The 121,896-nt window shown below is 42.8% G+C and overlaps 3 protein-coding genes and 1 non-coding gene across 9 annotated transcripts; 1 reads left to right on the forward strand and 3 right to left on the reverse strand.

The window, feature by feature from the left end:
* Positions 1 to 21,459: 21,459 nt before the first annotated feature.
* C1H3orf38 (chromosome 1 C3orf38 homolog) lies at positions 21,460 to 31,264 on the reverse strand. The gene is made up of 3 exons (XM_090057568.1): positions 30,928 to 31,264; positions 28,230 to 28,450; positions 21,460 to 25,897 (listed from the first exon to the last, which is right to left on the reverse strand). The coding sequence occupies exons 1-3, from the start codon at positions 31,058 to 31,060 to the stop codon at positions 25,322 to 25,324; spliced, it is 930 nt and encodes a 309-aa protein (XP_089913694.1). The 5' UTR covers positions 31,061 to 31,264; the 3' UTR covers positions 21,460 to 25,321.
* A 7,498-nt stretch (positions 31,265 to 38,762) lies between these two features.
* Positions 38,763 to 109,416, reverse strand: ZNF654 (zinc finger protein 654). Its single transcript, XM_090057581.1, has 9 exons — positions 109,252 to 109,416; positions 76,567 to 76,715; positions 65,941 to 66,022; positions 64,063 to 64,198; positions 56,320 to 56,522; positions 55,419 to 55,558; positions 49,795 to 49,936; positions 46,088 to 48,407; positions 38,763 to 42,771 (listed from the first exon to the last, which is right to left on the reverse strand). Exons 1-9 carry the CDS (start codon positions 109,381 to 109,383, stop codon positions 42,764 to 42,766), a joined length of 3,312 nt encoding a protein of 1,103 aa, XP_089913707.1. The 5' UTR covers positions 109,384 to 109,416; the 3' UTR covers positions 38,763 to 42,763.
* LOC149874185 (U5 spliceosomal RNA) lies at positions 108,411 to 108,525 on the reverse strand. Its single transcript, XR_016440133.1, has one exon. It is a non-coding gene; the product is annotated as a U5 spliceosomal RNA (small nuclear RNA).
* A 394-nt stretch (positions 109,417 to 109,810) lies between the features above and the next one.
* Positions 109,811 to 117,647, forward strand: CGGBP1 (CGG triplet repeat binding protein 1). Of its 6 annotated transcripts, XM_090057614.1 has the most exons (4): positions 109,815 to 109,972; positions 110,494 to 110,943; positions 111,603 to 111,814; positions 113,109 to 117,647. In XM_090057614.1, the coding sequence occupies exon 4, from the start codon at positions 113,128 to 113,130 to the stop codon at positions 113,629 to 113,631; it is 504 nt and encodes a 167-aa protein (XP_089913740.1). In that variant the 5' UTR covers positions 109,815 to 109,972; positions 110,494 to 110,943; positions 111,603 to 111,814; positions 113,109 to 113,127; the 3' UTR covers positions 113,632 to 117,647. The 6 variants fall into 6 exon arrangements, with proteins under 6 accessions (XP_089913732.1, XP_089913740.1, XP_089913719.1 ...); XM_090057606.1 differs by lacking the exon at positions 111,603 to 111,814 and having other exon boundaries at positions 109,811 to 109,972; positions 113,112 to 117,647; XM_090057593.1 differs by lacking the exon at positions 111,603 to 111,814 and having other exon boundaries at positions 113,109 to 115,726.
* Positions 117,648 to 121,896: the final 4,249 nt, after the last annotated feature.

Genomic DNA, 121,896 nt, shown 5'->3' on the forward strand with positions numbered 1-121,896 from the left:
AAAATGCACTTAAAAATTGTCAGATTTGAAAATCTCTCCAATAAGAAGAGGGCAAAATCACTTCAGTATGCAAAGTGGCACATGGAGTTTTGTCACGTAGCCGCTGTGATTTTAATGAGAATCCCATGGTTAAAACCCTGCGCACTGTTTTGAAAAGTTAGGGGGAATCCGAAGACACCCAAAGCTCAAGAACACCTCTATTGCATAACATGAAAATCTCAGTTACCCCCAGGAAAACTGCAGCACAGTCCTTTGAGCTTAAACAAGAAAATAGAGTCATTCCTTGATAAGAGGAAGTGATATAATTGACAGGAAAATCTGTGTGGACAGTGACAATCAAAGAGATGATCTGAGACCAGTGTGATGCTGACATTGCTTAGATGTGATTGTGTTCCAATAGCTCCACACTGTGGTTTCAACAGGAATTGGATACAACTGCCAATATTTTCAGCCTAGGGAGAGGAGCTTTGTCAGTGTGAGATGAAAAGGGTAGAATGAAACAGTCTACCTGTACAGAGCTCTTCTGCAAAGGCTTAAAGGACCATGAAATTCCTCAACATTTGTGTACAATGCTGTGACCCTCAGCTGAAAGCCCAAACAATAGTAAAAAACTCAGAGTTTCTCACTAGTTTTTGCCAGGGTAGTCAAAAGTTTCTTTGCAATCCTCTCCTGGAATCCTCTCTTTCTCTACACTATTCTGGTTTACTTAGTTCATACTGTGTTGCTGATTATAGAAATATTTAGGTGTGATCTCGGAATTCAGACAAATCGCTGTTCCACTCAGTTCTGACTGTCATTTATATATACTGATAAGCTCAACATCCAGTCTGTGATTTCACCACAAAGTTCAAATCAGAATTGTCATTTTTTAAAACCTCAGTTGATAACCCTTTGAAGTATTATCCCTCATTGCCAGGACTCTGTCTCAAACTTCACTTTTTTCATCATATCTAAAATGTGAATTTATCTAAAATAGCGTGCCTCTCCAAAGGCAATGCATTTGCAAAGACACCTCACATTATTGAAAGCTTTCTACAAACATATTTAATTGTGGACCTTCATTTTGTGCCACCCACGAGCTTCAGAAGAAGAGGAAGTGTGGCTTTGACAGTGTTCTGAATTATGGTGTGTAAATAATGCATTTATTCATGAAACATCTTTGGATTTCATAGTCATAAACTGTATTTAAAACACATGATCTCCCACCTCAGCAATAACATGCTAGTCCCCGCTGTTTTTATTACAAGTATTGTTTGTGAATTTGCACCTGGAGTAGTGAACCAAACAAAGGAGGCCCGTATCCCTCTAATGCTAATGTATTTGCATCCTGCTTTACATCTTCAGAAATTCACCCAGTCAAGGGCAAGGCAACATATCATGACACCTTGCACACTGCATAGCAAGTTTCACCCTGGGCCAAAGCAGGCACAGCCTCATGGAGGTCCTTGGAGCTATGAGCCTTTATGATAGCATTCAACTTTGACCTTGTAGCAGTATTTTTCACTTTGTTGATTTAGTAATGGTTTTGAAAACTTTCTCTACTTCTTCCACCAGGAATTCAGGATCATCATAACAAGACATACCTTTCTAGTCTATTGTCACCTACTCACACCTTTGTGTCATATTGGTCTTGGACATATCCTCCCACCCCCAAGTAATCAGCTGTTAATTTTTTTAAAGGACAAAAACCAAAAAACTCAGAAAGCTTTTGTACCTAAGAAATAGAAAAGACTATATGTATGAGGGAGGAAAGAAGGAGGGGGAGGGGAAAATCATACCCCTGCTCCCACCATGACTGATTTATATTGCCCAGCTTAGTAAGTAAAATGAAGTGCACATCCCTGTTGGACACAGATCAGGTTGCAGTTGCTTATAGAAGGGGCACTATTACACTGAGGACAGTATTACAGAGGGACAGTATTACACAGACTGAGCAAATGAATCAGTCAGCCACTTAAAACACACATTATAGAGTGTGAAGGTCCATACTTCACATTAGAAAACAAGTCAATCAGCACACCAAATACTTAATTGCTACATCTGCCACACTGGTTGTTTCTATCAAGTTCTTAAAATTCATGTTGAATCTTGTTTACAATGGCTTGAAGCAGCATTACAACTACAGCTGTCCTTAGTTTGGCTTTGAAGGGGAACATGACTGAACCTCGGTTAGAATTTTTGTATGTAGCTTTGACTGAATATTTCTCCAAATATTAATTAAAAGGTGAAGAGTTTTAGGAAAGCATTACATAGAATCATAGAAAAATAGGGCTGGAAGGGACCTCCAGAGGTCACTGAGTCCAATGCCCTGCCTAAGGCAGCATCATCCCCCTCCAAACCATCCTACAGAAATCCATAATTTAACCTCTTAGCAAAACTATGCAGTCAACCCTGACACAACACAAGACACAACACCATAGCCTCCTATAAGTGAAGCCAGGAGACCATGTCAGCCAACATCCTGCTTCTGTTAAAGGCTGTTAATAAACATTCAAGAGAGCCCAGGTAGAGAACCAGACACCCAGCTACAGAGGAAGGCAAAAACCTACACAGTCCATACCAATCTGACCAACCTTTCTTCACCAGTATCCTCTGCCAACTCTCGCTTCTCTGTGGTTGATTCTGATGTTGGCTCCCATCAACATCTTGAGGTGCAGAGCACATACATGCCACTGTCCTCTGGTACCATTCTCCAGGTCTGGTGTCTTCTCGACTCCTTCCCCTCATTACGATCTGTCAATATCATCTCTTTTCACTGCTGTTCATAGGGCAGTCATTCCTCTGGATATTTAGGACCACCTCCTGTGTTTCTGAAATCAGATAGAATTCATGGACTTCAGTAGTACCAGGGCCAGACTGAAGGTTTGTAGGTCAGTACCACTAATATTCCATATTATGATGCTATATTTTTACCACTATTAGGGACTTCTGATGAAAAGGTGGCAGCTGTGAATACCATAATTTAAACTAATATGAACCCCTAACTCCTCTGGCACCCCAGAGTGTATTCACTGCCCTAACAAAGAAACAAGGACTCTACATTTGCTAGACTGGAAGAGGACAAGACAAAAACCATCACCTGGGCAAAGTCCCACTAAGAGAACTTACAAGACAAACACTCCCATTAAAAATTTTGAACACGAAAATTTGTTACAAGCTGCTTCTCTCCTATTAAGGATGGGTAGTATTTTAACTTTGTTCCTAGGATGGAACATGCACATGAACCTCATCTGAGGAGGTGGGTGCTTCCTCAAATGTCTTTTAGTTAATCAAAATAGTATCAGAAGCTTCAGCTCAGGAGTTTAGCTATTCTTAATGGATTTCCCTAACAGATGTTTCTCTAGCTTCTCCTCAGGGCAATATTTAAATCCTTTCCTACTTCTGAATTGCAACTTCTGAAACACAACTGAGCATCACGATGAGTCACCAGAACAAGTGCTCAACTTTGTCCTGGGGTGTATGTGGTAGCCGTGTTGGTCTGAGACAAAAAGAAATGCAAAAATCTAGAACTATTTCTAGAAAATTCTAGATTTTTGCATACCTCTGTACTGTAGTATCAGACATGATATGGCATCTGTAGAAAAGCTCTACACTGCTACACTGCTGTGACCCAAATCATAGCATGAAAAGACAAACAAGCAAACAAAAAACCTGTAAAAGCTTGACAAAGTTTTAAAGTGAAAAAAAGCAGACAGTTTAAAAGTACCTTTTGGCTCTATTTTTCTCTACCTACATTTACTAAACAGAAGCTCTCATGGGTGTACTGAACTTCATCAGTGACTTGGACGAGGGGGTGAAAAGCACCTTGTTCATATTTGCAGATGACACTAAGATGTGGGGCAACGTGGGCATGCTAGAAGGGAGGGACAGGCTGCAATTGGATCTGGACAGGTTATAGGGGTGGGTGGATGAGAATGAGATGGGATTCAATACTGATAAGTGCCAGGTACTGCATCTGGGAAGGAAGAACCAGCACCATACCTACAGGCTGGGGAACTCCCTTCTCATCAGTGCAGAGGCAGAAAAGGATCTTGGAGTCATTATAGACTCCAAGATGAACATGGGCCACCAATGTGGTGACGCAGTCAGGAAGGCTAACCGTACCTCGTCATGCATCCACAGATGCATCTCAAGCAGGTCCAAGGAGGTGATCCTCCCCCTCTATGTGGCACAGGCCAGGCCGCAGCTGGAGTACTGCGTCCAGTTCTGGGCGCCGCACTTCAGGAGGGATGTGGACAGCATGGAGAGGGTCCAGAGGAGGGCCACCCGCATGATCGGGGGCAGCAGGGCAGGCCGTACAAGGAGAGGCTATGGGACCTGAACCTGTTCAGCCTCCGCAAGAGAAGGCTAAGAGGGGATCTGGTGGCCATCTATAAACTGGCCAAGGGGGACCAGCAGGCAATGAGAGAGTCCCTGTTCCCCTGAGCACTACTGGGAGTTACAAGGCAAAACGGCCATAAGTTGATGGAGAGTAGATTCAAACTAGACATCAGGAGGCGCTACTTCACAGTCAGGGTGGCTAGGATCTGGAACCAACTTCCAAGAGAAGTGGTCCTGGCCCCTACCCTGGGGGTCTTCAAAAGGAGGCTAGATAGACTGCTGGCTCCTACCCTGGGGGTCTTTAAGGAGAGGCTTGATGCCTACCTGGCTGGAGTCATTTGAGCCCAGTTTTTCTCCTGCCCAGGCTGGGGGTCAGACTTGAAGATCTACAAGGTCCCTTCCAACCCTACTTCCATGATTCTATGACACCTTGCCAGGGTCTTTTGACCCTAGTGCTCTTTCCTGCCATGGCAGGGGGTCGGACTTAATGATCTGCTCAGGTCCCTTCCAACCCTACCAACTATTAAACTTTTATATTAGTGTTTTCCACTTGCATTGCTGTTATCAAGCAAACCACCTCCTAAGTTCTCCTATTCTCATGGTGTGCACGGCCCACTCACCTCACACTACTGCAGTTCTCACCTGAGCAAAGTGTTGGATCTCCCCCTCTAAAATTGCCCAGTGGCAATTCCCAGATCTATCTGCTGATACTTCAGCAAGTCTGACTTAGGCTCAGTTCTTGCTGTTTTGTTTCCACTAAGATCATGAAACAATCTGTGCAGTGACCAGGCAGCCTCCTTTGAGCAAACTATTGTTTATTTATAACAAACAATTCATTGAAAAAGATCTTAAAAATTTGCTCCTTATAGATTCTGCCACTCTCTCCCACCATCAGAGCTCAAGAGCATTCTCAGGCCACTGTTGACAACTTATCAGGTCTTGCAGAGATCAATACCCTTTCTAGTTGGTTGTGTTCCTTTTGATTTCTAGCCTCTCAGCCTGCCAAGACATCTGTGTCACTTCAGCTCTCAAGGATGCCATTGTCTGTCAAGTGGGTGCTTGGATGGTCTTATTAGGAAGCCATTATCCTGCTTCCCTGACAAGATCCTATTGAATTCAAGCACTATTTTATATATAGAGTTAACTACAGCAATTTCTAGAAACCCTAGAATATATAATTTTTTCCTCTTTGACCATGTTACGGACAGGATTCATAAAATGGTTGCTGCTCAGTATTAATATTACTTGTAACAGCCACCGGTACCAAAAAGCTTGTCCCAAGTTCCAAAGAACAAGCATTTGCCACACCCAGTCTAGGTGCAGGCAGCTTACTTTAAGCCTAAACCAGAAATGGATGCATGCAGCAGCTCAGTGCTCCTGGGAGCAGTTTGTACATTCATTCACCACTTTTGGGAGCCACACAAGGTAAGTGAAACAATTAATTCAGGGTGGGAGTGGAGGCGGATGCAGGGAAATTGGAAATTGGGAGGATAGGTGCTGACAGGTCCATAGGTTGTGGGAGTACCCAGTTGAGTGGCTTAAAATAGCCCAGTCAGGACCAGGAGGGTAGGATTGTACAGCCCCAGGGTTGGGGCAAGCAACTGGGCTTTCCCAGCCCCAGGCCTACATTGCGAACATGTACAGGCATTCATGAGATAGGGTTAACCCTTTCCTAAACTAGGTTAATCTAATCTCAGTCTAAATCAGTGCACCCAACTAAATTGGGAACATCATTTTTTGCCTGTTTTAACTCCTCTGCATGCCTGAACAGATAGGCATTTAGACTGACTTAACCCTGGTCAGGTCAATCTAAATATAGCTATTGTACATACCCCTAAAAAGACCACAAGCAAGTCATGTAATATTTCAGGGTGCAGCTATGAGAAAGAAAGTGCACAGCCTGGAAAACGATGAAACAGCTCAGCTCTTGAAGACACCAAAAACATACCATATTTACTCAAATACAAAATGAGGCTTTTCCCCCCATTTGGCATGGAACCCAACCATGAAGTTGATTAAATGCAGCCAACACTAAGCATGACTATAAAACACATGGCCCATATTGGGCAAATAAGCTGATGGAAACCTATCATAAGGCTAGATTAGTGCAATCCACTTAAGACACATGCTAGTTCCCATTAAACACAATCCCCCTCGCCATTGACTCTTTTTCAAGTGGTATTAAGCCATGACATTGCATACAGTTCATCCAAAATCCCTGTCACCTCTTTTCTCAGCCTGGTGCATATTTCATAGATTTCATAGACATCAGGGCTGGAAGGGACCTCGGGAGATCATCAAGTCTAGCCCCCTGCCCAAAGGGCAGGAAGTCAGCTGGGGTCATAGGATCCCAGCAAGAGAAGCATCCAATTTACTCTTGAAGGTGTTCAATGTAGGTGCTTGAACCACCTCCGATGGCAGACTGTTCCAGACCTTGGGGGCTCGGACAGTAAAGAAATTCTTCCTTATGTCCAGCCTGAAACGGTCTTGCAGGAGTTTGTGACCGTTCGACCTCGTCATCCCTTGGGGTGCTCTGGTGAACAAACGTTCCCCCAGATCCTGGTGGTCACCCCTGATAAACTTATAGGTGGCCATCAGATCACCCCTGAGCCTACACTTTTCCAGGCTAAAGAGTCCCATGTCTCTCAGCCTATCATCGTAAGATCTGTTTTCCTAAACTCTGATCATACGCGTGGCTCTCCTCTGGACTCTCTCAAGCTTCTCCACATCCTTTTTGAATTGTGAAGCCCAAAACTGGAGGCAGTACTCCAGCTGCGGCCTCACCAAGGCCAAGTACAAGGGGAGAATGATGTCCTGGGATTTGCTCGAGAAGTATCTATGGATGCAAGCCAGCGTCTTGGTCACTTTACTAGCTGCAGCATCTCATTGCAGGCTCATGTTCATCTTGTGGTCAATGAGGACCCCCAAGTCTCTTTCTTCTGTAGTGCTAGCCAGCGTAGCACTGCCGAGCCTATAAGGATGCTGCAGGTTTTCCTCCCAAGGTGGAGAACCTTGCATTTTTCGGTGTTAAACACCATCAGGTTCTCATCTGCCCATTTGCTGAGCTTGTCCAGGTCAGCCTGGATCACCCGCCTATCTTCTGGCGTGGATGCTTTGCCCCAACGTTTGGGGTCATCGGCGAACTTGGCCAGTCCACTCCTGACTCCAATGTCCACATCATTAATGAAGATGTTGAACAGGATGGGTCCCAGGACAGAGCCTTGAGGGACCCCACTGGTCACAGGGCACCACGATGAGTGACTGCCATCAATTACAACCCTCTGGCTCCGAACATGGAGCCAATTTCCCAGCCAGCGGATCGTGGTGGAGCCAAGAGGTGATCATGGGATACCAGATCAAAAGCTTTTTTGAAGTCAAGATATATGACATCAATCTCTTCTCCCTCATCCAGGTGATAGGTCACCTGGTCGTAGAAGGAAATGAGATTGGTCAAACAAGACCTACCTGCAACAAACCCATGCTGGCTATCCCTTAGGATGTTAGCCTGGGCCAGTCCCTCAAGGATGGCCTCCTTAATAAACTTTTCTAAGATCTTCCCCAGGATAGAAGTCAGGCTAATGGGCCTGTAGTTAGCCGGATCCACTCTCCTCCCTTTCCTGAAGATCGGCACCACATTGGCCTTCTTCCAGTCTTCGGGTGCTACACCAGAGCGCCAGGAGTTTTCAAGGATCTGTGCCAGGGGCTGGGCTATGCTGCTCACCAGCTCCTTGAGTACCTTGGGGTGCAGATTGTCAGGGTCGGCTGACTTGAAGGTATCCAGCTTCTCAAGGTGTTCCTTCACGAGGTCAGCATTTATGGAGGGTAGGGGATCCCCATCACCTGGATCTCCCTGTCCCATAGCAGGCATGGGCGTCCCATGGGACTGATGAAAGACTGACGCAAAGTACCTATTTAATAGGTTGGCTTTTTCCTGGGCGTCAGTTGCCCCATCTGGTTTAGCAGGGGTCCAACATTGCCCTTGCTTTTCCTCCGGCTCCCCACATAACTGAAAAAGGACTTTTTATTGTCCTTGATGCTCGAAGCTAGTTGGAGTTCAGTTGCAGCCTTGGCTTTCCTGGTTTGCTCCCTGCAGGACCGGACCAGCGCAGAATAATCCTCCTTGGAGGTGAATCCCATCCTCCATCCTTTGTAGGCTTTCCTTTTTAGCCATAGGAGGTCTGGTAGGTCCCTGGAGAGCCAGGGGGGCTGCTGTGCCTTCTTGCTGTCTTTCCTCCATGTTGGAATAGATTTAGCTTGTGCATTGAGGATCGCTTCCTTGAGAAGCAACCACTCTTCTTGAACTCCCATCTCCCTCGAGTCATGGTCCCTGAGGGCCTGACCGACAAGCCTCTTGAGCTTGTCAAAGTTGGCTTTTCTGAAGTCAAGGACTTCTGTGTTGCTGACTGACTTGCCAGCTTTACAGCGGATGGTGAAGGTGATCAGCTCGTGGTCGCTGTCACCCAGCTTCCCATCGATCACTAGGTTGCCGATTAGGTCGTCCCCCGTAGCCAGTACCAGGTCGAGCAGCGCTTTGCCTCTCGTTGGCCCATAGACTTCTTGAGTCAGGTAGAGGTCATGCACGCACGAGAGAAAGCTTTGCGATCACTCGGATTTTGCTGAGCGTGTTCTCATCCTCCATGGGGTAAAGACAGGTGAGATTGACTTTTGCCTCAACTGCATATAATTTTTTATATCCCAGGACTCAGTCATGAGTGGGAGCTAATTAGCACATGGGTCTTTTGTTGGGGATGGAGGCTATCTGGACTGCACACACACTGAGCAGTGCTGAGCTATGGGGTTACCATGGCTTGCAGTCCTGCTGACTGATGGGGCCCAGCCCAATGAATTATATGGTAACGCAGAAGCCTTGGGCTTTGGATTATATCATGCATAGTTTGTACTACATTTTGGGTGTGTCTACATGTATCGCTATGGTGACATTGTTACTATGCTGTAATTTAGTACTTCCCGTTGTATGCCACTGGTAATGGATCGTTCTCTAGACTTTGTACTACATACGAGGAGATGCCAAAGTGCTGCTCAAAACTGTGTTTATGGAGTCCCTGTGCTAAAACTTAAAGCAGTTTCAAGAAAAGATAACATGCATTGAATCTTATTAAACTAAGTGCATGGGGGCCATAGGCAAATTGCTACAACCATATTTCATAAAAGAGGGAAAAGGATAAATAAAACAGAACTTTAAAAAACTTTACCAGGGGAGCAATAAATCAGTTCTGTCCACCAGTTGCCCACCCCATTCAAGTGGGCCACTCATGAATAAAATGATTCAACTGCTTCAAAGCTCTAAATAAACCCTGTGGGTTCTCATGAGCAAATTAGGGCAATCAATCTACAGCAAAGAGTGCTTGCAGAGGGTGTTGGGTTCTCTTTGTTTTGACACAGGGTGTCTTTACTAGCCTATTTATCATAAAGCTCCACCCCAACAACTAGTCCGCTGAGTCGTACACTTATTTTCACCACCACTTGGCTCCCGGCCTGAGCCTATTCACAGGGTACTCACTCAGGACTCCACAGCCTCCGTGGTCAACTTACTTACAGCTCGTTGTCTTTGGTGGGTTCAACACCCATCAGATAGCCAGTCTCAGACTTCCAAAGGGACTTGGGGACTCAGAGCTGCAATACCCTCACTGTGACAGCTGGACTCAATGACCCCACCACTATTAGAGCTGTAGGTGTCCCGACTACTCCAGCCTTCATTGATGCTACTGGTGCAGCTGCCGGTGCTCTGTTGCTGCTGTTGTGGACGCTCTGGCTTTCTTTCTGATGACAGCCCTTCCACTGCTTCTGGTGGAGCTGGTGCTCTAAGCAGTTGCTTTGTTCAGTGCTGGCTTGATTCTGAAACATGCCTGAGTGGCTGACCTGGACGGCTGCTACTATTGCTGCTGCTGAATCAGCCTAATTAGGCTGTGTGCTACCTCCTGTACTCGCCAAGCTTGAGGAATAGCATGCCAATCAGCACCTCTTCTAATGCATGAACACACATACAGTCATTACACCAAACCACTCTTATTCTGTAGGTTCATTTTTTCTCTGAATAGTGCTTATCTTTAATGAAAATATTCCAGGATAGGTGCAGACAGATGTCAAGAGTCCACAATCAGTACCTAACCAGTTGCTGATACAACCAAGAGCCCCACAGAGAGCAGCAGAACCCAGCTCCAGTAGCTCACTTCCACCATGATGAGAGCAAAAAAACTACAACCATATTTAATTTCAAGGTTATTGCTTTCAGATTTGCTCCTCACTTCCACATGCTCAGGGAGAGCAGAGTCTGATGGTAAGGAGAGGGGGAAGGGGCTGCCAGAGGAAAATTTGGTGGGGAAAGCAGAGAGCAAAGGGCTACCTGACCCCCCATATTTATTTTCACTGCTGTAGCAGTGGGGATGGGGGGCAGAATGGGGGAGACAAATTCAAGGCAAGCCTCCAATAATTAGATTCTATGCCTGGAAAATGTTAACAAATGTACACATTTCTCATATACAGAATCTAATTATTGTGGCACTGGCTTATAATCAAGGTAATCTTCTATTTGCATAAATGTAGTACCTTCAAAGTGCAGGCCTATTCCAACCACCATCTAAGATAATGCTGTAAGAGAGGTGTCAGTAGTTCTTAAAGGCAGGTTATGCACAGAAATCAGCTAATGGACTCCCTAGAGATAAGGAAAACAGAAAGAGAAAAGTGACTGGATCAAGTCGCTGGTTTTAGTCAAAAATAAAAATGGCAACTTAAGGCCGTATGCAAGGCTCATGTATTGGAACAAATCAGTAAACACAGAATGCATCACTTAACAGGCAATACCATGGCTACCATAAGAGCAAACCTATTCCCCATGTTACTTTTCTCAAGCTTTTATGATGCAACTCTGGTTACAAAAAGGGGGGAAAAAAGCTAATGAGTTTTCAATGCACGGTTTGTCATTGTTTCCTAGGAACATTGGTATATACACAATAGCTGAGGTTTTCCATGGGAGAAAAAACAAAACAACACACAGAACTAGGAACTGCAAGTGTAGATTTAGAAGATATCAAAGTCAATAGGAAAACCAAAGCTCACTATGACAGCAGATTGCATGAACCTTAAGAGAGTGAAACAATGAACATGGGTTTGAGATTATACCACACTCAATACCAACCATTTTGGGAATGTGAAATTCATTTACCTTCAGGACAAGCTTCCCCATGAAAAGATAGCTGTAAAATAGACATCTAACCCAACAGAGTTGAAAAGCTATTCACATGATGGCCTAGGAATTAAAATTATACACCACAGCTTGATTCTAATTGTTATTCAAAAACTGTACTATTACCAAAAAGCTGCTGTGCCACTGCATTTTTATGGGCAAACAGAACTCATCTGATACAATTCTGCTGCTTTTAGTAGATCTGGGCAGGCCTCTCTGATTTACCTGTTCAGAAATAAAGTGCCCAGGAGTGCCCAGGTGACAGCAAATCTTTCTTCAACCTAAAGATCTCTACCTTTTTATTGCTCATATTGTGTGCCTCATTGTGCCTGTCCAGTCCAGGATAGACATGCAAGTCATTTTCTTACTAGCTCTGTTACAGAGGGGAGCTTTTTCCTTTTCACATCTTAGGATCAGCAAGTCCAGTCAGACACAGATCATAAAATCAGGGCAGTATGGAGCCGTACCATTTTCAGGACTTTAGACAGATTTTCATAGAAGCAGGACAAAACTTTGAGGCACCTCCCTTTGAAAAGAGTCTTCAATCGGTCACACAAAATTCACAAGGGCTCTGACCTGAGGCTGTATATTGAGTCTGCTTTATCATCACCATAGTGAGGAATGAATGAAAGAATAGCCAGTGATCAGATCCTTACAAAAAGGTACTTGAACATATTTGGCAAGACAAGCAGCACTGATATTCATGCTATGTAGCAAACATATTAGTCCACCTATCTCTACTGATACATAAAAGCAAAGGATGCAAATAAATTGTCTGTATTTCTAACACTAAACTGCTTGTACTGTGTTTCCCCCTAATGCAAAAAGCTTTTTTAGAGTGTTTTAATTAGCTCTTAATGGAATCTCATTATTATGATATAATTGTTTTATTGTAATTGTACTGTATAATTGCAGATCGCTTAAGTGTATGGTTACTGAAAATATTAACCTCGGTCAATGGAGCTGGATGCCTAGCTTCTATTGAAAGTCAATTCAGTTAGAGGACTGTGTCCATTTCCCTTAGGCTTCTTTGAAAATGGCACATTTTTTATTTACTGTTAATTTATATAGGGGAACATACTCCATTATAGTCCATAGTACTTGTAACAAGATTTCCCTCCTTATCCCTTCCCCACCCCCAACCCAGTGGATATTTTTCTATCACTTGTTACTATTTCTTGTGTAAGGCAGACTGAAACAACTCTCTCACCAATCCTATCATTGACTTAGCAGCACCAATAGCAGCACTAGAGAAGACCTCTCTTGTGGCTTATTTTGTTATGGTAGTAAAATCGCCCAGTCAATATTAGGATCCCATGTTCTTAAAGTGCTGTACAGACTCAAAGTAAAAAAGTTTTTGGTATGTCTACCACTCTGTCAATTCACCATCCAGTCTAATTGTTAATGGTGTTGTGAGCTGAAGCCCTATCAACACTAAGTCTCTTAACAAAACACATGTTCACAAGGACATAAAATATCTCAAAATATTTCCCCAGCATAGACACAGCCAAAAACAGAACAGCTAGTTCAGTCTCTGTTGCCCATTAAATGCAGATGGGGTAGAGACTGCTTACTCTTCTTTATACATTCTTTGCTGAAACTACCAATAACTGGGAGTGACATCACCACTACATTGACCATAACCCATTAAACAGAGAGTTCAGACAGTATATGATTTGTGGTCACTTTCAGTCTACTCTGGGTTTGCACTAGCTACAGTATACACCACAGTCATATCCAGGCTCCAAGCCCTGAACATTTCTACTCAGTAGCCTATATTTTTTCTGCACACTAAAGCCTACTGTTCAACTATTAAAATTGATTGCACTAAGAAGTGAGGGTACAGAGACCTGTGCAGGGTCAAAGACATACCTATAGCTTTTGATATTTAAGTTAGCTATGCAAGCTTTCCAAGTTACCTTAGAAATTATGACATATTAAAAGAGTACTGAAAAAAGTCTATTCTTGTCAAATAAGTCTTTGGAAAATAAAGTCCATTTGTCTAATAAAGCTATAGAATGAAAGTGCAAGAATCAACATGTTCAAGAAAATGCTGGAGTTCAAGGCACTATATCACACATCATCAGAATGGGATTTTCTCACCATTAAACTTGTTAATTATACACATGTATCTAAATCCATAAGGACTGAACAGATGTTACAGAGAACCCATCCACTGACACAAATAATTAAAACTATTAAGTTACTTCATTTAACAGTCTAAACTGGGGCAAGCAATAAATAATACCATGTTTAGTCAAATCTAATTTGACCCTGAATTTAAGATGACCCCCCTCCCCCCAGTATTTAAATCCTATCTATGGACAATTCATACATTTATTATCATTTTCCAGGTACGGAATCTATTGAGGGGTTCTCTTAAACTCATTCCCCTCCCACTGCTTCAGCAGGGAAATCAGTGGCAGGGGAGGGGGTTAGGTGACTGTGGCATGAGGTGGCCCACTTGCCCTCTTACTTCTTTCCCCTGCATCCTTCTTGCCCCATCACCTGTACCTCCCCACCAGCATCTCTCCAGTCTCTGCCCCTTCCACACCTAACCCCCCCAACAAGCTTTTCCCCCTCCCTTCCCTCTCAGTTACTGTCAAATGCTGCTCAGGCTCTGTTCCTTCCTGAAGCACAACATGGGGAAGAGAAGCCCTTGCCAGGCCATGCAGCAGAGGCAAAGAACAGAGCTTGACAGGGGGCATTAGCCAGGTAGGAGACAGAGTTTCCATGTACCCTGAGCCCTGGAGGGAATTCAGCTTGAGCTAGAGCTGAGCTGCACCTAACAATAAGGTGAGGTGGGTGGGGGAAAGTGCAGGGTGGGGAGGGAGGAGGATGCAAAGCAGGACGGGTGGGAAAGGGTGGAAGCTACAGAGGGCAAGCAGAGGGCCAGTCAGAGCCACAGCAGCTGTCTCCGCCCCCTCCCCCCCACTTTGTAAACAAATCTAGGATGAGGGTTTTTTCCCCCATGCTGATTTGAGGGGATCTCATTTTAGATTCAAGTAAATATAGTACTAATAAACTGTGAACAAGAATACTAATGAACCAGAAGTGAGCAGATGAACAAGGACTGACATCATGTCTTATGCCTATCACCATTACAGACAAATCAACAATTACTGTGTTTGAAATAAAAGTATAGCAAGAAAAAGACTGGGGATTGGGAAGAATGGATCTGTTAAAATACATGGCATATTTAAATATATAACAAGATAAAAAGCAAACTATTTTCTATCTACATGCCACAGATGTTTCATACTCAAAGCCAATACTTCTATATTTATATGAATATAAATATATTGTATGAGGCCCATATTTGAATGCAATTCTCATGCAGCATGCAGGCATGTTGCAAAATGGTTCATTATGGTCTGCAGAAGTGGGCAGTGGATTTTATAAAGTAACAGATGGGAAAAAGCAGAAAAGACATTTGCTGAGCCAGAAAAGCAACACTCACTAGAGGTGCACCGGTATCACGGTCCATATTAGGATCAGCACCAATAAAAGGAAAATTAGTGTTACTGGCAATCAGCTTTTTTTGGCTGGTGTAGCCGATAATGCCACTGATAAATGCTGCGTGCTTGTGCGCAGCTGCAGCACGCATGCAGCCAGAAATGTAGCTTGGAGAGCAGTGTCCAGCTGGTAAATCTCGGGGGGGGGCCCAGATTAAGGCCACCAAGGTGAGGGAGGGAGGGAGTGGAGCTGGAGTAGGCACTGCCCAGCTGGGGTGGGGTGGGGTGGAGCATGGGACAGAACTGCAGGCAGCTTATCCAGGGGGCATCTTCTGCCCTACGCACACCCCCAGGGGAAGTGTGGAGGAAATATGCACCCTGGATTTGTGCATGGGGCAAAGGCAGGATGCTCTGTGCGGGCTCAGGGCCAAGGGCTACACTGGCCTCTTCCCTGGGTGCACCAGGGCTCTGCTTGGGGCAGGCAGGGGTGGGGCAGGCAGCAGCAGTGCTGGGAGGGGTGGCTACAGGAAGGCTATGGTGAATTTTGGGGAGGTTGTAGTGTGCCCCATAGCACCTCCTCCCAGTGTTGCCACCACCCACCCCTCCCCTGCCCACTGGTAGCACAGTACCAGCCCAGTCCCCCTCCCCCACTGGGAAGAAGCTGGTGTAGCTCCTGGCCCCAAGCCCACAGCAGGCAGCCCACTGTCACCCTGTGCACAAATGCAGGGGCACATTCCTCCAATGCCTCCGTCAGCACGGTGCACAGCGGTGGGGAGCTGCCCCCCCTTCCCATCCCCTCCTGTGGCCCCCTGACGAGCTGCCTATTGGTTCATCTTGTGCCCCACCCCAGCTGAGCAGCGCCTAACCCTACCCCAGCTCCATTCCCTCCCTCACTGTGGGGGCCTCAATCTGCCCCCCTCTCCCTCCCCCAACCCTGCGCCTCCCCACAGCAGACTTACTGGGTGGATGCTGCTCTTCAAGTTGCCAGGCTGCATATTAACTATCAGATCAGTATCAGCCAATATGGCTGGTTAATAATTGGCCATTAGTATTGGCCAAAAAAATCTTTATCAGTGCACCCCTAACGCTTACATTAGAAACAAGACATTAAAATGGCTCTCAGTGAGTGCATCTACATGTTCATTAATGTGCATCAGGTAATGCACATTTAATTTTGTACCTCCTTGTGAGGTACTAGAACAAGGTGCATTAGCCTATTTTAATGTGCATTAGCTAGAGCACGGAGTTTTTTGTGACACTTTAATACACATTAAAATAGGCTAATGCACATTAAAGCACATGTGTAGACATGCCCAATATCAGTACTGCTCAAAAATCTGTCCAACTGAGGATGAAAGAGAAATTTCTGCGCGCTCTCATTCCACACCAAGGACTAAACTCAAATTATCATGTTTATGTCTGTGAACTTTTAATTAGGCCCCAGATTTGTACAGAATGGGGTGTTGGGTGCTACACTTCACTACACAGGGATTGGCACTGTGGGCACTGAGTGATGATACAAACGACAGCATCATTTCACATGCCATCTGTGGGACACTTACACAGGCAAATTAAAGCAGCTACCGCTGGCTATGTAATAAGCCTTCCTAGACCATTTTCATTCTTTTCCGTGGGTTAAAGAGAGGCTAAAAGTGCTTATCTGTAGAAAATTGTTTTAATATATAGGCAAATATAGTATTTTTAACACAAGATCCACTTTTTTCCTTCTTCCTTCCGTCCGTCCCTCCCTCCCCCCTCCTTTTTTTTTGTTTTGTTTTTGTTTTGCTTTACACTAGCAGAATCCCAGGCAGGGATTGGCATCCTTCTTGTGCTGTCTGCCATATAGATCAACAGAGAAGATGACTGATACCCATCCAGGACCGTTTAGAGTTTGATCTCTACCCAAAAGCAAGACGGCAAAATAAAACTCACAGGGTAGAAAAGCATATGTTGAAATAACCACAAGAAAAGAATTCAGTACATCTATCTGTCTTATCACTGCTCTGATGTGCCTTAATGTATAAGATTCACAGCAGTCACTTGTGACTGTTCTGCTAAAGTTTGCTGGGTTTTTTTCTTTCCACCTAGGCAAATTCTATTATTCACCTTGGCAAATTCTTTCTTTCAGGTGAAGGATGGGTAGGAAGGCCTCTCTGGTAAATAAAAAGCTCTTCTCTCCATTTCTGAAATTAAGCTTACACTTTAAAAGTTTTCCACCTTTCCCATAATGAACTAAGTGAAAATAATGCAGGGTACTCCTCAAGAAAAATTCAGGCAAAAACTTGATATATGCCTTGCCCCCGCCAGAAAGGCCCTCCGGCCCTTTTGTTCTAGTGTAGCAATGGTCCACTGCCCCCTCTAATATGTGAAAGATGCTGATAAACCCCCTAACTGTCTTAAAAGCATCCAAGTGACATCCTGCACACATTCTTGCCAATCTAATTCACAGCCTGGGCATGGAAGGCCACATTTTCATAAGTACTTTAGGCACCTGAAAATGGAAATAAGCAACAAGTAGGATTTAGCAAAGCACAGAAACAAGCTGGATACATATTGCTCACTGATTACAAAGCTCAGACGTGTTAATTTCCTTGAAAGCTTTTAACAAATCCTAATAAATGCCTGACTGAAGAACCTGATTTCTTAGCCTACTAAAACAAGTGGAAAGGCGATATCATTACTGTCTATAAACACCAAAAAGTATATACCAGGGAAAAAGAAAAGTCAAGTTAAGCTACAGGCCAATAACTAGCCCATAAGCAAATGGCTACAAATAGATTTAGGCTAGAAGTTAGCAGGAGGCTTCTAAGTATTTGAGATTAGTCAAATATTGGAACAGCAAGTGGACTAATGCAGAGGTTCTCAAATTGTAAGTTGTGAACCCCCCGGGGGTCCACTTAAAAGAGGGCCACAAACTTCCCAGGGGGTACGCGCAGCAGCACAGGGAAGCAGCACGGGGTGGTGGATGGCAACAGTGGCTACCACGTGGGAGCTCCCTGTACCTGCCATCCAGCACTCAGGGTCACAGTATCACAAAGTTTGAGAGCCTCTGGACTAACTTATGTGAACAAAACAAAAACAAACAAGCCCAGAACTACTTCCAAAATGGAGTGTGATCAGTGTATGAGAGGGATAGGACTTGGTCCTACAGTTCCTAGGGAACATTCTCAATAGTTCAGAAGATAGCTTCTAGTCTTCATGTACCCTCGAACCTTTACACAACATATTTAACAGCCATTTGTCCTCAGAGAAGAAGTAGTGTGTTTCCCTTTGTGGAATATGAGAAAACAATTAATGGCCTGATGTAGAAGCAAAACCCAACTGTGTCCCCATAATCCCTACTGGACTCCAGAACACATCTCCTTGTGCTGAACTCCCAAAATGTGCACAAAGGCAACACACCAATATTGGTAGAAGTGTCTTGCATGGGCCCCCGTAACATGTTTAGTGAAATGACAGCCGTCTTCCTTTAGACTGGTCACTCTGAAACATCACCATATTTGCAGACAACTTCACAACCAAACCATCCAAGCACCTGCCATGTTTTCTTTCTGTTTAAGCCACGCCTGGCAGTCCCACCAAGCAGTTACTGCTTAGAATGAAAATCTCTGCTACTGACTTACTAGGTAGTTTGCCCAAGATATATTTCTCAGGTTAAAATAAATTTAGGCTAGAAGTTACGGGGTTCCTAACCATTAGACCAGTGAGATACTGAAACAGGTTTCTAGTGGACTGGTGCAAAAGCTTTGCTACTTTTAAAATGAAGATAAATGCTCTTCCCTATGTCATTATCATCTTCAGGAATATTTTTAAAATGTAATACAGAAAAATAGGAATTAGGCTTATGCTACAAGACACATCAGTCCTGAAATGGTGATGCTGGCCTTACCTTCCACACAACAACCTTGACATAGAAACACTTTGGCCTAGAGATGCCTCCAATTCAATGAGAGCACCTGGGTCCATCCTGTTTCAAGATGGTACACTGTCTAGCAAAAGTAAGCTAATAGGCTCTGGACAAAACATTATAATTTTGCATTGCTACTTATAGTAACAGTACAAGAACAGTGACAAATAATTTGAATGCTTTGGGCACATCCAGAGAAGCAGGAACATGTGTTTGCCCAGGGACAAGTAGCAGTGGCACAACTTGTGCCTCTGCTTGTCCCCAGAGAACGCCCATGCCACGTGTGCTCTGGCATGCAGCAGGTTACCCTCGGTGGGGTCGGGGAGGCTGGGGTCAGCAACTGTGCTGGCCCCACCAGCCTTCCTTGGGATCCTGGGGGCCTCCGGGAGCTGCAGCTACAGTGCTCCTGCAGCAGGAATCCTGGCTGGCAGCCAACGTGGCTCTGGCTGGCTAGACTCTGGTTTTGGGCAGCCCGTGCTGCCGCCACGTCCACTGCCATTTGTTTTTTTGCCATAGGCTTTTTTGATCCCAAGAGATCCTGGGGCCACCCCCCCGCCAAAGTAGCAGCATGGGGAATGCCTGCATGTGTAGTATGTGGTGCTACAGATGGTTCTATGGTGCCACATCCCTCACATCCACAGTTGCCTGGATGAGCCCTTTTTGTCTGAGCATTACTACATCAAAAGGATGAAACTCAAAGCTGATTAGTTGGCACCTAACACATTATTTCATCCTTCAACACAGTGGGGTGATTATACAGCTACAAGGATTTTATCCCATATAAACTTTGTTAAAGTTACCAATAGCTGTACAACCAAATGCATGAATGTATACCCATTAGCCTCCTCCTTTAATGAGGACTTCTGGCCCCATATTAAAAAACAAAACAAAAAAAAAAACGTTATTTGTATGGCTCATCTGGCTCATTAGAGAGAATCCTGCTTAGGTCCACTATAATGAGATTGCTGAAATACAGATTATTGTGACCTTTTTTTGGAGATCTCCAACATAACATATTGCTTGCAGTAGTACTTTGAAACTGCATAAGGGAAAGGCTTTGAATTAAAGAAGTTTTGTGCCAATGAATGCATTCAGGTTTGAGTTATTCAAAATTGGTATTTCCTTCCTCTTGCCTTCATTGTCTAGACAAAAAAAACAAAAAACCAAAAAACAAAACAACAATGAAGGTTGTAAGTTAATTCATTCAAAAGTTAGGAGAATCCTGATTTACTGGTGCAGAACCTAGTTATATAGGAGACAGATGAACAAGAGGGCAGAATTAAAATGTCAGTGGAACAGATACTGACATACGAGATGGTCCAATAGACCAACCCCTCTCTCACTGACTGCACAGCATGCCCCTGTAAGTAATGCAATTACTTACATGGGAAAATTGTACTGGCCCTCATAGCTAGCATACTTTGTTCTCTACAGTCCAGCTGAGGACCGTAACACAAGAACCTCTGCTAATTTCAGCTATTGTGCTGATGACCTACATTCTACATTGTCCATCTCTAAAAAGACCTTATGGAAACAGATCTACTGGCACCAGCTTAAGTTTTTGCCAAAATGGAGGTAGTTAAGTTTACCCTAAATGAGATACACTATACCTTTTTTTTTTTGCAAGGTTCCCTTTGAAAATGCCTTTCGTTAACATTTTAAATATTAGTGGTTTTAAAAGACAACTTATGCATTTTTAGTGTCTTGTTGTCATTTTGACTTTATAAAAAAGGAGCTGTTTAGAAAACATTGTGATTGTACACGAAGTAGAGAAATGTGCTACCCCAGAATGAAGGCACTTTCCTCTTTGAATTTAATTTAATTTAGAAAATCAATTATCTTTTGCAGTCACAGAGGTAAGCAGGTCAAGGAATTGCCATCAGGATCCTATTCATTTAGTTTTGAGATTAAGGCATACAGGAAACCTGAATCTAAGTAACGTGTTTGTTAACATGTCAGCTGAAATGTTGTTTCCAGGAAGCCCTCTCTCTGGTAGCTGTCACCAATAACATTTCCCTCTTAGACCCCAGCAACAACATGTGGGTCCTGGTTTATCACAGCTAGACCTCATTGGCCAGCTGGAAAAAGGGGAGATTATCAAGCCTCCAAGAATTTCAGTTGATCAAGGTAAAACAACCTGCAGAAACGTCATCCATTTGAATTATTGATGGAAAAAAATCAAGCAGAATGTCACTTCTATAAAGAAGCCTACTGTTTGCCTTCTGATCAAGCCTAAACATCTTACAGTCATTCTAAAAGCTTGTTCCTGTAGATCAGCCCATAAATATAGGCAGGCAATGAATCTGCCACCAGGTGTCACCAAAATTCTATTATGTGCATTGTGAACAGTCCAGATTTATCCATCAATCTTTGGCTCCCCTAACAAGTACTGGAGGCAGGATGACTTTTGTACAGCTGTTATCCCCACTATACACCAGACTTATTTGCTGTAGTGCCAATGGCTGAAATTGGGGAATGGGGGGGAGGGGAGAAGGGGGAAATGTTCTTTGGCCATGCTTATCCTAAAACTCCACAATTCATAACTAGAAAATTCAAGTATATTGCCATCAACATGCACAATGATCTAATTTAATAGCAATTAAGCTCAGATAACAACAGACAAATGTAGGTTGATAACAAATTACTCTTACAATCTTAGCTTAACAATTTTGTAACAACGGGTATTTTGTGTAAGAAACCAACATTCAGCGGGCTGCTGCCTCCCTTGTTTTATGATGTGGTGTGGCAAAAATGATTATGGTGAAGCCTGTGTGTTTTCAGCCTCCCTCCTTTTGTTCTTGTTTTTTTTCCTACAAAGAGATATATATACCACCTAAATAACAAATGTGCCTCAATCAGAGACTATACGGTACCCTCCCAGGCAGATGGGCGAGCCATGGAACTTTTCCATTTCTTGCTATGATCCTAGTACCAGTCTATAAACTCTCATCTCCCCTGCAAATCTGTCGTCAGTGTATATGGTTCAGTCCAGCCATGTTTTGTGTGGCTATAAGGCAATAAAAATTGTTCAATAAATTTGGAGCATTTGGCATCAGCTTTGAATAAAGACATTAATTTGATGAAGTCAGATGGAGGTGCAGACAGTATGGTGTCTCTCCCACAATACTTCCACATCCCAAGAACTTCAGTTTAGCCACCTTCCAGTGATACAGTCTCTTGAATATTGAACAGTACAGAACATGAACTGCTGGTGTCCTGGATTCCGATTTTATTTCTGTGTATGGAAGGCCCTATCTTCCTTTCTCTAGTTACAGTTTGATCATCCTTCAAGGTGTTTTCTCTCAAGCAAGCAAAGCAACAATTTATATATTCCACAAATGCCATCAGGGATGGGAGTAGGAGGGAGGAGAGGCTCTAAGTCGTATGGTGGTGGTATATTAAGAGTGGGAAGTAGTAGCAGTGAATTTGGTCAACCTTTTTATAAACTGAACTTAATGGAAACTGGGGAAGAGAGAACTCAACATCTGAAAAACAGGACAAGACTCACCTAGGCCCTGTCTATATGTGCAGGTAAGGGTATGAGGTGATCTAATGCACGATTCATGCAATCACGTCTCCTGCCATGCCATATTGTGCATTAGATCCTATCAAGCCTTATTGCCTGTTCAGGAGGAGCCTGATCATGGACACCCCCTGCACCTGCAAATAGCAAGCTCCTTCAGCATGGGAGCCCCATGCTTCCCAGCTGAGGGGCTCCCAAGTACAGGGGCGCTTCACAGACCCCTGGGGCAGGGAGATTGTCATAGGAGAGATCATCCTGCCCCTAGGTCCAGAGTGGGGGGAATTGCCGTGAGGTCCACTGCAGGGACCCAGCATCCACAGCTGCTTAGATTTGCAGTCCCAGCTGGGTAAGATGCATCCCTGCAACTGCGGGCCCTGTCAGTTGATGGGGCTCCAAACCATAGGAAAGACCCCAGTACACTTACAAATTCAAGCTAGATAGCAACCAGCTATCAAGTCAGTACATACTTTCAGGGTCTAACTTTATAGCTGGTTGGAGCTTTTTATTGTGCAATAGCTACCTTGCATATGTAGATGGTCTCAAGGTAAATGTGCAATTAACCAGGTAAGCATGCCATACCTGCAACATGTAGAGTGGGCCCTCATCTTGCAACAACTACTTTTCTTATCCATGTAAGTCTCTCACAAATTCTTGAAACTTATCAAAAGTTCATTCATGAGCACATATGTAATTCATGTCAACTATACATAAATTACCGTGAAGGAAACTATCCAACAAAGCATATCTTTTCACCATTTTGAAGGGACAGTGTTTCACTTTGCCGTTTCATTTTGTTTCAAAGCACTATCCCCTTTCATTTTGTCAGAACTGTTTTGCTGTTTTGACATTTCACTCATAGGGTATAATGAGGAATCATGAAAATGCCTATAATTTTGTCATTTCTTGCCCTATTGCAGATGGTAGCCCCTTCAGAAGGTAAGAAGTTGGCCAAGTTTCAAGGAGATAGGTATAGGAGGTGGTTTATGGGAAACTGCACCTCGAACCATTCAAAGCAAAACTCATATCACGTACTGGCAGTGGCAGCCTGCTGTCATCCTGTGTGCAGATCTGGGGACCCGCGCTCCACCCCCAGGAAGGTTGCAGGGCTTTGCCAGACTCCTTCCAGGGGACAGAATGACAGCAGGCCAAAACCTATCAAGTGATTAAGATGAATTCTGCATGGGCTATACAAAAGCTGCTTTATCAGATATTGAATCATTTCTGTTCTAGATCCTGAAGTTCTAATCTCTCTTCATGTTCTATGAACTCTGTATAGGCTAGTCCAGAAAGTACACATGACCATTAACTATGCTACAAAGTAGGTGTCTCAGTTATTTTTAAGACAAAGAAATTTAAATGAATTATGCCACTTTCAAAATTGAAGTCACATTTATAAATTAAAACACATTTAGAAACAGTTATGAAGCCAGGAAAAGTACACTTCTGCCAAAAAGAAGAAATTTACTTAAATAACCATTCAAAGAGTGTGCAACTCCACATAACTTGAAAAAACCACCCGTTTAATTTTTTGGCTTGAAAGCTAATTCTTCATTTCAAAAGAGAAAGCTATAAGGCATATCAACACTTTTACCCACCATCCAATGGATACGATTCCCAATGAACCTTGATTTAGCTATGCATACAACGAAACCGCTCCATAGGAATTTAGAAAGTTGAGCTGCTTATATTTGTCATAAATTAGTAACCAATAAATCCTGAATTTCTCTGCAATCCAGCAGAAGACAACATTTTAAAATACTGCCCTTTACTCAACTATTTCTTGCAACATTTCTTTTTTGTTAAGGGGACAAAACATTAAATTCCTTGTTTGCAAAAGAAGTCTAGAAGTTTTTTGGATGCTGTGTATTCTTTCATTGCAATTACTCTTGGCAGGGATATCACAAACCTACCTGGAAAAGTCCATTTCAGTTTCCAATTTCCTTCTATTACAAAAATGGATTTCTATCCAGTGTAACGAAGCAACTCTAACTGAATACAATTCTTGAATTTATGGAATTCAATATGGAATAATATGGAAAAATCATCACTTAAAGTAGTACATTAACCTCTGCTGTAAACTACTGTACAAGGTAATAATAAATTACAGTATCAAAGCACTTGCTTCACGTGAAGATGCAGCAAGTAACTCAATTGTTAAGAGTCAGTGCTGGAAAGGGGTGGATTTGCAGCCTTTTTGGGAGGGAAGAGAGGAGATGAAGGGGTTAACGCTGCAATGAATTAAATGCTATTGAAAACTGTAAAGTAAGTGGCAACACTGAAAACTTTTGATTCAAAATAAGAAAAGCTTTGACAAGACCACTGCCAGTTTCCCACATCACCCATTATGGTATTTATATCTTTTAAGTTTAGAAGACAGTAATCCTCCATAACTATCTGACTACTCCACAGACTGCCAACATGACTACTGATTTTGTTAGGTAGTTACTGGCACAGTAAGAAATTAAACCCAGAATTCCAGTTCATTTTGGGCAGCCACCCAACGGCAATATTTTTCAGTTACCATCTTAGTACAACTTGAACTGGTTGCCTGGGGAAAATCTCCATGTGCTACTACTAGTCCCTGAGCCATCCAGTACAAATATGCCACAACTCTAGATCCCAATTTTGCCATGCATTTTGTAAGTGGGAGATAGAGAAGGGGGAAATGAACAAACAAATAAAAAATTACTTGAACCTGAAGTAACTCTTTGAATATGTTTTAGTATACAAAGTGAGTACCCAAACACAGTAGGGAATCTCATAGTGTATTTTCCTCAGTACTTTGGCTTGTCATCAGCTTAGCAATTCTGACTCAAGAAACAAAACCCTTTGCATGTGTAAGTATGCACTAAGCAAGCGCTGTATTCTTTGTTCAAACAATCCTTTCTTTCCCAGTTCTGTAAGTACACTGCTCAGAATTTATAAGTTTCAATCAAGTGCAGTTCTTTTCCATCATACAGTTCCTGTAGTTGGTTAAACTCAAACTTTATGGAAGGCTTTTGAATTTGTGTCCCAGGCTCCAGGGCATTCTGTCCAAAGATTTTAAGATTCACAAATTTTATTTTCCAAGTATTTTCTCTAACTGGCCAACTGATGAGTCCAAAGATTTGTTCAAAGACACCCAAACATATATTGCCTCTGTGCACTGTGCCAGCAACTGCCACTATTACTAGCCCATGAGGAGACTTGGCACATTTCAGTCCACCAGCATCAAAGTTAGGAGTGAACAAGAGATATTCTTCTTTCACCAATGAGAGTAAACGAAGGCTGACTAGTTCTGCACCGTTATATTCTTCTGTGCTTTGTTCTAATGTATTGTAATAGAATTTCAGCTTGGCATCCTCCCAGAAATGCTGTGGCCCCCAACTTTCTTTTGATTGTCTCCCCAAAGGATGCTGAGCGTTCAAAAGGTTGAAGAACCACTGGCAGAATTCTTTACCCAGACTTTGCAAGTCGTCTTCCTCTTGCTTTTGTCTCTGCCCATCGACCTGCAATCAAGCAAAACATTTTTTAGACATAGCAAGATTTTATGTTAATGTACACAGTTCAGTTTTATACAGCTCAAGATAGTTTTGTGAACTAAAAATGGTTTCCTGTTCAACACATTCCTGAAATATTCCCAAATCAAAAAACTTAAGAAAAAAAAGATGTGAATCTCACCCCAAACTCACTAATTCAACAGTGACTTCAAGATTCACTACACCTGCCTGCAGCCTGTGCAAGACACCCAAGCAACCAAAACTATTGCTACACAGGTATCAAGCCAATGGTACAGCTCACACCTTTGTTGTTTCAGAAAAGAGGCACCATTATATACGGTCATGGATTCTGAATTTCCCCTCACACCATGAGTTACTCTTACAGGATAAGGCTGAGAGACTGAGGAGATGGGAAAGGAAATGTTGCACAGGTATTTGCAAGGCTGTGCACGCACCTGCTAAAGCTAAAGAATACTTCAGGGTCCAAGACTGTTGATACAGGACCCTTTCACCAGCACTAAATCTGTGGGGAAAAATATTTTAAAACAATCGCCAGACATCTGCACTTCCTGCCATCAACTATAAAACAGTCTGAAAAGCTAGAACAGGTCCTTGCACAAAAAGAGTTAGACCTGTTTAAAATCTTAAGACAGCAGAGACAAACAAAAGAGCACAGCACTACGTTAGAACTAGATTCTCTATTCCGTTTGCTGCACATCTTGGGCAAATCACTTAATTTATTTTTCTAATCTCCCATTTTACAGGTGAGGAGTGGCACCGGGTGTTTTCACAAAGCCCTTCCAAGACTGCTAGGTAAGAAGCAACAAAGTACCAACTCCTCCCCTTCCCTCAAACAAATAATACACTGGCCCAGAGGATGATTTTCTTGAGGCTGCCCAGCAAGACTGCATCTTTTGGACCGTTTGAGGTGATTTGCACAGCAAGTAGAGAGAAAATATAGTCAAGGAGACCTCCTTAACTCTTATTTTACGCAAATCCTCAAAAAAGGACTATATACAGTATTTTTTAGTCAGGCAAAACCAAGACTAGCCAGTGTTGAAAAAGCTACTAAAACTAATATTTGATTCTTTAGAAGCCGTCTAATCACTGGGTGCATCTACACAAGATGCTTACTGCACAGTAGCCTAATAACACTGCACAGTAGTGTGCCAGGTAAAAACTGTGAAAATACACTACTGCACAGTGTTATTAGTAGGGGTGCACCAATAGAGATTTTTGGGGCTGATACTGATAGCTGATATTTAAGGAAGCATATTATACAATACAGCTGCCTCCAGCTGGTAAGTCTGGTGTGGTGGAAGGCAAGGGAAGGGTCATATCAATGCCCACCCCCAGTGAGGGAGGGGGCAGGTGGGGTGGGAGGCATAGCCATGGCTCATGGGGCGGGGAGGAGGTGGCTCCTGCCGCTGCTTGCACCCCAGAAGGGAATGGGGTGGGGGGGAGAGGAAGGCATGTGCCTCTCGGATCTGCACAGGGCGGGCTGCAGCCAGGGCCACATGGGGCTCTTCTTGTTGGGGGGGGGCTGGGCTTGAAGCGGGCGCTAGGAGGATGCTGCCATCCACCCCAAATTTCGCTGCTGCTCCACTCCCAGCACTGCTACTGCCAGCTGCCCTGGCTCTTCTTGGCACATGGGTGGACGTGGGGCGCTTAACCAGGGCTACACAGGCAGCTGGTGGTGGTGGCACTCGGAATGGAGTAGCAGCAAAATTTGGGGTGGATGCAGCATCCTCTCAGTGCTGCCAGTGCCCACTCTGAGACCAGCACTGCCGAGAAGAACCCCGTGCAGCCCTGGCTGCAGCCCACCTTGCCTAGATCTGGGGGACACATGCCCTCCCTCCCCCACCCCCGTGCCCTCTGGGATGCAAGCAGCAGTGGGAGACTGCCTCCCCCCCTACTGGGAGAGCAGCAACTCTCTCAAGATAAACTTTATGTCTATAAATGCTGATAAGAGAGGGGTGCCCTTGTGCACTGCTGCTATCTGTCGCCAGACAGATTGAAGGAGCTTGCAGAACAAGCTGAGATGCTACATAGCCAAGGAGCCTCTCTGCATACATCAGTCCTGCAAACTATGCTCCTCAAAGGTTCAGCACTGGAATATCTATTCAGGCATTGCCAAGTAAGATTTTCTACCAGGAGAACAAACCTGGGAGAACTCTCATGATTATCTGAACATATGCACCCAGCCCAAGCCAACACTCCAATTCAGCGTAAACATTTTTTAAAAAGAAACATTCAGTTTATTAGATAAATTTAAATACTTATAAGCATAAGTGTTCTGCAGTATTAAATGTTCCTAGGTCCCTCAGAAGAGACCACTGACCTTTTTATCGAATTTAACATCCTCTCTTTCTGAGGGTTTATCTGACAGCTGCTGGTTCCAGTACTGCTTTGCATAATGGATGAGTTGGTGTTTCTCAGAAGAAGGAGGCACCGGAATTCCTTGTTGTGCCAGGTACTTAAAAATCATCTCCCGACACACTTTCCTTCGCTTCAGTAGCTCTTCTACACTCTGACTGTAAACTAAAATGGCATGAATGGCTTCTGAAAATGAAAGAGTTGAGTTAGAATATGCTTCTCCTAAAGACAAAATCTGTTTAACCTCTCACTCCACTTTAAACATTTTAAATACCTGCACATTTTTATCACTGCTGATGGTCAACATCTCAAACTCATGGCTATAATATATTAGGGTCATTCAATAAGCTGCATACAAAGTCTGAAACCTATTCATAAACTAAGAAGTCGAAAACAGGGATTGAAGCTTGGATGAGCAATTTGATGCTCAAATCAGACAAGACAGGGAGTTGCATACAGGCTGTGGAAAAAAGGCTTGAAAAAACAGCATAAGCCTGATCAAGCACTTTGGCTGAGGAATCTGAACAATACAGGTTTTGAAGCAGGAACAACTACTTACTTCTGGATATCCACATACCACTGACTACCAAAGGCTTTTATTATTTGAGAAGGTCAAAAAGGACACACAACCTTTATCCTGCATATTTTTCTTGACACTTCCAAATGGAGATGACTAATGTGGTACTAAACATTGATACTCCAACCACTTCAGGAAATGCCAAAAAACCCCACTTATTTCATGTACAGAGAACCTAACAAAAGTGCAGCGTGCCCTAACAATTCGTTTTTAGAAATTTAAGTGGTCTCTCCCGTCACGATCTATGTAGTCAAGGTGAAGAATTTAGTAAGATATAAATTCTCTTGTGGGCACCTTGAACAGGCAAGCTTTTTATTTTTCCTGAATAGATGCTTTTCTGTGTTGTTAGTGTGACAAAGTCCTTTAGAATACCAAGATAATTTTCTAAAGTTTGTTTGCTCTCACCAAGTTCCCTATTTATACAGTTACAACAGTAATACAGATCACAACATTTCAGTTAACTGTCCGCCCTGCTTATTCAAAATGGGACTTTTTAAGGAAAAGCTGATGCAGGGAGTAAGGGACATTCAACAATGAAGATGAAAGAATCACAACCTGGTAATTCTACTGGCAGTAAGTAGTAAAATGCACTCAGTGGCCACATCCAGATGCATGTGAACATGCAGTATGTGGCTTGGCAGACCCATCCACAGTGCCACACACAACACATGCAGGTGCTCCCTGTACTATTTTGCAGCATGGGGGGGAGGGTGTTGACCCCAGGAGATCTCAGGATCAAAAAAATCTGCACCTTAAAAAGCAAGGTGGTACTCATGGTGGCAGTGAGTGCTGCCCCAAACTGTAGCCTGGCCAGCCTGAGCCACACTCCAGCTGCTGGCCAGATTCTCTGCTGCAGGAGCACTGTGGCTGCAGCTTTTGGAGGCCCCCAGGGCCCCAGGTAATGTTGCTGGCCCCAGCTTCCTCTACCCCACCTGGGGTAACCTGCCACACACAAGAACACTCATGGCACAGGCATTTCCCAGGGACAAGTGGCACAAAGTGTGTCCCTGGGGAAACGTATGTTTCCACTTATCTGGGTGTGGCCAGTGAAGTTAGTCTTTGACAGCACTAAAAGATCAAGATGGTTGATGAAAGTACAAATAAATGTTCTGTGCGTACAACAAACAAACCACGTCAAGGAGAGCCACTGTGCCTAGTAGCAAGGTGGCACTTTAAAGTAACCAACTTGATATTAGAAATACTAGATTGCAGGAAACTGTCCTTCAGTTGGGAGATAATACAGCAGCAGTTCCCAACCTCAGGTCGGGACCCGAATGAGGGTTGCAGGGGCAATGCCAACCGTGCTGCGTGCTGGGAGCTCCCCCGCCCAAGCTGCTGTACTCTGCTCCCAGCAGCGGGTCACAGCAAAAAAAGTTTGGCAACCACTGTAATACAGACTGAACATTGGCCTTTAAGCCCATTCCATTCCAGTTTTAGCTAGTATTACATGCCTAGCAGTTCAATTCCATTTCAAAATAAAATGAAAAATATATATAAAAATTAAGTTGAGCAAGACCCTCAGTGGGGCACGTCAGCTTGAAAAAAAAAAAAAGCATATAAACTTTCCAAAATGTAAGCAAGACAACTTTCTAGAAGACATGGACTTATAATGCAGAATCTAAGTCGACAAATGTGAAGCACAGCCATGATTTATGGCTCCTTTAACTTGGGCCCGAGTACACAAATGCACTTCAGGTAACAGGCATGTAACAGGCAGCAACCTGAAATGTGCGTGCATGTCAAGATCAGAGTCCACAAAGTACGGGATGAAGGTGCAGAAACCAGGGGCTGTCCTACCGGGCAATAACTCATGTTAGGTTGGACTACGCGTGGTTTCCCCTCCCAAGTTAACAGCACAAGTAGTCCAGGCCAGGAAAAGAAGCAGCAACACGAGCCCGATCTGGTGCGCACGTCCCTGCCCGACTCCCTCTCCTTCCCGTGCAGACAGAGTCACTGAGGTGCAGCACCGCAGACCCCAGCGAAGCCGACACACCCCATCCCCGCGAACGTCAGTACGTCACCGCGCCGGCGGCCCCCACAGCCCCGCCCCCACCTCACTACGTCAACGACAACACTCCCCCCGCACCTTTGCGGGACTCGGGCACCACCAGGCGGTTGGTGACTGTATCCGACAGCGCCAGGAGATCGTCGGTACTAAGCAGGTCGAGCAGGCCGCGGCAGCCCGCCTGCTCCCGCGAACTCAGCCCCAGTCCCGCCATCTTCCCCTACCCCCTCCTTGCCGCGCCCCGCCACAGCCCTAGCAACCGCGCGAGGGCACTTCCGCTTCCGGCGCGGCGCTTTAAGAGGCCCGTCGCGGCCCCCGCCACAGCAAGCGGAGCAGAGGGAAAGGGGGACGGCGGGGAGCCGCTCCCAGGCCAAGGCCTGCCAGGGCCGCGTCAGCCCGGTCCGAGTGTGACGCCAGGGTTGCGCCGCCCCTCGGCTTGAGCCGCAGCTTCCGTCCGCCCGCCCACCCGTCCCCTCCTGGCCCTCCTTCCAGCCCTGTGTTAGTAAAGGACAGCTGTCCATCCATCCCGACCTCATTTTATAGCTGCTAGGGGCTGGAAGATCACCGGGTCTACCTTTGTCAGTGCAGAGCATCCATCTTCTCTCCCTCCCCTCCTACCTGGGCTTAGGACATCTCTCGTCCTGCTAGGGTGAGTTTAGCAGGTATAGATCCACTTGCCTACTACACATCCATTTTTCTTGCACACCGCCCGCAATGCTGTTATTCTCTCTACATGCATATTCTTCCACAGCAGTTCACTTCTAAGAGGACTCCGGCACACAATGGGAATTTTTGTAGAAACTATACAGCCAGTCCCTTGGGGTTGTTTGTAGCTCCTCCTTGAATGCCCTTGTGGGCTGTCTCTCAGGGAAGGTGCAAGCTCTTCAAACCAGACTTAAAACCATCACTGCCTACAGAACAGTGGCTCTAGACTCCCTCTCTCATGGTAGGCTCCTGGCTACCAGAACCAAGAAGAATGGCTAGTGTTCAAAGAGAGAAATATAGTGCATAGAATGGGTGCTGGGTACCAGATTCTTCCTGTAAGTACAAGTCATGACTTGAAAGCCAAACATTTCACATAGATGAAATACAGTAACCAAGAACATGCATTTTTTTCATACCATTGTTTTCTTATCAGGTGATTTGAGGAATAGCACAGAAGTTTGTTTTTTTTTTTTAAGGAGAAGGAAGGACAGAGCTACAGTATTAACATGATGTAAAACCTCCTCCGAGACATCCTCCTTGGTTCTGGAGTGTACCCAAAAGAGTCATCACAACCATTCAGAAATACAGCATACCTGGAACATGTTAAGCTTTTATCATTTAGCCATTTCAAAAATTGTTCTTCAGAGATAAGGTATAGTAACCTCTGGAAGCCTATCAGGTATTACCATCCTCTCACCAAAGTTACATCTTGGGTAGTTACTGTGTTTGCTTAAGATCCACCTAACACTAGTATGAAAGCAATCAGCAAGCAACATTGTCTGTTTTTTCCCTTTCGTATGGAAGTTGAGTTAAGCAAAGGTCAGGAAGCAGGGAAGTTGGAGAAATGTCATCTGAAACCAGAGGGGTCTTGCACCTTGCCGAAAGACCAAGGATATAAAACCAATGACAAGGGTTGCCACTAAGCTTAGGAACCAATTTCGTCAGCTTTTTGGCTTATGATCAGAATTCTCATTAGAATGGAAACCGAGTTAATTAGCGATTAAAAACTATGAAACCTGGGTGTTAGTCCATTGCTTCCATCATGATATGCTGTAGATTAAATTGGTCACTTATGCTAAATATACATGAACCAAAATGTATAGGTATGAAGAGTTTGGCATGAATTTATTTAAGCAATCTTAAAAAAATTGAAAAAAAATAAACACCCCCCCCCACCGAACCCAGATTTCCCTTAAGTGGCATTTCTGCTTGGTTTCCTTTGCATTTACAGCATTCTCTTACTGAGACCAACGTTCAATATTTAATAAATGGGGCATGCTCTGATGGCTTGCCAATCTTTTAGAGCAAAGTGAGTTGTGAACTGATGTTTTTAGGAAAGCAATATATCTGTGTAACTTGACTGTCATTTGTCATCTCAGTATGCTGAGTGGTTAAATTTTGAAATTAGACATCATTGAAATAAAAAAAACAACAACTTAATTAAAATTTTTCATGCATCAGGTCAAAGTAGCCAGATCAGCCCTAAACCCTTTGAATCATTCAAAAACCATATGTGGCCTTACTACCAGCAAGTATCCTCCACCCCAAGATTTTCAGCCTGGGGCTTGAGATCAGCCAAAAAATGTGGAAGTGAATCCTAGGTGCAGGCCCAAGCCTTGAGACATGGGGTTCAGATCCCCCAGAGTTTTACTTGCCTTCAGCCGTATGGCTGCAGGAGCAAGCTAGGGAGAAATTTGCCATTTCCATAAAGTTGGCGTGTAGCAGATATCCTACCACTGGAAGCTGGTCAGTGGGAAGCTAACTGTGAGGCTCATAGGGAGTCATATCCGCATGCAGACAAGGGTGCACCCTCCACTACACAGTGGCATTTTAATTGTGTTACCTTGGTCATAGTATTTGCCCTACCAGATAAGTGAAACCACTAAGGAAGTGCAAGGCATAATTATATTCTGCTGGGTATGAACTTCTAAAAGAGACACAAACCAGACAGTGACTTTAATGAAAGTCATTCAGAAACAAGGACAAAACATAAAAGTAAAAAGGTAGAGTGCATTATAAGCAGTTTATTCTACCAGTTCAGCTTGCAACTTTCTTCCTGGTAAAAAAAACAAAGTACTGTACATCTCTACATTATTTAACCTACTTTATTTATTATTTCTTAATGTATGTCACTTTCAAGTTGCTATAAAGGTCCCTGGTATAGGGTACTGTATGAATATACTCTTCTTTGCCATACACAATAATAAAAAAAAAAAAAATCAGGGACAATGGTCAAAATAACAAAAGTTAAGAGTTCCAATGCTAAGTAAGATATTGGTCATATTTCACATGAATTAGGTGGTTTAGTATACATGTACTGTGGGGAGATTATTCTAATTCAAGAGTCAATGCTTTTACTTACTTTCCATTATAAACGGAGTTTTGGAATTACTATTTTAATAGTAAAAAACTTTCCTTTTCATCTTGAACTTCAAGGGCACCTATACACAAGCAGCAAGGCTGCTGTGACACACTATAATTACAATATCAGAGCAGACTCGATTAATCGCGTCTGCTATAGCATGGTAATTACCCTGCTCAAGCAGACTCCATTGTCTTGCGCATCAATGTCCCCACTCTTAAAAATGGAGGGGGCACTTTTTCTAAAGCTCACTCAACAAGCTTTAAAGTGCCCCCACCACCATTTTTAAGCACTAAGACACTGATACACAATTGCTCCAGGTGCTTTAGAGTGGCTGTCTGAGCCACTGTGTTTAAAGTTCCTTTCCTGGAACACATGTATAAATGCTCCATGTGTGCAGATTCCAGAAAGAAGTCTTTTTGGAAGAAATGTTGGGGTTATCTCAACAAAATTTTGAATTCAGGACATTACAAGCAGTAAAAAAGTATACTTAAAAATTTAGCTTGGTGCCCGATAATTGTTATGCAACTTCATTTTCAGGAAAACTATAATATGCCCACCCGTATGAATCCTCATATACACAGAGCTTGTATATCCTAATTTTCAGAGCATGCAATCCTAGCCTAGCCAGAGTGGTATAAAGGTATTTATTACCATAAATTTACACAAAAAGGTATACCGAAAGAAGTATCTTCATCACATACAATACTATAACTCTATATCCATTTCTGAACAAACAGCCTTGTATAGACTAGACCCTAATCTTGAGCTTAAACAGACAAAGCAATCTTTCCCCTATTATGCCACTCAAGATTTAAAAACAACTGATAAAAAAGTTGGAAGCATCTGATATTCTGAATTCTATCTTAAAATTACTAGGAATGTGGTGGTACCCAGAAGGTCAGAAAAATGCTGATTGTACACAGAGAACATAGGAAAAAGCAAATTTTAGATTCTTCTATTAACCTATGACATGGGAAGCTTGCAGCTTCAGTCTGAACATCACAACAGTTGAACAGGGAAATGGCTTTTGTTCTGCTTGCAAATTCAAGTCAGAAAAAGGTGATGGCAGAAGGAAATTCTTCCTTAAGCAAAGTGCCTGATAAGCTTATGAGCAGCTGAAATACAAGAATGAAAAATAAATACAATAGCATTTGCTAGGTAGTATCCTCACTAGTTTACACTTAATTCAGCTAAAGTAGTGTCAAAGGGGTATTACTTGAAATTGCAGTTTACCCAGCATACATACAAAGTGAACTCCTATGCAGCTTTTAAGATGATCATAGAGTGGGTTTCAACAGCAGTTCTATATTACGGAAAATATTTTTGCTGTATAATGTGAAGGGACAGATTCAGAAGAAAGAGATTATACTGAGAATCTGATTATCGCATTTCCTGATGGTTACACTGAGCCTTGTACACTCAAGATTGTATTAGATTACTGCACATCAAAAATATTTTAACTACAGTCTATGCTTAGTAATATTGGCATTTAACTGCTCCTTGTTAACATTTGTATAATCACTGCAAAAAAATTCTGAATATTGTATCATTCAAACATTTCTGGAGTTCATGGTAGCTAAGTGAACTGATATAGTCACATCCACACATTTCTCACCTTTGATACAGGACATTTTTGGGAAAGGATTGTACTTCAAATCAAATCAATTAAAATATTTTTAGAAATATTTTTCTAGTGTTTATAACCATTTAAATTTTTGTTTTAGTGGAAGCAAAAGCATTATTTCTTATACAAACAACTTTATTACCAAGTAACTAACTTTAGTTTGTTTTTTGGCAGGCTTTTAACCTTTTTTCTTTTTAACAGTATAAAAGTATTTATTTTCCATATTCCCATAACTGAAAATTGGCCATAGGGATTTTACACAAACTTTCCATTAAAAAAGGCCACTGACCAAGAATGGAAAGTTGCATTTTGCAAGGTGAAACATTTGAAAAGTTATTAGCCTGTAGACACAAGGAGTTTTAACATCACTGTGTTGAAACTCAGAAGTACAGCTGTGCTTTTAGGAGCAACTAGAATTTGCACTGCTTTAATTCAAATTTGTATCTGGTTGAACAGTTACTTCTGTTAACAGTATAAAGGCCAAACACTGATATAGAGAAGAGAAGGACTTACAGACACCAATTCATGAGAATAAAAGGGAGGTCCCAAATAATATCTTTGGTCAAATGTGTACAATTCCTCCCCACCTCCCAAGACATCAAGAAAGATGCATAGGTGTATGAGTCGCAGATTTAGTCCTACCACATCCATTTAGCAGTAATCATTTGGGAATGAAATTATCCACTTTGATTCAGACAAGAGAATAAGCCTTGCCATTTTGAAACTGTGCAGCACACTGGACATTAAAATTACTGAAACAATAAAATACAGATCACCAACTATTTCATAGGCATATGGCCAAGCAAGCACTGCACTTAAAATTTGGCACAGCTGGCTTAGTTCCAACATTTTAGTATAGAACACAGGCAAACATTTAAATCACACTTGGGTTTACATTAGCATGCTCATTATTACTGTTTCCCTATATGGAATTTCTCCAGAGCTTGTTTTACCCATCAGTTGTCAATGGTATCAGTTTATGGGCTGAAACACTGGATGTTGACTCTCCTTACACACTAAATTAAAGCTTGGTAAAGTATTGTCTGGAAAATTCTACCAGCTTTGTTACTGTAATAACCCTTCAGATGTAATTTTTGTTAACTTTTTCATAGCTTCCATTCTTATCTGCCCTCTTGATTCCAATGTTCAGTGCATTTTTTAGTCAATGCTTTCCCCCCCTTATATAAGGAATTCTAGTCTGGCTTGCTGTTTACATGGTACTAAAAACATAGTCCATTCAAAGCCATTTCTCTCCTCTCTGAGCTACATCAACTGACAACTCTGTTACAACACTCCTCGACCTCAGCATCTAACTATTCCCTTACTAGTGGCAAAGAGGTCCATTCCTTGAGAACCCTACCACCTTTGCCTCTCCCCAGGCTTGCAAAATCCCCTTGCCCCCTACAATCTGGAACTCTCAATAGCAACACTAGTGATATTTTTCAATCACACACTTTACAGCTTTCCTAATCTGTTAAATAGGTAAATGACAAGGACAAGGAGAAAAACAAACAAACAAAACTTATGCTGGTTAAAACTGAGAAATTTACTGAACTTCTCATCACAGGGTGCCTGCTGATTTCTGAAAGTTTCAGAGAACTAAGAACCCAAGGTGTATTGTAGCTTTTCTTGTTTTACTATAAAAGCAATTTGTACCTACTTTATTTAACTAAATATTTGCATGACAATTCTGATAAGTGTTTCAGATAATACATATGCATAATATCCAATGAACAGGGTGCGTTGTCCTTATACCCGACAGCCCCACTTCTTTGTTAAGGGAAGTGTCAGTATTATGTGAAACGAGCAAATAAAATTTCAAGATCTTAAATTACATGGAAAATCACAATTCAACATTTTACTGTGGATTATCATTTGTAATCAACAACATTTTTAAGATTGAGAAAGTCTGGAAGAAAAGCATCTGTGAGAAGAAAAGCACCTCTCCACTGACATGCCTGATGGGCTGAGTATTAGTTTTAAAAAAAGACTAAATTGCAACTCCCAGGAATTCCTGAAGTTCCATAACTGGGGTGCACAGCCTACCAAGAATCTTTTTTTTGTGTGTAGATATATTGAAGGAAATATTTTGTAATCCAGACCTTTAAAGAAAAAAAAAATATTCAATTAGTTTGCCAGTCTTGTGTGTTGCATCTCACATTCTTGTATTTTAAGTTCACTTCAAGTACTACTTTCCCAGTGCTACATCTTTATAAACAGCCTGATACTAGTGTTAGACTAAATGCATTAATCTTTCCCCCCTTAGAGAGAAATGACTGTTTTAAATGATAGTAGTTTGCATGAATTCTGCTGGAAGTAAAACTAGGAAGATATTTTTTAACCCTTTCAGAATTTACTGCTCCAAAAGGATTAACATTTAAGCAGTGAGATGATACTATTTTCTTTATAGCTGGATGATACCACTTGGATTATTTTAATGTGATATCAGCTCCTTCATAAAAATGACTTTTGTCAGCAAAATGACCCCTCAGCCAAACATATACAGAGCATAGCATAGCAAAAAAATTTTAAAAATTATTCAAATGCTTCTCTTCATATGTAATTAGGTCTTTTAAACTTTGGTAAAGATTCCCCCCAATGGAGCAACTTCTATCTTTGGCTGCAGGGCAGAAGGGAGCTCCATCAGCAGCATGATCCACATCCCTATATCTTTCCTCACTCCCCAGACAGATTCTACTGACATTGCATCAACAGTCTGCCCTATCCTCATGGAGAGCTTTTTTGAAGTTTAGCCCCTACCCTTTCATCCTATATTTAATCTTGACAGGAGTAAATGATGCTTGGATTAGATTAGACTGAGACAGTAGAGAGCATTTCGTAATAAACGGCTTCCCTACTGGTTTATCAAGGATTTAACCTGTACCTTAGTTCTGCCTAACCTCTTTTAGTCGTTTAACAAACCTTTAACTCTGCATGCAGGCAAGAGAATCTTACATGAGCCTGATTAGTATAACCCAACTCATATGCAGTACCATTTTTCAATACTATGCACCACACCTAAGGATTAAATCTGCACAACGGTCTATTGTTTCTTGGATTTCTATTCATATATAATTTGAACATCAGAAGAGCCATTTAAGTTTTATGTGGATGTTATGCAATATATTATCATACCACTTACCCATCAGGTATTGCAATGAGTAAATACTGGGGTTGTTTACATCAGGTAGATTTTTCAAAAGATAACAAGATCACTTAATATTAACAACAAAGACAATGTTTTATTGAACAAATCTATGTACAGTACAAAAAGGTTTTTAAAATGAAACACTACTGTTGATTTATTGCAGTTTGATGGCTCAGTTTTAATTTGTACTCTTATATAAAATGCAAAGTAAAATAATTTAACATTCAACAAGGAAGCACAAATTTCCTTTCTTGCTGAACTTTTAATAGCTTTTACAAATTAACATAGAGTCCCCAAAATGCATACACTGCATTTAATCAGGTGTTATACAGTACCAAATAAATTAAAAAATAACACTACCACCCCTTTAAGTCTTTTATCCATACCACTGGTGTTAAACAATAAAATAAATGAGTACAGCTGAACCTTCAGTGTGATATTAAAATCACAAGTTTAATGTTATAAATTATCCAAACTATACAATTTATATAGTTTTATTTTTTTTATGAATATGGCTAAATAACCAAAGTACCAGTGACCTTTCCCCACAGATATGACCATTATCAACCTACTTTGCCAAACTGTTTGTGGAGGGTGCCTAGCAAGCAGCAACTTTCAAAAATCCAAATTACCTGACCTTTATAATGAATCATTTTTGGATAGTAACAGATGGCCTCTAAAAACTAATAAAGTCTAAAGCCAAGTTACATCCACTTGGAGGACCAAGATTAAAATATAAAATCAGCACAAAAAAGTGCAGCAACTCTGATCCAGAGAAGCATTTAACTGCATAAGTAACCTTGGGTGTATAAGCACTCAGCTTCAGCAGGAGACTTGCACATTCTTAAATTTATGCAGATAGCTAAGTACTTTGTTGGATCAAAGCCACAGTCTCAAAGTATTGTAATACACATGACATGATGCTTAAGCTTGGGAAAATATTCTAAATCTTTGACTTGGAACCTTTTTAAAACATAAAAGGTACAAACTCAATATAGGACAGCATCTTGTATGCAACAATCCTATAAATCATGTTAGAAGGTTATTTTTCTTCAAATTACAATTAATACTCCACCAACACGTATTAGTGAGTATTTTACAGAAAGGGAAACATCTTTTAAACTGAAGCCAATACTCAAAAAATGCTACCTGCCACGTGCTACCTTGAGTCAATTTAATGCATTTCTGATGTCCAGTAGGTGACAGTTTCTATTCACTTAAGTGAAATAAATCCAGATTTTTCAGAAACCATATATACTGAACACATGTGGTATAAACAAATGGTGGCATCCAAGAAAAGCATCTCCAAACAAAAACAAGTTCAAAACACAGGTAGAAAAAATTATGGTCACAGTTTTATGCATGTACATAGATGCAGGTATTTACACACTTTAAAACCAAAGAAAATACAAATCTCAATCATGTTTTTAAAGCATCTTCAAACACATGGAGCTTTAGAAAAAGGCAAAAAAGCACCAAAGATTAAAGTACACCTAAGATTTCATACATAAATGTTTTGATACCTACCAAGTTTTTTTTTAACTTATTATTTTAAAATTAACTGATTTTCCTCAAACTTATGTAAGCCATGTAACTAGATTTAACAACAAAGTAAAGCAAAGAAAAAAGCAGAGCCTGGAATATGCCAAAACATGGCAATCCAGTTCTTAGCACTTTAGACAAGAACATTAGAGTAAGCAAGTGGAAATGTTGAAGTGCATTTGACTGGCTAGGTTCCCACTCAGTTTTTTTAAAAAAAAACTAAGAGAAAGGAAAAACCTTCTAGGAGGTTTTTTTTGTTTTTGTTTTTGTTTTTTAAAATGTATATATATATGATGAATTTTATCAGTTAGTATTTTGTAAATGCAAAAAAAAATAACACATTCTTTGGTGCCTCAAATGTCATGCAGATCTCTCTAAATGTGGCCCAGACACTGGTATTAATGTAATGCACACAGAGCTGTGATCATAATTTTATACCTTTTTACTTGAGGCTAAATTGAAATTAGATGATAATTTTTGAGGAGTCAAAAAAAAAAAAAAAAAAAAAAAGCAAGAATCTGAATTAGCATTCTTTCTTTCCTCCAAGGGAGGGGGAAAAAGGAGGGAGAAGTAATACAAACACATATTTGATTTCACAGAGGATGACTAGTAGAGGCATTATTAAACTATTGAGTTTCAAGTGCCAGAAATATTTTAAAGCCCATTTCACAATGAAACCCTTTAGTTTGCATAAAGTGAGTTGTTGCTACAATTAAGATATGCCTAAAGGATCTGTTAAATTTTGAGTCATATTAGTCCTCACATCTCTTGGGCAAGGGAGCTGACTGACTGCCTTGCCTCCCTATGCTGTACACACATTGTGATAAAGCATTCAGGGAGCTAATTAATGGACCAGGGACAGCTATTGCATGTTGGCTTATCTTACTGTTAAGTATCAACTGTTTGGTATAGCTTTTATCCCTATAAATACATCCAAACTTCTAGCTAAATGCACCAAGCAGGGATTGAAATAAACTTTGTATCACCCACAAAATTAAGTTTAATTGTTAGAGGGTAAATGTGCACTGCAATGGACAATCTGAGGAGTTGCCACACTGTCTTTTGAAGAACGCTCGCAGCAGCATTTCATTTCTTGGATATCCTATGTTGAGATTGGTTACATACTGATGAAGGCATAGCGGTTTTTATCCTGACAGACCCTCTCTGTGTCAGTTCTGTCAACAGCAAGTTGTTGGCCCTAGTACTTAACACTGAATTTCGTTTTCATTGCCAGACTCCTGGATTGGTTTCTAGTAAAAACTGCCACCTTTTCAATAGGAACTAGATGGAGTTGTAATGTGCTTTCAGGCTGCACTCTTACATGTTCCCATCCCTTCATTAGATGACTGACCATTAGCTGGTAAATCAAAACTCAGCAATGTATCACTACCTGATGTTACATGTGTACAGAAGTTGCTTCCTGATCTATTTCTCCTAAATAACATTCTATTTTGCCTTGCCCTCTGGAGTCTTGTTTTGTATTCATTTAAATCCTGTTTCTACAGAAAAATCAGCTCTCAAATTCTCTTCAGGCATATTAACAGCTGAAGGACCTTTACATTTGCATAATATTAACTTAACTTTATACTCAAGCTCAAGTTCACCAATCTTCACATTGTGCATGCCTTTACTGTTTAGGTCTCAACCTGCATGTTAGTATCTGTACAAGCTGTATAAGTATTACTGATATTAAATCTCTCTGTGCCTTTTAGAGATTTTTCATTTTAAAATTTCCAGGAGTAATTTGTAGTTTTGTCATATACTTGAAAAAGGCTTCTTTTAAAGTGCCACTTGTACAATTGACGCATTTAATGTCATACCAAAACATTCTCCCTTGCATACACTGAACTTCAATTTTTTGGCAACTTGACAGTGCTGTCCATCTCCATTTTTCCTCACCACACTCCATTTGGGATTCTGAATGTAACTGTGTAAAATAAGCTCCATTCTTTTTAGTGGAAAAAGGATTAAGAGAACCCAGCTTTGAATAAAAATAAGTTTCAGCTATCTTTTTTTTCTCCATACCATGACAATTAACAACGTCTCTCTCTAAATCACCTATTTTTGATCAGGTGAAGGGCCATCCTTTGAACATGCATGGAGAGGAAAGGGTTTTCTTTTTAACATGGCATTTTAAGCCAGTTACACAGGTATCAGATGCTTTTTTCGTAAGGCAATAAACCACTTCTCTTGTCTCTGCCCAGCTGACTATTAGTTTTCTTAAGCCCTCAGGCTGGACACATTGTGCTGCTGTCCTTCCATCATACATTAGGAATTTGTGGCTGTCTGGATAACTGGTACTTTGGGGACTTTGTAGTAACCTTTCTGGACTCAAAATCTGCACAGCTCCCACTACTCCTCTGTGAGTTCTGTCTAGAAAATGTGCTTTGTCTTTTATCAAGGTCATGTGTTTCTTTAGTAATTTGAGACTGCTTTATGATTAAGGCCAACTGGGAAGCAGCAAACCGATGCTTCTTCATGTAGTGTTTTCTTACACCACTCCAAGCTTGATGCATCTTCCCACAACATTTAATCAGGCACCTGTAAAATAGATCATGTTGGTTACTTTTTATCTTGATCCTGTACAAATGATGCTTTAAATTTGAAATTTTGCACAAGTTGATCAAATTGCCTCATTTCAGTGTAGAAGGAGAAAAGGCATAAAGTACCCCACTATGTCTTTCATGAAGGCTCTTTCATCAAAGCTGTCCGTTTGTTTACCTTTCATTTCTTTTCCTAAACACTTAGCTTGGCTGAGCTTATCTTCTGGTTTAACAGAATATTTTCCTCTTTTTTTCCCCCAAAAGTATTACTAATCATTCCAACTATATTCCTCCAGGTAAATTCTAGCACATTCAATTTGCTTACAGGTGGTATTAATCTACAGCTGTTCTGCCTTTCTATCTGGCTGCTTTCCAGGACTACTACTTTTTCATTGGCATCTCCCTCTAAATCAGGAGCAGGCAATTATTTTGGGCAGAGGGCCACTTACTGCGTTTTGGTAGGCTGCTGAGTGCTGCATGGGTAGCCCTGCCCCTTGTCAGGTGCCCCAATCCCTGGCAGTCACCTTGGGACCAGAAATCCTGCCCCTAACTGCTGACCTTTGCCACGGAAATCCTTCTCCTTGTCCCTGGAAGTACTACTTTGGGGAAAAGAGTTTGCCAGCTCAGAGGGGAAAAAAACCCAAAACTAATTACATACTAAAAATCTAACACCCAAAATAATATATTTTAATTTAATTAAAAATATTTTTTGTCCTGATCTGTGTGCATTTGTGCTGCAGAGGCAGAAGTGATTACATATGGGACTTTGTGGGGATATATGGATATGGGAGCCATGTAATGTAGAGTGGCCAGCTGGCAGGCAGGAAAAAGTGGGGAAAGCAGTGGGGGGAGTGGAAGTGAGCAGGAGCCCAGGACTTGCACCAATATCCCAGGACCCCAGTGGGGTGGTAGGAGCACAGGATATGAGCTGGCAGAGGTCTGCGGAGCCGGTCTGGGCTGCACCAGAAGGGACAGGGAGGAGCTGAGCCGGCTCCACAGAGCGGCAGCACTGGCCACCTGGAGCAGCCACAGGCAGCACAGAGGTGGTGGTGAAGCAGCCACACCACAGCCTAGCACAGTGTGACCTCTGGGCAAGCAGCCATAGCCGCAGCCAACTTTGCCCTACAACAGCAAGCGGGAAGGGGGCGGCGCTTTCCTCCGTGCTGAGCTGCAGTTCCTACTCAGCTGCTGCTGTCCCAGCTCAGCCTCAATGGGTGAAGCTGGAGCTGGCGCAGGGCCCAGGCCAGCAGCAGGGGGGAAAAAAACTGGTGCTCACCACAGGGAAGAAGTGGCCACTCCCCCTCCCCAGGGCTGGTGCCCCATGCTGCAACTGCTCAGAGCCCATATGGGGCTGCCTGTGCCTGCTCTCCATTGCCACCAGTGATGTGGCAGAGAGCCACGACAGCCCCACAGGGGGTGCGAGTGGCTGCAGCAGGAAGTGGCAGCCACTGGGGGGGCACTTTCCCCAAATGCTGAGCACTAGAGCAGTGCGAAATTTCACCGAGTGTTTTGTTTTGAAATTGTTTCTACATGGTTTGAGCTCAAAACAGCAAAACTGAAATGGAACAAAAAGCTTTGAAGCAGCTTCAAAACTAAATGAGGGAATTCAGAACATTTCGAGTTTTGAAGCAGCCTAGTGGTAGAAGGCAGGGGAGAGCCAGGGCTGCGCTCTGAGCAGCTCCGCAGCCCCATGGAGCTCAGCCCAGTGGTGGGAGATGGGCAGAGCCAGGGCTGTGCTCTACCTCCCACCACCGGGCTGAGCTCCATGGAGCCTGGTGCTGGGTGCGGGCTGTGCCCACCACTAGTCCCAGGCAGCTTCCTATCATCCGACACAGATCCGGAGGCCCACACCCCCAGGAGGAATCTGGCACAGTCCCGCAGCCCTTCTGGGTGACAGGAGACTGCTGCTGCTGTCTGGGGCCAGTGACAGCATCAGGTTTCCGCAGCACTGGGTGCAGGCTGGTGGCCCCAGGTGGCAACAGCAGCCTCTTGTCATCTAGCACAGATCCAGGAGCCTGCACCCCCAAGAGGAGTCTGGCACAGCCCCGCAACACTCCCAGGGGTGTGGGCCCCCAAATCTGTGCACCAGATGACAGGAGGCTGGTGTTGCCAGCAAGTATCACAAGTTTTGCTTTCAAGATTTTGAGGTGCATTTTCCTTGAAACCTCTCTCCTTGAAACTTGGCAGACTTCATGCCCTCAGAAGGGGCTACTATCCCTGCAATTATCATCTGAATAAGGCAGGAAATCACAAAGTTTCAGCCACTCTCATGATTTCCCATTATAGCTTATGGGTGAAACATCCAAAACACAAATCGAAACACCAAAACAGTTTTGATGAAACTTAACAGGGCAGTGCTTCAAAACAAAATGAAACAATATCCCTTTCAAAAGGGCAAAACAGATGTCAAAAGGAAACTATGGCGTTTCACACAGCCCTACCAAGCACCAGTTCATTCCCCACCACTGCTGCTCAGTCTGAATGGGCAAGCGCAGTTGTGCACAGGGTCAGGGCTGCATGCTGCTCCCCACCTGTAACGCAGGGCTTGGGCAGGGGCACTCAGAGTGAGCAGGTGCATGGGAGCCAGTGGCAGCCAGGCGGGAGCGCAGGGCCCACACCAGTATCCAGGGCCAGCACCAGCGGGGCCAGAGAAGGATAGCAGGAGTGCAGGGTCCTGGCCAGCAGGGGCTCTATGGAGCCAGGTCAGCTCTCCTCTCTACCTGATGGTGCAGCCCAGCCCGACTCCTTCCAGCACAAACCCTGTGCTCCTACTGCCCTGCTGGCACTGGCTCTGTGCTCCCACATGCTGCTTGCTTTCATTCCGCCCCCGCCACCGCTTTCCTGCCCAGCTGTCGGCTCCCAGCTACATGGCTGGACCATGGGGCTCAGCAGGAGCTGGCCTGGCCCTGAGAACTGGGGCAATCCCCATGGTTCTTCCCTACCTCTGCCCCACTCTCCCCCCACTTCTTACCTGAATTTCCTGTGCTGGTGCAGCCACAAACAGCCCCATGGTCCCAGGCCAGAAACCCCTGCTAGGCAGGGGCTTCTAGCTGGGGGAAGGAAGGGGTAGGGCCAGGGCCAGGTGGGCCCTGCTGTTGCAGGAGCCTGCCATGGCTTCCTTTGGGTCCTACTGCCTCTGGCTTCTGTCATCTTTAATATTTATCTGCCCCTGGCTCCTGTCAATTTTCTAAATGCTTTTTTTTGGGACCCTGCAGGCCAGACAGAATGGTCTGGTGGGCCACATCCAGCCCATGGGCCATATTTTGCCCACCCCTGCTCTAAATGTATGCATCTAGAAACACTGCAAGACTTACTTTCATCATCTGAATCGAATCCAAAGAGCGTCTGACATTTCTTTTGTGCAAGGTGAGCCTCAAGTGCTTCTGAGTTACAGTAGGTGGTCAGGCAGTTGCCACATCTAAATCTTTCTGGTGATTTGCTACAAACTTTATCCTGCTCAGAATGAGCGTCTACTTTATCAGTCAAAGTTTTTCTACGTTTTGGCATGCTTATGTATCGTTCATCAAGGTAACTGGGAGGCAATGGTCTAACATATGGTTTTGTTAATATTAAGCCATATGAAGTATTTTCTGTTGTCTGATTTGGTTTGGAAGGTAACTGAGAAACTGCAGCAACGTTGTTTTGTGGCATATCATGACAATTCTGTAAAACCGGTAACATTGAACCATTTTCTGTCCTTGTCTCATCTGCCACTCTGTCCAAAGGCATATCTGATGAAGCTGAAGTAGTCTGCTCCAGTTCACTGTGCCCATTTACTAATTGGTCACTAACAACACTGCAAGTTTCAGAATTTGGCTGTACCACAGGTGTCTTTTGGTCTAGCAAGCTTAAAAATGTAGCATTAACATCAGAACTTTCATTTCCATTCTGAATGATATTGTTCGTTTTCTTCTCAACACTCTGGATATATGTCTTTGGTTCTGTAGAGTCTTTCCTTGCCTTCCAAGTCGGAATAGGTAAATCTACAGTTTCTTTTTCATTACTAGATGCATCCTTTTCTTCAGAATCACAATGTAATTCTGAAAGATTATCTGAAGGAATTTTTTCATTTACTTCCTCAGAACTTTCTGGTGTTCTGTTTAAATAATGCTGAGCCTCATGTTCATACAGCAAAGGAAGCTCTTCAAAAAGCTCACAGCACTCTGCAAAGTTGCACTGCGCTTTAAAAACATTGTGACTTTTTGTATGCTCTGCAAGTTCCGTGGACAGCTTAAATCTCTGATTACAGTTAACATGTAAACAAAAGTAAACATTTGGATATACATGTCGTTTTAGGTGATCTATAAAATGTTGAGAATCAGCAAATTTTCTCTGACAGAACCGACATTTTCCTTTATTCCATTTCATTATATGCTGTTGCACCTTCAGATCAGTTGGGTGAGCTTTTCTTGCATGTTTGTTGAGGAATCTTATCTTTTTAAACACCCTAACACAGCCATTGGCAGGGCACTTAAAGTTTCCCTCTTGATCCATAACATCCAGATCCTTTTGAGAGCACAAGGCTCCATTTACTTTATGAAGTATAGGAGACTCCATATTTGGACTTTCTTCACTCTCAGGCAAACTCTCTGTAGTTAAAGGTTCAAGAGCATTATTTAAATAGCTGTCATAACTGCCATTCCCAACAATATCATCCTGTTCGCTTACATGATTTTCAATCACATCTGATACCAGCTCAGGATTGTCTGCTTCTGTATCAGTACTTGGAATTATTGCAACCTCTGGTTCATTATCCTTAGAACTGTCAGAGCTTCCATTTTCAAAAGAGATGGATGCCTCAGAACAATTCAATTCATTTAAAACAGGAGTTTCTGGATCCTCCTGTTGGACTACAGCAAGATGCTGTCTTTGTATTTTCTTGACATGATTCTTTAAGTGCTTCAACATGAGTCCTCTTTGCCTAAACTTTCTACTGCAAATTACACACGAAAAGCTTCCTTTTTTCTGGTGAGATTGTGCATGCCTTACAATATGACCGCCAAGAAACTCCTTGTTGCATAACACACAACGGTGCCTTGGTACATTGTGATCTATCATTTTCGATGCTGCTCCAAGAGCTGTGTAGTTCTTTTTGGCATTACCATGACCTTTGGATTGGGCTCCAGAAAGGTCTTCAGGGTCGAACTCCCCACTGCTTAGATCTGCTAAACAGACATGATCTTCACCTAAAGACTGATGTTCTGTTAGTTTCTCTGTATTGGCAGCAGAATTTTCCAGTGTACTTTCACCTAAGCCAACAGAGGCTTTATCACCCAATAGTGCTAAACAGTTCTGCTTGATCATCAAAAAATTCCAGAACTCAGGATCAAAAAACAAACCCTTTTTCACAATTGGAAGCAATTCAAAACGTACACGGTTCTGTACAGAACTAGCACGCTCATTATACTCTTCATCTGCACATTTATATAGCCGCTCAACGGTGTAGTACGATTCCAAGGTACGCTCAAGAAAGAAGACAGAAAGCGCACAAATTCTGAGGATTTCCAAGTCATTTGGCAAAAAATGAGCAATTGTTTTATATATGAGACTTTTCATTATTGGATCATCACGGAGGTCCAGTTGCAGAGCACAACCACATATCTCAACACAAATCTGCAAACCATCTTCTCCCACCTGCAAAAATAAATAAGTAAATCAATGGCCGATTATACAATATATCCCATTTTATTTTCTCCTTGCTTAATTCTAAGCAGCATATCTGACTACAGGATAAAACTACTAAAAAGGACAAAAACACTTATAATACTTAGTTTAATATGTACTAAGTTTGTATTCAACTATTTGCAGAAACTTATGAGGTCAAAAAAATCTTAGTTAAATTAAAAAATTTTAAATCTTGTTTAGAAGCAGATTTTAAAAAGACACACCACAAATATGCCTATGCAGAACAGCAATTTTCCACTGCAGGCTACGCTACTTCAGATTCACTAGCAATGTGTATTTCTGTAGTTAGAGAAAAAGATAACCATGCGGGAATGTCTTAGCAACTGTTTTGAAAAGTATCAACGCAGAGAATTATGCCAAGCAATGTTCATATCTCCATCCTCATTAAACAGAGTATTTCATAGTGCAAGTGGACAGTTCCTTTAATATGTTTTCACAGATTTTAGAAATACAGAAAAACAACGAAGCGTTTTCCTTCAAGGTGTGCTTATCTTAGTCTAATTTAGTTGTCATTTTAACCTGTACAGCATTAATGGCAAATGCAGTTTTTGTTTTCAGTGGACATTAAGTGACAAATAGAAAAAGGAAAACAATCAAAAGATTTATTTGAAGTGAATGGTTGAACCTGTGCCAAATGAAGAAAAATCAACACTGAAAAATGCTATAAAATTTTCTTCATGTAGGTAAAAACCCAAATAAACAAGACACATCCATCTTCTAGGTTGGAAATATAAGAAAACAATGAAAAAAATTATGTTTAAGTATTTTATCCCTGGAAATGTAATCTTTTCACCTCAACATTTTACAACCATTATTAATATTGTTATATGCTTATATACTGCATTGTGATATCCCACTGATATTTACTGTACTCCAATTGCTGCAGAGCAATTTTTAAAACCATCATAGCCTAATTAAAGGATCAGATTTCTGCAAGAGTACATTACTGTCACAATAAGTAACACCTAAGATACTTATGGTTGGAAGACTAAAGCAAAATACTTAAGTTTGCACTTTGTATTTATATTTATAATTAAGTCAGCCTCTCTTTTGCTTATATTGGCATTCACTAAGCGCAGAACATAACGAAAACCATTTTAAAAACCAAAAACAGTTGTAAAATCACCAAAGCAGATGAAGGATCTCAGAATCAAGTATACTACCCAAGGTGATACTATACCAGCTCACTTCCTGGGATGGGATTTCACCAGGTTTCAAGTTAATACTGCTTATATTCCCTTCATCTCCCCAGACTGCAATGGGCCAGCACACAAATTATGGTGACAACTTACTTCCCAATCAAACTGGTAATACAAGGAAAAATACCACTACTTACTTCATCTTTAATGACCTTCATAAAAGGGAAAATGACTCTGACATTTGTAGCTATCCTTAAAAGCTGGTAGCATTGGTCAACAAATACTTGTTTTGATGGGTTAGATTTAAGCTGTAGTTTACTCCAGATGAAGATGAGGTCCCTATAAATATAAACAAAACAGCTTTGTTGGGCCATGGTTTAAACAAAGCTATCCCTAACCAATGTGCGTTACAAACAGCGACTGATATTTACATGTTATAAGTATAATTATTTGAAGATTTAATATCAAGCTAATTTAAATAAACTATATGCAGAAAGCAGCACAGTGGAAAATGTAATTTAACCACTACGTTAAAGCATCCAAGGTATCTCTTATCACTGATCCAATAAAATATGCAGAGGAAGATTAATGGATCTAGTTCAGTATTGCAGAGCTCTGTACAACAACAATGAAAGTGCTTACAGCATTTACCATTTCCTACCTAAAACAATGAGAGGCAGGAAGACAGCCATGATGAGTATGAAAATGTTTTGGAATTAAAATTATTTTCAGTACAAGGCTGGAGAGACTTTTGGGAAAAGTGAATGTTGAAGGATGAAAAATAGAAGCAAGATAGAGACAAGTTTTCTGATCTACTCCACTGTTAGAAGAAATGTACTAATTACCATCTGCATGTGTGTTACACCAGCATTGTCTTTTTCTGCTCAGTCATGCCATTAATTCTTCTAGTCTATAACAAGTATATGAAATTAAGCCCATCTGCTGAGGATCTCTCTCTTAAATGCGTCATTTGCACATACAGAAGAAAACCAGAAAAAAAAATCCTGACCGATATCAAGAGGCACAGAGTAAAAAGGATGATCTGTGCCATAGACAGGTGCAGAGGAATGAAATCCTGTCAGAGTAATGGATGATTGGTCCCTGGTCTGGATGACAAACAATAATAGAAAGGCTGATATCTGGAGAGTCTTTATTTAGCATGAGAACATGTAATTTACAGGCCATTTTCACTAGGATAAGTAGACAGTTGAAAATTTCATAAAAGCAGAGGAGCAATGTGAGTGAGTTGAAAGGGAAAAAAAAAAAATGGATCCAACATAAAAGCTATATTTTTTTGAAAGGCAGAGCTGTAGAAACAGCTACGGGGATTGTCACAGGATAGTTCTATATATTGAATCCCTAAAGAAGTTCCATAATGTTCTAACTGAAATCCAACAATTCTTCCCATCTACAATCATTAACCCATTACTTCCCTGCAAGACATGCAACAGGGAATCCCATTCACATTTCTTCTTCGCAGAAGATGAAAGTAGAATCAGAATTAGTACAGAAACAGAACATTTGGCCGACTTTCTACAGAGACTTCAGACAGACGTCTAAGAGGCTTTTCTCCGCAAGTTGGTAAGAAATGACCTCAGTAAGCATAAAAGAGAATTGCCACTGTGTATGATATAACAATATTACTTTAAAAGTTGAGTGTCCCCTTGGCACTATTTAACATTTAATGCACATAAAGTTGGATCAGGCTTTGTATCCTGAATCTGGCAAATTTGGAATGTAAGTTACTTATGCAAAGAACAAAAGTAAAACTTTAGCTAGCATGTAGCAAATTAAATGGAGTTTTCCTTATTTTAGTAACAAGTCTCAACATTATGAAAATGAATAAAGTAAAAAAGAGCGACCAATACATTTAGCTTGAGTATATTAGGGCTTGGCTATAACACAAAACCAGCCAAACACCCTCGACTGACAAAGCCCACTCTTGCAACAAGTACATGCTGTTCCACCAGACTGAGAAAAAAAACCCTGTGTCTTAAGGATCCTAAACAAGATGCATGCTCAGCTTTGCCAGCATCATTAGCATATCACAAATAGTTCATGTCTCCATAATTAACTTTGTGTGAAAGACTCAGAAGTAATTTGGTTACTACCTAAACATTCAAGCAGCTATTTCAAGAAAAAGGTTGTAACTAGCAAAGAAAGAACAAAATGAGCAGCTGATGAAGGGGACAAGCATTCACTGAAAGCAAAGGTCTTTTAACTTTCTCCTCTTAATTTTTGTTTTATTTATTTTTGCCTACCAGCTACATTATTCCTTTGTAGGACAGCTTTTGACTAAGACTTAAATTTTGCTAAATGCCTAATACTTTGGAACTGGAAGACCAAAGTCATCATTCTTTGAGTATCTGGCAAAAGAGCACCAAAAGACCCAAGGTACTTTGAATACAGGTAGCAGTCTAGGCAGAGCAACGCTGAGCCTGGTGCAGATTAATTTACCCTGTCAAAAAGCTTTTCTGGTGGCTATCTTATTTCCATGATGGCTTGGGGGTAGTGTGCACTGCAAAGATACCTTAAAGCTCTTCAGTGCTTTAAGCTTCAGCTAAAGCTTTGAAAATGGGACTTAAACTCCTTTGCCACTTGGATTGCTTTGAAATGCAAGATAAGATCCAAAATCTGCCCAGTTCTCTGAGCAAATACTGAACATGATGTGAACAGCTATGGCCATCCTTTTAAAAAAAAAAAAAAAAAAGCATGATTTGAAGCTTTTCAACCTTTTTTGCTACAAGTCTTAAGAAGACAGGGAAGCATATGCTTATTTCTGGAAGATGCATAAAATATCCCCTTACTAGAATGTACATGTAGAACACGGAATGTCTTAGCAAGCGCCCACCCAGTTCACTCAACACAAAAAAAATCCAATTCACTGTTACAGTCTTAATGCTAATGACCATGTAATAAACACACCAACAGTTCACTCTTCTGCCAACCAAATGACCACGAAAAGTGTTTGGGAACAGCCTATTTACATACCCAAAAGGTTTCCTAATATGAGGAATCTATGTTCTACATAGATTTTTTATGTAAACATTCTGGTTGCCAGTTTGAACTGGGATCATCTTTTGGAATACTGGGTCCCTGAAGATCCTCACTCACAGTATATTAAAGATTGACCTTTCCCCAACATTTGTATGCAACTGCCCCTGGAGAGACCAAATGCAGCCTGCATGAAGCACCTACACATGTGTTTTTAATTTCAGGCAAGATGTACCCATAGTAGCTATAATGAATTGTCAGAAGCATTTGGTAGTTCATTTCTAAATGCTTATTAGAACGATGCAGTCCAGGGACAGAATGGCTCAAGGGCCAACCTCCTCCAGAGTAGTATGCACACGCATGCAAAGAGGTCTCGGATCTTGGTAGAAGCCGCTTAAGAAATAAAGGGACCATTAAGTGCTAACAACATTAATTGGCTTCATGAAGCCAGTTCTCCTGCAACATCATCCCTGCAAGTGCCTGCTGGCCCCAGGGAGTCCTTTCTTTGCTAATCCATAATATCCTGGGTTTTGACCTAGGGTAGGATGCTTTATATCATTCATAGTAGGTATTCTACACATGCCAAGTCTCTGGGGGAAAGCACTGAGATTTAGCGTGCTTTATCTTGAACCCTATTACCACTAGCAAATTGACACTGCTCTTTTTGGATCTTTTAAATAAATGTTGTCCTTCATAACTGAACTGGAGGGATACAAGAAAAGTTACTCTACAGGTTCCACAATTGCAATAGATAAATATTTTCTTACAATTGCACAGAAGCAATTATTTGCTGCAGAACCTTTACGAAGTCCAGATATTTGCTGCCTCTAAGAAGGAGGTAAATGCACTAGAAAAAAGGTAACACTCTGATAATAAACAGATTATATAGTATCAAGCACATCTTCTGAAATTTCATACATCTAAGCTTGGCAAAGTTCTGCCTTGCATGAGTTCAGAAACATGGACTTCAGGATAAGGAAAATCTTTTGTGTGGATTTAAACCGAACAATGTTCAGGGCCTCTCATGCAATGATAAACTAGATCTAACCATTGCAATCTCAATGACAACACATATATAGTTATTACTGCCAAATTTTCAAGATCAAGAGAGACTACTTCTACTCAAAATCGAAGACCAAATATTTAACATAAATTTCATGGGGGGGAAAATCAAGTTACTTGACTGAGATAGTGCAGTCTGGCAGAATAAATGTCTAGACAGGGATTCGGGACACCTGGGTTCCATTGCTGCCATACTGGATGACCTCGGATAAGTCACTTCACACTGCCTCAATTTCCCGAAATGCAAAACAGATCTCATACCCCCTACTTTGTACACTTTTTTTAAAGCGTGAAAATTAACACTATTTAACAGTTACTGCTCTTGAAATACAGTATTAATACTGATATGCTGAATACAAAAAGGGCTCTATTTTAGGTTCATATTTTTAGCTTCCTATTTCACAATCAAGACGAGGAAAGTTGTACTATAAGTTACAGAATAAATTATTCTGGCACACATCCATGAGGGGCCAGCTAGGAACTGCATGCTTAGGGGCAACCAACACGGGTTCATCAGTGGCAGGTCCTGTCAGACCAACCTGGTGGCCTTTTACAATCAGATCACCAAATCATTAGACACAGGGGTAGCAGTGGACATAGTCTTCCTGGACTTCCAGAAGGCTTTCGACACTGTCTCTCACCCCATTCTCATCAAGAAACTGGGGGACTGCGGTGTCGACATCCACACAGTCAAATGGGTCGCCAACTGGCTGGAGGGCCACACCCAGAGGGTGGTAGTGGATGAGTCCTTCTCAATCTGGAAGAATGTGGGCAGTGGGGTCCCCCAGGGCTTGGTCCTCGGGCCCACACTGTTCAACATCTTCATCAGTGATTTGGATGAGGGGGTAAAAAGCACCCTGTTCAAATTTGCTGATGACACTAAGATGTGGGCACACTAAAACGAAGCAACAGACTACAAATCGGACCTAGACAGGTTACAAGGGTGGGCGAACGTGAATAGGACGGGATTCAACACAGACACGTGCAAAGTGATACATCTCAGGAGGAACTACTGGCACCATACCTACAGGTTGGGGAACTCCCCTCTTGTCAGCATGGAGGCGGAAAAGGATCTTGGAGTCATCAATGACTCCAAGATGAACATGGGCCGGCAGTGTGGGGAGGCAGTCAGGAAGGCCAACCGCACCTTGGCATGCATTCACAGATGCATCTCGAGCAGGTCCAAGGAGGTGATCCTCTCCCTCTATGCGGCACTGGTCAGGCCGCAGCTGGAGTACTGCGTCCAGTTCTGGGCGCCGCACTTCAGGAGGGATGTCGACAGCATGGAGAGGGTCCAGAGGAGGGCCACTCGCATGATCAGGAGACAACAGGGCAGGCCCTATGAGGAGAGGCTATGGGACCTGAACCTGTTCAGCCTCCATAAGAGAAGGCTGAGGAAGGATCTAGTGGCCTGTTATAAACTAGTCAGAGGGGACCAGCAGGCACTGGGGGAGTCCCTGTTCACCCAGCAAGGGTGCCAGACTTAAGGCAGCCTATATTTACCACAATTTATTAACTAAAAAGATTATCTTCTACTAGTCTGAAGTTACCAATATAGCAAATACATCATGCTTATTACAAAGGCCCTCTTCCATTACAGATATGAATTGTATAAAAGGCAAGATATGTCCAACATGCATACCAAGCAAAATAGTTACATAGGCAATTTTAAATTTTAGATAAGTCTTAAAGTTAACACCAGTACCACTTTTACATTAAGTATTCTTCATCTGCCAAGCTGTTTCATCAGAAATAAAGTATTTACCATATACAATACATGTCCCCACTCTGAAGCTGTGGGACAAGGAACGATTCACATAGCTGTAAGGCTAAGGTGGTCTTCCCTTCTTTTTCAGTGTTGCAGATGATCTCAATTCCACTCCTGCAATCAGTCCTCAGCAAGTGCTAGGCAATTAAAATAAGACCAATTTAGATAAAATTTACTATCAGGAAACATATGATCAAACCTAGCTGTGCTAAAGCAGTCACTGAAATATATAGAAATTGCTACTGACACAGGGTTTCTTAGGCAAGAGTTTCACAAATATTTTGTATCATTTAAGTTAAATTTCATATTTTAAAAAGTTTGTTAGATGTTATCAGGTATGTAAAATTTGCAACGGGATTTTGGTATAAAAATGTGTATTCATATGCACTGCGAGGACAAGGGTTGAAAGGCCTCTTCAAACTCATCTTGATTTTGGCAAAGACAGAAGATGGAGAAATTGCCAACATGTGCTTTAAGTATTAAAAGGCATGCGCTTAAGTGAACATCATCAGGCCAACACTAAATGAGAGAGACTTTTCACAACTTAAGCACCTGGACAAGCTGAAAAAATAAACTGAAAGTCACGTAGATTTAGACTCTTTTGCTGTGGTACTGCTTTGAAATAAAAGGTACTATAACTCTGAAGATTCAAGAAATTCAGCAATTGTAAGAGTTAAAGAAATTTTGTTTTTTAAATGTGTAAACTTCCAACGAAATCAATAAGAGTTCTATGCACTTCACTTACAGCAGACTTTAGTCCTAGGAAAATAAATTCAAGCTGATGTCATATAAAGTCTACCAGATTGATATTTGGTTATGCTATGGATAAAATTTCACATGCCTTGACAACTCTAAGTGTAATTTACAGGCATAACAAATTTATACCAACACACAGTACCTCCTGGAACAGCTGATCTTCTAATGGTGACATATAAAGACAGGTGAAAAGAGCTTGATGGAAATACAGATCTTTACTGATATCTGGATGATTTATGCAAGCTTTGATAAGAGCCATTGCCTCTGGGATGCGTTCACAAGCAATAAGGTATCTGGCACGTAGTTCAAAGAACAGTGGATTTTCAGAGCTTAAATATTTGTTAACTGCACAGAAAAGAAAGATTTTAAAATCATTAGACTCTGCTCTCCCAACAAAATGGCATGTTCATTTTTATAGGACATTCATTAAGCATTATAATTAACAAAAACCTATCCAAGAAAGCCAGTCAGATGTTTAAGTACAAATCTGCAGGAAGCTAGCTTTCTGTTTGTAAACAGATGTACTGCTGTTTGATGAGACCAGCCCATTCCATATTCTTTCTCCAGAGATCAATAGTGATTGCTTCATGAGTGTGCAGTAAATGTTGCCATAAGCCAGAGCTGGTCAACGCAAGTGGCTGGAGGTTACAGGCCTCCCTGGAGGCAGCTGTGCCAGCTGTATTGTGGGCTTCACTGCTGCATTGTGTACCAGTCCTGCTATGTTATGTAGGGGTCTCAGGTACCCCCTGAAACCTTAGCTATGGCCTCCCGTGGCCCATCCTCCCCCTAGAGACTAGGCAGGAAGTGGAATTTGGAAGAGAAAGGGGAATCCCAGACAACCTAGTGGCAGCAGCAGGAAGGTGGTCAGAATCAGCACCTGGGCCAGGTGCTTGGGGGCTGCAAGTTATCTCAAGAGCCAGAAGCAGTCCCTAGGATAACCCTGCAGTTACGAATATTCTCCAGTAGTTAAAGGCTGACCTCCACCTCTCATGACTACAGACTGAGCTAAGTCTTGAAGCATGATGATTTCTCTCTCTCCTTCCTAAACATCTTTAATCTGGTTAGGCTGAGTAGCCATGCAGATAGGACAGAGAAAGAGCAGAAGACAAATCACCCTCAGTTCATATAACCAATGTTTTATTTTAATTAATGCAACCAAGTCTAGTTTGTTTTGCAGATTCCAAAGGTCATAGTTCCACAGTCAGTTTGGATCATTGATCAAACTAAGTAACTCTGAAACTTCAAATCTTCCAATATAGTTCTCACAATATTAACATTACTTCAAGGCAAAAGTAACCTTTACTTCCTCAGACTGCACAGTAACAGTACCAGAGCTGATTCCCATAGAGTTTATTTTTCATTTTTAAAAAGTCCTTGCTTTGCTGCAACAAGGATTAAATTAATCTAATTTTTACTGATACATCATGTATTAAAGTTTTCTTTGATGAAAAACAGAATCAAAACTACTAACATACCACAAAATTAAAGTTGCAACATTAACCAAAGAGTTTAGGGGCATTTAGAAACCCAGATGCATCTTTAAGTGCATAAATACCTTTGAAACTGTGGCCCCAGCTGTTAGATTTGCTTAATTTGAGTCACAGACAGCACTCAATTTAAGACTGTGTGTTTGCCCTCAAGTCTGCTGCTCTGCTTTCAGCTTCTAGCCCTGTGCCTGATGTGATGCTTTGCTTTCTGCTTCAAGCCATATCTGTCCTAATACTACCTGTTCCTTCTCCAATCTGCCAAGGGCGCGCGCGCGCACACACGCACACACACACACACACACACTGCTCACAGCACCCATGCTGCAGGCTGACCACCCCTGTCTTGGACAATGGAGCCTCGACCCTTCATTGGAGGTAGAGACTAATGCTGAGAAATCGATTTTCATCATGGAGAAACAAGACAAGGATGTACACAGTGGTTCTGCATAAACTTATGTAATGCAAAAGCAGCTAGACAGATTTTTGCTTTAATTTAAAACCCAATGTGACATGGAAAATTGGTATCCTCAAAATATGAGAAGTTATGACTAACTGAAAAAAGGAAGACTGATATAAACAAAGTAAAGCTATGCCTAAATTACAATGGCTACAAAGTCCATCACTGCTGCAACAGCCCAAATCATTGGTATATTAATCCAGATTTAATTTCCTGAATATTAATCACATAAGTCTAATGTCCATATGACAAAAAAAATGCTTTGAAGCTGCATTATTCCTATATTAAAATCAGAAAATTTTGGACTTAACTCCAGAATAATTCTTTAAAAACAATTAAAGAAATAAAGGTGGAGATTTAACTCCCCACAGACATCTGGACTCAAAGATCTTCCAAAGTCCCTTCCAGCCCTAGCGTCTATGAATCTATGAATGAGAGTTAGCAGAACGTAGAAACAAAGAGACACTAGGAAAGATCAAGGCCCTCTGCCCTCACCTAACTGCAGGAACATGATAATGGCGAATACTCCTCCTCATAGAACCCAGGTACTTTCAGTCTTAGCTGCATTTTTAGAGTTCATTTTAATACACCCAAGATAACCAAACCATTGCAATCTTCACCCAAGTAGGAGGTAAATAGATTTGACCTGACAAATTATGGAGCAGATTCACTTTTAACTTGTGCTTCTGCTCCTGTAAATAAAGGACTTTTAACATGCATAATAATCAGGTGTCATCCATTTCCTTTGACTGGGAAGCAAAGATTTGTCTGCTATATTACTCAGACTTGTTATAAATAGAGTTCCCATTTTCTGACTGTACAGCCTTAGGTGACATGTCCTCAAGATGCAGCACCCTTAAGACCCAAGTTTAATTTATACCAGCAATTCCTGGCTACTGACTGTCACTAGTAACGATGGCTGCAGTTGCTCCACAAAATCACTTCTCACAAACCCTGGGTGCTTTTCAACCCGATTAATTCTACCAGAGCCCTTCCTCTCTAGGGTTAAAGTCCCTGGGGATACATGTACAGGCTTTAATCCCAAAGCAGGAAAAAAAACCCCAAAAAACTAATTATAGTAGAAACTGGGCAAATGTAACATTAATTTAAGAAAGGTTATCTATTCTTGTCCAAGCAAAGACTATACAGAGCCTTGATGGAACTTGATGTCTTAATTACAAAGCTTAAAAGGTAGAGAGCAGAAAGCCTTTATGTTCAAGTCTCCTCTGATTTTCCCTTCCTCTTCAAAATTCTTGGCAGGCTTCTTCAGAGAGCTGCTCTTGAAATTCTCAGGCTTTTCCCGTTTCCTGTAAAATCCTGTTTTGGCCTTGCTCTTTCTCCACAGAGAAAAACTTGGCTCTTTCTCCAAAGAACCCCCTCTCTGTGGTCCTCTGAAAATACTACTGCAATGTACAAGAGGACAGGTGCAGCAAGCACAGGTTGGACTTGCCCTTTTTGTGCAAGCGGAGGGACCAACAGCAGCACAGTATGTATGGTTTATATGATCTCTCAACATGACTTTAAAAAAATGTAATACCGTATTTTCTTGCATATAACACGTTCCCAAATACAATACACACTTTGTTTTTGAAAGGAAACAACAAAAAAGAGTAACGGCTGCATAGAGCAGAGACATGGCCTTGTTTTCAGCTGATCCACCTCCCTTTCCTGCATCACTAAAACTGAATCTCTAACTGCTGCTGGCAACTGGTCCCAATGGGTGAACTTACAACTTTGAAAAGAAATAAAAACCTATGCTAAAGAGCTAAGATGTTTGTGAAAGATCAGGAACAACTAGAAGACAGCAAAATTGTCTTAAGAAGGGTTAGCTTGATTAGTGGAACAACACCATAAAAAGGAGGGATAAGCATTAAACACCTGCAAAGTAAAGAACAATGAGCCATTAGGGCAAAAAATACCCTCAGCAACCCACACAGTAATATGTACCAGTAGAACAGGAATCAAAATCAGGAAAACCAGAAAATTAGCTTCCCCACGTTAAGCATGGTTGCTAATTTTGGGGGGGAAGAGGTGTGTATTGTATTTAAGAAAAAAATCCCTGGTACAGGTTACATTTAAGATGCAATTAAGGTGTTAATTACATCATAAGTAGTAACCCAGGCACATGTTAAAGCCAATTTATGGCAGGCTAATATAGCCACACAACACAAGAAAATGGCACACAGAATGCGTCTAACCATCTTTGTGGCTTGTTGCATCACAACCCCTGTCACTTCAGGAGGGGAGAGCAGCTGGCTACAGCAGCAGAGGCGGCATCAACTCCATGAGAAAACCAGTTTGTGGGGCTGGGAAGCCACAGGACTGGAAGAGGTGGGGCTTTGGGCACATAAACCCAGTGCCCAAGCACAAGCAGGCAATCTGACAGACAGGCATCAAGCTACCCAAGGGAGCTGGGCTGAGAGGGCTCCAAGGGAGATATGGCTTGTGGGCAACCTTAACCCTGAGTGGGGAAGACTTAGGGCAAGACTCGTGGGGTCAAGGACCCTAAGGGCTGACCCAGTGAGCACAAGACAAGGGCCAGGGGCCCAGAACATACAGGTACAAGATGGGTCTGGGGCACAGGAGCCAAGGTCCAGGGCAGTGGGCCTGAGCCAAGAAGCACAGCCAGAATAGCAGGGCCAAGGCCAGGAAGCCTGAGACACGGACAGACGTTCAAGGCCTAAAAAGGCAAAAGCTGCATGGAAAGCAGGGGGCCCTTTCCAATGAACACAGAGTAACTTCTGTAAGGCATAGGCATGGCTATAGGGGAGGAAGGAAGCCATGAATACAGCTCATAAGGCAACTGGCTCTCTGGGGCATGGACAGGGCCAGAAGGTCCATATCTTAGTGTCCAAGAGGCATGGACTGGGGCCAGCCAGGTACAAGAGGTACCAGCCAGCCAAAGTGAATAAGGGCTCACTTGAGGACCTTGGGACAGCTTCCCTTAACATCATAATAAATCCATCAAGGTGTCACAAGTGAAGAAAAAGGGAGGGTAGAGACATAGTAGGGAGGCAGGAGTCACATGGCCATGAGGGGATATTAAGGCTGTTCCTGGAGCATGATCATGCTACACACATGCTTTAAACTAAATCCGTAACATACTGGGGCTGACATGACAGATCCCAATGCTCAGCTGAGTGTAGGGATCTAGCATAAGGCAGCCCTAGGATCCAAGACACAATGGTCCCCTACCTAAAGCAGTGAAACTGGGCTGGAGGGGGGCAACACTGGATTCTGGACCTGATGCCCCCACCCAATCCCCAGAGGCAAATCAGGGGGTGCTGAGAGCCCAACTTCACGGCTTGTCTCCTGACCTGGAGCCCCAGTTACATGGCTGTTGTTTTTTTTGTTTTTTAAGTTCCTGGGGCACCCACAGAAGCAACAGCTGAGGAACTGGGATAGCCCTGTTCCCCAGCTGTGGGCACTGCTTCGTGATATGGGGCATGGGCAGCTGGGGACACACGGGTTCTCAGCTCCCTGTGCCCCATCCTGTGGGAACCAGTGCATGGGGAGCTTTGAAGAGCATGCAGGCAGCAGGGCTGCAGCTATTTTTTTTTAAAAGCTCCCCCAGGTGCTCAGCTCCAGACAGCAGGTGAAGGCTCTGTAGTATCTAGGTGTTAGCACCTAGAGCTTTAAAGTATACACTGATGTAGCTTCCTTGGGCTTTGCTGCCAGGGACTTCAAACTCCGTTTCTGGCAGCTCTGGCTGGGCTGCTGGGGATCAGAGGCTCCTGGTTGGGTCTGAAGTCCTCAAGAGGGGAAGCTCTTGCCTCCCACCCCCAGTGAACGGTTTATGATCCCAGGCTCCTTGCACTGGCAAACAGAAATACCATGATGGGGGTTCTCAATCCCCGATCCCAACAATCTTGCTTCCTGCCATACACGTGTGGCATGGCAGAAGATGTGATAGTTGGGACTGGGGATGAGATTCCACTGTGCCATTACATAACTGTGTGCCAGAGGCCTTAGTTATATGGTATGACTGCATTACAGAAGTTGAAAAGAAAAAATTAAATTAAATACCTGGGTCAGTTCTACAGGTGAATGGATAACAGATAACGATGCTGCATTATTTAAAGCACCCAGAGAGGGAGCAATTCAGTTCAGTTTTTGTAAGATAAACATCAAATGAAGTCCAACTATGTAAGGAGTACACAACTGTTCACACAAGGGACTCAAAATGTTCTACGCTCAATGAAACTCCTGCTCTAAGTGAGCGCCTTGGAGGCAGTTGATATAAATGGTGGCAAGGCCCACCCCTCCGCCTTTTTTGAGAGGAGATTTTTGCTTGAAAGTTAAGAAAGTAGTGTGAAGGTGCACTGCCATGTCAGGAATATTAAAGAAAGCCAAGAGAAAAAGTATCAGGAGTTAAAATATTTAGCTACAAAAAAAAGAGGGAGTAGCAGCCTGCAATAAAAACTAGCACCAGCTTACTGTTATTTGGGAGTGACAGAAGTACCAGGTACCACAAAGGACTGCCAAGTCTAACTCCTATATAAAGGTTTCCCATTACTGTAAATACCTATATCCTTTTGGACTTCAGCTACTATTTCTGCTTATGGTTTATCAACAAGTCAGTCATCGCAGCCAGGGATCCTTGTCTAGACTGTATTGTGATGCACAACTGACCAACGATGGTCCCTCCCCTCATACCTGCTTTGCTACTATTTAAACCAGTGGTCACCAACCAGTGGATCCCAATCCATGGCTAGATCTCTGAGCCTCTTGCAGTAGATCTTGGGGCCTCCTGGAGTCAATCTGAGGCTGGGACAGGGGACTGAGTGCCTGCATGCATGCATGTGCATCCTCCAGCCCAGCAAGTCAGTCCATGGGGGAGGGAAGGGGCAAGGGCTAGACTGAGGACCCCACAGTGAAGGACAGTGCTGCCAAGGCAGGAGCAAGAGGCAAGTTGAGTGGGGCCCTAGCTGCGCAGAGCTTACTTGCTGGGGAGGCACACCCCCAAATAATATTTTTCCCCCCTCTGCCTTGATCTGCCCCACCATTTCCCTCCCCACAGACTTACCTGCTAGGCTGGGATGGGGTGGCAGCAGTACACAGTAGATCTCAGGTTGCTTTTAAAATGCCAAAGGTGATCTCCTACTTAAAAACTTGGAGACCACCAATTTAAATCATAGTGAAACATGAACTACTGTCAGCTCTGGAAACAAAATCCTTGGACGCCTCTGCAATGGTCCTCTGCAGCGTCAAAGCTTTCCCTCATTATCCTACTAATTTGCCTTAGTTCTGGACCCACCACTGAAAAGACAACTCGTTTCGTTTCGATGGCCTGTCAGAAACCTCCTGCTTGACACTGCCAGAGAAACGATATCTGTCAATAGAGCAATACTTCTGTTGCAAAGAATTCAGAAAGACCACAACAGGTCCAAATGTTATTGACACTATGGAGTCACCTCTGGATGTATTTGTCAGTGTTCACACACCTAACAGTGCTAACATAGTGCAGTTCTGTGGCACCCTTACATGGCTCTCATAGCACCGTGGTCGAGAATCGTTCCACTATACAAACAAAATGAAAAAACAGATCCTGGTCACAAAGGCCTTACAATCTATGCAAGAGCCAGCAGATGAACACAGACAAATTGGAGAGTATAATAAGGAAGTGGCTGGACAGCGCTGGTCTGCAAGACAAGCTATTCTCAGTACATCAGCAAGCTAATCATGGCCAAGCTCTTTTGCAGGTAAAAACTTAACTTGCCTTTCATATTATATATGCTCATGTCAATTTAGCAACCATCTCATGACTTCTTAAGTCAGCACAAAGAAAACAAAGTGGCTTTCATTTTCTTTTTAAACAACTGGTTTAATGAAACACCAGAGAATTACATGTATAAATTAAAGATTTTACTATGTTATGTTGCCTCAAATATACACAATGATTTAAAATGTTTAAAAACTATATATTTATTAAATGACATACCTAAGTCCTGAGATACAGGCTTTGCTTTAAGAACTGCTTGTAACACTGGATCCTCCCAAGGTCCACCATCTCTGATAATTCGAGTCACCAATTCCAGGTTCATATTTCCATATCTGTGTAGGAGGTTCTGGCATTCCTATGATTTTTTTAAAAAACATTACATTTAAAGAACAAGTGAGATAAATACTGAATCATTAAATAACTAAATGTCAAAACTATATCTATATGCTCAGCATTGAATCAATATCACAGCTAGAGTCATATGTTGACTGTGACTATATAGTAAACCTACAGGCACCAATCTAATTTCCTTCATGCAGAAGTCTTGCCAACATCCATTAATGGCAAGCCTGTGCATTTTGTTGACAATGAGTGAGCTGAATTCTCATCTCCAATTGAAGATATCTAACAAACCCCAATGACCAAATCTTCAGTTGGCAGAAATCAATGTATACAAGGTCTGTACACAAGGAGATGCTGTGACACCAACTATGTACTACTAATTCTTAAAGGAATTAGCATATTGGAATATGCATAGTCCAAAACTAACACCTTTGAGCTAAAATGCAAGTCAGACATTTCTGTCAAAAATTCTACATACTGCTGAAATCATTCATTTAAATGATTAAAATTAGGACCAAATAATAGCCTGTGTGTACCCAATTCCCATCATCCATAACAGTACTGAAAGTCTGAAGAGGGAAGTCAAACAGTGCTCTAATTTTCTCTCAGGTATTCAATTCAAGAGGATTTCTCTATCATTAACTTTTACTGTACAAGAAAATAATTTCATACGAACTGGAGAACAGCTTCTGATGTTCATTTTTGCTGTAGAGAGTTTTAGTATCAATTTACTCCTAATTTCTTGTACTATATTCAGATAAATCTTGTCTGATAACCAAGGAACTGAAATGTGGTTTTTTTTTTAAATCAAGTACACTTTCACACATCCTGTTAAAAAATAAGTCTTACAAGCTTCCCCAGCAAGAGAAAGAGCCTTTGAAGGATGTTTTAAATGGTTTTTGTAATTTAACTGGCTTTATGCATTTATCAAAAATACAAACACCAAGTTTAAAGGTAGAAAAAAAAGTTTTGCTACTTATTTTTCCCCAACATAGTGTTCTCCTCAAAGATCCATCATTTGAGGCCTATATACCACCCACCATGGGTGCCATAAATATTAACAGAATAGTCCCACAGCATTCATACAAAAGTAGACCCCACTTATAAACCGTAGTATTCTTTAGGCTGCAATTCCTTCCCCATGTGCTTTAGCATCTGGTTACACTTTCAGAGGCATCAAGTCCTATTTTTAACATAGATTTGTACAATTATAAACAATAAAATGTTAGCATTCTTTAATACCTACCATTTTGCAGAGAGGTCTAAGTACAAAATAGTGCAATAATTAAAGACAGTAGCAGTTTAGCATTCAACCGACTATCTGAACAGTGAGCGAGAAACTGTTGATTTAAGCTTAGAATACTACATTTCTTGGTGGATGTTAAGTTCTGGTCAGAGATTACCAAAAGGAAAGCAGCTAGAAACTAGTTCTGATCTTCTTAGAAATAAAAGGGAAAAATACAACCTTAATTTAAAAACAAAGACACATTTATCATTACAAAACTAGAATTATGCTCTACTTAATTCATGATTTGATACAAGCAGGGTCAAATGGTTGCAACCTTAAGAAAAACATTAACGTTCAATACAAAAAAAAAATCAAGACGGTATTAATAATTTTCCTTCCCTGCATTGACCTTTGCCATCAAATATTTCACTCTAACATTCACAAATTCTTTAGCTACAAGCAGGATGGTTACTTTAACAAATAAAAACTGCATTTAGTAAACATAAGGTGGCAATGACTAACTTTACCTGGATTGAGCCTAAAATATCTTTTAAAGGATCTTCGTAGAACTCATCTTTTCCAAAGAACAGCAGCAATTCAAAAAAACTCCTAAAAAAGATGCAAGTAGAAACAAGTAAAAATAAAACAGAACAGATATACAAATCATCTACAACTTTTCAGATCTAGAATTCAAATTCTTTAAAGACAACCATGCTAAAAAGATTCTACACAGAAATCAGGTAGGGTTTTCTAAAGCACATGGCACTGATCAGACTGTCTCAGTAAAAGCAGTTAGCAAAAATGAAGCCAATGCTAAGCACTTCAGACAGCACCACCAACAATGTATAAGAAAGTTCCATCAATCCTCTGCTTGTTAATTCAGTACTCGGCTTCAAAATTAAAATGCATCTTGGATACACTGGGAAACAGAACTGAGGGATTTGTAACTCATAGGATTATAAGAATTAATACTAACCATAAAGACTGAGCAGAAGAGTTTTGTTTAAAAGGTTCAACAGACATTGCTTCTCTGAAATGTTTGAGCTAAACAGCTGTTAAGAACATGATAATAAGAGACCACATATTTCCAAACTCTCATCTCCCAACAAGTATATCTAAACCCCAAGGCACTTGGCATGCTTTTTTAAAGAACAGTTATGTATTTGGCAAAACAAAGGAAAAAAACAAAACCTTTAGCATAAACCCTTTGACTCCTAAAAATAAGCTGAAATTGCTTCTACTGCACAAGTTTACCAGCCTCAGTGAGGTGATGCTCTTTCCCAGAAGTCTCAACATGGCAATTCTATGGCATTATTTGTATTTGTAGCACAAAGCCACAACACTAAGAACAGGGTTCAATAATGTACTTAACTTTCAAGGTTGAAGCTAATACTGACAACTGGCATAAGGAATTGTCCTTGTTCAGCAGAAGTTTAACCAGGAATTACCACATGCACTGGCCAAACCTCATGCCTGAAAGATGCACTTCTTTAAGTCTGAATATCAGCATCTAAAAGAGATTTAGCTCTTTGAATTTTCAAATCCCAAAAACCTCTAGGCTTTAACACCAAGCCAGTTAACATATATATGGCTTGTAGATTAGTCTTGTTTTCCTTAATACTCTTCTTTCTATCAGGTGTCACAATTGAAAGCATCAGCCAGAGACTTGTGGAAGAGATGGAATTTATTAAACTTAACCACAATGTGATTTTCCATTCCTTATTTTGTCTCGTGCCTACTTACTCACTGTCTGTCACATGCCTAAATGAAGCTGCAGTACCAGAAAACTGACCTACCAGTTGATACCTATTTTTGTCTCGTCCGAGGCAGGCTCTTTTGGAAGTACGACAAAGGACTAGACTTAGAATCAAATGAGATCAAGTTCAGCTTCCTCGGTTACACCCTAGCACAATGCAGAAAAATCAGCTAGCTCAAGCAGCATAACTGCAGGAGCACAGAACTCCAAAAAGGTCAATTATTCCTACTAAAAAAGGTATATTTATAAAAAAAAAGTTCAGAAAGAGTGCTAGACCAATGTGGCTATATTACTTCTAGTACCTAAAGTAGTTGGTGTCTTCATGTTAGGTGGTCATATGCTATGGCAGTCGATGTGGTAATTCAAGAAGAAATATGAAACTGATACGTTTCAAACTGCTCCTCAACTAAATACAGAGTTCATATGCGCTCCCTTTATTCAACTCCTCTCCAACAGAATATTAAAGAGGGGAAAACTTGAGCTATATAATGTGCTCTAATCCCATGAGCCCACAGTCAGTGTTGCAACCAGTTAGGAACCAGAAGATATCCTATTAGCCATTAGTACAGCCATTTTGGGAGGATTATAAACTTCCAAGGCAGACCTCCAGGACTCCTTAGGACAGTGAGCAAAACTGGAAAGCAGTACTTAACATTACTTCAGTTTCTTGGGGAATTTAGTTCAAGTAAGTTGGTTAGATTTCTTCATGGTTCCACTGTCTTTATTCATATAAGTTAACATTTTGGTTCCTTAAAAAAAAAAAAAAAAACAAAAACGAAAAAAAACACTAATAAAAAATTATATATTGACAGTTTGATTCTACAACAATAGGAGTAAAATCACCAATCTCATCATCACAATAATGAAAAAATCCCGTTTCCCTAACACCGAATGAAAACTAAGAAGAAAGGCTGGGGACCCAAGTCAATTTCTGCCAATTTTAAGTTTCCTCTTTAAAAACTTTTTCTTGACTTTGGGGATACACAAGTATCCTTAGAAATATGAATTCAATGCAGGTATAGATTGTACTGCCTTCCAAATCTGTAGATTGCTTCAGTGCATCTGCTCTTGCCCTACTTTCTACTTCTGATCAGAGGACCCGCCAAGGAGCATGTCAGTAGCAAATGCAATTGCTGTGGAAGCCCAAGCATCCTTTCCCTCAGCAGGTTTTGGAGTTGACGGAACATTAGGCTCTAGATCCTAGATGGAGACTCATCACCCTCCTATTGCTTACCTATTCCATCTAGCTCCTGTAGGCATTTAACTTTAAAGTAGCTAAAAGCTGAGCTTCTTAAACAGATGTTTAATGAAAGAGATGTTAATAAATTGTTCATTCTGCCATAAGTGGTATTTTAAATTTCTGCATAAACTAAATTTTACACCTTTTAAAATTTCCAAAGTTGGAGAGAGAGGAGGATATTTTACTGCTCCTTCAACAATAAGCAGATATCAGCCCACGCGGGACTGGGGAGGGGTGGCAAGCTACCAGAGCGCATGGCAGGACCTCTAGGGGGCCCTCCAAAGCACGAGGCCCAAGGCAGTTGCCCCGATTTGCTCCCCTGCCCCCAGGGACAGCCCTGGTTAGGAATGATAAGGAATTGAAGCAATGAATAGTAACCTTAACTGCCCTATGGCAACAGCAAGAGCAACATCATACTGCTCTCCAGCACTTTGAAGAAACATGGCTCTACGGATAATTTCTGCAGCCATAAATAATGGAAGGTCCCAATGGAAGACTACTGCCTGGAAGTAACTGGTTAGAAACTACTGATTAAAGGTCAACATCAAGACTTAGTATAACTTGACAACCCCCTCTACAGGTTGCTTCCTATGAAATTCTGTAAAAAGGGAACAATATTAATATATATGAAGATTTTCAGGAGGTATATGTCTGGTATAACTGAAAGGACTGGACTTCCACTTAATTACAGTATACCTAAGTCTATGCAATGCTGCATCATATTAATTTATGTTGGTTTAAGAGCTAAGGTTTTTTAAAAACATTTTCTAGCTAGACTTCTTAGTTTTTATGAGGTATAAGTTTCTGTACTTATGCTGAGAGACTTTTTTTGGGCATGCTGGTCCTTGAAATCTCAAAGCAAATGGGGAATATATGTTAACTGAAAAAGAAGTACTTCATACTGCCCACAAGAGTTCCCATGGTAAGACTATAATGAGTGAATGAAATTTAGTTAGCTTTTTACCTAAACGGAACATTTCATAGATTTCATAGACATTAGGGCTGGAAGGGACCTCGGGAGATCATTGAGTCTAGCCCCCTGCCCAAAGGGCAGGAAGTCAGCTGGGGTCATAGGATCCCAGCAAGATAAGCATCCAATTTGCTCTTGAAGATGTTCAATGTAGGTGCTTGAACCACCTCCGATGGCGACTGTTCCAGACCTTGGGGGCTCGGACAGTAAAGAAATTCTTCCTTATGTCCAGCCTGAAACGGTCTTGCAGGAGTTTGTGACCGTTCCACCTCGTCATCCCTTGGGGCGCTCTGGTGAACAGACGTTCCCCCAGATCTTGGTGGTCACCCCTGATAAACTTGTAGGTGGCCATCAGATCACCCCTGAGCCTATGCTTTTCCAGGCTAAAGAGTCCCATGGCTCTCAGCCTATCATCATAAGATCCGTTTTCCTGACCTCTGATCATGCGCGTGGCTCTCCTCTGGACTCTCTCAAGCTTCTCCACATCCTTTTTGAATTGTGGAGCCCAAAACTGGACGCAGTACTCCAGCTGCGGCCTCACCAAGGCCGAGTACAAAGGGAGAATGACATCCCGGGATTTGCTCGAGAAGGATCTATGGATGCAAGCCAGCATTTTGGTCGCTTCACTAGCCACAGCATCGCATTGCAGGCTCAGGTTCATCTTGTGGTCAATGATGACCCCCAAGTCTCTTTCTTCTGTAATGCTATCCAACATAGCACTGCCAAGCCTATAAGGATGCTGCAGGTTTTTCCTCCCAAGGTGGAGAACCTTGCATTTTTTGGTGTTAAACACCATCAGGTTCTCGTCCGCCCATTTCCTGAGCTTGTCCACGTCAGCCTGGATCACCCGCCTATCTTCTGGCGTGGATGCTTTGCCCCAAAGTTTGGTGTCATCGGCGAACTTGGCCAGTCCACTCCTGACTCCAAGGTCCACATCATTAATGAAGATCTTGAACAGGATGGGTCCCAGGACAGAGCCTTGAGGGACCCCACTGGTCACAGGGCACCACAATGAGTGACTGCCATCGATTAAAACCCTCTGGGTCCGACCACGGAGCCAGTTTCCCAGCCAGTGGATCGTGGTGGAGCCAAGGCCACACCTGGCCAGTTTGGCCAAGAGGTGATCATGGGATACCAGATCAAAAGCTTTTTTGAAGTCAAGATATATGACATCAATCTCTTCTCCCTTGTCCAGGTGATAGGTCACCTGGTCATAGAAGGAAATGAGATTGGTCAAACAAGACCTACCCACAACAAACCCGTGCTGGCTGTCCCTTAGGATGTTAGCCTGGGCCAGTCCCTCAAGGATGGCCTCCTTAATAAAACTTTTCTAAGATCTTCCCCAGGATAGAAGTCAGGCTAATGGGCCTGTAGTTAGCCGGATCCACTCTCCTCCCTTTCTTGAAGATCGGCACCACATTGGCCTTCTTCCAGTCTTCGGGCACTACACCAGAGCGCCAGGAGTTTTCAAAGATACGTGCCAGGGGCTGGGATATGATACTCACCAGCTCCTTGAGTACCCTGGGGTGCAGATTGTCAGGGCCGGCTGACTTGAAGGTATCCAGCTTCTCAAGGTGTTCCTTCACGAGGTCAGCATTTATGGAGAGTAGGGGATCGCCATCACCCGGATCTCCCTGTCCCATAGCAGGCATGGGCGTCCCATGGGACTGATGAAAGACTGACCCAAAGTACCTATTTAATAGGTTGGCTTTTTCCTGGGCGTCAGTTGCCCCATCTGGTTCAGCAGGGGTTCAACATTGCCCTTGCTTTTCCTCCGGCTCCCCACATATCTGAAAAAGGACTTTTTATTGTCCTTGATGCTGGAAGCTAGTTGGAGTTCAGTTGCAGCCTTGGCTTTCCTGGTTTGCTCCCTGCAGGACCGGACTAGCGCAGAATAATCGTCCTTGGAGGTGAATCCCATCCTCCATCCTTTGTAGGCTTTCCTATTTAGCCGCAGGAGGTCCGCTAGGTCCCTAGAGAGCCAGGAGGGCTGCTGTACTTTCTTGCTGCCTTTCCTCCGTGTTGGAATAGATTTAGCTTGTGCATTGAGGATCGCTTCCTTGAGAAGCGACCACTCTTCTTGAACTCCCATCTCCCTGGGGTCACGGTCCCTCAGGGCCTGACCGACAAGCCTCTTGAGCTTGTCAAAGTCATCTTTTTTGAAGTCAAGGACTTCCATGTTGCCGACTGACTTGCCAGCTTTATGGCAGATGGTGAAGGTGATCAGCTCGTGGTCGCTGTCACCCAGCTTCCCATCCATCACTAGGTCGCCGACTAGGTCGTCCCCTGTAGCCAGTACCAGGTCAAGCAGCGCTTTGCCTCTCGTTGGCCCATAGACTTCTTGAGTCAGGTAGAGGTCATCCACGCACGAGAGAAAGCTTTGCGACCGCTTGGATTTTGCTGAGAGTGATCTTCCCAGGAGAAGTCCGGGTAATTGAAGTCACCCATGACAACCAAGGTCCTGGAGCAAGCAGTCTCAGTCAGTTCCCAGGCAAACTCCTGGTCAAGCTCAGGACTTTGAGTGGGAGGTCTGTAGTAGACTCCCACCGTTGTGTCCCCGTGCCGTTTTTCCCACGAATTTTTACCTAGAGAGTCTCTAGCTGTCCATGCCGGTCGCCAACATCAGCTTGCAGGGACATGTAGCTTTCCTTCACATAGAGAGCTACACCCCCGCCCCTTTTGTCAACACGATCCCTCCTGTACAGGGTATAGCCCTCTATACCCGTGGTCCAGTCATGGGTGGAGTCCCACCAGGTCTCCGTTATCCCAATGACGTCATAATTCTTTGCACTGAGCAGGAGGACAAGCTCCTCCTGCTTGTTACCCAGGCTCCTGGCATTATTGTACAGGCAGGCAAGTGTGCCCTTAGGGGCTCTTGCCTTGCCCACAGATTGTGCCAGGGCTGGGGCAGGGGTGGGCTCCCTTAAGTGCCTTGGTCTGCTGGCTTTGCAAGGGTCGCTCAGCGGGCCAGCAGTGGCAGTAGTCCCCCCATCCCCCAGAGGGCTTAGTTTAAAGCCCCGTGGAGCAGGTCAGCCAGCCTGGCTGAGAAGAGCCTCCTCCCCAGGGGAGAGAGGTGGAGGCCATCTCTTCCCAGCAGCTCGCTGCCTCTCTCCCCAAAGAGCAGGCTGTGGTCATGGAAGCCAAAGCCTTCCCGATGACACCAGCTCCGCAGTCTTTGGTTCACTGTGTGGATCCTCCTCTCCCTCCTCAACCCACAGCCCGAGACTGGGAGGATCGACGAAAACACCATCTGAGCTCCTAGACCCCTATGCCCCGCTCCCAACTCCCTGTAGCGCCTCATGACCTGGCTGGGGGTGCTCTGAGCCGTGTCATTGGTGCCCACGTGAATAAGGAGCATGGGGTAGTGGTCTGTGGACCGGAGGAGCTGCGGGATCCTCTCCACAATGTCTCGGATGCGGGCCCCCAGGAAGCAGCAGACTTCCCGGGCTAAGGGGTCAGGGCGGCACATTGCCCTCTCAGTCCCCCGCAGGATGGAGTCTCCCACAACAAACACCTTTCGCTTTGACTTGGGGAGAGCAGGGCCAGTAGCTGCGGTTGAGCCTGGGTTGCCTGCGGGAGCTGGCAACTGAGCAGGCTCTGCTGGGGCTGCAAGAGGTGCGAACCTGTTGCTAAGCTCCGGTGCGGCAGGGGCCTTGGTGTGGCGGGACTTGGGGCCCTTGACCACCTTGGTCCATGCCCCTGACTGGGCAGAGTGGGAGGTCCCAGAGTCCTCCTTAGTCATGGAGGGAGACGGTGCTCTCCCCTGCGGCTCCCGGGGGAGAAGGGCCTGGCAGTAGGAGTCTATCTCCTGCTCGCAGTCCCTGGACTGTGGCCTGGAGCTCCTCCAGCTGGCGCGCCAGAGACCCCAGGAGGGAGCAGACCCCGCAAGGGGAGGTGGCCATGCTCCCGGGCCCCAGAGCCTGAAAAAGGGACAGGAAGCCCCCACAGCCAAGAGCCAGGGGCTCCCTCTGCATGGAGCCCGGAACCATGGGCTCCGTCTGGGTGGCCATCTCTGAGGTGCCCAGTGGGGGGGCCACAGAGCCCAAGGGGTCCCTCGGGGTGCGGCGCGTGCCCATCCGTGTCATGCCTCTGGTAGGCTGGCTACAGCTGGGGCTGACTACACGAGCCCGCTTACCTCCGACTGTGCTGGGGGTTAGCAGGGGGCTCTGCGGCTACTGAGGGGGTGTCTGGGGGGCTTCGGGGGAGCGGGGGCGCAGCGGGCTTCACCCACGCATCTCTCACTGCTCTGGAGCCTAACATGCAACTATTCTGAAAGCCAGCCATACCTGGAACTCTGATACTGCTTGGGAGAGATGACCCCCATTCTAGCTAACAGCACGCATGGTATTTATATGTGGCTTTTAAGAAAAATCTTAAGTTACAAATCCTCTCTACTGTTCAAAGCTGACTGCAGATATAATTATTACATTTCCTCAGTATCAGCTTATGTGCTGCATGCTCACATCACCAAACTAGAAGGGGGATCCAGCTTAAGACTTTCCAAGCCATTAGTCTTAAAAAAAGAACATTAGTGTGACCAAAGATGCTGAAGTGGGCCGATTTCCATCCTGCAGTTTGGGTGGGGAACATTTTGGGGGGCTCAGTGCAAGGACACTTAACTGTAAATAGTTCCTTTGTTGCAAGCATCGCTGTATGCAAGGGGTCCTACAGGGAAGGGGAGACAGAGACAGAGAGAGACCAGACAAGACTTCTTCTGAAAAGCTTCCCCTCAAGAGTGGCATGGCCCATGACAAATAGAATCTCAGTATTAGTTTTCAGCTCTGCCGTGACACCCTATAGTGCAACTGTGATACCGCATTTGCTATACATGCAAGTATTTACATGGATGATGCACATCATCCCTTCATATGTTACTGCAAGACAGTGCTAGTGTGTTTGTTTAATAACGGCCCCAGTTTATAGGAGTGGTATTAAATGTGATTATAAGTATTGCTTCATGCTTTGAATCAGAGGAGTAGGCTTAATAGAGATAAAACACCAGTCCTGGCTCTAAACTGTGTTTTTGGCCCATTACAACAGAAACCCCGCTCAAGAATAGAGAGACTAAATGGAGTCAGGCAGGTTCCTGTTCTCTTAAAGCCCAACAACTAAGGTTTTAATGTATGAAATGTTTTTTTGCAAAGCACTGGAAAGCTCCACCAGACTAGCATCGTATTTGGGCAAGGTTTCCTAGGCAACTACTAGGTCCAAAAATCATTTTGTCACATGACATCAAAAACAAAGGCAAATCAGTTTCAGAGGAAAAATATGACTTTAGAGTTTGTGTTCTTCATCAGGGAGAGGTAAGTAGTAATTCAGAACAATCCAGCTCCAAAACCCACATTATATGCAGGTAATGTATGTACTGTAATACCCCACATTACAAATTTGATTTGTGGGGTAACAGCAGCAGCAATGGACTCTTTCTGGCCTTTGCTAGGAAGCTAGCCAAATGTCTGATCAGTAACTAATCCAGATTACAAAAGACACTAGATTTAGGGTGATGGTTATGCATTGTATTACAGTAGCACAAAAAGAAGCCTGTCAAGACTGAGGCTGTACTGCATTACGCTCCAGATACCACATGAAGGTGGTATCTCTACCAAACATTAATAACTGTCTTAAATTGTCTTCTGTTTTCACAAGCTTCAGAGAAGCCAACGAGCAAACAATTGGCAAAAAGCTTCATCAATGACTTTTCCCAGGAAATGAGATGGATGGTAACCTCTTCCCCATCCATTTTGTGTACAAATAATTTCTCATATATTTGAACCCTTTTGCTTCTAGAAAACTTTTCTAGTTCAACACATTTAGAGTTTAACAACATTATTCCCAGACAAATTAATTTAATTTGTTCTGTAAAATTTCACTAGCATTTAAAATTTCACAAGCTAATGCCTCCAAAAGGAAAAACATAAAGCCATTAACAACACTTAACAGATGAACTTGGCAAGCCAGAGCCGTTTCATCTGCTGGACAAAGGAAATTAACCAAATCTACATGGCCAGAACTAGCGTAGGGGGCTGATTTTGCAAGTGCTTTCTATTTCCTGTCTCCATCTGCTGATGCCAAGATGTAATATAGTCTGGACCAACTATAATCTGCAATACAAGAGAGAATTCCTCTCCACTCCCTTCTCATGTTTTGGCAATAAGGAATCTACTCTACCGAGTCAAAACAACAAGATGCGTGAATCAGCAATCTGAAGTCTTTTCTTTATATATAAGGTCTTCTGAATAGACAATCATGGAAGAAAATACTTCCTGCAAAATGTGTTTGCAAGATCACAGATTAAAAAGAAACAAGAAACTCTTTACTGAAGGCTTCTGCAACATAAGAATTTACTTATATTTACTTTTTATTTTACCATTTATTTTTTGCATCTCTTCCTACTTGGGACCAGAATACTGCCACTTATTTAAAATAATTGCTTCATTGCTGTTTTGTTGCAAAAATTGCATGAGAGCATAATCAAAATTCTAAAGGATACCTTCTCTGCAGTAATTCCCAAAGCTTTTTGGGTTACAATACCACATCCAGGTAAATAACTTTGTGAAATGCCCATATGCAAAGCTACCACCATTTGTAAGCCCCTTGAACAGTGGGGCAGGGGCTTAACCACAACTCAGCTGTTGTGTGGTACCTGCCATTAAGTGAAACCAAGTTAGTTTACCAATCAAACATGGTTAAGTTTCTTCAGTTTAGTTTTCATACCTACAGAGTAAGGGCAAGCATAGGTAGTTACCACAGAGTACTTGTAATACAGTAAAACTCCAATCACTATTAATTAATGGGAAGAATCTGGATAATTACAGATTACAGAATATGCAGGATTGTAAACCTATGGCATGTTATTTGGAAGGATCATGCCCACACTTGGGATCACAACCCCAAATTTGGGAATTGCTACTTTAAAGGGTGATGGTCACATTTCTATTGACATTTACTTTTGTTAAAAAATGAGCTCTTATGAAGATGTGCGAGTTGAACAGATTTCTTAAGTAAAAGAAATACATTAAACGTAAAATTTCTGTGAGTTTGGTTTAAGGTCACCAGGGACAAGTTTAGTTCCACATATTTGAGGAGAGAGAAAAAGAAAAATGACTTGGTGGCACCCAATTTCACTACAGAGATAAAATACTGGTCAGTTAACATGTAAACAGTGTAATAGTAAGTGAGATACTTACAAAGCTAGGCTACTCAAAACATATTGTACATGCTGCTCACATTCAGCTGGGAACGATACACAGGCAGATGTGAAACAACAAAGAGCCGTCTGAAGCACCTCAAGTTGAGGCAATGGAACCTGCCATCTTCCAGCATAGTCTTCAACAACCTAATGAGAAAACAGGCAAAGCTGTGTTACTACAGAAAACATGCTCTTTGGTCAGAAGTCATAAAAATATTTATAATTTTTTCACACTGAGTACTTGGTACCTCACAAATCATTCCAAAGATGAAAAAAAAAAAAGAGTCTAATCCAGAGGTTGATAACCTAGGATAAATACAGACAGTCAAAAAGCCCAAGGCTGAATCTACTCATTTTTTGCAAGTTAGTCTAAATTTCAGAGATTAAATTGACCAACATGTGAACACACATTTACTTTTTGTAGCCACGTGCCTGCAGTGACTACAGCACAGCTCGGGGGAGGGGTGTTACAGTACAGCTCTCTTGCATGCAATTAGCATGGGCTGTGTGTTTGCTGCTGCTTCCTGCTGCCCCCAAGGTCTCTAGAATTTGCTGTCCAGAATCACAGTAGGACTCTGCAGGGTTGCTCATCAGTTCCTCTTCCTACTCCCAGGTGCCCCTAGGATTTGTAGTCCAGTTACAGCCAGCAGTAAGTTTAACAGGACAGGGCAGTTCTGTACTTGGGGATGAGGGTTAACCTCCCCACCTCTGGCCCCAGATCCCAGCTGGGGTTTGCCAGGGGGGGCACACTCTTTGCCTTCCTCCCTCCCCCCCAACCCTTCTCTGCTAGAGCAGGCAGCCCAGCCGAGGAATGGAAAGCATGCTGGGGGACTGATCTAATTTGAACCAGGTACAGGTCAGAGGCTGGATCGAGTCCACCAGGCTATTTTCATTTGACCTATGAAGCCCAGATTATCAGCAGCATTTTGACAGTAGGAGATTCCAAGTCACACGTGCACAGGAACAGCATTATGTGGCTCAGTACTAGGGACCAGCAGTGGTGATTTGGTTACAAGTATACTGGCCTGCCTCTGAGCTGTGCTATTTCATTCTGCCACACCTAAGAGGTTGATGATATCTAATCTAATCTTCTGCGCATGGTTTTCATTTCAATACAGCAGATATATACAGAAAAGGCCTCATTCAACATCACCCCCCACAATCTTACATCTGAAACAAAAATCATCACCTCCAAACTATTTTAAAAGGTAATGAAGACAGGAAGAAAACTTCATTTGTGTTAGCAGACTGGTAGTTATGCCCCATACTTAAAGATGGACTTTTTCTTTGAGATAGGAGATAAAATAGTATAATCTATAACCATAAAGACATGCCACTTTAAATGCCACTTTAAATGCAACTTCCAATTGGGAAAAAAAAAATATATTAATATTAGTCCATGCCCTTTCTGCTCAGGTCAGTGGGCCTCTACTTTCCTTCAAAATGCTTCTTTTCCGATTGCTTTAGACCTCAGAATTAAAAGGTCCTTTTTCCATATATCAGACAAACATATGACAGACTGAGATCTCTCACCATTAACTGAAAAGCAATGATCTTGAATTTTAAAAGAGTGAGCGCTCTTCTTTTTCCTTCTATATACTTTTTGTACTTCAGTTAACAGATTACAAAAAAAATATATATAGTGTGAATACTCTCTCTCTAGTTATCTGATTACTCTTGCTTGCTATTTGCTGCTCATGCTCCTAGTTCTGCAGTTATACATAGCATCTTCCAGCTAAAAATAATGTTGGCGGGAAGGGGTGGTGAGGGACAAGGGGGTTGAGAAAATCCCTCAATAAAGCATTTAAAAAGTTTTGGGTTTTTTCTGGACAGCACATTTTCCCCTCCTATGTATGTTACAGTTTAATTAAATGCACCAGAACTGCAGATAAAAAAAAACACAACACACTAGGAAGAGCCCAATTAGAGAAGTAAAAATAAATCCAAGAGGGAAGTATTTAGGAAAGGGAAGGGAGGACATATACTCTCGAAATTATACTTAATAGATTTGAAGACTCAAAAGCACACGAAAGTTAAAATAAAGCATTTACAATTGTCTTGTAACCCTGATACATTTCAAGGGCCCATCTGCCCTTAATAAGCACGTTACAGTTAAGTTTTCATATCCAGCCTTCATATTTTCTGATGGAACTAATGACAAGAGGCTCACATTCCAAAAGCAGGGAATGCAGACACACCACACGTACCAGTCAAGTATTAATTCAAAGTCTTAGCCAGCTGAAATACAGTGAGATGAATAATCATTGGCTTAATTTAGTAATCCTCAACCACAGTGCCAAAGCACTCTGGGGTGCCTTAAGATCCTATCTGGGTCAACTAAGTATTCATTTTGTTTTTCATACAACTCTTATTCTTTTAAAACCTAACACCATGTGACCAACCTAGATTCAATTTCAATCTATAAAAATTGCAGATTATGTTCACCCTAATAAGGAATATAACTTTAAAAGTATTAGTAACCTTTAAAATGGAAAGAAATAAGCAATAGGGTCCTCCTGGAATTTGTGTTGAGACCCATGCTGTACAATATAATCATAAGTGATCTGGAAAAAGGGGCAAGAAGTGAAGTGGACAAATTTGCAGATGGCAAAGTATTCAAATTTGTAAAGACCAAATGTGGACTGTGAGGAACTACAGAAAGATCTTGCACTATTGAGTGAATGGGTAACCAAATGGCAGATGAAATTCAAGGTTGATTTGCCCCACTTTTTAGCCCCTGGAAGTGTATAAATTGCATTAAAAATGTAGGTTTGGCGTTTGCGAATAGTTGAAACTGTGAATGCCAAACCTGTGAATGATGAGGGTTTCCTGTATTTGCACCCATCACACACTGCCTAATAGGTTTTAATCTAGAAGAATCTGAGCAGCTATTCTACAATAAGTCAGCAGGACAAACAACATTCAGACAGTGTTCACAGGCTGGCAACACATTTGGATATCCTATCACAAAGCTGGACAGGGAGAGAGAGCACCAGACCAACCAATTATTCAAACAATAAATAGTGTGCACTATGGGAAAGGTAATAGTGGTCATTTACAGAAGGCAACCATGTGCCTAGAAGGCAACCGTGTGCCTACTATGTGTGGCAGGGACAAAAGGACTTAAGAGTTGATCACTTCAGTGTTTCTAAATATAGTGCAGACAGACCCAAACTATGTTTAAAGCCAAGTCAAATAAGGCAATGCATGAAGGAGAAAGAAAAAGGTTGTGCGATTAAGGTACAGGGCAGATTTAAAACACTCAGGTTCACTCAGTTACAGACTCTGCTCAGACATCTTGAAGTCACGCAACACCATCTCCATCGGTAAAAATGGAACTACTACTCCCATACATCACAAGTGCACTTCAAAAGAGCAGTTCCTTTCATCTGCTGGGTGTTCATCTGCCAATGACAGACAACATAATATTATAGTACTTGTATGATCATAGGACTCGGATGCCTCAGGCAGGGACCAGGATATCCCAGTTTGCGCACTGTACAATTTCAGGACATCGAGGTAATCTGTGAGCTCTTTAGGGAAAGGTTAATTTACCAGCTAGATCATTAGAGTAGCTACATAATGAAATCTGAAAAACCTTTGTATGGATTCCTTTGAGTCTCTCAGAAACAGCATGCAAGATTCCTGTGTAAGTTAAGGTATGCATGCACAAACCCTTGAAATCCTTACAGAAAAGGGAACATTTTAAGACAGCAGTTGGTCCATTCTAATTGCTGTGTGTGAATAAGCAGAGAATAATTTGAATGCAGCAAGCCCACTCCAACTTAACTAGATTCCTCCTTCACCTTTAGGGACTGAACTGCTACAGAAACTTCACCAGGGAATGGAGGGTTATCCAAACCATCATGCCTTTTCAGGGAGCAGAGGGGTTGCCAGATATCAAGAGGCTGTGTGGCCCCTTGGCTTTTGGCTCTATGTGCTCTCCTCTACCCCCAAGGGTTTTTCAACCCCTGCCTTGAAACCCATGCTGTCAAGTTCCACCTCCCTGCTAGAAGTGAAACTTAGGGTTCAAAGAGTATTTAAAGATGGTTTCATCCACCTCCATCTGCTGATTTAAAAGGTCTGTAGCAGAGGCCTAGTATGACATCCTGCCTGCTGCTCTTCTCTCTGACCTTTACCCAGAGGTTTTCAATACACCTACTTTCCATTTCATGCTCCACCTCTGAATTCATGCATATCCTTTCCCACCCCCCCAACCTATCTTTCCTAAACAAGATATACTCAACAATAACCATACTTCACTTGTGAACTATTCCACCATGTCTCTGTAATCCCAATTACATCATAATTCTGTAATTGTAATAGGACCTTCCATTCTTCCTGTTTGTCCCACATACTTCTTGCGTTAACATAAACATTTCAAGCATTTGACTGACTGTTCCATCCTCCCCCTGAGGATATTGTTAAGGTTTCCATTATGGTTTCCCTCTACTGTTTTTATCCAGGTCTCCAGCCTCTTTATTCATCTCTCAACTTTGGTCATCATCTCCTGATGACCCTAGTTTAAAAGCCCACCTCACTAGGTTAGCAAGCCTGTATGCAAAAACACTCTACCCTCTCTTCATCAAGTGGACTCATCCCTTCCCAGCAGTCCATCTTCCTGGAACACCACCCTAAGGTCAAAGCAGCCAGAGCCCTGCCGGTGATACCAACTACACAACCATGCATTGCTCTCTCAGGTGCATCTGCCTCTCAACAGGCTTTTACCCTTGACTGGAAGGATCAAACACACACACCACCCCTCCCCACCTTCATCCTTATCCCCAGAGCCATAGTCATTTTTGATCTGCTCAAGGTCATTCCTTGCAGTACCAGTAATACCCATATGGATGAGCAGTAAGGAATGGCAGTCCGAGAGCCGGATAAGTCTGGGCAATCTTTCTGTGACATCTCAAATGCAAGTTCCTGGCAGGCAGCAGCTCCCCCAAGCCAAGAGGTCAAGGCAGCAGATAAATGCCTCTGCTCCACAGACAAACACCCTACACCTCTGTGCTCCACAGGAGGGAGTTGCAAACACCCACACTTGTTTCTTCTTGAGAGCGGTGGTCCCAATCCTCCCTCCTTTGGCCTCCCTTGCCATTAGACTGGGCTCCTTCTCATCCAATGCAAGGGCTTCATCCCTGTTCTCCCACTGGAGAGATGCAAGTTCAGAAGAGGAATGCTGTATTGTCTCAGAGAAAATCAGCTGCCAACTTTCACCTTCCAGAGAATGTGCATCTTCCAATGCTTTCTCTGGCTGTCCTTCTTCCATGATGATGCATAGAGACCTCCAGCAAGTCACTGAAAGCCTCATGCTCACAGATGGTTCGAAGCCTCTTCCTACAGTTCCCTTACCTGATCCCTGAGAGAATCCACCAGGAGGCACCTTGCAAACTGCAAGCACTCCCTCACCTGGCTGTCCCTGCCAAGGGCATACAGATTAGTCACTGCAAAGCCAGGTCTGAACCTGGGTGGAAGCCTCCATGGTCAGGGGCTGCATATAGACAGAATCTGCAAAGACACAGTCAGGCCTGGCAGCAGCAAAGGCTTTGGTGTTAGGTCTTCCAGATACCCTGTTGATTTTCCTGCTACCTCCTCCTTCCTCTTCTGTTGCTGTGCCGGGGGGAAGGGGGGTGGGGGGAGAAAGGAATATATCCTTCTTCCTCCTTCCACTCAGCAAGCTAAGAAATGAAGAAAGTGGCTGGGAAACTGGAACTCCCACTCAAACTCCTGTTTGCTGTGATCTGGCAAGCCTAGGCAAGCCCCACCTCTTTGCTCACACTGCAATCAGCCCCAAGCAACCACAATTAACCTCACCTGGGCACAATCAGCTCCTGCCTCCAAATATGCCTACAAAATGTCTCCCAAACTAAAGCAGTTTCCCCAAGCCCAACCCAGGCAGGATTTCTTACTCACCAGTACTCACAAGCCCTGGCCCAAGCATAGCTCCTACTCAAACTCCCCTCTTTGCTGGGCTGTTCAGTGGTCCTGTGCTGCTGGCTCTTGAACCACTTATTTAAGGAAAAAACAAACAAACAAACTTCAAGAGTTTGGATAAACATGCTGGATTGTGGGAATACATAACCCTATTTGTGCCTAAGGCCCTCTCTCATGACTCTGCATACCACATGACATTTTCTTTTGAATTCAACATGTTGAATCAGTAATGCCTGTCATACTTTTAAAAAAAATCTTGTACTTAGAGTAAATTAGACACAACATGAGATGCACAAATACTCTACTGGGTAGAAGAAAGAAAGAGTACCATCAGCTACTGGGTCTACCAAAAAACCCTGGAGCAAAGAAAAGTATCTGCAGCCTAGCTGTTAGTCACAGCTTGATACAGAAAGATTTGCTCTTGACTTCACTGCTCCTCATCTAATTCTCAAGCAAGTAAAGAACACACAATACAAGCAAGACAGCCTAGTTAATCACTTCAACTGCACTGTCTGCACAAGTGCACTTCAACTTTGATTTGCTCTAGCTCCAATACTGATTACAGTGACTCATGAGATATTAGTTCACGTGCATGTCATCCCAGGACTCTGTTCCACTTGCATCATAAGGAATTAAAATAGAAGTATTTAAATATTAGTTCCATCCATAGCAATTGCTCCCATTCAGTCCTAAAACATGTAGTACTGTCTGAGGGAAAAGGATTCACATTCTCACCCCTAAAAATAAATCCATTTTTGCAGCTGGTGAGCAATTACTAGAACATCTTGGAACTCTAAATAAGGAAAGCAGTATTGCCAAGGTACAACTTATTATTTGGCTAGTTTGCAATTAATGCAGTATTTTTAAACATATGAAAGGTTAACTTAATAAAGCATACAACATAAGGGTCAGTTTTGATAGGCTGAAGAACACACTAACTTATTATTATAGGAGGAGGGAAGGCGAGTACTTTGCACCAAGAGTGATTGGGGAGTGAGAGGGTAGGAAGACAGACATGAGGGGCTGGAGCCCAGGGCTGCAATTTAACCCCTCACAGGCTGCATAAAGCCTATGGTACACCAGTTGAATAGCCCTGGCCAATAATTGCTCAAGTCAAGTGGGTTTAGATTATCACACTCATGGGTGTAACTTTAAAGCAAAGCTACTAAAGTGCCAATTCAACAGCCTAAATCAAGACAATTAAAAATAATCCCATCTTCCTCAGACCCACAAGAATCCCCATCTCTTTAAAAATACATGCTAAACAATTACTAGTCCATTAATACTTGAGACCTCAAAGCAGCACACTAATGTTTCAGTCTCTAATGAAAGTTACAGAGTAGCTACTCACTCCTACCCCCCCAACGTAAAGAAATCAGAACTTCACTGAAAATAAGAACAGAATTTAAATGGTGGAGACTGCAATCCTTTAGAATAGCAATTGGTGATTGGCTGTATGGGTCAGGTGAGTGGTGCAGGGTCTTTCCATGGGCCAGATCAGCCCCTATGCTCCCAGACAGGATACCACACTCAGCTCCCTACCACCCTGTGCCATCCCACTCTTGGAATTGAACGCTCAACCTAGCATGTAAGGCAGCCCACAGGGCTCTCCCCAGGTCTGGAAATTTTTAGCTACCACTGCTCCCCTGTGGGGAAATTCTTCGGCCAATAGGGAGCCCCACAGGCTGGATTTGGTTCATGGACTGGGGATTGAGCACCTCTGCTTTTAAAGGTCATCATCATCCTGAAAATGAGTTGCTGAAGATTCTGTAACCTGCATGATTACAAAGTAACTCTTAAAATTACTATAATTTAAAATTACATTAAAATATTCTTAAAGTCACTGCTAATGTATGCAGCTTTCATTATTTCTGGGTAGGTCCCCCCACATCCAATCAAGCTAGTTTCTCCCTTACTGAAAAGATTCTTACATATTACCTACAAAGGAATAGAGAAGTTGTTCCTTTAAAAATGTAAGTTTTTAAAAATGTAAAATAGCATAAGGTGCACATATACACAGCATGTAAAAAAACCTCATTTTAAATTAGTCACTGAAAACTATGTTGGCAGCCCAGGCTTTACTGCAGTTTGCATGCAAGTATTACGTAAGAAGTACCCAACTACAAGATCATACTCCTGGCAAGTGGAAAATTTACCCAGTAAAAGTAGGAACCATTCTGCAAGACAGCGCTATCCTGAGCTATGTGCTTTTAAAAATTTTTTTTACTGAATTAAACCCAGCTTCAAATTTTTGCTTAGCTCAGTATATGATGCTGTCAAGTAGTTCCACATACCTATACTTGCAACCTGGACTTCCTACCGAAAGCCAACTTCATGCATAGTTCATTCATGTCATCATGTAAACATACTCCTGACATGAACCTCCGCTAAAATCAACACAAACCACCACAGATGCTCTCTTTTGAGGAGTACTGCACTTACTAACTTTGAAAGGTTTCAAGTCTGCCTAGCAATACCCAATACATAGTTCACAGTTCATAAGGTTCCCCCAACGTTGTCACAAACACCTTCCCATCTCAGGCACATCAAGATGCACTGTTTCTTTTCTTTTTTTTGCCTGAAGGACATGTGTGCCTGAAAGCTTGCAAAAAACTTTTTTGCAACTATTTAGTTGATCTAATAAAAGATACCACCTCTACCAAAGACTTTGCCTTCCTTTCATGCTCAGACTAACAAGGCTACTAGATCCCTGAAATATTTGAGACACAAATATAAAATTTCATTTCTACCCAGGAGAACATTTACAAACTTTGCAGTCTCCTAGAAGAATTTGTTTCGCATATATCTAGTGGGTCTAATAAAAGATAATCACCTCTGCCACGAGTTTTGATTGCTTAAAACACAATAGAAACTTTAGGAAATTTCATTTACTCTCGACTTTTTCCTCTAAAACTTCAGGCAACATCTCACTTCTGTCTTTCAAGAAAAGCTACAAATAGGGCAATTCTACTTTGAGCAGCACCATCTGAGGTAAGAGTAAGTTCTACTGAAAGCAAAAGTTATTCCAAACTAATACTGCTTCATTTGGGAGAAAATGGTGTTGCTAAAGATGCTTTTAAGATAAAAGTGACTGGACAAAAGAAAGTCATTTGTCGGTCATCACAAAGCCCATCAGACCATTACGAGTAGGTAGTACAAAGCTTAGTCACTGTTGTTTTTAAAGGAAGTAATGTGTATTCCATTCCCATCATTGAACTGCAAGCTGCATTTTTTTTCTGGTAAAAAGTGACATGTATTACTTCAAGCAACTGTTCCAAATTTAAAATAAAAGAATATTGGTCCTCCAGTTATTTTCTCAGTCAAAATAAAAAACGCTCTTATTTGCAGAAGGGAGCAGGCACTGGTCATTTTTAAGACAACAAATTATGCCGTCATCCTGTGGCAGGTACAGGCTCTGATGAACAACAAGCAACAGTAAATAATTAGTGTTCTCTTTTGCTCTACTTTATCATCCTGGTCTCATTTGAGCAGGTTTTATTTCTTGTGGCAAATTAAACATCTTGTTCAGTGAAAGCTTCTCACATTAAAAAAAAGTCATTTTGAATATCAACAGTTGCACTGCAGTTGCAGTGGCAAGGAGCCCAAATTGTGAACCATAATCTCACTGTGGTAGACTAAATATAAATACTTATTGGAGCAAAAGTTTATTTCCCTTTGGGCTGCTCACGTTCATCATAGTTTGTTTATGCTTGGGCTTAGTTTTTATTGTTTGTGTTTTAACATTTTTATAAACTTGGCCAATTTATACACACAGCAACTGATTTTACAAAACAAGATGAAAATGTGAAGCCCAATACAAACAAGTCAGTACAATGAAAGGCTGGATATTCATTCAGTAGAACAGAAGACGTACACTTCAGAAGGGCAGACTTTGGTAAACTCAGGAGGCTAGTTAGAAAGGCCCTTCACGACTAGCGACTAGACTATTTGGAAGTTCAGGAACGGTGGTGCTTCCTTGGGGGGCAGGGGTGGAGAATTTTCACTGTTCAAAAAGAGGGAAAGGGGCCAAGAGACCTGCCTGGCTTAACAGGGACATTAGGGAACTTTTGAAAAAGAAAGAGAGAAGTATATCTCATTTATTTTTACGACCAGGTGACTTATCACTCGGACAAGGGGGAAGGGATTGATGCCATATATCTTGACTTCAAAAAAGCCTTCGATCTGGTATCCCACGATCACCTCTTGGCAAAACTCACCATGATCCACTGGCTGGGGAACCGGCTCCACACCAGGACCCAGAGGGTGGTGGTTGATGGAAGCCAATCGTCTTGGTCTATGGTCACCAGTGGGGTCCCTCAAGGCTCTGTCCTAGGGCCTATACTGTTTAACATCTTCATCAATGATATGGACATTGGTGTCAGAAGTGGGCTGGCCAAGTTTGCCAGCATCCACATCTGAGGACAGGTGGGCGATCCAGGTGGATCTTGACAGGCTCATGAAATAGGCGGATGAGAACCTGATGGTGTTCAACACCAAAAATGCAAGGTTCTCCGTCTTGGGAGGAAAAACCTGCAGCATCCTTATAGGCTCAGCAGTGCTACGCTGGTTAACGCCACAGATGAAAGGGACTTGGGGGTCATGATTGACCACAAGATGAACATGAGTGTTCAATGTGATGCTGCGGCTAGTAAAGCAAGCAAAACACTGGCTTGCATCCATAGATGCTTCTCAAGCAAATCCAGGGACGTCATTCTCCCATTGCACTTGGCCTCGGTGAGGCCACAGCTGGAGTACTGCATCCAGTTTTGGGCTCCACAATTCAAAAAGGATGTGGAGAAGCTTGGGAGAGTGCAGAGGAGAGCCACACGCATGATCAGAGGTCAGGAAAACAGACCTTATGAGAGGCTGAGAGCCATGGGACTCTTCAGCCTAGAAAAGCACAGGCTCGAGGGTGATCTGGTGGTCACCTATAAGTTTATCAGGGGTGCTCATCAGGATATGGGGGAACTTCTGTTCACCAGAGCGCCTCAAGGAATGACAAGATCAAATGGTCACAAACTCCGCTGCAACCGATTCAGGCTGGACATAAGAAAGAGCTTCTTTACTGTCCGATCCCCCAAGGTTTGGAATAGACTGCTGCCAAAGGCGGTTCAAGCACCCACTTTGAACGCCTTCAAGATACATTTGGATGCTTATCCTGCTGGGATCCTATGATCCCTGCTGACTTCCTGCCTTTGGGGCAGCGGGCTGGACTCGATGATCCTCTGGGGTCCCTTCCAGCCCAAATGTCTATGAAATATGCAATGGAAAAACAGTTCAGCACCCAAAGAGGAGTACACTCCCACAGCCAGGGTCTGCAGGTATGAGACATGGAAAGCAAAGGCACGCATGGAGATCAAGCTGGCAACCGAAATAAGAGACAACAAAAAGCCCTTCTGTAGGTACATAAGCAGCAAGGGGGAAAAAAAAAAAAAGAAAGAAAGAAATCAAGCTCCACTGTGGGACTCCTACTGAATACAGAGGCGGCAGCCCACAATTAATGCCCGTGAAAAGGCAGAGCTCCTTAATGCTTACTTCACATCAGTATTCCTGAAATCAGATGGGAACAGGTCACCTGTCCAGAGGCCCAGGGAATAACAGGAAAACAACAGTCTGCACAAAATCAGTCCCAAACAGGTGAAAGTACTCTTAGAACATCTGGATGTTTTCAAGTCTGTGGGATCAGATGACCTGCATCTGAGAGTCCTGAAAGAACTGGCTGAGCTCATAGCAGGGCCTCCGGTGAAGTTGTTCGAAGAGTCATGGAACTCAGGAGTGATCCCGAATGACTGGAAGAGGGCTAATGTGCTACCCATCTTTAAGAAAGGGAAGAGGCACAACCTTGCAAAACTATAGACTGGTCAGTCTCACTTTGGTCCCAGGAAAAGTCTTTGAAAAAATTGTCAAAGTGGTCACCAACCACAAGCTTGCAACTAGTGGGGTATTAAGAAGAAACCAGCACTGCTTTGTTGAGGGTAAGTCAAGCCTAACAAACCTGGGGTTCTTTTATGACTAAGTAACTAACCAGCTGGACATGAGGATGACATAATTTTACCTAGACTTCAGCAAGGCCTTTGATATCATTTTCCATGAGATTCTTTCAGTTAAGCTGGAGGGTACTGGCCTAGACCAGTCCACCGTGAACTGGGTTGGCAACAGGCTCAGAGGCCAATCAAAGAGAGTTGCAATCAACAGGATGGCCTTATCCTGGAGGGCTGTCTCCAGTGGCGTCCCATAGGAATCCGTGCCAGGGCCTGTGCTCTTTAAATGACTTTATCAATGACTTGGATGAGAGTGCAAAACGCAATGATTATATTTGTGGATAACACCAAGCTGTGGGGTAATGCAGGCACATACACGGACAGGGTAAGGATCCAGGACAACCATGATAGCCTGGTCCTGTGGGCTGAACACAATCAGATGAGGTTCAACAGGGACAAGTGTTGGGTGGTTTAAAAAAAAAAAAAAAAAAAAAAAAAAAAAAAAATCGAGCAGAAGATGAATATAAGCCAACAGTGAAATGAAGTTGCCAGCAGGGCAGGGCAAACAGAACTCTGGTGTGCATCAGCCTTAGATCCAGACAGGTGCTCCTCCCCCTCTATTCTGTGTTGTGAGGTCATAGCTGGAGCAGTGCCCAATTCTGGACACTGCACTTCAGGAAGGATGTGGATTAAGCTCGAAGGAGTACAGAGAAAGGCCACTCTTACGATTAGAGGCCTGGAGGATAGGCCCTACGAGGACAGACTCCTGGAACTTGGTTTGTTCAGTCTTCATAAGAGAAGACTGAGTGGTGACTTGATAGCCACCTACAAGTAAGTCAGGGGTGAAAACCAAGATCTATATGACTGATTGCCATGGATCCTGGTTTTCTCCGATAAAAAAATCCCCAATTTTTAACTAAAAAAAATAACCCACAATCCACATTTTTCCATTATTAAAATAAAACGCATATACAGACAAAGTTCTGTTAACTGGCATCTTACAAGCCAGCATGTTCTACTAATCGGCACACTGGCTTGAAAGATAAAGTAAAACCTGAAGTGCCCACCATGACACTTCCAGTTTTCTCTGAGCCCCCACAGCCTGGGGCAAAGTAGCCTGCACTGCCAAGGGCATAACAAGCTGTGCAGGGCCTACCTCTCTCAGTCCCATGGGAGGGGCAGGGATGCCGTGGGAGGGGTGGGAAAAGCAGCAGCCAGGGCTGCTCAATTAACCACCATATTTTGTTATCTGGCATCCCCCATTCCCAGGAGATGCTGGAAAACAGAGCTTTTACTGTATATATATTTCATCACTTACAATGATTTTTTTTTTTTTTTTTTAAATCAAAGAAAACCAGGATCTATGGTGATAAGTCATATACTGAGATATGAGAAAGACCGGAAGGGACCTGTAAGATCAAGTCTGGTCCCCTGTCATGGGCAGGAGGTTACTGGGCTCAAATGAGCTCAGCGAGGTACTTGTTGAAGAGGAGGCTGGACATCTCCAAGGATGGAGACTGTACCACCTCTGCCAAGAGTGTGTTCCAGATTCTAGATACCAGTATGGAAAATAAATTTTTCCTTATGTCTAGGCTAAATCTTTCCTCAATTAACTTGTGCCCTTTGGTCCTCATCCTCCCAAGGGGTGCCATTCTGAAGAGCTGCTCCCTTAGATCTTGGGTTTCATCCCTGATATACCTGTAGGTGGCTATCAAGTCACCTCTCAGTTTTCTCTTACTCAGACTGAACAAACTCAGTTCCAGGAGTCTCTCCTCATGGGACCTATCCTCCAAGCCCCTAATCATATGAGCAGCCTTTCTCTGTACCCTTTCGAGAGCTTATACACATCCTTCCTGAAGTGCAATGCCCAGAACAGGATACAGTACTCCAGCTGTGGCCTCACCAACACCAAATAGAGGGGGAAAAGCACCTCCCTGGATATATTCACAACACTTCAGTTGATACACACCAGAGTTCGGTTTGTGCTACCCTGCTGGGCAATTTCACCACACTGTTGGCTCATATTCATCTTCTGGTTGACTGTCACCCTCAGGGTCCCTTTCAGAGGCAGTCAGCCAGTCAACCACTACCCATCATATAGAACCCAGCACCTGTTCCTATTGAACCTCATCTGATTGTGTTCAGCCCATAAGACCAGTCTGTCACGGTCATCCTGGATCCTTACCCTCTCCTCAGATGTGTCTGTATGACCCCACAGCTTGGTGTCATACACAACCGTAAATCACTGCATTTTGCACTCCCATAATCCAAATCTTTCCATGATTAAAATGCAACACTGCTCTGTGTGTCTATCGACAGACAGACATTTCATTTTAAATCACGGAGAAAAAAAAAAATGTAGATTGTAGATTACTTTTTTAAAATCTGAAAATTGGAGTTTTTTGTTTTGTTTTTTTTTAAATCAGAGAAAACCAGGATCTCTGCTGATCATCACTTGGGAAAAAAAAAAAAAAAGAACACAAGTAGTGCAAGACTAGTGTAAAATGGAGCTAAAAGTATGGGAACATCTTTATTTGGTGATAAAATGACAAAATTAAAAAAAAAAAAAAAAAAAACGTCTAAGTCCGCCTTTTCTAGAAGGCAAAACAATTTGTGTCGAAGAAAATTTGAAGAGCAGCACCTCCTTTCTGCTATGATACAGGCAATGCAACTTCCACTATTCAATAAAGTTTCTCTCCTCGCAACATGCAACTCACTTGTCAAAGACAAAATTTGCCAATACATAATACACGTGGATGACCAAGTTTCTGTGAAAATACCTCCCTTGTAGCTAATTTATTCTAAAGTTCTATATTATACAATTTATATTAGACAAATTTATGTCAACACAATGGACATGGTTCCATTAAAAGGTATGTTAACCCAACAGATTATTCCAGTAAGCCATTTTTAAACTTATGCAGTGTTTCATAGGACATGATTAAGAACCAGAAATGTTGCATAGCACTTTTTCTTTTCTCAACCTGCCACTATTGCAAAACATTCAAGATTACTTATGCAGGAACAAGCAGAACTGACTATAGGCAAACTTCTTTTGAGTGGAACAAAGAACAATTACTTTTTTACATTAAGGTAGTTTCCGCTATTTATACGCGGTTCTTCAAAAAGTATCAGAAAACACTAAAAAAACCCGCCAAAAATATGGCAAAACCATGAGTTGGCTAGTGAAATTTGTCATCCCACCTTTAATTCAAAGTTACCAGGTATCAAGGAAAAGTTTACATATGTTAATAGTTTTACTGATGTTTGTTAATTTACTTAATTCACTCTTCTTGCTAAGCATCAAAGCTGATATTTCTTTTATAGAAGACCAAAAAAAAAAAACTCACTAGAAGTACAACTTAAACATTACATGGTATGTGGACAAAATTTCTTTACTAACCTTCAAAATAAGTTAAAACAAATTATGTCAAATCTGTCAGTATCTCAACTGGCCACATTTTAAAGGGTTTTTTTTTTTTTTTGCTTAAGCCCAGACATTGACATTTATTTTGTTTACTGAGTGTCATTTTTAAGAGTTTTTGTGTTTTCATTTCAAACACCACAAAAGAAGGTTTTAAACAACAATTTGATCAGATTTTGTTAAAAACTAGCTGCCATTAAGTTTGTTTTTATACAAGCTAAATTTTACACCAAATTAAGTTGACTGTTCCATTAACATATTAACAATGACTTGGAAGTAGCATTTTTTTAGATTGTTTCTCAACAAAGAAAGGGAAAAAAAAAACAGGTTTACATCCTACACTAAGGAGAGCTCGTATGGTTTTCACAATGACTTCTGCTCCATGCAGAATGGCACTTTAAGGCAATTCAGTAATTACACACCACTCATGATGGAACAAGTACAATTTAAAAACAAACGCAGTTCCCAGCAGCTATATTGTTAGCAGGCAGCTAGCTAGCTTCCTGAATACCAACATTTGATAAAGTCAATTTCTATTAGCTACTCAGGCCTATACCTATCAATGGATTACTGTTCAGTATTGGTGAGGCCATATTTTAAGTACTGTGCCCAGTTTTGGGCATGTCCACTAAAGAGAGGATGTAGACAAATCGGAGAGTCCAGCAGAGGGCAGTGAAAATGGTGAGGGTTCTGGGCACATGACTTATGAGGAAAAGCTAAATGGAACTGGGCTTATTTACGCTGGAGAAGAGAAAACAGAAGGGATTTGATGGCAGCCTTCAATTACCTGCAGGATGGTTACAAAGAAGATGGAGCTAGACTGTTCTCAGTAGTGGCAGATGACAGAACAAGGAGCAGCAGTCTCAAGTTTCAGCAAGGGAAACAGAGGGCAGATATTAGGAAAAGTTCTCTCACTACAAGGGTAGCAAAATGCTGTCTCCAGGTATGGAGATTTGTCTAGGATGCTAAAGTTGGGGCCAGTCATGCTTTGAGCAAGGGATGATCACCTCCTGAGGTCCCTTCCAACCCTAATTTTCTATGCTTCCATCATTCTTAGGTTTAGTCCTCTGGCTTTTAGAGATTAAGAGAGACAACCAATCACCTAGGGCTTAATATGCATTAGCCTTTTCTTGGCTTGAAATCTCCCACAACTGTTCAATCCAGTTTATATGCAGCAATGGAAGCACTACCACTCAAAACATAAGCCCCTGTTACAAAGCAAATCATTAGGGAGGATTAGATGAGGAGTTTGAGAATACAGGAAAGGAGAGAGAAACTTGGTAGAAGAGAAAACAAAGAGAGAGGAAACAACCACTGAAAATTATAAAAGGAAAAAATTATACAAGAGCTTACGCTAGAGAAAGGAATGGGAAAAAATATGGTAAAGCAGGGAAAATAAGGTAATTTACCTTAAAAAGGCCATTTACTCTAGAACTATGACACTGTTTTCCTTTTATAGCTTATTTTCCAAACTGCTGACCGGTAGTACAGCTCTAGTGTCAGGTACAAGACTGGTTATTTTCAGTTGCAGAAAACATGATGGCAGAAGTGATACTTTACATCCAGAAGTGGATGTGTATCTAGCTGGGGTAATGTAGGCCCAGCACTCTTTCCTGCTTATGCAGGGGGTCGGACTCGATGATCTATTGAGGTCCCTTCCGACCCTAGCATCTATGAATCTATTTTCACCCTAGGTAAGGTGTTTAACCTTTGTCTATATGGGGAAAACAACATGCAATAAACTCGAGTGGGAAGTTACAGCACAGTCACTCCTTATGCAGACAATCAGCATGCTAAGGGCATATTTATGCTGCGTCCTGTGCCACCTACAAGAGGCACATGCCATACACCGAGTCTCGCTTCATCATTAGTTACATACCAGAAATGAAGCAGTATAGCTACTTTTCATCCATCTTTAGCATGTATCAAGAAACAGACCCCAAAACAGCACTGGACAACATGCTTTAGGCCTGTGGTTCTCAACCTTTTTTGTACCAGGACCCATTTGTAAACATTAGTGGCCAGGCCCAACCCAGTGCCCCCAGCCCCAGCCCTACCCCCACTGCGGGGCAGAGGGTGGGCGTGTGGGGGTCTCAAAGCAGCCCCTTGCAGGCTGAAACTCTGCTAGCCTGTAAGGGAAAAGCCACGGTTTGCCATGTTTCTTCTTTAAAGGAGAATCCATTTTTAAAGTTAGTTTGCAATCCTTTCATATCTTCTTGCAACCCACTTTCGGGTCACAATCCATGGGTTGAGAAACACTGCTTTAAGCCACTAGGTCAGCTAAATTGCCTCAATTCCTGGATTTTATTAAGTGCGGCAGCAGGTTTCTTGGCAGCAGTCATGCTCAGAATGGAGGTGATGCAGACAGGCCATGAAAGTACTTTTGTATAAGGAAATATATCACACTTAAGTATACTAGATGCTAAGGTAGATTATTCCACTTACCACACAAACTGAACCATTCACAAACATCACAATCATAAATTGGCTTTCAATCAGTGAAGTGCCCTGGCTCCGACCCCAGGGGCTGGGAGTGAGCACTTAACACAGCATCTCAGAGTGGGGGGACATGGTGATAGGAGAGTGCTTGCACTCATACTCTGGGAGTCCCAGAGGATGGGTGACCTGTGGCTGGGGCACTGCCACTTCCCTGTTTTTCCCTTGTTTTCTTAACATAAGATCCCTTGTTTTCTTAACTTTAATATCCTGCAAATGAAGGACATTTGCAGCATGCTTCCACAACTACAACCTGCTCCACTGGGCTTTAAACTAAGCCCGCTGGGGGATGGGGAAGGGAGGGGGGGCGGGAGGGGGGGGTACTACCACCACTGCTGGCCCGCTGAGCGACCCTTGAAAAGCCAGCAGACCAAGGCACTTAAGGGAGCCCACCCCTACCCCAGCCCTGGAACAATCCATGGGCAAGGCAAGAGCCCCCAAGAGGACACTTGCCTGCCTGTACACAAATGCCAGGAGCTTCAGGAACAAGCAGGAGGAACTCGTACTCCTGCTCAATGCAAATAATTATGATGTTATTGGGATAACGGAAACCTGGTGGGACTCCACCCATGACTGGACCACGGGTATAGATGGCTATACCCTGTACAGGAGGGATCGTGTAGATAAAAGGGGCAGGGGTGTAGCTCTCCATGTTAAGGAAAGCTACATGTCCCTGCAAGCTGATATTGGCAACCAGGGTGGACAGCTTGAGACCCTCTGGGTTAAAATTCATGGGGAACATGGGACAACAGTAGGAGTCTACTACAGACCTCCCACCCAAAGTCCTGAGCTTGACCAGGAGTTCACCTGGGAACTGACTGAGGCCACATGCTCCAAGACCATGGTTGTCATGAGTGACTTCAATTACCCGGACATCTCGTGGGAGGATCACTCAGCAAAATCCGAACGGTCGCAAAGCTTCCTCTTGTGTGTGGATGACCTCTACCTGACTCAAGAAGTCTATGGAGCCAATGAGAGGCAAAGCACTGCTCGACCTGGTACTGGCTACAGGGGATGACCTAAATCGGTGACTTAGTGATCGATGGGAAGCCGGGTGGCAGCAACCACAAGCTGATGACCTTCACCATCCACCGTAAAGATGGCAAGTCAGTCAGCAACTCGGAAGTTCTTGACTTCAGAAAAGCCGACTTTGACAAGTTCAGGAGGCTTGTCAGTCAGGCCCTAAGGGACCATGACCCCAGGGAGATGCGAGTTCAAGAACAGTGGGTGCTCCTCAAGGGAGCAATCCTCAATGCACAAGTTAAGTCTATTCTCTCTTGGAGGAAAGGCAGCAAGAGGGCACACCAGCTCCCCTGGCTCTCCAGGGATCTAGCAGGCCTCCTAAGGCTAAAAAGAAAAGGCTACAAAGGATGGAGGACAGGATTAATCTCCAAGGAGGATTATTCTGCACTGGCCCAGTCCTGCAGGGAGCAAACCAGGAAAGCCAAGGCTGCAACTGAACTCCAACTAGCTTCAAGCATCAAGGACAACAAAAAGTCCTTTTTCAGATATGTGGGGAGCCAGGAGAAAAGCAAGGGCAACATTGGACCCCTGCTGAACCAGATGGGGCAACTGACGCCCAGGAAAAAGCCAACTTATTAAATGGTTACTTTGCATCGGTCTTTCATCAGTCCCATGGGATGCCCATGCCCGCTATGGGACAGGGAGGTCCGGGTGAGGGTGATCCCTTGCCCTCCATAAATGCCTACCTTGTGAAGGAACATCTTGAGAAGCTGGATACCTTCAAGTCAGCTGGCCCTAACAATATTCAAGGAGCTGGTGGCCATCCTAGCCCAGCCCCTGGCACAGATCTTTGAAAACTCCTAGTGCTCTGGTGTAGTGCCGAAAGACTGGATGAAGGCCAATGTGGTACCTATCTTCAAGAAAGGGAGAAAAAGTGGATCCAGCTAAGTACAGCCCCATCAGCCTGACATCTATCCTGGGGAAGATCTTAGAAAAGTTTATTAAACAGGCCATCCTTAATGGACTGGCCAAGGCCAACATCCTGAGGGATAGCCAGCACGGGTTTGTTGTGGGTAGGTCTTGCTTGACCAACCTCATTTCCTTCTATGACCAGGTGACCTATCACCTGGACAAGGGAGAAGAAATTGATGTCATATATCTTGACTTCAAAAAAGCCTTTGATCCGGTATCCCATGATCACCTCTTGGTGAAACTAGCCAACTGTGGCCTCAGGTCCACCATGATCAGCTGGCTGGGAAACTGGCTCCGTGGTCGGACCCAGAGGTTTATAATTGATGGCAGTCACTCATCATGGTGTCCTGTGACCAGTGGGGTCCCTCAAGGCTCTGTCCTTGGACCCATATTGTTCAACATCTTCATTAATGATGTGGACATTGGAGTGAGGAGCGGACTGTCCAAGTTCGCCGATGACACCAAACTTTGGGGCAAAGCATCTACACCAGGTGAAAGGTGGGTGATCCAGGCTGACCTGGACAGGCTCAGCAAACGGGCAGACGGGAACTTGCAGGTTTTTCTTCCCAAGGTGGAGAACACCATCAGCATCCTTATAGGCTCGGCAGTGCTACGCTGGCTAGCAGTACGGAAGAAAGAGAGACTTGGGGGTCATCATTGACCACAAGACAAACATGAGCCTCCAACGCGATGCTGTGGCTAGTAAAGCGACCAAACCACTGGCTTGCATCCATAGATGCTTCTCAAGCAAATCCCAGGATGTCATTCTCCCCTTGTACTCTGCCTTGGTGAGGCCACAGCTTGGAGTACTGCATCCAGTTTTAGGCTTCACAATTCAAAAAGGATGTGGAGAAGCTTGAGAGTCCAGAGAAGGGCCACAAGCATGATCAGAGGTCAGCAAAACAGATCTTACAACCACAGGCTGAGAGCCATGGGGCTCTTTAGCCTGGAAAAGCGCAGGCTCAGGGGCGATATGATGGCCACCTATAAGTTTATCAGGGTGACCACCAGGATCTGGGGGAACATTTGTTCACCAACATGCCCCAAGGGATGACAAGGTCGAATGGTCATAAACTACTGTGAGACCATTTCAGGCTGGACATAAGGAAGAATTTCTTTACTGTCCAAGCCCCCAAAGTCTGGAACAGTCTGTCATCAGAGGTGGTTCAAGCACCTACTCTGAATACCTTCAAAAGGAAATTGGATGCTTATCTTGCTGGGATCCTATGACCCCAGCCGACCCCCTGTCCTTTGGGCGGGGGGCTGAACTTGATGATCTTCCAAGGTCCCTTCCAGCCCTAATGTCTATGAAATCTATGAAAAACCAAGGGAGAAGTGGAGGGATGGGGAATGGTGTGATTGGGCTCACACCTCTTGGTTCACAGGGGCTGGGAGCATGATGATGGGTTGCAGTGGAGTACAAAAAGTAAGTAGCATGATGGCTTTTATTGAACAAACAGTGCAAACATAAAAAGTGACCACAAAAAGGGGGGGGGGGGGAATGGAGTGCTGGCTACATGGCAAAGCAGCCAGTAGCAGGAGTGAGAAACAGGGATGAGAAGCAATACAGCAAAAGACATACCTAGAAAATTAACTGGGCCCACGTCAGAATGCCAAGTCCACACAAAACAGTGAACCAGTTCAAAATAGTACTTGATTTTCATGGGGCACTTTGGAACCATTCCAAGAAGATTTAAACTGGTTTAACAAGCTTATATGCCTACCCATTTCAGGTTTAAACCGCATTTACGCTGTTCTAAGCATTTTGTGCATCCATGCTAACTTGTCTTCAGTCCTCACACAATGCAAAAGGGTTTTAAGCTTGGTTAGGAAGCCTTAGTCTCCCTTACTATGAACAATACGACACACTGAATAAGTGCATTCACAAAGGAAAAACAGATCTAGAGATAGTTATATTGGGAAGCTGAGTCTACCTTTGATTAATTTGCTCAAATACCAGGACCTGCAAAAAGGTAATAATCAAGCACACATGCTAAAACTACATAATGTTATATTATATAAATGGAAGTAAGGGACTGGAAGGGGTCTGCAGGATCACTGAGTACAGTCATGTGCATTTGCAGACAACCATTTACCCAAAGCTCTGCAGCTTGTTTTTCAACAAAATTCTGGACATGTTACATATTTTGCAGTCTTGTACAAGAACAGTGCTTTGGTAAAACTGAAATGTTAATGGTAGACAAACATACGTGGCCCAAATAATGCAAGTAATCCATCAATTAAGTAATAAAACTAGTTCTACCACTTGTCTGAGTAACTGCACATTCAGAGATGAATATGCAACACACATCATATTTAATACAAAATATATCTGAATTCAACATTAAGGCACCCTAAAGAAACACAAATTATAAAATGAAAACACTAAGGTTAAATATTCCACATTAACTATGCACCACTTGTACATAGTACAAGGCAGTTTTGGTAACATGTTCCAATAGTAGGTCTCACAATTTACGAACACCTTATTTGTAGTAAGTTACGTAATGTTGTTAATTTGTGTTATAATACTGTTGCTGTAAAGGTCCAGTACACCTTTCTTTTAAGCTTTAATACAGGTTCTCTTCCTGTGGAAGTACGTATGCAATTATTAGCAACTCTGCACTACGTTTAGATATTTTTCATTCTTTCAGAGAATGATGCTGTATTAGCTAGAAGATCTTGCAAGCTATTACTCCAAAAATCACGTTAAAGAAAAAAATATATATTATAAAGTTCTTAGGCATGGCTTTTTGGTCTAGCAGAGCTTCAAACCATTTCAAAGCTAAAGACAATACTCTCTTTGCTTACTGGACACACATTTATAAAAATACTGGTAAGCTGCTGTTTTATTGTATATACAAATACTTCTCATTATCTGGGAAGTTATAGTTTCATAGTTCATAGGGTCAGAAGGGACCTGAGCAGATCATCAAGTTCGACCCCCTGCCATGGCAGGAAAGAGTACTGGGGTCAAACAACCCCAGCAGGTGTTTATCTAGCCCTGTCTTAAAAGACCCCCAGGGTAGCAGCCAGCACCACTTTGCTTGGAAGTTGGTTCCAGATGCGAGCCGCCCTGACAGTGAAGTAGTGCCTCCTGATGTCTAATCTGAATCTACCCTCTGCCAGCTTGTGATTGTTATTTCGAGTCACTCCTGGTAGTGCTTGGGGGAACAGAGACTCCCCAGTGCCTGCTGGTCCCCTCTGACTAGTTTGTCACAGGCCATTAGATCCCCGCTCAGCCTTCTCTTGTGGAGGCTAAATAGGTTCAGGTCCCTGAGCCTCTCTTCATAGGGCCTGCCCTGCTGCCCCCTGATCATGTGAGTGGCCCTCCTCTGGACCCTCTCCACGTTGTCCACATCCCTCTTGAAGTGCAGCATTCAGAACTGGGTGCAGTACTCTAGCTGCGGCCTGACCAGTGTCGCATAGAGGGAGAGTATCACCTCCTTGGACCTACTTGAGATGCATCTGTGGATGCACGACAAGGTGTGTTTGGCCTTCCTGACTGCATCCCCACACTGCCGGCCCATGTTCATCTTGGCATCAATGACGACTCCATGATCCTTTTCTGCCTCTGCACTGACGAGAAGGGAGTTCCCCAGCCTGTAGGTATGGTGCTGGTTCTTCCTCCCCAGGTGCAGTACCCTGCACTTGTCAGGTTTGAATCCCATCCTATTCTCATCTGCCCACCCCTGTAACCTGTCTAGGTATGATTGCAGCCTATTCCTCCTTTCTAGCATGCCCACATCCCCCCACATCTTAGTGTCATCAGCAAATTTGAACAGGGTGCTTTTTACCCCCTCGTCCAAGTCACTGATGAAGTTGTTGAACAGTGCGGGCCCGAGGACCGAGCCCTGCGGAACCCCACTGCCCACATCCCTCCAGGTCAAAAATGACCCATCCACCACCACTCTCTGGGTGCGGCCCTCCAGCCAGTTGGCGACCCATTTGACTGTGTAGGTGTCGACACCACAGTCCCCCAGTTTTTTTTAATGAGGATGTGGGGGGAGAGACAGTGTCAAAGGCCTTCCTAAAATCCAGAAAGACTAAGTCCACTTCTACCCCTGCATCCAAGGATTTGGTGACCTGGTCATAGAAGGCCACCAGGTTGGTCTGACAGGACCTACCTCTAATGAACCTGTGTTGGTTGCCCTGAAGCATAACCTCCCCCGCTGACCCCTTGTGGACACACATTATTAATATGCCTAGCCTCTAAGCATAAATTAAATAAAAAATCTTGCCTTAGGGAAAGGTCAGCACCCACCCCTGCCCTCCCCCAATGTAGTAGCTTTATTATTAACTACCACCAATAGGTATTTCTTAAGAATTAATGTAATTAATTTTAAACTCATACTGTCAGCCTGGCATTTGAAAAACCAAACCCTGTAATTACGTACCTGTTTCCCCATCAAATCATTATTAAAATGTTTTACACAGCAACATATATGTTAATACCCTTTCGGTCAATTAAAATTCATCATCACTGGTCCCCCACAGCTTTTTAAACATGCAGGTATCTATCCTAGTTGCATATGCTGCCTTCCACTGTTTTCCAAGAGACTCATTCACTTAGTAAAATACACTTTCTGACTAAGGCGGGGTGGGGGACTTGGTCCCACTTTTTCCCTCATAGCTGCTACCCCCATTGCAGTTCCTAGCCAGAAAGAGCTTGCACAACTATTATTCTTTCATGTGCACTCCCACTGCCTCATTCTTTTTGTCTGAAACAAATGGATGAACACAAGAGCGATCATTTCTTGTTTACATGCATCTCTCCTCCTTGTGAGGTTTAATGAAGATCCTAAAAAGTTAGGCAAGATCCCAACAACTTTTCATGCCATTTAACAAACAGAAAAGCAATACGAACAGCAGAAGCAAGGGTCACAAAACACTGGAGGAAAGACCAGCAATAATGTGTTTTGAAAAAAGAGAGGGACAAATTCATTTATTTGGAACAAAGAGGGGCAGTGATCTGAAGCATGTATATAGGAAAGCAAACTATAGCGTTAAAAGATACTAGTAAAGCAGAGTGAATGGAAAGGCAAGTAAGAAAGTTAGCGGACACAAAACTAAGAAAATTCATGAGGACTGATGATATGAGCGAGAACACAGAAAATGAACAACCTGATATCATGAATCACGAAAACTGAAGAGATGAGGGCACAAACATTAAAGTATTTGATCTATCAGCCTATCAAACAGCACACAAATGAGTCACACCAATATTCATAACAAATAAGCCACAGCTTTCTGGGAAAGCTCTCAGAAAAACAGCCAAACAATGTTTCATACCTACTAAACAGTTTGCTCTAGTTAAGTTTATAGCCTCTGGACTGTAAAAAGCTGAGCACTTGCAGGGACCGTATACTTATGCAAACTTTATGAGAACCATATAAACCATATATTTACCCAACTTTATCAATGCACATTTTGTAAAATGTTGTCAATATTGTGGTGTAAGCAGCCCTGAAACAGAATATTTCTCAGGTTCTTAATAGCCCTGGAACTGATTAGGAACATGAAAAATGTCAGGAGCTAGTCAACTGAGTTACTAACAACACAGCAGAGAGTAGTACCTCTAACCACCGTCATTTAAAGTGCTGTCAGCTGTCAGTGTTGCGATTCATAGATTAATACATGTTAGGGTCAGAAGGCACCTTAGTAGATCATTAAATCCAACCCCCTGCCCTGGCAGGAGAGAGCACTGGGGTCACACAGCCCCAGCCAGGTGCTTGTCCCGTCTCTTCACGAAGACCCCCAGGGTAGGAGAGAGCACCACCTCCCTTGGAAGCCCATTCCAGATTCTGGCAACCCTTACTGTAAATAAGTTATTTCTAATGTCCAATGAAAATCAGATGTTCTCCATCAATTTGTGGCCATCGTTCCTAGTTACTCGGGGTGGTGCTTTAGTAAATACAGCATCTCCTATTCCCTGCTGCCCTCCCCTGATGAATTTATAGGCAGCCACAAGATCAAACTCTCAGCCTCTCGGGATATTCACAGCCTTAGAACACACCAATTCCTTTCACTTTCAAGGCTTCTAATAAGAAGCCTGATAGTGACCATAATGAGCCTTGAAAAAAATTTTAGAAAGCAGATCCATTCAGTTTCAGGGCTAAAAACACAACACTGGCAGCACTGTCCATAACAGAGGTTAAGCAAACCAGGCTACCTAAGCTGTGGTATTCAGAACCCCAAAACCAACTAGCTTGCTTCATTTTTAAAACTTATGAGCAGCCTTTTAACAGTTGTCTTCCTTTACCCTTCCTGGTACAAGTAAACTGAGTACAATTAGTTAGTGATTGGCAGTTTTGTAGCCATGCAGTTAGCCAGAGTGCAATTAAGTTACAAAGACGACAATGGGTCTGCAAGACCCAAGCACTTGTATAGTTTGTGCATTTAAATGCACAGACGATTGCAAATTAGTAACAATATGATCCATACACAACAGATTGAGACTGGCACTGTGTTATACAGTTAAGCCAACTATGCACCTAATGGTCTACATACAAGCAGAGTAGTGGACTGTTCAATTTATTTTTTTTACATTACCAAGGGTTTCCAAGGTTCACAAAAAACAAGTGTCAGAGTAAAGAGACTGTGGGACTATTACATAAACTACTATGACAGACCTTCCAGGTACATAAGGAAAAGATTTCCATCACCTATCCCCTATTTAGAGACAAGTCGGTGGGCATCCCGCCCCATCTTCCATTCACTGAAACAAGGCAGGTAATTTACACCAAAACAAGAAGTGACAGTTGCACAATGACATCTCATCATAAAGCATTTTCTGATAGGAACTTCCAAGCGTTCTTTAAAAAATACAATCAAATTAGCACCAAGTTATGACAATAAAATTTTCTAAAATGCAATTAAAAACAGCATTTCTTAGAATTCCCTTACAACAATCAACTCTCAAAGAGTTTTAAGAGTTTTGCAGCTAGCAGTATTAGAGCCTTTCACAAATAATTTAAGCATGCCTGTAATTTCTTAGTCACAAAACGGCAAGATTCTTTGTCTAATAAAAGAGATCACATTTGCTCAAACAGAGTAGTTGGAAAAAAGTTCTTAGCAAGCTTTCAGGTGCAGTCACCTTTCTTCAGGCATAGTCTTTGCTGTCTCGCTATGCCTGAAGAAGGGTGATTGCACCCAAGAGCTTGCTAAGAACTTTTCCAACTACTCCGTTGGTCTAATAAAACATAATCACACCTAACCAAAAACCCCTGCCTGCCTATGTCCTTAGACCAACACAACTACAACCAAAAACCCAAGTCACAGAATTGATTTTATGAGATCCACAATTGGAACAGGACAAGAACCTGGCCTTCAAAAAGTAAATCCTAATTTACCTTCAGAATTTTGGTTGTTTTTGCAACATCTGTTGTTTCTTTGCCAAAATGGCTCTAAGGAATTGGAAAATGACTCAAATATATTTTTATTGGGTAAAGGGAAAAAAAAACTTCAGAGCACTGCAGAGAGATTGAGTAGTACTATTACTTGAGAAGCGTTTGTCTAAATTGCAATGCACAATTTTGAAATTATTTTAAAATATGGGTTCCTGAATGGCCCCCAAAAAGTATGAAAATGAATACCAATGGTTAACAATCTCTTACCCCGATTATGTTGAACTGCACTAATTTCTTTCTTCTTTTTTTTTTGACTAGGCACAGTAATGTAAAGGTAGAGATTATTTAACAAAATAAAACAGTTCAAGAGTTCAGAACCATTTGTCTCCCTTAATTTAATGTTTTTGCATCTCTCTCTCTTATGAAACTGAGACAAATCAAAACAGATGAAAGCAACGGTTAACCCATGCTACATCTTCGTCATTTTGTTCTTTGGGTTCACATTTTGTTTTCCATGAAAAATCCTAAAGGTAGCACAATTTGTTATTCCTACTTTAGAAAAAAATCCTAAAAGGTAGCACAGGTTTTTTTTTCCCCTCCCCTAAAAGTATCTTAATATTTAACAAATTACTTCCAAAAATAAATAAATAAATAAATGTTTCCTTCACTAACATATGGCTTGCAAAACTTCAGCAAGTAAGTTTTCATGGCCAAACTATATATTGAAAATGGCAAACTGTAACCGAAGTACTGACATCCTTGAAAAAAAGTTGTCCTACTAATGGTGCCCTAACTTCACTTACTGTAGAACAATGCCTTACCCCAGCAAGAGAACAAGAGATACTGCTTAGTCCTCACAACATACCTTTACTATTTAAGATCAGTACCACCTACTACATATTTTTTCAACAAGTTTGGTGCAACATTTAAAATAAAATCTGGTATCTTTACATAGCTATGTTGGATTGGTATTTAAATACAACACCTGATATCTAGGACTTGTATGTGATAACCATACAAGCAGCTATACATACTGTAAGAGTTCAGGATTTCTTTTATTAAGTGACTTGATTAAAAGCGTTTTCCACACATCTCTTAGCAATAACAACAACATACTTCAAGTTATAAACACTTATAGTGACTTTAAAAAAAGCGAGGAACATCAGCACTGAGCAACATCAAAATATTACTAAGTATTCAGAAGTAATACATCTGAAAATGTTCTCTCAAGGTAGTCAAGCAAATTGTTGTTGCCCCAACTCAGTGACTTGACAAGGTATTTTCCTTCTTATGACCTTCCAGTCAACTATTAATTGTTCTGAAAGCAATCTTTAATTCTGGCAGTACTTCCTTTTATCACGGCACACCCCAGAAACACTCTTAAGAAAGCCTTCATAGCTTTCTCCAACAGAAGGGCCAACCATCAACTTTTAAGATTTCTCACAGACTATTAGGCATCCTTATCAAATTTCTACACTGAAATGATTCTAAATGCACATGAGGAAAAATCTGCAGATCACATTTGAGAACCGCTGCTGAGGAGCCACCCTAACCGTAACATCTCTCCGAAGTCAAAAGTCTCTATATTTACTTACCTGGCTATTAGACAGCAGCTGCCACATGCACTTCTAGCAGCTCTAGCTCCATATCACTCAATTCAGCTGCTGTACTACCACAATAAAAGCTGCAGCCTAGGATGGCACCAGGTGCTGAAAGGATCATGGTAGCCAGCAGAATGGGCATGAGTCAACATGTGCCTTCTGCCATCTGACAGCAGAAGCCTTACACTGGACTGGAGGGTTCTTGCTGAAAAGCAGCTTTGGGTGTGGATGCAACTGTACTTCTGCCAGCTGAAGGAGAGGTCTTTCAGCAAAGCTCTGTGATGCAGACTAGGCCATAGCTTACAGTCTTTTAACTCAAGTAGGACTCTCCAAATAACTACTACCACCAAAAACAATATAAAAGCAAGTAGCTAGAAACAAACACATGAATGAGCTCAAGTCCTACATACAAATAACAGGTAAAACTCTTTCAAATGCACAGGTAAAAGGTGCTCACTATTTAAGTGTTAAGAATGGTTATTTCACAGAGCTGGTCACGTGCATCCTGCTTTTAGTATGAGAGTCTATATCAGGGATTCTCAACCACAGCCCCCCAAGATCCTTTGAAGGGTGACCCAGGCTAAGTGGAGATAAACTGGTAACTCCAGGCTCAGCCTCTTCCCTGCCTGGCTGCTGACACTCCCACTTCCTGGCCCCTCTTTCAGGAGCCATGCACTGGAATAAATACAATAGTTTTTTAAATGGAATGCCACTCAATTCAGAAGTGTTATGGAAGGGTACCTTGAATCTAGGAAGACAGGAGAATCCCTGGTCTAGATTTAGTGATGCAAGATACCTTTTGACAGTGAAGTTCTCACAACAAACAATAAAACTGAAAGCAGCACCAGATTTTGATTTGCAACCAAATAGATAAACACCTATAAATCGCTAACATTTACAAGACAATTTGTGACATTACTAAATATAAGTAAATTCTTCTTAGCTGGATGAGTCTGCACTGCTTTGTACTCTAATTTGGTAACTGGAAGGAAAACAGGTAAAGATACACAGGATGGTAGAGGTCTATTTGCTGCAAAACAAAATTAACAGACATAGGAGAAATACTGCAATAGGTCACACCACAGCTACTGTCCAAAACCCTGGATACATCAAATGGCAAAAGGCCTTTCAAACTTTGCAAGAAAAATAATAAATTGTTTAATACCCATGCTGGATGACTTATTACTACTGAAGTATGATTAAATTTATTTTTACCTTCAAAAAACTGTGTGGGAACTTGAACCAAGAACATCAAGAATAGCAGATTAAGAGAAATTAGCAAGAACAAGCTGCACACACACTCTTTCTTGAATAGATTTTCCTAATGTTTTACACTTCTTTTAAATTTGTGGGTACATTCTCACCAGAAGCCCAGTTATCCTTTCAGCAGCAAATGCCCGACTGTTTTCTTTCCTACCTCCAAGTCCCCCCTTCTCCCTGAATACCCACCCCTGCACTCCTGCAGAGCTTCAGAAACTTTACTGGGGCTCCAACAGCAGAGTATATTGACAAGCTAATGTCTAGAGGTTGGTATAAAATATTTAATTCAGCTCTCATTCTAGTAAGTGACCAAAAAAAAAGCAGCTGAAATGGGCTGAAATCTGCTCAAAAAAAAAAAAAAGCAGTATCACCATGCCAGAGAATTAGTGCAAAACTGTTACTTGCTTTTTCAACCTTTGATCCCCTTTGCTTCAATCACACCTCCAAAGACGCTTTGTTTAATCTTCTCCCAAACTCCCCAGGTCTATTCTAAATGATAGGCTAAGAGATTTTGAACACTACTCTCCCCATAACATTTTAGCTGTAAGCAAGAACTGATGCACATTTAATGAGTCAATCTTTGTGTGGATTTTAGGCAGACTGTATACAGACCATAGTGATCTTTTTTTTACCCTGTTAAAATCACAAAGTACAATCATCTTTGGAAAAACCATTTGATACATAATATACATCAGAAGCATTTGTCACAATTGTTACTTCAGCTATTCTTTTGACCAGAAATTTCCAGTGCAATGTGGAACACCTCAAAACAATAAATCTTCCTTTTGGAAGGATACAAAGTATCTTTCTAACAAGTTCCAGCTATAAAGAAGGCTGTATATGCATTCCTTGAATTGTGTAGCTTGATCCTTGTGCAATCAACAAGAATATTATCTTTAGTTGACATTAACTTGCACCACCAACCATTAACTTACAACCCAATTATTCTAAACTTCCCAAGTGAATGTAAAAACAGTTTCCCGAGGCAGTTCAAAATCTAAAGCATCTTTTCTATACAGTTACCACTACCATTGCTGTCTTGCCTTAGAGAAAGGAGCAGGAACACAGCCATGGATATAAAAACAAACACTGCAGAAACGTTATAATAGAGCAGCATATTGTTCTTGATTAAACACAAGGACCTAATCTGATGTCTTCAGTGCTAGGATAGAAAGGTGCACAGCAGTTAGCTGTAAGAAGAGCCAAGTGAAAAGAAGATACTGTTCAGAGAATTAGAAAAACCAGAATGGGTAAATAGATCACCAACTAAGAAAGTAAAAGTAGAAAAGGAGTATTTTTATGCAGTTTTAAGACAAGAAAAAAACCTGTAAAATTTATACAGAAAATTCTTAGTCATTGGGCATCAGAGAAGGCAGGTTTGAGAAAACAGTATACACATCACCACTGCTATCCACCACTTTCGCTGCACGAGCTGGAGAATTTGCTGGATATTTATGCTAGGGTAGATGCATCAGGACAAGCTCCGAATGGCATAATAAAAGGCTTACATCTATATAGCTTATTTACGTTTCTAACCACGTTAAGCGACACAGCCTCAAGGCCCGCTTTTGCCCCAGGCAACACATCTATGCCCAGGGCTTACGCATACATAGCAGGCACACTGGCAGAGGAACCCATTGAGTAGACAGCACTTCAGATTTCAGGACTCCAGCAGCTACACCTTGAACAAACACACCTGGAGCAAGCATGTACCCTCATGTGGCCAACATCAAAACATTGAGATGGAATGAAAATGAATCATTTTGGCACTAACTCTCACATTCCCCTCGATTACTGACAACTTTGCACACTCCTGCAAGCAAAAGAAACAGAGCACCTTAGACACCTAGGACATATCCTCCAGCACCACCACAGCTCAACCAAAAATTAGTTGCCAACTTGTCAATGCTCCTCTCCATGGAAATCTTTAGTAAAAGACAAAAGATTTACATGAGCTGAAGAGAAACCAGACCACCTCCCCTACCCCTTGCAGTGGGGGTGCTGGGATGAGCATACAGCTGCCAGCTCCCCATGGCCAACAGAGCAAGCTGCATTAGGCAAGAGATTCAAACAGAGGCACAGTCATTCACTCCCTGCAACTCAGAAAGAGCCAGGCACCATTTCCAACCCCACCCCAGCTATCCCATCTGCCTGCCTCTTTCTGCTGCTCTCAGGGAGAGGAACTGATCCCGCTGTTAGATCCACTGCCATGTCTCCTCAGAGGGCCGTGTGGTCCTGGGGCCCACGGGGGTTTCAGCTAGGCAAGACAGCTGATGCCCATTAGTCCTGCCTTTGGTGTCCAGCAACTGGGCCACACTGACCTGCTGTCAGCAAGGCCGAGGCTAGCCCCCCCAGTCCTGCCCCAGCCCAGGCCGGGGAGAGGGGGGGGGGCACAAAACAGCGGCGCACATGGTGCCCAAGCGGGAGGGGAGAAGAGCCCCCCAGCCCCGCCCTTGGCACCCTCCACCCGAGGCACACGGAGAGGGGCCCAGTCCGGCCGCAGAGAAGGGGAAGAAGGGGGGGAGATAAGGGGGAACTAGGGCGGGGCGGGGCGGGGCGGGGCGGGGCACGCTCCCCACCCCCCCGGGGAAGAGCGCACCCGCCGCCCACCCAACCGCCGCCCGGCGCGTGCGCGTGAAGGGGAGCGACCCCCCCCCCAACCGTCGCCGAGGAAGTACGGGGCCCACAGGGGGGGCTGACCTGGCAGAAGCGGCGGCAGTAGTACTGGCCGCGCAGCAGGGGCGGAAGGCCGGCGGGCAGGCCCGGCGCCACAAGCGCCTCCAGCTCCTCGCCGAGCCGCTCCGACTCCTGATCGCTCTCGTCTTCCGCCATGCTGCTCCGGCCGCCCTGCGCGTACCGAGCTGCCCGCCCCCCCTCCCCACCCCGACGCGCCGGATGGCCCGCCCACCGCATCCATAACGTCACATCCGGCCAGGCCCCCCGGCCGCGCGCGGGTTGGCCCGGCCCCGCGCCTGTCACTGTCCGAGCCCGCCCCCCTTGCGCTCCACCCTTGATTCCGCCGCGCGCGATTGGGCGCAAACTCTCTTCATTACTTTGAACCCGCCTTGCGATTGGTGTGGCCGAGAGTCCATCAAAACCCGCTCACCCTGCCCCCCGCCCTTTTGTGGATTGGTTGCTCCCCCGTAGCGTTCCCTTCCCATCTCGAATACCCATTGGGCAGCGGGCTCCTCCATCACGCCGGCTCCTCCCCTTCGTCATTGGGTGAGCTTCCGTCTCCCTCTATTCCTCTAGGCTGAGAGGACCTGTGCGCTCGCGCAGCAGCGGCTACGCTCTGATTGGCGGCGCTGTTGCTAGGGCGCTCGGTCCCGCCTACCGCGGCCGCCGGGCTGGGCGGGTGGCAGGGGGAGGCTGTCTGGCGGGCTGCGGGCAGCGCGGGCCTGGGCGCGCCCGCCCCGGAGCGGTAAGGAGAAGGGTGCGGCCTGGGGAAGGCGGCGGGACGGCTCCCCTCCCCCTCGGGTGCGGGGCGTGGTCGGGAGGAGCGAGGCATTCCCCTGGGGGGACCCCACCTTTCCCCCCGCGCTGCTGCCTTGGGCGCCCTCCGCGGTCGCCCCGCCCCCTCTGAGCCCCTCCCAGTGTTGGCCCCGCCCGCGCCCGCGGGCCCCAACGGTCGGTCGGGGGTGGGTGTGGCCCTACCTCAGGCAGTGGGGGCTTGGGCCTGCAAACAGGCCCCATGAAAGTGGACCTGGCGCTGCAAGTCTACCCATGACAGGAAGGGGCCCTTCCTCCCCCCAGCCCCTCCAGGAAGGGAAACCACCGCTGGTTGGATTTGGGGAGGGTTGGGGGTGTTGTTTTTTAAATTTGTTATTCTTCAAAAAGGGTCCGGAGAAGGCCGAAGGCATGGCTGCTGGGCTGAGCGCTGGCCCGATGTGGCCACAGCGCCTAAATAAAACCTGGTTTCTTGTCTGTGTGCATAACTTCCAGAGAGACAAAGCGGCCGAGGCGAAGACCAGAGGTGGCCATTCCTGCAGAGGGTGAGGTGGCTTTAAAACACCTCCAGCACCTTACCTTTGCGAGTTCTGAGCCCAAGCAGAAAGGCCGCTCCGTACGCGCAAGCTGTTGTGTTAAAAAAAAACAAAAGAAAACAAAAAAATCGTGACCCGGCAAGCTTGGACCTAGCCAACCTTTTGGCTGAGGTCGACTTGTTCCATTTCCACCCATCTCATGAAAAATCTCGGCCCAACTGGAACAAGCCAAGAGTTCGTAGGATTTTTGAATAGAGGCACTGAGCAAGTCGTCAGATCGATTTGGCTTGCGATCGCATTATGAAATGAATACAGAAAATGGTCAAGTCAAATCCGAAGCTTGCAGCCATAAGGAGGTATCCATCTGTTTCACCCTGAGTCCTAGTTCCAGGATACTGCTCATGGCAAGGTAATCCACTGAACAGGTGAATGCTTTTGTTTAGAAGTTAGCCTTCCCTCCTTCCTCTCTCTGATCTTTCTGCTTCTGACACAGTAGCGCTCAACAACTCTCACTTCCCCTTTGAGTCATCCAACTGACAAGCTACGCAGCTCTCAAAAATTGATTTAAAAGGGATTCATTCAGAATTTGAGTTCAAGAATAAGTACCAGTGCTTTCATTCTGGTGACACGTGCTTAAATGTATGAACGTGCACACACTTCCTTCAAAAAGAAGCTATGGAGAAATATAGTGATAAGAGGATATTTGTATCTCATGACAAATAAAAAAAGAAAGAAAAATAAAACTGAAAGCAAAAGAAAGTCTTCAGCTTGCCTTGTCTTTAAAGTTCAGATTATGGTACAAAACATCTGGGGATATAGTCTCCAACTGATGCTCAGGGTCATCTGAGCACTTCAGCTGGCATAGGCTGTAGTGGTCTTTGTCTCCTTTGTGTAGTTCCTGAGCATGTGGTCTTCTGCATTTTCCTTAACCTCTGAAGTTGGAATTGCAGCTTGTTCTGCCCTGTGGCTCTTCCCTGAAGTATTCAGAGGCAATAATGTGGTTCAGCAAGCTTTGCTCCCAATTGAGATTTCCAGAACACTCTCTTACAACATCTGTTGCAACTGCAGGCTTTGTGTGCTTTAAAAAAACAACAACAACAACAACAACTGGATATATAGAACGCAGACCTTAACCAAGCGGGCTAGGCATCTCCTCCAGGGTAGCTGTTTGAAGATGCTGGTGATACCAAGTTCTTAAGGCCCTGACATATTCATAGCTACAATTAAACAACCGTTCTCTACCCACACGATCTCTCATGTCATCTGAACTTTTTTTCAAAGTAAGTCTTGGCAAGCCTTTGAATCATCCATTGCCCCTTTACTAACAGAATTAGGGCCCTACCTGCTCATTGGTTTAACTAGTAAAGAATTGTTTTCCTTTCATCAACGTGACCTTAGAGGCAGGATTTATATCAAGATGCAAGAGAGACCTGCATAAGATAATGAACAATTAAATTGAACCAAAGCTCAACTTCCTCAGGACTATTAGTCCCTCACAAAAATGTCAGTTCAAGTTTAATTATAGTACAGTTATTTGGCTTGTTGCCCACTTCTGTAATCTAGTTTGCTTTGAAAGGTTGTAAAAGATTGTCAACATCTATATTATAAAAATGGTAGGGGGTTGCTTTTTTTTTTTTAATTAGATGTTTGCAGGTTGGCTGTTGACCAAAACTGCACCCCTGCCTAACTGGAAGATCAGGTGGCTTTTATTCTAGTACTTGCTTATGATTCAACTAAGGCTTGAAAACTGTTATTTTCAGGCCTAAGCAGACAAGATGGAGGGATGGTTCCAAATCAAATCTGAAAAGATTCAAGCCGTCTCATTGGCGGTGTTTCTCAGTGGCTTTTACACAAGTATAGTTTTTGTGGCATAAGGGTTACTGAGTCTCAGGAGATAAACAGAAAGCCACAGCAAATTGCAAACTAGTTTTTGCTCTACTAAAACCTTTTGCAGATAGAGTAAAACTTTAAAAAGTTTCTTAAAAGGAGCTTTCATTTCATCTAACTTCCACTGATCAGCAATTAACTTTGAGCCTTGTAGTCTCTGCAGTTTTGCAGCTGTAGACATTTTTTAACATTTTACCCAACTTCTGGAGTAATTTCTGCCTCCACAGAAATGTTTTCACTCTAAGCACAGACTGTAAGTCTTTCATTTTTTCCCCCTATTTCCTGGAGATTGGTCTATATTTAAAAAGGTAATCTGCATTTTTAAAGTCAGAGAGTTATGTAAACACTGAAAATTGAAGCCTGTTTGTTTCTGCCTCTATCATAATTTGGTCAAGGTTATTAGCAGCCTGAAAACAGGAGTAAACATGGGCTTTCCCAGATTACTTCAAGATGCCAAGCATCAGAGTTAGGAATAAGTTGCAGCCGTTAACAAGAGGTTCAAAGTCAGTTAAGTCTGTTTGAACCTCTTCAATTAATTATTTTCTGTATGTTTACTTATGAAACATGGCCAGTATTTTCCAAAAAAAAATCAAATAATATGTATTTGACATGTAGGCCTGTGGAGTATAGGGTACAAAACTGACCTACATAAATGTGATATATCATCTGTTCCTTTTGTTTTCAAAGAAGTGTATCAAAGACAACAATGGAGCGATTTGGAGTGAAAAGTACGCCTTCCCGTAACCGATCTAAGACTGCTTTATACGTGACTCCTCAGGATCGTGTAACAGAATTTGGCAGTGACTTGCATGAAGAGGGAGGGAAACTGTTCTGCACTTCCTGCAATGTGGTTTTGAATCATGTACGCAAGTCAGCGATCAACGACCACCTCAAGTCCAAAACACATACAAAGCGAAAGGCAGAGTTTGAAGAGCAGAATACAAGGAAGAAACAGAGGACTCTGACTGCTTCTCTCCAGTGCAACAGTACTTCTCAGACAGAGAAAACCAGCGTCATCCAGGACTTTGTGAAAATGTGCCTGGAAGCCAACATCCCACTCGAAAAAGCTGATCATCCTTCAGTGCGAGCCTTCCTGTCTCGTCACGTAAAGAATGGTAGTTCTATACCTAAATCAGACCAGCTAAGGAAAGCATACCTGCCCGATGGGTATGAAAATGAGAACCAGCTACTCAATACTGAAGATCGTTGAAGTCATCTACCTTTGCTACTGTGGATGTGGATTATTAAAGTCGCATATTGATGGTGTGGTTTTATTTTTATATTCATGCATATACGGTGTTACATATTGGTTTTACAGGTTATTTTGTATTATTGTAGAAATGACAATCTATCATTGAACTTAATGGTGTACCACAGACTGCTGGTAACGCTACCATAGAGTTTAGAGTCACGGTCATGTAGAACTTGATAAACATATGCTGACTATGTACAGTATCAACTGTAACTAATGCTAAACAAGCCTCTTGGGAATGGAGGACTTCCTTTACCTAATCACTCTACAGCCTGACATCTTAATGACACAAGAAAGGATAATGTAGTATGAATTGTCTCCTCACATCAGAAGAGTGGAGAGTTATATTCAGTATCCTATCAGTGATCAAAAATAGTTGCTGCACAGTTAGTGCAAAAAATTGTACAATGGCTACTTAAAGTCTAATATGTCCCTGGATGCAGATTCTTTGAGGCCGACTTACACCTTGAAGCATGGAGACTTCTCTCTTCAAAAACATTTTCTTATCTGATTCTGTTCAATATAACTATGGATGTTTTCATTCGTAAGTAGCAAATCATCTCTCAGACAGTGTTGAACTCATGTCTTCAACTGCTCTCATAAAGCAAGACATTCCACGGGTTTGTTATGCACTCTTTAAAAAAAAAAAAAAAAAAAAAAAAGGCAAAAAAAGCATTTCCTTTGCTCCATTTAAATTTCCTGCCTTTCTGTTTCAATCCCTGTACTTGAACTTACCATTAAGTTGACAAGCTGGTAACCTAGTGTAAGATTCTGATGCCACCACTGTCCTGTGAAATGTGTGTGACTATAAGTGCTGCAACTAAGACTAGCTTGTTGCAGTTTGTTTTCCTACAGTGACAAAAGGAGCAGAGCATAGTGCTTATTTATCAGTCAGTCAGTCTGAAGGAAAAGCTGAGCTAGAACTGATCGATGCATAAGCAAGAAATGGTTTCCAGAGTCCTTGAGTGGGCAAGTTACTGAAGCTCCTAAACTTCTTGATAATTTCTCTCAAACCTGCGTGTGTATGGGGTGAGAGAGACCTTTTCTGGACAGTTCTGGGTAGAGCAGATAGCTCACGCAGGTGTTAAGGAAAGAGCTTACAACATGATGCTACACAAGTAGTAGTAACCAACTTGGATCACAGTTCTTATTCTGCAGGAAAACAACAGTTGCAAGATACCGAACAAAACCTTAAACATGGGAGGGTTTCAATAATAATGTGTTCCTATGAATTCTTTGGAGAGAGACCTTAGAGAGGTAGTAGGAAGGTAGGTAGTCTACTGTACTGTATTAGAAAGACTTTGAATGGAGGAAGAGTATTCTGTAGAGGCAGAGAGTATGACTACCTTTTCTCTCATCTCCTATGGAACTGCTCCCTGTGAGATACTAAGCATCTTTAAGCTCAGATGAGGCCAACCTGTGGCACAGGCAGCTTCTGTCTTTATGCAGCAGATCAGGGAACAACCAGCACAACAGTTGATCGGGCAGGCAGTGGAAAGCAGAGCAGCAAATGAGATGGGAAAGGAACTGGAATAGCACCTGGGGAGGATATAGGGTTATTTTGCGGCATACCTGCCAAAAAGATTTTCCCTCACTGTCTCAGCCAGTGCCACATGTCCTCCACTGAGAGTGGATGCAGTAACAAACAGGTTATACATTGTGCTTTTCCTTCCTCTGGGCTTTACACATGTTGTTTCTCTGCATTTTCCTTTTGCCCTTTTTTCTTCAAATGTTCAAAGGAAGTTCAGCAGCAACGCTTATGGAATAGCATATTCATTTTATTTCTGTAGCTGTAATTAGTATTGAAGTAGATATCATTTAATTAGGGGGAAGCAGCATTTTGAAACAATGTGCAATTTGCTCCTAGGAAGATGCACTTCTATGGAAATAACCCATTTGGTTTTTTAGAGCTAGTTTTCTGTTATTAAAAGTATATTTGTGCAATCTGATGACAAGTGAAATGAAAGTGTGGCAGTCAGCCTGCCTGTTTATTATTACTGAGGAGTAAACTGAAACTTTGAGCCCCAATAAAGCTAGTGAGGCTTGATATGTTCATAGGAGTGCTGTCCATTTGCTGTCAATGACTGGATGAGGACGTCAAAAATACCAGCAATCGTTCCTCCAAATTTGGATGTCTAAGCCTTCCCAAATATAATTTGCTATTGCACATGTTTGTTTCAGCTTGGTGGGATAATGCACTGTCTTGGGCTAGCACTGGTTTTGTTAATTCATTTATGCCAAGATACCGCTGCTAATTGCATTTTCTTTCCTAGGACTGATCAATAGAGTTTTTTCTTAACAGCTTGGTGGCTCAAAAGGACCACCTTTTAAGCCTTACCGTAAGCATGCAAGAGGGGAACTTGCTCCAAATAAGTGAGGAAGATTGAAATTAGTTGAAACCAACATGGCTACAACCTACACCTTTGTTACAGGTAGCATTCATAGCAAAGGATTGAAAATACAAGTGGCCTTTTAGACAGGCTAACAAGAAGGATAAGCAACGTAGCTTTCATTTTGCTTCTAGGCATAAGCCAAACTGCCTACAAGATGTCCATTCATAGACGACTAGTGGGGGAAGGGATGTGCCTCCCCCCTGGATTGGCCCCCCACATGGGACCACTCAGGACGGGGTGTTTTTTTGCCATATAGGCTGGTGATGTATTGAGCGGGGCGGGGGCAGGCCACTAAGCTGCGGCACAGAAGTATAGGAGTGGATTATGGGACTTTTGGCATGCCCCCAGGCCAACCCACATATGGTGGCACCCCAGACTCAGGAGGCACCAGTCACCTGTGTCCATTTTTTGTTTTTTTTTCTTTTAAACAAGAAAGGGATCCTATTATCTTACATCTGGACACCTGCAAACTCACAAGTTCAGGTCAAAATGTTGCTTTTACTGCCCTGTTCGGATGAATTATGATTTCAAACTATGCTTTTTTGAAGCATAAGCTACTTGCTTTTATGTCTGAACTTAAATGATAGTCTTTTCCAGAAATTCACAGATGTGGTTAAGTTGTGTAACAGTCCCCATGGGGTTTTCCTTTGCTCTGCAAGAAAGCTATATTTTTTTTCCCCAAATACTTCCTGCAAAGTCTACCGTTACACAGTGGGACAGGGTGATAGAAGCTTCTGTTTTCCAGTTAATTTTAGTATGTATGGTTCTGTTGTACATGCTGCCATGAAAAGGTGGCTTTATAACAGTTAATATAGCTACCCTAGATACAAGTCAAGATGGGCTTTTACAAATGTATATTAAAGTGGATTTAGCTGTCAGTCAGCTATTCTAGCATTCCTACATGGTTAAAAAAAAGCAAAGGGGAAAACAGTTCTTGAAGAATAAAACCAGGGAAAGGCAACAATCTGTATTTTCTGACCATCTGTAAATGTATGCACTGTGTTGGTTGCAGCTTGCATATTACTAGAAAACTCGTTTGTTTGAGTTCTCAGGGGTTCATAGGCATTTTGCGCCCTGTCATTTGGCTAGCCATGAGTCCAGGGCTGGGCAAAATGCCGGCCGGATGTGGCCCTCCAAACCATTCTATCTGGCCCATAGGGCCCCTAAAAAATTTAGAAAATTAATATTAATCTGCCCAAAATAATTGCCCGCCCCTGCACTAGTCCCCATGAAGGATAAAACATTTTGGATAATATGGAGAACTTGGCTGTACAAAATGTGGCAGATTGACCTGCTACTCTGAAAAAGACAACTTGATTCTGGTATACTGAATGGGGAAGCACCCCACCCAGCTATGTTTCATACCATTGTCACCTGCTTTTCAGAAAGTAACACACTCTGGAAGCCTGGCAAGGATGGTCTCCATTTGTATTTAGATATGTAGAAGACAAGATTGCTTATTGCATTCACTTTGTACTCATTGCTAGCGTTTATTTGTTCAAGCATGTGATCTGGGCAGTCAGAGTCTTTGTAAGATTATAAAGTTGAGTCTAACATTCAAAAATAAATTTTTAAACAAAAGTTGATATACCACGGCCTGTCTGAATAAACCATTTTTCACTGTAACGATATGAATTTAGTCCTTTAGTCACAAAACAGATGGTAGTATTGAAGATACTCTGAAAAGGGGCAATGGGAGGGCAAGGCCCAAAGGCACAGAAAGTTATTTTTTAGTAGGAAAAGTATAGGTTATTTCTGAGTTTCTTATTGAAGGAAGAAAGACCATCCCTCCACTGGGGTGTTGCCAAGGGACTCAGGAAATGTGAGTGTGAGTCCCTGCTCTTCTGCAGATCTCCTGTTTGACTTGGGTAAGTTGTTCAGTCTCTCTGTGACTAATTTTCCATACATACAGATGAAATTGCTCTACCTCACAGATCCTGAGGTACTCCAGTAACAAGGTAATTGATGAACCTCTTGTATAAACACATATTTTTACTTATAAATTATATTAGCTTGAAAAACTAATCTTTAGTGCTGTTTGTAGAGTATAAACAAGGGGTGGGCAAAATACGGCCCGTGGGCTGGGTCTAGCCTGTGATGGACTTCATTTCCTGGCAGCCCTGCCACTGCTGGACCCAGCCCTGCTCCCTGGGGATGCTGACCCATCCGCTTCACACTCACCGTCAGGGGCAGGACCCCTGCAGGCAAGTCACACAGCCAGAAGCACATTGGGCAGGTGGGGCTAAGGATAACTCAGGATCTTGAGGTGGTGACAACATAGAGCCAAGGCAGAGCTCCGCTGCCCACACACTCCTGCGATAAGCACAGGTGGTGCAGGCAGGGGTGTGTAGGGAGTGGATCGCAGCTCTGCTCCAGCCCCGTGCTGTCACCGCCTCAAGATCCTGGGGTCTCCCCAGCCCTGCCAACCCTTCTCATGCCTATTTGTGGCCCCTGCCTATGTAGGTCCCATCCCCAGTGGTGGGTGTGGGGCAGATGAGCTGGGGTGCTTGGGCAGCAAGCTGGGTCCAGCAGCAGCAGCACTGCTGGGAAATGGAGTCCAGCCACAGGCCATATCTGCCATTTTGTTCACACCTAGTATGAACCAAACCAGAACTACTGAGTGAATAAGTGTGCTGGCCTGAGAAAATCATTAAAATTGCTGCATGGGACCTGCTACTGATCACACACTTCGAAATCACCTATTGTTAGTTACCTACAGAAGTCCCTAACTAATCAGAAAGCTAGATAATCCGTTTTAACAAATATTATGGAAAGTCATGTCTGCAGTCATAAAAAAAAAAAAAATCACCGTAGGCCCCTTTTCCTGCTGTCATAAGCAATCACTGAAAAAGCAGAAATTGAAAAAAGCAGTCCTGGTCCTTTCCCCCTTGCTTCCTTCCCCACCTACCTCCCAGCACCCAAAAGGATTAATAGAAAAGGTACAGATAAAGGCAATGAGAATAATTAGGAGTATGGAGAAGCTTCTGTACACAGAGAGATAACCCAGGACTTTTCAGTTTAGAGAAAAGATGACTGAGGGAGGATTTGATGACCATAAAATAATGAATGGCATAGGGAAAATAAATAATGTATTATTAAAGATCTCTCTCAATACTAGAACTAGGGGACATACAGGGAGAGTACAAGAGAGAAGAAAAAAAAGTGATTTTTTTTTTTAAACACTGCATTATTAATTTGTGGAATTCACTGCCACAAGATGATGTAGAGGCTGACAACCAGACTGAAAAGAGGATTGGAAAGATTCATGCAGGACAGATTCATCAGTGGATTTTGGAGAGTTAGCATAGTATCCTCCAGATTAGAGCTTCCTAGGCCTCTAAGTACTGAAGGCTGCAGGGAAAGAGAGTAGAAAACTGATCAGTCTGGATAGACATTGTCTAAATCCTCTTTCCCCTTAGCATCCATTCTGCCACTGAGAGATATAGGATACCAAGTTTGGTGGATCTGTGGTCTAACCCAGTATGGTCTTGCTTACATATTTAAAACACCTGAACATAGTTTTTCTTCCTTCACTGGTCACATCTAAACAGGGTCACTGTGGTGGATCCTGACTCTCCATTGGCTTTGGTCATATGTTTTTTTTTCCAAATCCTTCTCTTTCATGTCCCTCTCTGCTATCTCTCTCCATCTCATCTTCAGCCTTTCTCTTCCCCTTCTCCCTGGTAGTGCCATTTTTGGTAACTTCTTTTCCCACCTATTCTTCTGTACTCCTTTGAACATTCCCATACTATTCCAGTCTTCTCTCTTGTACTTTCTTAGATGCTTCCACTACCTTCACTGATCCTCTGTTGTAACTTCACTTTATCCATCTTCGTCACTCCACACATCCACCGGAGCATCTAATCTCTGTCACGTGCAGTCTCCTTCATTGAATTTTTCAGGGGCCATGTCTCTGCTTCATACATTAGTGCTGGATGCACATGTCTTGTAGGCTTTCCCCTTCAGCTTCACTGATACTCTCCTGTTGCATAATATTCTTGTCACCAACTTCCAGTTTGTCCACCCTGCTGTTTTTTGATGGTTCAGCTCTTCATCTAACTGCATTCCATTGAACTGGTGACCCCAGATACCTGAACACAGTTAGGCAGTTTAAAGGAGTCTGCAGATACAGCAGCCAACTTCTGGCCTGCCACTGAAGAACCCATTTACTAAGTAATTCCAAAGTTGAAAGGAGCAGTGAGGTGGGACTGTCTTATCTGCTAAAGGCCATTTCTGAAGTTGCTCATGCCTTCTTGATCTTTGATTTAATTAGTCTGCTAGTAGACAAAATAAAATGGCTGAAATATCTGCTCAGTCAGGAACTGATCAAAGGTAGGTTTAATGCCTTATGAGCTTTTTCCAGAGGTTCACCACAGACTTGACATGTCCCAGTTATCCCACACCTCTGTCACAGTAGGTTAATATAGCCATGAGAAAAGCCCTGCTAGACTTAAATTCACAAGAAATGAAATTCTCTTGGAAGAGTATTTTCCAGGTGGCAGCAATTTAAGCATTTTCCTCTTTTCTTTGAAGTACTGGTACTGTTTTTCATTTTACTCACTCTGCTGTTTGTTAAGAGCTTGTCTTTATTCTGTCAAAGAGCAGCAGTTATATTTGGAAGTGTTACTTATAACAAGCCATCTTGTCTGCAGGTGGAAGCTATTGGAAAAGTAGTACAAATGTAAAACTCAGTAGCTATTCTGCACTAGGTCCCCATATGGATAAATTCTCCAAGTGACATTGTGAACTTAGTCTCCATGCTATATGAAGGCATTCTAAGTGCAGAATATGTCTATGTAGGGGTTTATGGGTAATGAAGCCTAAGTATTCTCACTTAGTAATACCCATTATATCACTGCCCTACAGGATCAAACACTGAAAGAGCATGGAAAGTTTAACCAATCTTCTAAAAAGAAGTTGGAGAGAGGCACATTGGCTATGTACGTTACGGGCAAGGTTGCATTGGACTGTATAACTTTAGTCAGATTTAAAAACATAAATTTGCTACCCTATACAAAGAGAAAAGTGAGCCAGGTCAGGATCTACCTAAACCACATAGGACCCCAGATGATCACACTTGGCCTCTCTAGGTTACCAAGGGCAGAAAATGACTTTGCTTAGTACTGGAGAGGCCCAGTTCATTACATCTGGTCATTTTAAAAAACAACAACAACAACAAACAAAAAAACAACCCTGAAGCAAGTGTTATCTAGTGACTCCTGCTCTGACTGCATGGATACTTTAGAGCATTTCTAATGGGCATTGAAGCCTTTTCACTTCAATAAGAGCAGTTTTATTCCTGTGAAAAGGTCTTATGTCATTTATTGATGCACCGCCTTCCCTAGCTAATGAAGCAAAAAATATATCTTCCCATCATATTGAGTCAAAGATGGAACCCTTCCACCACATTTATATGCTTTAGAGCCACTCTTGTGAACCTCCTTGTAGCTCCCTCCATTCAACCAATATGCTTCTGTGTCTCCTGCCCTTTAGTATGCCGAATAGTTTGTTAATAAATCCAATCTTAAAAGTGGCAGAACAAACTAACTCTGTTTTGTTTCTGGTCCTGTACTTTGTACATCATGCAGCAATTGATTTTAAGGCAATTCCTATCTTTCTTCTGCCATTTTTAAAGTAGCTATAGCTGTTATGAGTCCAAGAAATCAACTAAGATATACTTTAATAACGCAAAATATTTATTGGGATATTTTCCATACAACCTGTCCCTTGAAAACACTCCCAAACTATCTAGGTTTAAAACAAAAACGAAGTCATTTATCAAAGTAGGCAAAAATTGTCATGTTTCAAGTTTTACGTGCAGCCCCCTGGC

The sequence above is a fragment of the Crocodylus siamensis genome, chromosome 1 (assembly GCF_052110815.1).
Source record: "Crocodylus siamensis isolate JL-2025a chromosome 1, ASM5211081v1, whole genome shotgun sequence".
Classification (NCBI taxonomy): domain Eukaryota; kingdom Metazoa; phylum Chordata; order Crocodylia; family Crocodylidae; genus Crocodylus; species Crocodylus siamensis.

Coding starts and splice junctions, on each gene's coding strand:
- C1H3orf38 (XM_090057568.1), bottom strand. CDS start 31,060: ATGGCGGGACTGGGGCTGAGTTCGCGGGAGCAGGCGGGCTGCCGCGGC. Junction 28,451..30,927: donor GGTGCCCGAGTCCCGCAAAG/GTGCGGGGGGAG, acceptor TTTCATTTTCAG/AAGCCATTCATGCCATTTTA. Junction 25,898..28,229: donor ATGTTAAATTCGATAAAAAG/GTCAGTGGTCTC, acceptor GCTTGATTGCAG/GTCGATGGGCAGAGACAAAA.
- ZNF654 (XM_090057581.1), bottom strand. CDS start 109,383: ATGGCGGAAGACGAGAGCGATCAGGAGTCGGAGCGGCTCGGCGAGGAG. Junction 76,716..109,251: donor ACTGCCGCCGCTTCTGCCAG/GTCAGCCCCCCC, acceptor TTTTCTCATTAG/GTTGTTGAAGACTATGCTGG. Junction 49,937..55,418: donor GGGGACATGTATTGTATATG/GTAAATACTTTA, acceptor TTATATTTATAG/GGACCTCATCTTCATCTGGA.
- CGGBP1 (XM_090057593.1), top strand. CDS start 110,840: ATGAATACAGAAAATGGTCAAGTCAAATCCGAAGCTTGCAGCCATAAG. Junction 110,944..113,108: donor AGGATACTGCTCATGGCAAG/GTAATCCACTGA, acceptor TTGTTTTCAAAG/AAGTGTATCAAAGACAACAA.